This window comes from Sceloporus occidentalis, unplaced genomic scaffold (assembly GCF_023333645.1).
Source record: "Sceloporus occidentalis isolate IW3139 unplaced genomic scaffold, rSceOcc1.0.p SCAF_248, whole genome shotgun sequence".
Taxonomy (NCBI): domain Eukaryota; kingdom Metazoa; phylum Chordata; class Lepidosauria; order Squamata; family Phrynosomatidae; genus Sceloporus; species Sceloporus occidentalis.
Genome location: NW_028317228.1, coordinates 289,671 through 433,849, shown reverse-complemented (window position 1 = coordinate 433,849; position 144,179 = coordinate 289,671). Strand labels below are relative to the sequence as shown.

Below are 144,179 nucleotides of genomic sequence, written 5' to 3'. Positions count from 1 at the left end.
TATGACCCCAAGAACGCCATCCCCACCATCAAACATGGAGGTGGAAACATTATGCTGTGGGGGTGTTTTTCTGCTAAGAGGACAGGACAACTTCACCGCATCAAAGGGATGATGGATGGGGCCATGTACCGTCAAATCTTGAATGAGAACCTCCTTCCTCCAGCCAGGGCATTGAAAATGGGTCGTGGATGGGTATTCCAGTATGACAATGACCCAAAACACACGGCCAAGGCAACAAAGGAGTGACCCAAGAAGAAGCACATTAAGGTCTGGAGTGGCCTAGCCAGTCTCCAGATCTTAATCCCATAGAAAATCTGTGGAGGGAGCTGAAGGTTTGAGTTGCCAAACGTCAGCCTCGAAACCTTGATGACTTGGAGAGGATCTGCAAAGAGGAGTGGGACAAAATCCCTCCTGAGATGTGTGCAAACCTAGTGGCCAACTACAAGAACTGTCTGATCTCTGTGATTGCCAACAAGGGTTTTGCCACCAAGAACAAAGTCATGTTTTGCAAAAGGGTCAAATACTTATTTCAGTAAAATGCAATCAATGTATACCTTATTTTTATACCTGATTTTTTTGTTGTTATTTTGTTGTCTCTCACAACCTACCATTAAAATTATAGACTGATAATGTCTTTGTCAGTGGGCGAACGTACAAAATCAGCATTTTTTTTTCCTTCACTGTAAGCAAATACATCTAGATGTATATAAATGGATATCCTTTTAGTCGCTACAGTTATTTCTCCTCATTAAAAGCTTTGCAATAGTCTTCATAAATATTGTCCATTTGGTTTAATATAAGGTACCCCAATCAGGGGACAGTGATGAAAAGTATATGCTGACTTTATGTAATTGAAAATAAGTTATTTACAAGTGCACCTAAGATGTCACCTAGGATGTCATGATTCATATTCATTACTTAATGTAGGAAATTTAAACAAAGTACACAATTATTAAATTGCTGTTAAGACTGGGCAAGTTAATTTGTTAACAGAACAATAAAATCATTAGCCCATGCAAATGTGTATAGTGCAATGTTTGTAACTATAAAAGAAATTCTGTGCACATTTTTGGGTTTTCGAGCAAAATCTGGATCTTTTTAGTAAAGGATATATAACAAGTTTCACAGCCCCTACACTAACATGAAGAGCCCATGAGACATGCTTGGGTTTACTAAGGCCTGGACTTGGCATTAAGGGCATATAGGGCAAGTGGCGTGTGTCAGAGTCAGCCATGTCTAAAACTGGGTTTAAAGTAACACTTTCCATCCCAGGGAAACTTCCAGTGACATTTGTGTCACAAGCATTATAATATATGCATCACGTGACAACTTGTGACATCACAACATAAGTTATGTTTCAGCTGCCGATCCAAGCTTTTGTGGAATTGAGGATCAGCCTTGAAACAGACAAAAAAAAACCAGGATCATAATTTGATGCTTTTACCATAACCCAAGGACCACTCCAGCCTTATTCGAATAAGTTGGGTTACATCATCTAAAAGCATAGAACAATCACCCCCTCCCATAAAAGAGGGCATTGGGGAAGGAAAAAGGCATTTTTATGGAATGTGGGGACTAGTGGAGACACATAAGCAAAAAAAAGGGATGGGAGCAGTGAATGAGAATGACTTAGTAGTAGGTTGGATTCTTCCACAAGTAAGCAAAGAAAATAGTGAAAGAAAGGGACATTTTGGAAGGAACCGTCCAACTAGATTTCAGGAAAATGAAAGGAAAGGGAAAAGGAAAGGGAAAGAAAATGAAAAGATAAGTGATCATTTTATAGGGAACCTTAAGACCATCTGTTCTAATTCTGTTAACTCTGGCCCAGTATATACAAAATAAAAGTGAATAAAAAGCAAAAAAAAATCTATAAATATGAGGAAACTAAGGTACAATTCACTGACTTTTGCGCATAAGCAGCATATGCATGGAAAAAATAAGAAAAAAACACAGAATCTGTACATTAAAAGTGGCCTTTGTGAGTTAACCAGCTGGTTTAATGAATGAATGAAATTAACAAATAAATAATTAAATAAATTGTACCAGAATGTGACCTCTGGGATTATTTTGATGAATAATAAAACATAACAATTATTCTCGAATCTTCTTTTTTCAGTGGCAGGACATTTTTCAATTTTCTGTACACATAACAATTTTGAACATGCTATAAGTAAAATTACTTAAACTTTATATAGGAAGGCTGCCTATTGTTTTTCTTGAGGTGATTTTTATATATTATATATATATATATATATATATATATATATATATAAAATATAAAAATCACCTCAAGAAAAACAATAGGCAGCCTTCCTATGTAAAGTTTAAGTATTAGAATTTTATATTGAAATATCTCTTGCATGCTGTAGAATTAGAATTTATATTAGAATTTTATATTGAAATATATCTTGCATGCTGTAGAATTAGAATTTAAATTAGAATTTTTATATTGAAATATATCTTGCATGCTGTAGATTTTTGATTAATCCTGTGATCCCCAGTACATGCATTGGCCAGACATTAGCTTTATGTGATTAAAATCAAATCTCCAAGTAGGTGGCGCTGATAAGTTAACAAGGGAAAGAGTAAGAAGAAAGAAGAGGGGGAGGAGGGTGTAAGCCAGGGTGGAAAGAGGAGGAGAGAAAACACACATTGATACTGTTACACAGCCTGAGAGCAACAGGCAGGGAGGAGAGGGACAGAGGGGCTGAGTGGAGGCTAAGATCGTGGGACTTTCAAGCATCTCAGGAGGAGAAATTACATCTTGGGCTGTCTTGGAGACATTTAAAGCAGCTTATCCAGGATGCACCATGAGGAGATCTCGCCCATGCTGCGACCCAGATATGGCTGTAAGTAACCTTCACACCTGCACTGCTTCACTCCTATGAGCTGGACTATATGTAAAGGCAGTCTCACAGATCTAGTAATGTCACAAGGTGACCCTCCTTGGTTGTTCTCACCTGTTGCGGATGTGCATTTCGCTCAATGGGTCTTTGACTGTTCAGTTTTATATATATTTGTTTCACTTTAGGGCAGGAAACTTGTGTTTTTGGAGGGATATGCAAAATAACCATCGATTCCAGCCATGTGTGAAGCACACGATTTAACTGTTTGAGTGTCAGAGGGGTGTGCAAAGAACTTGGAACTCAAGTCTAGTGTCTGATCTGGATCTGTATAAAACAATATGTTCATGTGTGACAGCACTATGGAGTAGGGCTTAACTTGGAGTCCTGTTTGTTTCTTTATTTACTTGTAGATTATGTGTTGTTTGTACTCAAACTTGTGTTGAGAAACAATAGCGGTTTCTCTGTGTCAGTTTAAAAAAACAAACTAAAAAAACAAAAAAAAAAACAGTTTTGCAGATATAGCACTTTTTTAAATTGCTTGCTTTAATTTTTGTAACATTGATGTAGGTATGATGACAATAAAATGGATTGCTTATGTTAACTTTGTTCAAAATAGGATATGATACTTTTTTGAGCTACAGAAAAAATGTAAAGTTAGGTATGTTTTCGGGACCCCAGAGGTCTGTTTCTTAGTTGGACTCCATGTGAAGACCAGACCTCGGAGGCCCCCAAAAGCTTATGTAACTTTACATCGACTAAAAGCTATCAACTTCGCCTAAAGACTCAATTTTCTCTTGGGCAAATATAGTTATACATTTTTTTTCTTATTTACAGCAGAAATTGGTTGACCTGCTTTAAAAATAGATGCATATATTCTCATCATTAAATGTTGTTAACCACCTACTGAATAATTGGAGATTGCAGTTCTCCTATGTCTGGTACTCAAATGGTTAACCGCTGTTGAGTTTAAGATTAGAATCATGTAGTTAATTCTTACTAGTGTTGCCAATGTTCTTGCTATCTCCAGCTTTTTAGATCAGAGTGCATGAAGTTCTTTCATGCTGAGTGACAGTCCTTGGCTGTACCTTGACCAAAATGTTCTCCTCCCATTGATATGCACATGAACAACATCAGACTACCACATAGTGTGGTAGCCACATTTAGTGGCTATATTAAAATGGAGAAATATTTGATAGATAAAATTGAGAAAGTTAACTTCAATCATAGACTGTCAAAATGTCATGTGAATTGAGAGAGTACTTTTAATGCGATTGTTGGACACTTGTCAGAGTTCCATGCGCAGAAAATACTGTCAATGGATACAGTCTTACACGGTGATGTATATAATAATCATATTTAAAGTTTTCAAACCTTTAGGTGCCAGGTCCATGAGCCAGACACCTTAGTTGCACCTAATCTCCTACACAGTGTACCCCCCCTTGTAATAAATGATTTGGGTTTAAAGAGCGGGCCGGTTCACCCTGGCACCAATATACCTCTCAACACGCATAAGAAAATGTTAGTGAAGCCTTAGTAAGTTAATCATTTTGGCAGGTGTTTCAAGTGTTAAATTAGGGTTCTAAAAAAATAAAAAAATAAAAAATAGTGATTAAATAATATAACCTCTTTTGTGTAGCTATTATTGGGCTAATGATAGTGAATGTGACATCTATTCCAATATACTGTCAAAATCAGTTATTTCATTGTTGTGACCTTTAAGGGCCTACAGTCCGTGACGTATCCTGGCCTGGGGCTCCATTCCCTTTGCTGTAAAACAGGGGGCAGATCTCTTGGGTGATCAGTTCCCCCAGTGCTGCTCAATGGGCCAGTTACAAGGGAGAACTTTGTTCCTCTCAACCCAGACCAATTTACACTATAGAAGTCATGACGTTATATCACTGCATTAAATGTGGTAAAGGCACGACGCACCTTTTAATACAATGAAGATGCCGGCTCTGGCAGGGGCAGCTGGAGTGCTGCCGAAGCTCAGGTCTAAGGCAGCTCAAAAAGTGAATATGTTGGTGCCTACTGTTGCACGTTTCTCCAGTGTGAAGGGCAGAGCTGGCCCTGTGTAATGTACAGTTCAATATGTAAGGTGACCTTGGCCGTTCAACTATGCATTATACCAGGTTAGCCATCTTCTTTCTGCAGCAGAAGCTCAATGTGGTTGGCTCTTCAGAATGTATAGTAAAGTCAAGGGGCTGAAAACTACAGTAAATAAACCATAGAGAGTGAACTGATTGCCAGGTAAGAATCCTTGAAGGGCTGAGCTGCCTTGAAACACTAAAACATTGCTTTTTGGCTGAATGCTTTCAGTTTTCATTGAAGAACTGTAAAGCTGGTCCCTGAATCCATGTAAAGTCAGCGATTCCCGTCTACTTTGATATAACAATTCATATCAGCCAATTGGAGACTATTCCACCAAACTTCTTGGTTCTTTGAAGAGAAATAGGGCAAGAGATCACCTTCAAAAATGTGTTAAGGGGGAAAAAAACCATCTTTCCAATTCTGTACATCTAGACTGCCTGCTAACATTATTTATTATGCATCAAATGAACTGCCACAGAGCTGTAAAATGTGACAATGTAAGTGCAACAATGTAGAGTATCTGTGGTGGAAAAAGAATTGATGTATCTGTCTACATACTCTACATTTTATTTTGGCAATTACAGAATGTTATACTTTAAACAATTTATATACTGTTTTTTTATGTTGTGTAGTTCACACATTGGCAGTTGATTTCAAGAATTGACTATGGATATATTATAATATTTATTAAATACGGAGACAGAGAAGGAATAACAATCACCTTCCCCTTGACATTCCGGCTCTAAAATCCTATTGGATTTATACTTCAAAGGTTTCTTGTAATGTTTCATGGAACAGGTATTTCTACTGTGCACTGGGGAGGATTTATGTTACTGCTGCTGGATATTTACAGCTACCAAGATGTCTTATGGGAAAACACAGGCATCCGGTGCATACTTTGTACAAACCTTACCTTACAACGGAAGCCATGCCTTGGCCAAATGGTGTCTGCATGTGACGCTTGTACTGTGAACTTGTAAATTATTTATTCAAGGGAGATAAGTTTGCTTTGTAATGATTCATGTTAACAAGATTAGTAAGGTACATTCAAGTTTTTTCTTCTTCTTTACTAGTTCGGGGTAGATAGCCCAGGAAGTGGTTTGGGTGTCAGTTCACTATCTACTCATCTCAGAAAAAAGTATTGAAAATTGGTACTTTTGGTTTGACTCTGCTTATCTCTTTACACTAACCTAGGCTCCTGAAGAATTGTAAAGGGGAACTTGCACCCTTTTTATTACTAGTATAAGATTAAAATTACTTTTTAAGAATATTGTGCCATTTTTATTTTTTTTTAAACCTTTTTTTATATTTTTAAATTTTGCTTTTTATAATTTATTCAGACAGCTGCATACTAGCTGTTTGCAGCTCTGTTACTGGCCTGATCTAATAGACAAACGCCCCAAGTCCATATCATGCTGCCTGTGGTAGACAATAGAATGGATCAGTCTTAATCACAAAGCCTAGTTAGTCTGACTAATGAAAGTCTGTTGAGGAGACTTTATTAGCATTGCCATAAAGCATCACCAGTGTTTGAGTGTTTGACAACAATGGCAGTCTGCAGATAAAATAAGTTTATTCAAACAAAATGTGTTTAATTTTATACTGTACCCTTTAAGTATGATTTAACTAGAAACACAACTGTTATCATTTCAGTAGCTTTTTTATTTATAGATTTGGAGTTTGTTGCATTTTCTGTTGATAGTGTGTTTATTTTTTGTTGTCCCTTAATTAAATGTATTTCTTGTGGTGCTGTGTAGGTGTTTTTTGTTAACTGTGTCTGTGCTGTACTATAAAGTTTTGTAGGAGGGTAAGGTTGGGACCACATACAATTAGGCACAACATTTAAAAGTGTGTAATTTTAATTGTCCTTTTGAAGACAGTAAAAGCATTCGCTGAAAGTATTTAGGAGTACAGAGAGGATAAAGGCTGCAAAAGGCATTAAAGAGCAAAGTTCAAATATTGCAGGGATTTGGCCATGGTTTACCCCTGCTGTGGGTGGGGAACGACCATGGCTGGGCCAAGGGCAGTGCAAAACCAAAATAGACCTAAATTTGGACAACACGAAAACTTTTTCTCTGGGAAATAATACATTTGTTGTAGTCTGGTCAGTAATGCACCTTGACCCAGACACCTTTATTGTAGTGATTTGTTAGTAATTCTGGCCATAACATTAAACCCCTTCCTGGTCTTGGATCACAAGTGTGAATTTACACACATTCTTCTGTTACATTACACAGGTCATCTGTTCTAATGCGGTAAGCATTAGTAAATCAATTTATTGAAAGTACATTATATTTGTTTATAGAACGCCAGCAGATTTTTTAGCGCTGTTAAAAAGTGAAACTTAACAGCAACATTTAAAATAATAATATACCAAACTGGCAATAACATTAATACGACTACTGATACAGAAGTGAATGTGCGAAACGAGAAGAGGACTCTGCCCTTGTGTGCTTGCGACCTATGCAGCTATCCTATACATTAATGGGCATATGATGGCTGGAGTGTCTCTTTAACAGAGTTTTCATTCTGACCCCTTAATTGAGTAAAAAAAAAAACATAGAAGTTGCAGCATTTACCCTCCTCCATGCTCCAGCATTTCATGTCACTGGTAGGAAAGCACTGCCATTGAAATCAATGGGAGTACATGCTAATCATGCCTGTAGTGATTAGACTCAAATGGGCCCTAAACGGTTTGGACGATTTTTTTTCATTTTTTTGGGTTAGCTGAAAATTTGGTGGCATTTTTAATTTGGGAATTAAATTTGTTGCCCCGTGTCCACATTCATTTTTTCCTCACTCTCTCATGCTCTGAGGTCTAGCAAGTATATCACATGCAGGGAGATGTGTTTAGCCAAACTCATCTACAGCATGGAAAATAGCTGGGAGGAGAAAGAAGGGGCAATTGCGTATAAGAGGCAGTATGATGAAAAAGTACATATGATGGCTGGAGTGTCCCTTTAATTTTAAGTGTCATATATCGTTTACAAGTGAAATATATCAGTCATATATCGTTACCTGCCAAGGGCTGGCCCTGAGCAGATAAAGGCAGATAAAGGCTTTTTCTGGCCTGTTCTGGTCTATATGGCTCTACAGAAAAACAAAAAAGAAACTAACAGAGACCTGCGTTTGAGTGGAATGCAAAAGTATGACGCTTAATGTATGCAAAACTAACTCTACAACATAGTTGGTTTGAGGGTTCTGCCAGAAACTGCTATGTGGCAACAGCTGGCAGTGAAGTGGTCTCCAAAGTGTTAAGGAAAATATGGGGAGATGTTTGGCTCTTCTCACATAATCGTGAGTTATGGAGTTAATGGAGAAATAACATGCATGTGCTTTATTGTCTCTGGCTTTATGGAAGGTATATAGCCATTCATGGAAGAACCGCTTGCAAAAAAGCTACCAGACATGATGATATTGCTAGATAATTTGTGTATGACACAGACAGCGGTGTTCATCTAAGTGTAAATTTGTGTTGGTGTTAAAAAGATATATGTGTGTATTAGGGGAACTCTTGCAATGGCAACCAAAGACCATGACGTAAGCCTGTTGCAGATACAGTCCTGCCACATTCAAAGCTGTTGGTAGCTATTATATTGAATGGGTCATATTGAGCTTTAGTAGACTGTCTTAGACACATGTTTGTTCATTCAGATGTCTATGTATATTACTGATACCCACGTTAATTTTTAATTATTTTCAGAAAACAAATCAGCCATTTTTGTAATTATTTGTATTATTGTTTTCATTTTGTAATTAGTGAGACACTATTAATGTAACAGTTCCCTTTAAGGTATGTTTCGGTGGAGTTACTAGGGTTATATTTCTTGATTTCAAGATATTAAAATTACATTTTCTAAAAACAGATTGTTCTATTAATTTCCCTTGGCAGTTTTGTCAAATTGTTTGTTGATCTTACTTACTGTTGATCTTACGCTTACTCCTTTTAACCATTTTCAAGCAGTAGTGGTGCGAGTTGTAATCTAAAAGTATCTTAAAAAAATAAATTAAAAAAAAATAAAATATATATATATTTGTTTTGTATCTCGGCCTTCAATTCGTTTGGCAACCCATTGTGTTTATCTCCACAAGCCCTTTGAACATTGTTAATGTTTAACTATCAAGGAGGACTTGCAACTACAGGCAGGTTGTTATTTGCAGGACATAGAGCCACAAAAAACTTTTTGCAACATGTTTTCATTGTTTGTGATACGGGTGTTAAGATTCTACTGCTTACACTTTTACACTTGTTTTGGCATTTTAACAATGATTCACGGACACAACCGAGATTGAAACAGGAAGTATAACATTGCAAGTACTATCCGGCCACTTCCTGTTCTTACCACATGTGCACGTGTCCTATCCTTTTTCCTTTTAATTGCATTTTTGTCTCTCCCAAACGCAAAATCTTATCCACATGCAGCCAAAAATTAGGTATAATTCATCTGTTATTTCTCTCGGAGCCAGGTTTAAGAATAACTAGTAAGAAATGTAACATACTGCCAGCTATGGCGTGATATCAAGGTGGTCTCATTAGCTCAAGATGTAGAGAGCGTACATGTGTTTATTATTTATGTGGTTGAATAAATTATACTTCCATGTATTTGATATAATCACAAGAAGTACCCCCCCACACCGCAAGTTCTGTTAACCAGCTATACCCACAATGATATCTAGATATTCCTTCTGTTCTTTGGGATGTCCTTTTGATTAAAAAAGCTTTAAAAAGGCAGTCATGGCGAGAAAGCTGAAGTAATCGACTATACCTCAAATTTTGCCTTGACTGTCAGTAACCCATTGTAAACCCGCTTCCTTCTTTTTTGCAGATTAGCATATATTTAGAATATTTATCAGCTGATATATTGAAAATGACCATGTTTTCGCAGAAGCTAAAAGAATTTGCTTGTTCCTTGAATTGGACTTTGTAGAATAGCTGAATCAACCTTTGCCCTTTCTACTGGAAGGCTGATTTATTTATTATTTATTTATTATTTATTTATTTACCCACCCCCTTTTTTTAATTTATTTTTTTAAGAAGTGCAGCAAGACAAATCCTACAATTCTATCATTTTTCATATAAATATAATTTATAATTTTATAAATATATTTGTATTGCAGACCAGTATTTGATATAGATATCTTGTACATTGTACAAAAAGAGTCCATCTTGATTTTCCAGCTCTTTTTTTTAATAGCTGGCCATACCTTCAATGTTTCTGTTCTCTTTAAATTTAAAACATGCTCTTATTGTTTATTGGGAATAAAGTGATGTGGTCTAAGGAAGCTCACTGGATTCTTGCGTTTTATGTGTGCACAACTTGCATGTCAAACAATGAATGCTCTTACCGATCACTGGGTCAAAAGTTGCTGTGCAACATGGACTTGACCTTTGGTCACCCTGCCCAAGTGTTACTTAGCTTCCCTCTGTGTGCTCACTGCTGGAATATCTCCTTGTTTCATGAGTTTTCTAATAACTGCTCTATAATTTAGTTATCTAGCAGGACGCATTTGGATGCCTTTTTTCCATCGGTCGAAGCAAATATTCTGTGTTTAATATTAATAAGGTTTATTTGTTGCGGTGTTTTTGACAATCCGAATGCTGTACTTAGCAGAATAGGAGAAAGTCATACATAGAGAAGCTTCATAATATAGATTTTTTTTTTTAATTCTTGGAATGAAAATGCTTTTTCAATAAATGCTTCCATTTAGAAACATGGATGCGATATATGTTACTGTTTAGGAAGTTGATGATTTAATATATGGTAACGTCGCGTTAGGTAAAAGAACATGTGAGAGAAGTTGTAGCTTATAGAGAGGTTTGAGTGTATCCATAAGCTCTTGTGTGTGTCGTACATAGCTATGCTTATCAGTGATAGTATCCAGCGCACTATTAAACTGAAGAACAATCGACATTGAGTTCCACAATGTAACTTTTGATATTGGCATCAGATTTTAGGTATCTAGAGACCGAGTACACAATAATGACTACAGATTGTAGAAGACCAGGAACCACACCTTGGTTTTATCAGTCTCGTAATGCTGAAAAAACGTCCAGCCTATTTACTCTTTGGTCCCTAAATTGGTACCTATTTATGGTTTTATAGCTTCCAAAATAAATTGTAAAAGGTTGAAAGGCCTTCAATAAAGTAAACCCCATTTTCTTAAGATTTTCATTCGCTTTGAGTTACTGAGTTTAACGATGTAGCGACTACACTTTCTATTTCTGTGAAATATCTGCTAGGGAGTGACTCAAAGTTAAAGGGGAAGTATCATGCAGAGTGCTTTTTTAACTTAAAGGGTAACTTTTCACCTTTACATCTTTTTAGCACAACTTATTCATTTTTAGGATACTTTTTTTTTTTTTTTTTTTTTTTTTTATATTGATGTACTGAGCCACAGATTTATGGTTTGGAAAAAGGGACTGGTCTACTTTAATCACTGTGTAGCAGAGGTCAGTATTGAAGGCAAGGAGGTTTTATTTTTTTTTATTGGTGCCATTGTCTTCAACACCAAGCAAAAATGAAAATTGCAATGAAATCCTACACAAGACATGCAGCATAGGTGGTATCGCTGCTTAAGGGGGGATATTTTGGGTTCAGCACTATGACCTTATTAGTCCAATGGTTACTTAGTTCCTAAAGACAAAAGTATTGCACAGTTAATCACAATGTAGTGAAACCAAGACTTTGTTAGAGACTTTGTATTGTTAGAAGAATTATTCCCATAAAATTGGCTTTTTCCCCTCTAAAAAAAAGTCTGCCACTTTAAGAGGGGATTGTTTTTAGACATATCCATGTTGGCATACGTCTATTTTTTTTGTATTTATTCTTCTCATTTTTTTTTTCTCCTTGTTGTAAACACCTAGGGAAGAAACACTTTTTTATTTTCTATCCAGCTAACTGTATTTGAACAGTGATGTTTTTTGGCCAAAAGGGGCAGTTGCCTTAGGCACTACAAATTAGGGGTGCACTTCAGCCACCTGGCAGCAGTGCCCCTCTTTCTCCTTCCACTTCCAGTGAAATGTGTGGTGGGATCTCAGGGCCCGGATACTTTTTTAAAATTATTATTTTTGTTTGAGATGCAATGTATAATTTTTTTTATTAATCTTAATTTCCTGTTCTGTAGATCTGATGGATTATCCCTCCCCATTAAATTATCACTCCCCAGATGATAAAGAACGGCAATCATTTGATTTCCTTATAACAAGACATGCATAAGCCTTGTGAATAAGAAATCAGCAGATTAAGGTGTGGAGCGCAGGGAGTGGCAGCTAGTTATCACACAGTGATATAATAGAAAAGCACACTGGCGTATGACGATATTGCGGTGCATTAAAGGTTCTGTTCTACCTACTCTCCTGTAACTTCGGAAATATAATTTCCAGCACTGCTGAATGTAGAAGGGATTTCCAAATATGATTCTTTTAATTTATTTCAATTTTTCCTTATTCATAATTTTTACTTGAAACAAAGGTCATATATGATCCAATAACAGCTACTGATGGTTTTCATAGAAAAGAAAAAAAAGTTTGTGTAGTTTTTAGGCCTTTTTCAGAGGAAAGAATAAATATAAATCTGCTAGGGTTTACTTGTTTAACTTTCTTGATAATGTGAATAATGTTTTATCTAAATGGAACACGATCTTTAAATAACATGCTCTTGGTGAATTTGGTGAAAAAGTACAGGAATACTAGGAATGAAAGGGAAGCCTCTTAAACCTAAGAAAGATGTCTCTGGAAGCATCTTATGGGGTATAGGTAGAGGAATACTTGTTAATTTTGTTACCAACTTTCACTAATGTATACATTTTCCAACTATTTTTTTTTATGCTTCAAACTGTGTTTTTAGGCTCTTTATGAAGCATGTTTTTCCTTTATGGTGGACAGGAGATGGCTCAGTCTTAATTTGGTATTTCAGAAAGAAAAAAACACAGCAATTTCTAAAATGGTTGCCCTTTTTCTCTAATAGAAGCTTCAATTAACCCAAGAATCGGCTTTGATTATCCTGTGCATCTTGGAGTTGTAAAACTTGCAGAGAAGCATAAGGAAGTGTCTGAGATAAGTGAGAATGTTTGGGTCTGCAAGCTGAAGATAACCCTTATCTCCTAAGACATTACGTTACATTTACTTTTAATCATCTGTTATTTCTAGAGGGGATTCCCACCCTTGACCGCCCACATTGCCCACATTGTAGCTTAATAACACCATAATTATACTTCAGAAGAAATGTGTTTCTTAAAACCTACTTTGACATTGTAATAACTGTTTGTAGTAGTCAATCCCATAATCATTGCAGGTTTGTCAATGTGTCGAGTGAGCTAGAGCTTTCAAAATGGCTAGGGATGAATAACTATTTCAAGTCATATATCATTTTCTAAATGGTATTAATGCCAAAATCTCTAGTAGTATTTGTGGTCCATATGCTTGTGCTAATAAACTGCATGGACATTATTGATCTCTCTCCATCTTCCCCTCTACCCTTGGTGCTCTCTCTCTCTTTCCTTCTCCTTCTCTTTTCCATATATATTTAATAACCTTATTCATAATTTGATACTGGGTTTATTTTCTGTTGTTAGACATTGGCATTAGCAGAGGAAAACCTTTTGGTGTAAGGCTGTAGGCGTTGTAGTTCAGCACTTGGAGATTCTGACCTTGTGTGAGAACAATGCTCATTTGCCAAAAGAACGCATGGTTCACTGCTCTTCTTTCATCTTGATGACTACCTGCACAGGAAGGTAGGCATGTGATAGCATATTGTATTACTGTTTGCATATGCTCCTCCACATGTTCTGCGAAAGTTAGTTAATAACAAAGCTATTGTTTAGGGATCACACATGTAAAATTGCCTTGTGTTGCCAAATACTTTTTGCCAAATACATTAACAATATTGGTTTTGTCAGTTTTGTTGCAGCCATGATTAGTTATGCATTTCACTATGTATCATGGATCATTTGAGACTCCATGTATTATCTACAGAAGCTACTCCTTTTAGAAATTATGGCTTTTAACTTTTTTACTATGCTTCTGGAGTTCAGCTCTTTATAAACCTGTCACTGAGGTGATAGATCACAAGGCTTCTGTAAAAACTCCCTCTTTTATCCAATTTTACCAGCTCATAAACTTCTATAACACCCTGAGGTTGATCTTTATTCCCAGGTTCCTTTTTTGCTTTGCTTGGTCTTTCTTAGACCTTCTCAAACTATATATATATATAAACTAGGTGTTTATCTGTGAACCAGTTTAACTTTTTTCCCAGGCTACATGAAGGAAATTTCAGTTTGATACTCTGTTTGGTAGCTGGGACTTTTTTTTTTTTTATACATACACAAAATTACTGGGAATGGTTGCACACACAGACCCACCGTGATAAACCAAGCTTGGACAAGCAGCTCTATTGTGTTTCTTATAGAAGGACAATATTTAAAAATATAAAGTATATAAAAATTGTACTGTACCAATATATAATTTTGTGAGACTCAAAAGAGTAAACAAATGTGTAAATTAAGGGTTTCTTATGGTCAGATGCGCTGACTGAACGCCTGATAAAAGTAGGTCTTTATCTTTGTTTGTTAAAGATTTGTAATGTTGGTGCCTCTCTGAGCATGTTAAAGAGTTTCAGAGTGTGGGGGCAGCGTCGCTAAATGCCTGGGAACCTGGTTTTGTCTTTATTCTGGCAATGACAAGGCTGGCCAAAGAGAGTGAACTGCAATATAGGATTTGTAACTGGTTGGCCTGTTGTGATAGAGGTTCAGATATAGTAAATATTGTCAGTAAAGATGAGTTATCTTCAATTGCTATTCTTTGAGCTGTTTGGTAAGACCGGCTTTATTCTCTGTATCATGTGTCCTGCTCCGCCTTTTGAGTTTACAACCTATTCTCTTCATATCTCTGATTGTGATCAAACCGAAAATCAAGCCCAAATCTCGGTATTTGTTGTCCATATGCTTGTGCTAATACATTTTCTTTTGAGTTTACAACCTATTGTCTTCATATCTCTGGTTGTGATCAAACCAAGGTGCATTGTTGTGAGTTTCTATATGCTCGGTGCTATGCTCTCTAGGGTGTCTTGTTGTAGAGTCTGACTAAAAAGCTGGATTTTACATAAGTGCCCATCTGTTTACTTAGATACACATTTGATGTTACATTCAATTATGTCCCCCCTTTTTAATAAATGGCTTTTGACCAAATTTTGAGGCCGGGGTCTGATTAATTATGATACGATGGAGACGTGCATAGAATTGTGGTCTGATCATACAACTAGATTTACAGACAGTGGCCACAATTCTAGTCCAGACTGGAATACTAGATCGAGTCTACAAACTTTTCTGTGGGTAGAAGTAGCAACATTTTGGTTTTTTATTATGTATATAATTAACATTTGCTTCTATGTAAAAATCAGTCTTAACTATATATCTTTCTTTCCGATAAGCACCTATCCAAGATATGGAATGTTTTCATGCAGATTGCTTGTAAAGGCCTGCTAATTTCAGTGCTGAATCTGGCCACCAGGGGAATGATCTGGGGTTAAATGTTCAGTACTTCTGTTTATGCTTCAGATGTATTTATTTATGCAGAAAGTGCTTTACCAGGAATACTACATTGAGATTTCTCTAATTTTTAAGTATGTCCTCGGGACCAAGTGTAGAAACAGTATTACATACGTGGTGTATATATAGTTATTTATATAGAAAAATAGAGAAACAAACAAGACAAATACATTGTAAAAAGGAGTTTGTAATCTAGTAAAAGGTACATTCTGGTTTTAGAAGTCGACCCTCATTTTCAGGGATTTTACACTATTGGCTGTTTTGACAGAATCTGGGAGGTTATTCCACATGTAAGCAGCTCTAAAAGAAAATTCCCCCCTTCGACCTGCTTCCTTTTTGAAGTGAGTTTCCGATATCCAGGTGTTTTTCCGATTAGTTCTGGTTCATTCACCGAATGTTACTCACAAAACGGTACCAGTGGGGCAGACCGAGGAATTAAGGTAAAATGATTGATTCACTGATGCCTGAAAAAAGGGCATATCCAGTCATATCATTCTTTTGCTCTATTCTTTTATCTCAAACATAAAAAAAATAGAAACAATACTGTAATTGTGCATGTATGTGTTAAATTAAAGGAGGAACTGCTCGGTGTCATTGAAAGCCATAACTCATCAGGCGCTACTTTGCATTATTTGGGCATAACTTAACCGCATGCAGAGCTTATATCTGTATTATTTGCTTTTTATGGTACATTTGCATGAGCTGGTAAGTTTCGTTAGATGGCATTAAAAAATGTCTGCTGTCCGAATGTAGGAAGATTTGTTAGCTGGTATTTAAAATGTGCTTTGTATGAATGTAGGCATTCAGAACGTTTTCTTGAGTTTAGTAGCTTTCAGGCCCTGGCACAGCAAAGCGTAAATCAAATTATTAAATGTATTCTCTGCAACTGAAAAATAGAAGCAGGTCTAGTGAGTCATTGGGAATTTGCCATAAATGTCGTATTGCCAGCCCTGTTCTTATTGAATGAATATTTAGATAGCATGCGCTTGCATGCAGTTCCTGTTATATTCTTCATACCGAAGTATTCATGCCAATATTTTATCAGGCAAATTGTTGAACAAATGAAGTTTACCGTTTCTGTACTTATAAATAAAACTGTGCTTTCTGGTTAATTCCTATTTTATTCAGTTCTTGTAATAAACAACTTAATGAGTAAAAGGGTAAGGCTTATATGGTATTTTAGGAATACATTGTTGTACCGTTAATGAACATTAATTGGCATTTGAGTGCCCCTATGCAGCACCACCAACGAAGAATGCATATAAAAATACTTTTGTTAGTACGTTATATCAATTAATTAAAAAAACATTACTTGTTTAGGAAAAGCTGCAGCATCAGTGTCCCAAAAAGGTAAAAAAAAATCCTTCTTGACTCTAAAGTACCTGCTCTCAATAGACGTGCCCATATTTTTGTTTTGTTTAAAATGTTCTGTCCGCCAAAATCATGGTACTGGACAATGCATTCCACATCTTAACTGCCCTAACTGTAAAAATAAACCCTAATGTGAAATCTCTTTTCCTCAAAGCCTTGAGTGATGCTGTCGGTAGAGTTCTATAAATGAAAAGGTCCCAAGACAAGTCTTTGTAGTCACGGTGCATATATATATATAATATATATATAATAAATTGCTAAAGATTAAATTGGGTATCCAAAAGGTGTTTTTTTTCCCCTCATTCTTCAGTTGAGTCATGGAAAGATGCTTGACACTAACTTAAGCTGTGTAGGAAGAATATTGCCTCTAATTGCAACAACTTCAGTATGCTTTTGCAGAATACAATCATTTTAAGTGTTTACTTGTTATCTTCTCCAAATGTCACATAAACATATGTGAACCTTAAAAAATGGTATAAAATCGTCATGCAGAACATGCTCAGTGGTTTCCATGGCAATGTTAATAAGCCATGCTAGACTTCTGCTGGCAAGTGATTTTGTTCTGATTCAACTTTTGCGCAAAAAGGCTGCAGTTTGCATGAACATATAAAATGTGATAAGATAACACTGCTCTATGTTTAGAATCTGTGAAACCATAGTTTAATATTAAAATATACAGGTAGAGGAGGAAAAATAATAATCCTTCCCAAGGAAGCAAATGTGGCTAGGGATTAGTGCTCCAGACTCCTTTGCGGATTGTAGATTAATTTATTAGAAAACACAGCTCCACTTGTGATAGTTATTTAATTAACGTTGACCGGAAAGAACCAGGAAGCTCATCTAGTCTGTCCTCTTTTTATATGCGTTATTCTTATTAGTTTTAAGATGGTTTTATCCATCTCACAAGATGCCTGTACTACTTCTGCAGAAAAGATAATTTACTGATAATTTAAAAAAATGCTCTCTAGTTCTGGTATTCTTATTAATAATGCTTCCTTTGACTTCATACCTAGGTAGGCTAAACCGGAGCTCTCCCTCTTCGGAGGGGGCAGGGTGAGCCACCCACTAGGGTGGCTGCTAGCCATGGAGAAGTGCTCCAGATTGCATTAAATGGGTGAGAAGTGGGAGAGGAATTCTGCAAGGTGTTGGTGTGGATAAACTCCAGATCAATCCCAGAGAGTTCCCATGTATTAAGTCTCTCCATTCCCCATTTTTCTATATTAAATGGAGTGATTCCACTGTATATTCTTTGAAGAAGATTATATTTGTAAATGTAGAATGTATAAACAGCACTCTGATCTACCAAGCACTTTTACGTTTTTTAAACTCGTGTAATGGGTATATGCGTGTGCAGCAGATTGTGTGAGAATAGGGTACTGATGGCCAGCAACTCCTTGGGCATTTGCCAGATGTGTCATTTTGAAAAGTGGTGAACTTTTCGTGAACCTTTTGGATAATCTTTTACTCCTTGCAGGGGCGTACCTAGAGTATTTGGCACCTGGGGCGGATCCTGTATGTGGCACCCCCCCCACACACACACACCTGCATAGCTTCTACCGTTATATACCAGCGCAGACACTGAAGGTGGTACAGCATAACACTTACTGTTATCATTATATACTGAGGCAGACATTGACGGTGGTACAGTGTAATCCCTATCACTATACATTGAGCCAGACATTGACAATAGTGCAGCATAACTCCTATCACTATATACTAAGCCAAACATTGATGTAGTGTAGGCCTACCACTTCATTAGTAGTAGGGATGCACCGAAACGAATTCTGGACTGAAACCGAAAATGCAGCATTTACCTGGCCGAAACCGAATATGACCCCCCCACACCATAAAAAAAAAAATCTAACACTTTTATTTAAAGTAAGTAACACACCAAAATAGGACAAAACAATTAAATAACAATATTAATATATATTAATATTAAAGACCTCCGATACCGCTCCCTTGCGAGCCTGCTCCTCCAGCGGCGGACATTACTGTCCGTCTCTGGAGGGGTGCGGGGTGCCGGCAAGTTGGCACCCCCCTGATGAGCGGCACCCGGTGCGGACCGCCCCCCCGCCCCCCGCTAGGTACGCTACTGAATCCTTGCACTAATGTATGCTTGTTAAACGGATTCTACTCAACTAGGTGTACAGAAAATATGACCTCTGTTACTTAATATACATCTAACACACAACTTCATATTTTTTTACTGTGCGATATTCGCTCTGTGTTTCACACTTCCATACCTGGGAACCCATCAGCCAGCCGTCCCACCGACGTGTGTCCCACTGGCAGCAGCATTCTGACGTTCCATGCGGCGCTTCCCTATATGTTGGAAAACTGGCCGTGTTTTGGAGAGGGTGGAGAGTGGGACGTCCTAATATGTATTTTGTTTAAGAGACTAGAGATAAATGCTAATTATTGTGCAAAATGACTCAACACATTACAAATGATTCCTCCTGAGGACTTGGACATTTAAATCGTGTTCCTAGGTTGAGCAAAATTGTTGCATTTAGAAAAGCAGATGGAAGAGAACAATTTAATATATATATTTCTTTATGTAGTATTTTTTATTTTTTTTTGGCAAACATCTGCACCTTTTCTAGGTGAAGTTCTGTCCAGGGCTGGACTTCGTAGTAAAATCAGCCCCTTTAATTCTAGTAGTTGATAAACGATGTATGTGCAGCTGCCTACAAGATGCATGCAGCTGCACCCTATGCTCTTACATTGGCTGCAGTAGATGACCAGTCCGTGTCGGGTGCTGATAATCTTGGCCCTGTTAATCAAGAATGAAAATTTTCTCTGACTCCTGTATTTAGGAATATAGAGAATATATATGGTATGAATAGAATCTTCCTCAATGGGACAAAGTCATTGTTTGGCCGGAACTCCTGTCAATCAATAGCTAGCTCTGTTTAGCATAATCATAAATGCCACTCGATTCTTCTTGCTGAGGAGGTGTATTCTTTTTAGATTGAGGTTGTGCATATTTAAATTCCCTAATCTCTATGGAAACTGATAAAAACGTAATCCAAGCATCATGGCGTCTTAGACATTACATTGCTTTTTTTTTTTTTTTTTTGAAAGAAGATAAATCAGGGAAAATGGCACCAGGGAATAAAAATAAGGGTATAAAAAAAAATAAACGAATTAGCTATGAACCCTATTAAGTATATATTGAGATATGTTATTAGGAGAGATCTCTAAGAGCATCAGAAATAATATTATCTAAACAAAAGAATTCAAAAGGGTACAAGGTCATCTCTTAAAGAAAATAGCTTCTCTGCTTCAACAGTTTTCTGCTTCTGGAACAGTCAAGAACCTCCATGGCTGTGGTAACAATAGGAAAATTGGTCGGATAAGTATTTGAAGATTGCTGCAAACTGTGAAAAAGAACACCACATCCACAGAGCTTATGTATGACTGGAAGCAATATGGAGTGATGGTTTCAACATGTACCATGCACTGCACACTAAACCAAGAACGGCATTATGGACAAAAGGCCATGACTGATCTTTGCCAAAGCCTACCTAGTGAAACCACAATGATTCTGGGAAAATGTTCTATGGACAGATAAAACCAAAGTAGAACTCCTGGGCGATGAAGGCTGGTGTTCTCTTTATGGTTGACAAAATGACGCTTTTAAGGAAAAAAGCACCCAACCTGCAGTTATGATAGCGTTTATGGTGGGGGATGTACATTGTAAGCTTGCGAGCAGGGCTCTCTCCACCTAACGTATCGGTTTATCTTAGTCTGTCAATTCTCGTCTTGTCATACCCCTTGAATATCTGCGTAAATTGTTGGCGTTATATATAAATAAAATATAAAAATGATAATGTTGTGGGGCTACTTTGTTGCCTCTGATATTAAAGGCTTTATTTGAGCTCAATAAGGAAAAATATACATAAAACAAAACAAACAATTACACACATATCTTCCATTATCTTGAGAGGGTATTCCAGTGATTATTTTATGAGGTGTTTTTTTTTTATTGGTTTGGAGACTGAACCCAGTTGAACAATGTTTTTGCAACCTGGTACCCCTGACCTCAATGTTTATATACCATACACTTTATACCTCTGGTAGACTTTACATTATTTACCCACTCTTGTAATGCAGGACAGTGTAGATCTCAAGTATGGTTTAGGCTCTTTTATATCGTCTAAGACATCTGTTTGCGGTCTAGGAAGCAGACATATGGGGACAACTGTTCATTATATGTTTTCTTTATGATTTGTGTAATCCTGTATCATCTAGTTGAATTGCTGATGGATCCTGGATTTTAATATTAATGGAGCAGCGGTGAGTAGTTAGAATAGCGCACAGTTAGCGAAATGATGAGTCTATCTCCTTTTTATATATGACATTGGTTAGAATTTGTTTATATGTGAAACCGGGGGAGTATTTATCTTAAGAGATTTACAATGTGATCCATTAAAATACTCCACATTGTGGTTCTTTAATTATACTGTTATTCAGTGTGCATCTTTATGAAAAATGAATAATGAGAAGTACAGTAATTTAAAACCTCAAACTGTAATACTTTATTTTTCCTTGGGATTTTATTTCTCTGTGCTTCCAGATTTTATTACACATGGTAAATTACATCATAAGGTATTTTAGTAAAAATATTGACTTCTGGACCCCTGGGAAGTGGTGTGTAAAATTCTGAGTTGTCAGCTTTTTTTCTTCTTAAGTATTAATCTTTTCGTAAAAAAGATATAATAATTTTGTATGGGGTAGGCTTGGTTATTAAGAATGTGTGTGTGTGTGTGTGTGTGTATACAATATATACTTTATGGACAAAGGTATTGGGACACCTGACCATAACATCAACAGGGAATTTTATGACGTTCCGTTCGAAATACATAGACATTAATATGTAGTTGGTCCCACCTTTGCAGCTATAACAGCTTCCACATTTCTGGGAAGGCTTTGCACAAGATTTTGGAGTGTTTCTGTGGGAATTTTTGACAATTCATCCAGTAGAGCGTTTGTGAGTTCCGGCACTGATGTTGGACAAGAAGGCCCGGCTCGCAATCTCCTTTCCAGTTCATCCCAAAGGTGTTCTTTGACTGGATAAAATAAAATTACTTTGGTTAATTTTGCTAGTTTAACCCTTTAAGGACAATGGGCGGTCCCTAAACCCATTGAAAACAATGCATTTTGAGCCCGTACATGTACGGGCTTTGTCATTAAGGGGTTAAAAGTTAATTGCAAAGTAACATTAGTAGTGGTAACATAAAAATACACGTGGTTTTGTCTTGGTTGGAATTAAATGTTATTGGGGCATCACAATCAAACCTGATTATTAGCGCCCTTGATGGAACCAACGTAGCTGAGAAAACTGAACTATAACAAGCGGCTGTGGAATATTTAATGCATAATTTGTGTCCTTATTCCCTGTTAGGCATGAGTTATTCAGGAAGTTGATTATATATGCCAGCCTAGTCAATTTCTGCAACATATGTCAACTTTTTAAATTAATCTTGAAGAACTAAATTTCTCCATTAAAAAAAAATAAAAAAAAATTGTACTCCAATTAAAAGTAGTTTTGATAAATGAAGGGCACAGAGTGAGACTATTAATTCTCATCTCTAATAGGACCTTAAAAAATTGAGTTTGAAGGAACATTGGACACCTTAAATCTTCAATTCTTCATGATAAGAATAATATAAGTATTCTGGAGAGCTGTACTTAGTATCAGAAAGCTAGTCTGGTTTATTAAAAAGTATGTATGTATTTTAGTAATGCAAATCCTCATTTGTGTCGTGTGGGTGGGCTTTAGAAAGCGTTGCTTGCTGGTTATCGCCGTAAGCCAGAGGCGTATCTACTGAAAATAGTGCCTATGGCAAGCACTGAAATTGCGCCCCTGTCCAAATATCTAAAACCCATTTACTAGCCCCTGCTGCCCATATATATATACAGGGCCGGCCTTTGGGGTGTGCGACCTGTGCGACCGCACAGGGCGCCACACTCCAGGGGGCGCCGCCGCCACCGTAGCGTACCGCTGCCGCCAGCAGCGTACCTAGCGGCGGGGGGGGGGGCGAGCGGCACCCGGTGCCGCTCATCAGGGGGGCACCCGGCACCCCTCCAGAGACGGACAGTAATGTCCGCCGCTGGAGGAGCAGGCTCGCAAGGGAGCGGTATCGGAGGTCTTTAACAGACCTCCGGCTCCCTTGAGTGATTTTAAGCCGGTTCAAGGATCTACCGCTCCCTTGTGATCCGCACGGCAACAGCTGCTATGTGCCGGGCTTTGTTGTCAGATCCCGGCGCACAACACTGAAGCCGCGCCCACCGCTGTCCGTGCCCTCTGACCCGGAAGAAGACAGAAGAACTGAAGAAGAAGAACGAAGAGGAGGAAAAGGAGCTGTAAGGAGAAAAGAGGAAAGGTAGGAAAGCATTCAGTGAGAGTGGATTGGTATGTGTGTGGATTAGTGTATATATGTGTGGATTGGTATATGTGTGTGGATTGGTATATGTGCGGATTGGTATATACGTGTGGATTGGTATATGTGTGGATTGGTAAATGTGTGAGAGTGATGGGTGTTATGCTGTACCATTTCCAATGTCTTTTTCATGATCTAATTATGCTCTAAAAGTACATCATAACTCCCATCATTCTATACTGTTCCATACAGTGGCAGAGCTGGGAGACAGAGGCCTTGCACCCCCACCGCAGGACTCCTGAAAGGTAAGTGAACTTCAAAGAGGGAAAGGGTAGATAGTTAAGAGGGCGTATATAGGGAGAAGGGAGTGAGACGGGGTAGATACGGCAGAAGAGAGTGAGAAGGGGTAGATAGGGCAATCATACTCCTATCATGCCAAGTCTGCGAGTAAATCCTGGAATCTGGGTATGCCTGGGCATGATAGGAATGTGATTGCTGTTAATCATATATATATATATGATATATATAGACTTGAAAACCAAAGTTGTTTGTGTGGTTATTTGGAAAGTCCCTGGAGTGCCGGTAACTATTTTTGAACTTTATATATATATATATATATATATATATATATATATATATATATATATATATATATATATATATATATATATATATATATATATATATAATATTATTTAATTGTTTTCTCCTATTTTGGTGTGTTACTTACTTTAAATAAAAGTGTTAGATTTTTTATGGTGTTGGGGGGGTCATATTCGGTTTTGGCCAGGTAAATGCTGCACTTTCGGTTTCAGTCCAGAATTCGTTTCGGTGCATCCCTACTACTAAGCCAGTCAATTAAGTGGTAGGCCTAGACCACATCAATGTTTGGCGTAGTATATAGTGATTGGGGTTTTGTTAAAAGTTTTGTTACAAGTTTTTATTCCTTTCTTTTTTTGGGATGGGGGGGCGCCAGAGGAGTAGTCCGCACAGGGCGCCAGAACACCTAAGGCCGGCTCTGTATATATATATATATATATATATTATTAGTCCCTGCTGCCGATAGCGGGTATAGATCAACACACAAACCCAGATCAATTGAAATTCACTTGTGATCTCGGCACTGAAGGTATATATCAAATAAACAGAACCAGACATACAAGATAAAAGCAGCAAAATTGGAGACAGAAAGACTCATTGCCAAAGAGAGTAAAACAAACCCCAAAATGTTCTTTAACTATATAAATAGTAAAAAGGTTAACAATGAAAGCGTTGGCCCCTTAAAAAGTAATGAGGGAGAAGTTATAGACGGGGATCAGGAAAAAGCTAATCTATTAAATATATTCTTCTCTGCTGTATTCACAGAGGAAAATGAAATGCCAGGTAATATACAGCAGGATGAGATAAATGCCCCAGTACATGTCGCCTGTCTAACCCAGGAAGAAGTGCAGTGCCGCCTAAAAAAAATCAAAATAGACAAATCACCAGGTCCAGATGGCATTCACCCCCGCGTTCTAAGGGAGTTAAGTAATGTAATAGACAGACCCCTATTTCTAATATTCAAGGACTCTATAGTGACAGGGTCTGTTCCCCAGGACTGGCGCATAGCAAATGTTGTGCCAATATTCAAAAAGGGGACAAAAAGTGACCCGGGGAATTATAGGCCTGTTAGTTTAACTTCTGTTGTGTGTAAACTGTTTGAGGGTTTCCTAAGAGATGCTATTTTGGAGTATCTCAATGAAAATAAGTGTATGACTCCATATCAGCATGGGTTTACAAGGGATCGGTCCTGTCAAACTAACCTGATCAGCTTTTATGAGGAGGTGAGCTCAAGACTGGATCGGGGTGAATCGCTGGATGTCGTATATCTTGATTTTTCCAAAGCATTTGATACGGTGCCACATAAAAGGCTCGTACATAAAATGAGAATGCTTGGGCTGGGGGAGAATGTGTGTATGTGGGTAAGTAACTGGCTCAGTGATAGGAAACAGAGGGTGGTTATTAATGGTACATACTCTGAGTGGGTGACTGTTGCTAGTGGGGTACCACAGGGGTCAGTTTTGGGTCCTATTCTTTTTAATATATTTATTAATGACCTTGTAGAGGGATTGCATAGTAAAGTATCAATCTTTGCAGACGATACTAAGCTCTGTAACGTGGTTAACACAATAGAGGACAGCGCACGATTACAAATGGATCTGCATAGGTTGGAGGCTTGGGCTGGGATGTGGCAGATGAGGTTCAACACAGATAAATGTAAGGTTATGCACATGGGGAAGAAAAATCCAGGCTGGGAATATGTATTAAATGGGAAAACACTGGGGACGACTGACATGGAAAAGGACTTAGGAGTTTTAGTTAACAGTAAATTTACCTGTAGCGACCAGTGTCAGGCAGCTGCTGCTAAGGCAAATAAAATCATGGGGTGCATCAAAAGGGGCATAGATGCCCACGACAAGGAAATAATTCTACCCCTGTACAAGTCACTAGTCAGACCACACATGGAATACTGTGTACAGTACTGGGCACCAGTGTACAAGAAAGATATAGTGGAGCTGGAGAGGGTTCAAAGACGGGCAACCAGAGTAATAAGGGGAATGGGAGGACTACAGTACCCAGAAAGATTATCAGAATTGGGGTTATTTAGTTTGGAAAAAAGACGGCTTAGGGGGGACTTAATAACTATGTATAAATATATAAGGGGACAGTACAGAGATCACTCCCAGGACCTATTTATACCCAGGACTGTATCTATAACAAGGGGACATCCTCTATGGCTGGAGGAAAGAAGGTTTCTACACCAGCACAGACGGGGGTTCTTTACAGTAAGAGCGGTGAGATTATGGAACTCTCTGCCAGAGGAAGTGGTGATGGTAAACTCAATAAAAGAGTTCAAAAGGAGCCTGGACGTGTTTCTTGAAAGCAATAATATTACAAGTTATGGATATTAGATTAATAGGGACAGAACGTTGATCCAGGGATTTATTCTGATTGCCATATTTGGAGTCGGGAAGGAATTTTCCCCCTGGTATGGGGCAATTGGCATCTGCTTCATAAGGGTTTTTTGCCTTCCTCTGGATCAACACAGTAGGGACACAATATGTATATAGGTTGAACTTGATGGACTTTGGTCTTTTTTCAACCTTATGAACTATGTTACTATGTTACTAAGTCCTGTACTTGCAGGTATACAATAAATATATGAAACGTAGCATCGCAGGTATAGATCAACTGAATAAGACATATTAACCCTGTATTTGCAGGTACACATAAATAATGTATGGAAACATAGCATAGCAGATATGGATCTACAGAATAACACAAAAACCCAGCTTGGCAGGTAAAGATCAATTAGAATTCACATAAAAACATGGCATTAAAGGTATATTTAAAACCCCCTAAATTACAGGCATAGATCACAGGTTGCACAGCCCAAAGCCAGCCCTGGCGTCCACACTGCCCACATAGAACCTGACCAGCATCCAGATTACACACATAAGATTTGCAATCTTTGTCCCCAAATAGCCCAGCACAAGTCAACTTTGTCCCCAAACAGTCCGGCCAGTGCCATCTTTTTCCCATATACACCCTGCCTGTGCCATCTTGGTCCCCAAGGCTCAAACCTCCTGCTAGTGCCATCTTTGCCCTTCCACAATTATACATCTATGATACACAAACACTTTTACAGTCACTCACTAATTCACACTTTAATTCAGACAACTCATCCACATATTAACTCATGCTCTCCCTCATTCACTCAATGCATCCACACATTAACTCATGCTCTCCCTCATTCAGACAATTCATCCACACATTAACTCATGCTCTCAATGCATCCACACATTAACTCATGCTCTCCCTCATTCAGACAATACATTCACATATTAACTCATGCTCTCCCTCATTCAGACAACTCATCCACACATTAACTCATGCTCTCCCTCATTCAGACAATACATTCACATATTAACTCATGCTCTCTCTTTCACTCAATGCATCCACACATTAATGCACACTCTTTACTTATATCTACCCCCTCTCCCTCCCCTATCACTTTCTAACACCTCTCCCTCCCCCCACCCACTATATACCCTCTCCCCCCTACCCACTATATACCCTATCCCCCCCCCCCCTCACCTTGAAGTCCAGCGACGGGAGCACGATGCTACTGTCTTCCTGCACCGCTCGCTGGTGCCCGCTGCTTCACTGCTGAGCGCCGTAATATGACGCCATATTTCGGCGACCAACAGTAAGCAGCGGGCACCAGCGAGCGGCTTTTAAACGCTGTCTTCTTTTTTTTATGCGGGGGAGAACGAGGGGTGCCGAGCGGTTGCTAGGCGCCCCTCTCTCTCCTCCGCATCAGTGTTTAAAAGCCGCTCGCTGGTGCCGGCATTTCATGCTGAGCGCCGCAATATGCCGGCATATTGCGGCGCTCTGCATGAAATGCCGGCACCGGGACGGGGGTAGAGGGCTCGTGGAGGAGAATGAGGGGCGCCTAGCAACCGCTCGGCGCCCCTCGTTCTCCTCCTCATCAAAAAAAAAAAGAAAGAAAAATATGGCATTTAAAAGCCGCTCATCGGCGCCCCCTTGAGATGGCGCCCATGGCACGTGCCATGGCTGCCATACCCTATATACGCCTCTGCCGTAAGCAGAAGAATGGTTTTGGGCTGTTGCAATATGGCATAAACCTTATTGCTTACCAACTCTTTTAGAGCTGGGATTAAATGGACAGTTGGGGTTATGCATATAGACCCATTCTGGATCAAAGCATAAAAAGTGGTTCAGTCAGCATAGCTTCCAATAGAATGATCCTGGTGATTTCTACACTCGTACCTCATTCCATCAGACGTGTCTTTTCTTCATAACCCCCTACTTACAGCCCTACAGTAAGTGGATAAGAGAAAATCCTTTTGCGGAGGATGCACTTTTCACTGATTACAAATCTGCTTAATCATTAGGGAAGCACTGGGGGAGAACATACTTGGCAACCTATGTCAGCGTTTCAGTAGTAATGACTGTTTAACATTTGTTGTTCTTTCTCTTGCTGTCATTCATGCAGTTTGTCTACCCAAACTTTTTGCGATGACTACATATTATAGGAACAAATGATACTGGAGGTCACACGCTGAAATATGATGGAAATGTGAGAAATGCTTACTTGGGCTTTGGGACTAAAGCTTGATTAAAGCTAAAATAAATGCTGAAACTTAAAAGGACAGTTTACTGTCCCTGACTGTAGAATGCATATTAAAGTGCACTTTGAGTATTTTATTTTTTCACGGTATTGCCTCTTTAAGGCAAAGCTCCTTCATTGTAGTGAAGGTTATCTTACTCAGGTATAATTCTGGTTAATACTTAACTAAAAACCAGTAGGAGGTTTTGAATTGTGCTAGCTAGTAACATATCGGGTAGAAACACAATAGAATGCGTTGCCATAAGTTTAGTATGAGGCTACACATAAGTCTTGGGCTAAATGTAAACTGGAATCCCCTATGTGATTTTAACATTAATTTAATTCAGTAAAGAAACTGTTTTTAGCGATACATGTTTGTTCCATGAAGATCTCACTCTCAGTATTGTTGCTACATGTTAACACGCAGAAATAACAAAAGATCCAGATTACTTAAAGCAGTGATCACCAAATCAACGACAACAAATACAACATATTTATTTTTCAGTGTATTAAATAGCACATGGCTTACTAAGACCCAAAGTCATCTGATTACAGAGTAAGAGAACCTTAGCTTTGTCCATCAACTCTGGTCTTCAAAGCAACCCAACAGTTGTAGCTCTCTGTAGCTTGATCTTTCAGCTCATGTTGTTCATTGATATAAGTAATATGTATAAATATCTTATCTCTATACATATAAAATGCATATCATGTTGAGATGTGTCCTTTATGCTGGTATGCTGGTCAGGAGTTAATGTGAATGTCCTTTCCTAGTAAACGTAAACTATGATCGATTGAATGCCTGTGCTAAAGCTCTTCTAATGAGAGTTGTGACTATGTTAAGATGCGTTATCTATGGTTGGACTATATGGTGCATTGTGTTGGAGCGATCGTTGTGTGATACAGGTTTGGGCATGCCATTTTAATGACAGGCACATAAGTTAGTTTATTTTATTAAAATTCCTCTAAGGATATAGCATAATGTAGGGGAGTCAGCCTTTCTGACTTTAGTGCCCGGCCTCTACACATTAACTCAATTCACTGTCCCCAATGAGTTAAACTGCGAGGTTTTACGTCTGCATGTGTAATATGAGTGTAAAAGCCAAAGGGGATAGAGAAATGTACATTACAGATATATAGCAAATCCCAGGCTGACGTTTGCCGTTCAATATTTTTTTTTTCAAGCTGTCTGGTTAATTTCTATTTTAAGGTAATTTGCCGGTATTTTGCTAGAAGGGGAAGGTGTTCTGGGAACTGAAATAGGCCTCAACTAAGTCATTAGCTAGGTATACAAATCCTGATTAAAACGTGAGGAAACTATGGCTTTATTTATATGGGAAGCACACTTATCAAAATAAGTTTGGCCGAACACATCTCGGACAATAACTGGAGGGTAGGGAAAGAGACACATGCATATGGGGGGATTCTGCAGAACCCTTTCTATTCATTTGCAAGGTGGGCATGTTGAAAATTTAATGGCACCACTCAGCATTCAAATGCCGTTATTTGCATTACTGAAGTGTCCCTTTAATCATACATAAAAATGTTTTAACTATCGGGGGCTTGTTTTCTGCTTTAATAGCTGTTTTTTTAATGTGCAATAGATGTGTTATAGACAGGGCTGTCCGTACTATACGAAAAACAGAGGTTCCTCCAGGAGAATATTGGAAATAGAAATCTGTGAAACAAAGTATAATGGTTACATCATAGCAAAAACTGTTAATATTTTCCAAGTGAGGTAATATGTTTCTCTGTTGTTTTTCTACTGATGAGATAAGACTTTTTATAACGCAAATAGATAAAAACAATCCACAACCGTTCTAAAATTCCAGGGAAAACTGGAAAACTTGTTAATATTAATGTCACTTTTCCCAAATCCCAGTTCTGTATGTCTACAAATAAGTAATGTATGTGTATATAAATATGATTGCCCAGCTCTCTTGTTGCATGGGCTGAAATCAGAATTTTCTCTGTCCTGCCTTTTTTTTTTTTTTTTGTAAAAGGGAAAGCACAATGTTTTTTTTTCAATTGTGTAAAAATGGCACAACCTGAGACACAACCACATAAATCCAAAACAGGATACATATCTGGAGAAAGGGCTGCCTCAAAACTGCAGGGGACTCCAATATATACAGTATATATAATATGGGTGGTTTTGTGTTATTTGGATGCACAGTGCAATATTTAAACAGTGTATCCAGAGTTGCTGTCTGTCACTACAGGACACCACCAGGATTCTCTGTCAATGTATTCAGATAGTACATATTGTACAGTGCTACACAATATGATGGTGCTATATAAAACAATTAATAATTATGAATAAAACAAGGTTTTACCCCAGCCTGCTTTGTCATAGCACAACACTTGAAATGAGCCACAAGACATCACTTCCAGCTGATGTGTTCATTAAGACTTTTCTGCTCCAGAACATTTACGTATTCTGGAGATGTTGTGAAGTTACTTTGGAGTGTATTGCATAGGGGACTCACAGGAGCCTTACTTGGTAAAAACAACAATATGAAAAAGAAGTATAATGCACTGCTTGCAAGAGATATATATTTTCCCTTAATATGATAATTAGAACAACAAATGTTTGGTTAGGTGGTGTAACAATGATTAGATTTAATTATGCCAACAATGTGTGAGTCACCTATTATGCATTTTACCAATTAGTGTAGCTTAAAAACATGGCTCACTCACGGAAATGTAACAATTATATTTCAAAATTGGATGACAGAGAAAATTACAAATTAGGTGTTTTCTGTGTTTGCGAAATAACATTGATTGAGTTGTTGCTGTAAGTTATTGTGTGTTTGAAGAAGCTGTAGTGTTAGCTACAGGGCCATTCCTGTTCTCTTAAGTGAACTCCATAAGTTCCTCCACAGCTTCCTCACGTGAAACCCAGCTAATTTCGTTGAATGAAGATCATCGGTGAGGCAAAAACACAGGAATACCTGATGTATTGACTTTGTCTCCAATGTTCGTGACCACATCGTGGAGAGGATATGTTTTTTTTTATGTAGCACATCATATTCTGCAGCATTGTACAATGGGTATAACATAAGTACACTACTGTACCAGGATTATATAACCTAATAGGAGGGCCGTGTTCAAACAAGCTTACAATCTAAAGCTCAACTTTGTCTACTTTTGAAAGGTAGCAAGCGGTAAAGTTTTTAGAAGTCGTCTTTAGGGCAGAGGAAAGAGAGTTAGTCTGGTATTTTGGAAACGTGTTTTTGGGGGGGATTGCTGGAAAAAATATTATTTTATCAAATGGATAGCATTGTCCAGTTTTCTCTATTATCATCCAGGTTTAGATAGAAAAGCATGATGATTCCTACTTCGTTGACGTCTGGGAGTTTCCTGCCCAGCACAATGCTGTGGTGAGCTCCAGCCATCCACAAAGTGCTACCTCTTTGTGCTGGCCATAGGTGCTTCTGTAGCAGTTTCAATAGGTACTTTCACAGTTGTGCATGATAATTTAAATAAAACATATTTCAATAGTAACCTGGTCTTTTATTCTTGGGTTTAAGAGTGTTTCAGAATACAAATACTAACTGGAGACAACAAACTCAGGACATCTAGTCAAATTGTGTAATTTTACCTTTTTGGGTAAAACACTTTGTGTGTCAGTACCATGACCATCACAACCATGACAATGATAGACAAAACCTTAATTATCTTTTAGAAATGTATGCAATATTTGGAAATGAATGTATTATGCAACAGTGCATACCATATTAATCTTAAATAACATCCACATATCTTGCATATTAATTCTGTTGCCATGGGACCGGATTCTGGTAGTTATATTTACCGTGCTGTGAAAAAGTACATTTGCCCCCTTTTATTTCTTCTATTTCTTATTTGTCATATTTAAATGTTTCAGATTATCATACTGATGTTAACCCTTTCTCTGTTTTGATATGTCCGTGGTGTTTGTGTTTAGCTGTAATTTTCGTTCTCATTTACTGTACCCACACAAATGATTTTTTTAGGACAAGGGCTTTCTTTAGATACTATTATTTTGATAATCTCATCTAATTTACTATAGAAAAATAATAAAATATTGTGAAAATTTAAAGAAGAAACACCTTTTCTGATTTTTTTTTTTTGGGGGGGGGGACTTTAAATCATCTAAAACACTAATGAAAAAACTGCTAAATAGGTAGTACTATTTGTCCTGAGTTTAGAAATTTTTATTTTTTTGCCTTTTTTTTGCAAGTTTATAGGGCAATTAGTACAAGTAATGTATTAAAAAAAAAAAAAAAAAAAAAAAAAAAATTACCCAAATCTGGTCATCCTGTGCCCAAATCCTGTTTGGGAAGTCTTTGAAGCCAGGCAATTTAATTTACCCTCATCAAACTTTGAAAACTAGACACCCAAGGGTATTTCAAATGGTGGTATTTGAACACCGGCTGAGTAAAAGAAGCTGATCACTTTCTTAAAGCTCTCTTTCCAGCAAGACAAGATAATGAAAGACAAATGTAATTGCTCCATAGAGTGCCTCTACATATTTTTTGGTGTGGCATTTCAGCAACACCATCTGAGTGAAGTCACTTTCTAAGCTTATTTAACCCCATGACATGCCAGGAATGTCAATTGTCATTAACTGACTGTTTTCTTGTGACATGCCTTGCATTTTAATTGTCGTTAAGAGGTTAACATAAGACAAAGAGAACGGGAGTAAACACAAAATGTCCCTTTTGATTGATCATTTATTGAAAGTACAGAGTTTATCAAAACCTGTGTGAAAAAGTAATTGCCCCGTAACCTAATAACTGTTTGTGCCACCCTTGATGGCAACAGCTTTAAAAAAACATCTGTCATAATTGGCAACGAGTGTTTTACATCGATGTGGAGGAATTTTAGCCCACTCTTTCTGACAGATTTTTTCAGCAACTGGAGGGTTTTAGAGCATTAATTGCCTTTTTTTAAGGTAATGCCACAGCATCTCAATCGAACTGATGGATGGACATTCTCCTTCAGGGTTTTTTGCATTTTGTGTTTATTTTCCTTTTTCAAAATTTTTTTAAAATAATTTGACACCCTCTTACAGCATTTTGCTCTAATTACATTTTACCGCTATTAATATTCTCTATTCTTCTGGTTACATGATTTAAAAATCCAGAGGGAGATGTTAGCTTCACAAAAGATTTTGGAATTTTGTGGATTTATGGCACCGTTGCTACACACAATGTTTTTTTTTAAAAAAAAAAACCTCAGCTCTAATTGATTGATTATAGCATAATAATACCGTATTGAAAAGTCACAGCATTTAGACATTTTAATGCATGTGTGTTGTGTATGTTTGAAAAACGATTGAATGTGTTTCCTCCTAATATGTAGAACAAAAATGAACTTTGCATCAGTGACTTCATTAGGCTTAATTTATCATCACAACAATTGTAACAATATGGACCAAGTTTTGGCTCTGCACAGGCCTTGGGTGCTTGGTACAGACTATATTAGCCGAGTGGTTCTTATTTGACGACACATGTTTCTACGATCACTTATGACTTTTCATACTAACGTCTGAAACATGTTGAGAAACGTATATATAGGGGAAGGCAGGGGTTCCCTTAAAATGAAACTCATGCCATGGCTCAACCTGATGAGACTTAGCACTTGGTTGCTCAGATTTTAAGATGGGAAAAATGCTAATGTCTCTGGACTCTTATGTTTGTCTGCTTGTATAATTCTTGGCCATGTTCGTATTATTATATCCAAACTTCTAAGATAACTTAATTGGCTTCAAACGGTTTCATTCCAAGATAACTTCAATTCACAATTTGTTGTTACTGATAGAACTTAAGTAGTTTTATTAGGTGTTTCTTTCAAAATATATGAAAGTGTGAAAATAGGATAGGAATTGTTTGGCCGTTTTTATTGGTCCAACATAATAAAAAACGGAGTTACATTGTTTATTTCACAGATTTCTCATTGGGTAGAATCAATGTGGATGTTTTGATCTTAATTTTTGTGTTACCAGGGATTTTCAAAGTAGCATTAAAGAATAAATAACATGTTCACATGAAGAGTGGATATTACGCATTTAAATATCACATACTCCCACTCAGCATCTGTAAGGACAAGCAGACAGGGACTTGTAAATCAGTCTTAATTTTTCTCTACCAGCAAATCTGTAAGCTACAATCAAGGATCATTGCATTTGCTTTTTACAGTTTTAATCTTTCCATTCTTTTTTCAGCTCATTTTTCTATAAATTGATATTGTCCAAGATTAATAATTGTTGTTAGAACTGCCCAATGTTCTTTAAGACCAGTAACCAGCTAGCTTTTACCAAGCAATGCCTTCATATCCTACATGTGCAGTATTAAACACTTTTTAGATAGTAGCATTAAATAACTAATTTCATTGTGTTGAACTACAACTCCAATAATTTGCTTGCCCTATGCCTCTCAAGTATTCCTCTTTAGGATGTATAGGCTGTTTTGGGGACCCAAATGCCACTATCCCTTATATCTCAACAGGTGTCCTTTTTCTGGGAGCTCAGAATGTTTGCTGGATATGAGTGTATCGGTTTTCTACATCCATAGAAATCACACCAATGTGTATAGAGACTGCAGAAAATGCGTGTTAAATTATTTAAACAATATGCACTTCCCTAAGCATGTTTCAAGTGTATTCTCTAACCTGTGCAATTGCAGGAAAGTTTACATTTTTTTCTAGACTTTGCTGTGTATTTTAAAAGTCTGGCCGCAAATAAGTCTTCTGCAAGGATGAATGAGCCAAATTGTTTATATAATGTGGAAAGGTCTGGAAATCATGTCAGTGATTTAACTACAGTATACAGGGCCAGCTCAGCCATTTTTGCATGAGAAGTTCTCTGCTGCCTGCCCCATCACAGTGCACAATAAAGTCAATTAATGCACCCAACCTTTGACAAATGTTGCTTGGATCCTCCACAGTCTTGGACCCCACAATTCAACACAGCTTGTATTAAAAGTTCTCACATGTTGCTTAACTTGCATTTTTTTTTTTTTACTGGATGGAACTTCAGTAACTTTCCACCAAGCTGAGCTCCAGTGCTAAGTCCCCTTTGAAACAGATTGGAACCTGTCTCCAGAAACCAAAATTATCCTTGATCATGAATTTGCCGTCTCATTGGACTAGTGAGTTTGTTCAAGTTAAAACTGGAAGCAAATTCACAGTGGGTTAAAGTTAACTTCTTTTTTTCTTCTTGTGATAAAACCTCACCCGCTGAACATATGGATCATTGGTCCATTGCTCTATTGTTTCACGTGGGTTATTGACAATTTGTACTGTCTGTTTTAAGTGCAAATTCCTTCTAAATTGCTTCAGGTCTGCCAGGGTTTTGTGTACACAATTGGTGGATCCACCAAGATAATGTATTTAGATTAAATAAGGTGAATTCATTCAATTGGTTACTATCTTAGTATTTTGATTAGTGGTGCCGTTCTTAGTTTAAATCCTTGCACAGTTGTCTGCTAAGAGGTTAAAAGAAACAATGTCCCATTTGCGTAATACAAAATATGAATTAGTAAATTTGCAAAGTCCAAATGATTCTCACAAGAGCCTCTCGTGAGATGGTTTCAGATGGTGATTTGCAGAGGCCTTGAGATGGTTTCAGGAAAGGTTTTTTTGATTCTTGGAAGAGTCTCTATTCAGATGGTGGTTTGCAGAAAGCTTTGCATGTTTCAGGAAAGGTTTTTTGATTCTTGGAAGAGTCTCTCTTCAGATGGTGGTTTGCCGAGGGCTTGGAATGTTTCAGGAAAGCTACTAAAGGGGAAGGGGAAAGATGAAATGCCTTATTAATTCCTATCACTGTTAATGATTATCATAGGCAGATGAATAACAGAAATACCTGACTGTGGTATCTCATTACAAAGGCTGAGAAAAGCATGAGGGTCTCCATACCCTATATGTAAATGAAGAGGAAAAACACTCATCCCACCCTCGCTCCCGAGCAGTCACACTGCATATGGCATCATTTTGTGTCGACCTGAAGTCATTTTTGTAATCTTTATAATTTAGGGGATCCCCCTTAATCTGGACCAAAGAACACAATTATTGATATCCACCTCTGCAGCAAATCAATGTATAACATAATTTCCTAGATACATCTGATGGTGCGCCTTATCATTCAAAACTTACAAAAAAAAATTAGATTCTAAAATAAAAGATTTTTAGTACAATAAATATTGGTAAATGTTTTATTAGGGGCAAAATGTCGTATTTCTTCATTTAAGACATTGGTCCCTATGTTCAGGGAGTTTGGATCGTCATTTACCATCAAAGACCAAAGCATCTCAGCTAAATCTTTTATCTGTTTTTCCAGACCTGACACCTTATTTACATAAAATTTTAACTAATTCTTGGTGTTAGTTTCAGCTGGAGCTGATTTTACTAAATAGAGTACTAGTAATATAGCTGTCTTGGAGATTGGCGATCCAAAAATAACAGATGTTTCGCTAGTGCCCGATTGACTCATTAGTCCTACCTCTAGATTGAATAGTTCTGTGTACAACTCAGCCCTGGCAAACTTAGATGTAAAAAACCCATAAAATAAACAAAAGGAGGTGTTTCATTATAAAAATTAGTAAAGTCAAAGTCTGCAGAGCTAGAGCAGGTAAACCCACATACCATGTACCTAAAATGTGATGAACTTTGAATTTGACTGTAGACTGCCATGGACATATTTAACAAACCATATTTAAGGCTGAATATTACGGTACTTTCTTTGGAAAGTGGCTTTTCCCTATAGTTAATATGATTATACTTTGTTTTTTGCTATTTCCAGCCATCGTTGATGATGAGCGGCTTTCTGCAGAGGAAATGGATGAAAGGAGAAGACAGAATATTGCCTATGAGTACTTGTGTCATCTAGAGGAAGCAAAGAGGTAAAACCGAAAATAATTTCTAGTTGCTGTTTCGTGATTGTGCACTCCCATGCAAACATTCCGAAGTGCTAGGAGTTTGTAGATAAAGACGCATTTAGATAAATGGAGACGTAAGGTGTAGTGGGCCAGTCGACCAACAATGGCCAACAATTAACTGCTCATATGCAGATATAATGAATTTATTCTTACAGGAGTTTGGAGTAGCCGTATTAGTCCAGTGTATAAGAATGCAAAATAACAGAATGTTGCAGACTCTTGTAATACCTTTTTTATTGGACTAACAGTATTTAAAAAACAAATAAATAAAAGGCGAGCTGTCGGGATTCCTCCCTTTATCAAGTCAAAAGCATTTCTCGGACTCCCGAAAGCTCATCTTTTATTTATTTATAAAATACTGTTAGTCCAATAAAAATGTATTACAAGATTCTGAAACATTGTTATTTTGCATTCTTACAGGAATAATACATGACCAATAGGTTTGTAACTAGTTATTCCTTGTCTTGTAACTTCTGTCTCAGCTGCTTTTAGTGGTGGGTGGCATATGAGATCAGTAATGCTTCATGGGAATGACATCAGAACCCTGTGTTCTTTTGGAACTCCTGCAAGCACAGAGCTCCTGCTTCCCTGCAGGGAGAACACAGCACCTATATCCCTTCCATAGGCAGATGAGTTAATAAACATTCATGCAATGGGCCTCTTGCTATTTTAACCCTTTTCTTGTAGACTTGTAACTGGTAATTAATGAGAATAAGCTACAATTCTGTTAGTCTTTAGAAATGTTTATTATTATTTTAATTATTATTACCATTCATTTTCCATATTGATAATATCTGACTATATAAACTATTTTAGTCTGCTTACTTTTGTCTATATCTTAAACCTTTATTTATAGAAACACTAGGATTGCCTTGAAGTGTTTTTAAAAAGAATAAGAGGAAGCAGCCATCCAAGATGTGTAATGATATTCTCATATTACATAGTTTAAGCTAAACAATATGCAGCACAAGTCAAGGGTTTCTAGGCTAACACAGCTGTGTGTGTGACCGTGAACATACTCTGTGCTGACTTTTTTAAAGCAGGAAGAAATACTTGTTATCACCTTGAGAAACCTTGTATAACTTTATAATGTGATTTATTCTATGAATATTATATTGATTTTTCAAAAAAAATCTGTAAATATACCCAGGGCACATTGGTTGCTTAAGAATCATCCTGCATCCTATAAAAACCTAGAATCTGTTGACGAATAATCATTCAGCCCATCTGGTCTCACCATTTTTCCTGATAATCTATAATTTTAGATTCAGGATAACTTTATGCCTATCCCATACCACTTCTGCTGGGAAGCTGTGCCACTTATCTCATTAAAGTAAAATGTCATTAAATTACATGAAGCTTCTGACCCTCTCATTGAACAACATAAAAAGTGATTGGAAGAAAAATCGTGATCAAGTCAATAGCTGACGTGACTGTCCTTCACAAAAGCATCAGTTCTTCTCGGTACACTTGCACAAAGTCTGGGATTTTGCAGGCATATAGTTGGGTGTATGGTTGTCACAGCTATCGCCACTGCAGAACAATCCCTCACGCGCTGCCATCAGCAGACGGACGGAGAGGCGTCACCTCAGCTCTGTGGCATCTCCGCTCACCTACACGGCTGATGCAGGCTTCTTCCAGGGGGTGTGGCTGTACTGAATGATGTCATCAGAGAGAGCCAAATTCAAACATAAAAGCCTTTTGTTCTCTTTGCTTAGCTGTTAGCTGGTACCTGTATCAGTAGCTTAACGCTTTCTCTGCTTTACCCATTTTGTGTACCTGACCTTCGGCTATCCCTTTTGGACTACGAACTTTGAGATTTTTTATTTAACCCTTTGTGTCCTGACACCTGGTTGTTTGTATACTATTGGCCATTCGACATACAGTATATACACACACACACCAAAATTCCTCCAAAATCCTACAGGCTTCACTTGCCTCCGTTAAGGTCACAATTCCACAATGTGGTTAAGATCAGGCAGAGCCAGCCTTAAGTGTTCTAGCGCCCTGTGCGGACTACTCCTCTGGTGCCCCTTCTCACTACCCCCCCCTCTGTCCCTTCTCACTACCCCCCCTCTGTCCCTTCTCACTACCCCCCCTCTGTCCCTTCTCACTACCCCCCCCTCTGCCCCTTCTCACCAAATTGGGACAGTTGGGGGGCATTCTTTGGTGGGTGACCTCAGAAACGCTCTACTGGATGAATTTGCAAACATTTCCGCATAAACCCTCCAAAAGCTTGTAGAAAGCCTTCCCAGTTCTAGTATTTGCTGAATCCAAACTGTTGTGTAAGGAAGCATGAGCCAGATTTGTTCCAGCACTGATTTATAATCCTGTTTGCCGACTCTTCACATAGAAATGTCTGGGATTCTGAGTGAGTCTTGCTGTCCCTATAAACCTCTGCCTTGGCTTTGTAATTTGCATTTCCCCAAATCGTGAGTTAATTATAATGGGGAAGAAAGAGTGATGACCCATGATCTGAGGTTGGGTACTATGGAAATAGAGTGAATATGTGCGGTTTTCCACATCTTAACAGTTTAAAATAAAATCCATCGTATTTCAGAGCTGTCATTGAAGATTCTGCTTATTAAAGGCCAGCCCTCTGTGAATCTCATGTTATTTTATACCATTGCATCTATGTTACTAATATAGGCTGGCAAAGAAGGATTTTAAAAGATAATGAAGAGTTGAAGGTTGGCTAATCCTTTTCCCTATATACAACAGGTAGAATGGGGCTCTTGGGATTTTTGATGTGTTAAACTTTGGCCACCTCTTGGTTATTAAAACATTTCTTGGAATCTAATGCAAGATGATATGATTGTTAAAACTGTAAAGTTATTGCACCAAGTTGTCAGAGGTAAATCATAAAAAGATCAAATATGGGACACAAATAAACCTTCAGAGTGATCGGTTGCCATAGAAACAGTGGGGGGAAAGTTGGATGAAGGTATATATATATATATATATATATATATATATATAATACGTATACTCTATGAAACCTGTCAGTAGCATTGTTTAAATTATTCTTTTCTTTTTCAATAATCTATGTAGCAGATATATTTTTGTCTTTCTAATATGGAAAAAAAAAGGCTTACGGAAACAATAGAAATAGTGAAAACCGAATTACATTTCTTCTAAATGAATCTATAAAAAATATAGCAAATTACAATAGCTAGTGTTCTCGCCATTCAACCAAAATGTGGATGTTTTTCGTTGCAACCCAGTTAGTTACAAATTTTTACTCCAACATACAATAAGCCTTATTACCCATGGGACATAAATGAATGAGTAGGGAACTTATCTCCCTCTGAGTGGCAGTCCTGTGGCCTTTTGTTTCTGGAAAAAAAAAACAAAAAACCTGAACATCATTATCATAAAAATGATTCTGACTTGGATGTAAAAATTGCTTTGTGGCTGCTTTAGTTAGTACACAGCCGAGGACAAATATACTATACAACAGTTATATATGAACCACATTATTGCAGATACATTAATGGTGTAACTGTGATAAAAAAAAAAAAAAAAATCTAACTCCAAATCAAACATTTTCTCTACAAGAGAATGGACTTGAATGTTCTTTAATACACACGCCTATATAATTCTAGTGTAGGTGTAAATACAACTTCCTATTTTCTGTGCTTTCTCTCACTTGCAATATTCTGAGATTTGGCAACAATGCTTTAATTAGTAGATAAAGGCTTCCTTATTGAACAAAGAAAAAAGGATTGTTGGAAATATGGGGTGTCCCAGAAATTTGCTTAGTTTGTTTGCACTGATGAAATGTTGTTGGGATAATATTGTCTTTGGTGAAGTAGCAATACCAAGACTAATTGAAAATTGAAGAATGTGAGATTTCAGCATTCTGAGTCCACTTGTATGCTGACTTATCATTTGTGTGAGTTAAAAAAATACTTAAAGGACAACTGCACAGCCTATTTGACTTATAGTCTGCACGTATTTGCTTACTTAAAGGTACTTAAGGGAGATCTTTCACCAACTTACTTCTATCAGATTTATTTTTTTTTAAAAGGTGTTTTTTTTTTTTTTTTTTTTTTTTTTTTTTTAACAATTCTAGTTTTTGCATAATATCGTGAAGGAGCTGCATATTAACCATATATATGTTTTTTATATTTCTGTTATCTTAGCCCAGTCTCTTATATACGTAACCTTCTTGTCATACTCCATGTGATAAACAAGTGAATGGCTCGGTCTTAATAACACAATCAGGCAGTCTGACTAATGAAACTCTATGGAGGAAAGTATTTAATTGTAAAGCGAGGCTACTGTCCCTTTACAACAATGGCAGCCTCTAGGTTTGCAGACAAAGGAAGCTTATTGAAACAAAAGGTGATAAAATGTTTTTTTTTTTTTACAATGCTTACATCACTTTTTTCAGCGCTGTATTGTATGCTAATGGGGAAAAATATTTTTCCATACGACTTCGTCTTAAAAGATTAGCCAATCGCTAAATTCACAAGAACTCAGTTTGAGTACTGCTGTTCCTTGTTAAAGGTATGTAAATTGTACACAGCGGCATTATCTAGTAAGGTAACAAAGAGATACTCTCTAACATAGTTTTACAGTGTTGCGAAGTTTTGCGGGGCGAAAAGACTTTAATAAATGTTACTAGAAGCAAATTTAAATAGGGAGTTAACCACAAATGAAGTTTCATTTCCTTTGTTTTTGCAGATGGCTCTAGAGGTAGACTAGAGTGTGATAAGGTTCGGCACGCATCGCTGCCTGCCTTCTGTGTGATGCTATCAAGGAACATCAAGTTCCCTGTTTTATCAATTGGTTCTCAAATATGAATTGGTTTGATGCATGCATTGCCTTTTATTTCCACAGTTACCACACTAGACAGAGACTCGTACAGTTATTTATGTATTTATTACATAACTGTTCCTATAACATTTAAAGGACAAAGTATACCCAGCAAACACCATTCAATAAACACCTATCTAAGGCATAAATATTGAGCGTTCCGTCAAGGATATGGCCATATATTGCTTAGCCCGCCACTACGTCACAGTACCCCCAATTTCCCCTAGGTATTTATTCATGGCTTTACCAAAGAGCTGAATCAGTGGGACTGCGCTGTATTTTGACCCATTGACTCAGCTCCTTGGTAAGTAATCTGGGCAAGAAAAATTAGATAGGACCCAGACTTGGGGTAGTGCCAATATATGACCCTATAGTGTGATGGAATACACAGTACTTATGCCTTAGAGGTGTTTTTTGAATGGTGTTCACTGGGCATGCACTGAATTGTTGCTTTGTTTTGTGTACTTATTGGTGACTTTTATTACAGCAGCAACCCGGGAATCTGAATGTGTATGCCCTTGCTTTTTTAGGTTGTGCGCTCCCGTTTCTGTGTGTGTGTATGTGTGTGTGTGTGTATGTATGTATGTATGTACGTACCATACATACATACATACATACATACATACATTTAAAGCCACAGGCTCCTCTTGGCCTGCAGAATAATTCTCAAGGAACAACACAGACACCTTTCTTTGAGATGCAGCAGTGTAGTGTGCCAGTGGCACAGATGAGTAAGAACGACAGAGAGCAAAGAAAACTGTAAACTGTATAAGGCTTGCCATCTATAATGATTGGGGATTTTGTTTTTGCAAGTAAAGCGTATAATCTGGGCCTTAGCCAATTTTTGGAGCATTCTGGGTAAGATACGTAACAAAGTGTATGGGAGAAGAACATGTTGAATCTTAAACTTTAGTATGATAGTTTAATTTAAATTTACTTTGGTTCTATTCTTCAGTAGATAGTTACATTCACCCTTTGCAACCATCTATTTCGTTATGCAAAACCAAATGTGATTTATGTTTTTAACAAACATATTTGGGGTTTTTTAAACTCAAATTCAGAAGATGCAAAAACAATCACTTTTGGAATTATTTAGAAGAAGATTGACAATGGCCAAATGTATTTGTATTACAAAAATTCAATAGGTATTGTGCTCAGAGTGAACGGAATCATTAGGGAGATTATTGTTTTTGATTTATTTCTCTTTTGATAACATTGCCTATTGTCTGTTGCCACAAAGACTGCTCCCTGATCAGAATCCTGTTTGGCCTTCAGAAAGATTAAAACATCTGCTATAAATTAAGAGACCTCTTGTCGACTTTTCAACTACTTTTATGTTGTATTTGTCTGTGGGGTTTTTAATGGAAACCTTGGATATTTTACATACAGATATGTTTTGAATGTGTATGATGATGTTTTATATGATCCTGGAAAAAATAGAACTGTTCTTGTTTGGATCATCATGAACATGCAGGTAGTTAACTGTTTATAACATTAACCATTACTTGGCAAAATCCCGTATCCATTTTTATACTCTTTGGGTTTTCATTAAGGAACACATGATCCTGTTCTGGGATATTGTAATTAATGAGCAACAGAGTGTTCATTGTTAAACTATATGTTATGGGATAGCTGGGGTCATGCACATGTTTAAGTAAGCTCAGGGGAAACCGCTTTTGTTTAAGTTTAACATTTCCTACTTTTATTTTTCTACTAAGTACTTGGGAGTTGGCGTATGTTAAGAAAATATATACCCCCCCTAGGTAAGATGGAGAGAGGATATTTTTTTAAGACATGATTAAATCGTTATTTAGGATTACCATCTGTATAGATCATGCAACATTACACAATAGGCAAAATATTATTTTTATTTAAATTAACTTTTTTATTTTTGTTTTTTTATTACCTTTTTAACAAATCTTTATAACTGTCGCATCCTGTTAATTGTAACTATAAAATACTGGAAAACATTGCTATCCAAAAAGGTTTATAAATGTTTCTTTTAATTAAATTCTTCTCAAGAGTGTATCTTCAATAAAAGGATCAAAACAACCGTTTAATTACTAAAGAGCTGTTCAGTACATCAAACATTTTATATGGATGCTTCAGAATAATACTGTTGCATATTAAATATTTTTTTTTTTGTTAATTTTTTTTATTCCAAGGGGTATATCCCCCCTTATTTATTTATTTATTTATTTTTTTAACAGAACAAAAATAAATATACAAAAAACAATTAGACAAAACTGAAAAAATTACATAAAATACATTTAACACATAGCTTATCAACAGTTGTTGTTTGATGTATATATCACAATCATTATATCTTGGACGAGTGCAGGGTAATAGGCTAGTGGGGTTAAATATTTTTTTATATACATCATGTATGCTGTTGGCAAATTTTAATAATTTAGACTATTTTTAATGAACCTTTTGTCTTTTTTTCATTTATTAAAAAATTATAATGCTTTGTGTAGGGAAACCAGGGTAGGTAAACAGAGAAGATTGTCTTAATCTTGTCTCTCCATGCACTCAATAGACTCCAGTGGGTCTTTTAAACTGTTAAACTTATATATATATATATATATATATATATATATATATATATATATAATTTGCCTGTAACTTCCAACATTGGTAGGTCTTTTTGGCCTCAACATATCCGTGCTACAGTGAGTTTTGTACATAGGCAGGAACAGTTGTGACTTTTTATTCTTGTAAGGCATCTTCCTGTACTCATGGCAGATGATGCTGGAGATAGATCAGCAGTGGTTTCTAGTGCAAAAAATGTGATGTAAAAACGGCACGCATTTGTAACCCTTTCTCTGCTGCCTTTATTCAGACACAAACCGTCGGGTGGTCTAGTGGTGAAGCAGCCTGAAACACATTTGCAAGAGGACATGCCGAGTATGTACTGTCCAGCCTTGTCTAAAACAGATTAACAGAAAGGAAATGTATAGACTCATAAAAACAAAATGAGTAAATGCTGCCCAGAGCCCTTAATTTAGACACCTTGGTGGATGTATGTGGAATTAAAGTCTGAGGAATTGGCCTTAAATCAGAGTAGTTCCCCTTCCCTGTTTCTCTTGCCAGATATCTGTGTTGCCGTTGCACTAGTTTTCTGATTGTACGTTTTAGCAACATATGCAGGGCCATAATGCTAGACTGCTAAAATGTTATTATATATATATATATATATATATATAATATTTTGCTGAATGCATCTCTCTGCATGTAATGTACTCGCCTCCTGTCAGCTGTGGTGATTTCAATAGGATCACTTTCTTGCCACTGATTGACAGCTTAAAACAGCCAATCAGCAGCAAGAAATGTCAGCTCATGGAGGAAAGGGGCAGTTTTATTTATTTTTTATTTTTGAAGAAACAGAGTACTTTAATATGGATTCTTCTATTGTATGGCTGTTACGGACAATAGACTGTCCCTTTAAGGTACAGGAGAATGCCTCTGCCAAGCCTGGGGAATTAAGTTTGTGGTAGTGCTTAGGGGATTGGTACAAGACGTGTACTTCTGCAACAAGCTTAACATTTTCAGGCAATCTATTATAAATGTAAAAGCATTGCCTGACTCGCTGTGACTCATCAGCACTACTAAACCCCTTACTGGCACTCTTTGTTTCTCACCAGATCCCACAATGACCTTATAGTTTTTGGGTTTTTTTCCCGTTCAATACTAATCATTAAAGTTTTCAGCCAGATTTGTATTTAGTTTAATGAAAAGACAATCTTAAAGTTGTTCCCCCATTTAAAACAAAAAATTACTTGGGATAATGAAACCCTACGTGCACTTGCAGATACATTGAAAGGGAACAATCAAATCATCCTCTCCTTCCCCACTCAACCACCTAATAGATTGTAACCTCACAAGAGTATGTCGCTCTTCTCCTTCTGTACTAATACATCTTAAATGTGTGACTGTATATTGTCACTTTCAATATTATTGTTAATCCCCCTCCTTATTTAATAGAGCTACAGAATCTACTGGCGCTCTATAAATGTAATGCAACTTTCCCACAATTGTGTCCTAGCATTTGATTTCAGGATTTAACAAGTAGTGATCTGTCCATGGCACTGGCATGCTAGGTAGTGTCTAAAAAGTGGAGGTGGTTCAATGCCCAGATGGTTTCTTGACATTGAAACATTCTGCTATGAAAAGGAAGGCTGGAATAACTTTACCATATTTATGTACAGAAAAGTTGTGTGAAATAAATGTATCGGATTGTGATCAGTTGCAACAATGTCCCCTATTAGGAGAAAAGCATTTTGCTTTGTTTCGTGTTTCACAATAAAATAACATTCTAGAGAATCTATGTCGTCCTATGTGATGTCCACACCGTCCATATCTACCCAATGCCTCTCTGCTTCAATGTATTTAGCTGGAGAAATATCTCGTTATCGCCTGCTTTGCATATATTATGGAGCTGTGCTATGTGCTCTGCTGAGTTCACATTTAGAAAGTTGTGTTGATCCAGTGCATAGCTGTGGAAAGGATATCAGACTGTGATTGATTGGTTAATCATCGCAATTAGTGCTTGTAATTGCAACTGTTCCATTTATCTACCTTAGCCTTGAGACTATGCTTTTCTTTTATTAAGGAGAGCCATGGTAAGCATCGACTGTTTTCTTCAGCTATACGATGGTAATCACAATTCCAACAGCATATAAAGCATTTTGGATTATGCTTTTAAAGGAACATTCCATTGCTTGTCGTTGTGGCTTCTTAGAAAACTTTGCAGCAGTATTGACCTATGTAACTACCCCCCCCATGTACACTTTGAGGGTTATGTATATAAAATGATTCCCATGCTAAGAAAAGGGGTCTCATTACCATAGCAACTAATGCTGCCGACTAGGCCATTCAACGATTGCTATGATTATTAGACGCCAAACATTTTATCAGAATCGCTTTTTTATATATAGTCCTTTCTCTGATACAAGGTGTCCGTTTTTGACAATGCCGTGAAATAATGCTACATGGAGTAAATACTCATTGCATTAGAGTCAAATTCTGTACATGCAGATGAGTATCAAAGTAAAGTATGAGTATCGTAGGGACGACATTTTTCCCTCTGTTTATTCAAATTCCCTGCATTCAGATACTGAGCTATGTAGTGTTTAAACCTGTCTGGTGGAAAACATAACTGATTCTTATTAATATTTACAAAGTGGGTGTATTCAGAAGTAAGGAGTGCCACCTGATAAAGTATACGGCTGTGCCAGTGTAACTATAATTGAGGATGTGTGAGTCATGTTAAACGGATGCTCGCAAATTACAATTTATTTTTCCTGGCTTGCCTTATCGTTAATAAATTGATAATCGCATAAAGATGTAAAATGCAATATATCCATATATCCTTATTGGGATACTCTACTAATGCGTTGAAATGGGGTCATCATGTTCTGCAGCTCATTGCAATGGCCATGCTCCAGGTGGTGGAAATTCTATACACAGTTGTGTTGTTGTCAGCCAGAATCTGACTTGCTTAGTATATGTTTAGTTAACTCTACAGGGTTTGTAATTACCCGTGTAGCTATGTAAAACTTTTTTCCTATAGGGTTGTCTTATATTCAGGCTTTTTCTTTTTTTCATAAGTTAATATTCAGATTTTGGGGGGTCGTCTTATAATCAGGGTCGTCTTATAATCGAGCAAATACGGTATATATATTGGCACAAAATAAAAACAATCCAGGTTTTTGTCAATGAACTACCAATATCTGCAGACCTAGAGGCTGTCATTGTTGTCCAATGAGTGATATTTTAAGTGACTTCCCCTGATTAAAAACCACACTGAGCCGATTCTTTATGGCAATGCTAATGAAGTCCTGCTTGTACAGTGCACTTTTCATCTAAATACTTGTCATAGTCAGAGGGTCATGCTGTATGATTAAGACTAAGCCCTTTTATTGCTTACCACAAAGTAGTATGGTGAAGAATCATGGTGTTTGGCGATTGTGCTACGATAACACAGCTAGAACGCAACAAAAAGTAGAACTGTGAAAGAAAAATGCACACTGATTTTAAAGGTTTTTATCTGATACTGGATTTTTTGGTGGGAGTTCCCCTTTAATACATTCTTAACAGCTGCCGTAAAACTAGAAATGAATGGGTTACACAGGGCCACATCTTGTGCTGTCTGAAAGCTTCTGAAGTTCTGTATAGACTGCGCTTACCTGAACATACGTTTTAACAATAGCCCTGCCAAAACGTCAGAATTTGCAGTATCGGCATTTCTTTATACAGCATAGATGCATTGACACACTTTAATGAGTATACGGCAATGATTGTATGTAATTGCCGTGTGTGAGCGTGTGCTTTGCCGTGCTGGATGTGTGATGGTTTTATTGGGGAAATCAGATACTAGCTGTTGGAAATGCTGAGTAAACAGGGCTTAAGATAGCTTTAGTCGGATGATTTGCTGACTGAGATTGTGAACCCAGCCCATCCTAGACTAGATGCATACAGAGTCGCAGGATAAGGCTGGAATTAATCACATATTAACCCAGAAAAAAATATTAACAAGGTTATGGTAAAAGCTGCTCTGCTGCCACCTTGTGAAACATTAATAGCTTGTTATACACTGCAAACAAAAGCCTTAATTGAGGCGTTGCACCTTATTTTGAAAGTGACATCAGACATTGCTTCCATGGAATTTAAGGGCATGCTTCTTTACCATGGACAAAAATGTCTAACCTAGTCCTTGTCTGACATATCTCGTGTCACACACACAGTAGAGGTTATGTGTGAAGAGCAATGTTGGTGCAAAGTAATGAGACATATCTTGGCTGTAGCCGCCCCTATAACTGACCTCTGCGGTCGTCATCTTTGATGAGGGACAGGATATGGCATCATACCCAGGCGTGGTGCATGTTCCCCACGTAGACATGTCATCTAAAAGGGATGTCTCACATGTACAATGTACAAATTTCCTGATTTCCCCCATCGTAATTTTTGCTTACCTACAGGTAAGAAGCCATATTTCATCAGTGATAACTTTTTTGAGGATGATGATTGGTCAAATAAATTGGACTACCTTACATTGGGGGTGGTCCCTAAACAATACTCTATCAGGTCACTTTACTCCATAAGTGCTACCCTCACTTCTCAGAATGTGGGCAGGCAGTCCGCTGCGGTTCATCCGCAGTCTCCAGGCAAAACTCGGAGATTTCCCAGGTATGACTATCACCCACTGGGCACAGTGTATCAGAAGTATATTTTAATCCACCAGCTGTATTTTGGGGCACTGGATTAGATTAGACCATTGGCAAATTGCCAGACACACCCTGTGAACCGATATGATTAGCACTTACCCCATGCTGGGCCATCAATGATTCTTACAAAGTAGAATTCCTAATTTTAAGGGTGCTGTTCCACCTACTCTGCTGATTTAACCACTTCTATATCTTCTAATTAAACTAAGCAATAGAAATAGCCTTCTACTGTTAAATGCCCAAACTCCCTCCTAGAAATAATGGAGTCATATTAAATTTTGTCCTATTCGTTATTCGCTGCGAGGGCCTTTTGTCATGTGAACATATTGGAAAGCTTACATGGATGCAGCTTGAGAACTTCATATTTTTTTCTGTGCAGAAACTATTTTTAAAGAGGTCTATAACAGCTCAAGGCTATCCAACTGAGGCCAGTGGTTTTTTTCTTTTCTTTTTTGTCCTTTTTTTTTTTGTTTCTCTGTCGATTTTGTATATGCATCATACAGTTGAAGAGAAAAAAAGTCACATTCCCTACACTTCCATCTTATTGTTCATAAATAATATCCACACGGATGGCTGCACTTTATTTCACCTGCATGTTCCTGGCTGCCAGAAACCCAACATAAACTGCATATGTATACAAAAATTCAAGGTCATATTTTATGCCTATTTTTTTTCTCTCCCATATCTTGCACCTGGTTTGGGATTTATGATCTAATTGTGGAAAAATTGTCTCGCTTGGTAATGCAATCCAGCGGTCTCTGTGCACCAATAAGTTTGCTCTTTCTTTCTTCACAGGTGGATGGAGGCCTGCTTAGTTGAAGAACTGCCGCCAACCACAGAACTGGAAGAAGGGTTGCGAAATGGGGTCTACCTGGCAAAGCTAGGCAGATTTTTCGCTCCAAAGATGATCTCTGAAAAAAAGATTTATGATGTGGAGCAGGCACGTTTTAAGGTTAGTGGCTGTAATGACAGTTTTAGAGCCACTATGTACTAATTTTTTACAGATGTCAGATCATGCATGTTTTGACCCTTTGATATCTAGGGAGTCTAACAGTAATTGCCTCCAGTAATAATCTGGCTTTGTCAGTTTGGTTAGTATGTTGTAATGGAATCCATGAGAAATTTACCTGAAAATAGGAATTGTGGGAGCTCTGCTCAGCACAGCTCTTTTAAGTACATTTTAAGAGGCAATGCAAATAGTAAATATGGAATGGGACCAAAAATGGAACCTGGAGGTCTCCTTATGTCACTTGGCATGGAAACAAAATGCAGTTGGTAATAAAGGAATATTAAGTTTCATTTGAAAGGAAAGGACTGAACATATTTAGTGAATGACTGTTTAGTCCATAGTTTATACACTTATTTATCAAAACACGTCGGCCAGTTGTATGAAAGCCTCTAAATCTAGTTAGATGGTAAAGTTGATAGACATAATATGTAATAAGAAATACATCTAAAAATACAATAATTATTTGCACAAGAAGAACAAAATACAAAGAATATATCAAGTACAAAACTCTGCAATAGAGGGTAAAAATCTCCATAAAACACCTTACCTACAAATAGTATTTTTGCCTGACCAGGCTTGAAAAAGCATTTCTTGTGGCATCCATTGCAGAGATTTGTTTTTCACACACAGTACTGTGCAATACTGTAAAGTAAGAATGCTTTCAAAATTAGACAAAATAGATTTTATTTTACCATTTAGCAAAATTCAAAGTGAGCGAACAGAAGAAAAATCTAAATCTAACGTAATCTAAATATTTGGTGTGACTGTCCTTTGTTCTTCTAGGAACACTTACACAAAGTCAGGGATTTTGTAGGTATGGTTTTGTAGATGGGTATTTGAATAAACAATGAAACCACACAGGTGCTATTGATCATCAATTTAATATGTAGGTTTCTTAAACAGAAATCAAAACTTGTATTAAAGTTGAGCTATGGTGGGTTACTGTGCATGAGTAACCTCCTCACCTTCATCCTCCACTGCTGCATCCATTGAAGGGACTCCTCGTGGAGACTTTTGGCGGCAGAAACAGAGTCCCTCAACACCATCTCCTCCATATTCTGCTGCATCCAAGATGGCCTTCTTTTACAGTCAGCGGCTTACCACACGTGCCACAAACTAAATGGCCTAATGGCACAGTCAGCAGCTTGTTGCACATGGACAACCCGCAAATCAAAGGGATATAGTCCCTATTCTTTCTCCAGCTCCCCAATAAACCTACTTTCTGTACAAACCGGAAACTGAGACAGAAGTCCGTCATTTGGAATGCCTGTTTAATAGGAAGTTTGTGCAACTTATTTGCATTCTGTTAACATGCAGTGAAGTATATGGGAAATGGATTCTGACAGCGCATGAAAAAAAAGTCAGTTTTAGGGACTCGTGTGTCTCCCTCAATGTGACCATAGAGTGATTTGAATGAACGCATGATAGCAATGGGGCAGTGGCATAGATGCTTGCTTTGCATCAGAAAAGAACCCTCACTGTGAGTGCTTGGGCATTAGAGGCTAATAATAGCTAGAGAGCCATATATCGGATGTTCAAAACACATTTTATACCATGTATACATATATAGAGATCCTTATTATAACAATGTGCTGCAGTGCTTACTTTAAGGTATATGATACACAATACACAATAACTGGATGGAGCTTACCGTGTGAAAATTGTTTTTCACTGCTGCTCTTTGAATATATGGGAGAAACTGGCACATTTAAATAACTGCATGGAAACTGATGGAGATTGAGATTACTGTTTGCCTTCGAAATGATATCATTACTGTTCATTTTTATTTTAAACCTAGCGTTCCGGCCTTCATTTCCGACACACCGATAATACCGTACAGTGGTTGAGAGCCATGGAGTCAATCGGGTTACCTAAGGTAAGGAGAATGCATGTGCTTTGTATTCAAACAACCATATTTTAGAAATTTTAATATAATTTATGAGAACTGCTATTTTGTCTTGTGGTTTTTGTACGTGTGGCTGAAGATGATACAAAATAACCTAGAATATTGTTTAGATACTTGACTACAGAGATTGTCCATATACCACCTTAAAAAATTGGCATGGTAAACGTATCAAGTCACAAAATGTAGTCTGTGGCCCTCTTCAGATACTCTGGCTATTGAATCTGGAGATGAATAATGGGTTGGGTGTTTGTTATATGTCTATAATGCTTTTAACCTTCAAGTTACTTGTCTACTGAGGTTTAAATTTTGGGAATATCTAACCCAATTTGAAAAAGTTCAACAATGTGTCCATCTTCCTGATGCCGTGGCAAATAACAGTACATCAACGCTTTTAAAGGCTCTTTTGTGTCTGTTAAACATCACTCTTTCATGTTTACTGTCGTGCCTACACCTTTGATAATGAAGAGGTTCCCAAAACAATCCCCAAGCATAACACAAAACTAGCTTGTGTGTGTTAAGTACATTTGCTGTCGATTTATAGAGGTTAATTGTCCAACAAAAGAGTGTTTGCCATTGACTCCTCACATTCTTCTGCCTGGGATCACTGACATGTATGTGAATCCTTTGTGTTATTCATAGTATGCTGGATTTAGAGTTGGCACGATATAAATGTAAGAAAAAAAAAATATTGAAGATTGAAGTGGATTATGGCTGTCATGCTTTTTTTTTTCTTTTCATTTCTATTTTATTCTAGATATTTTATCCAGAGACAACAGATGTTTATGATCGGAAAAACATTCCACGTGTCATATACTGCATTCATGCGCTAAGGTAATAGATGAATTCAATATGTTCTTTTTTTAATTCATGTACCTTGAAAACAATGGGGAGCTGAGAAAAAAATCTGGTGCAGATTTTGATTAGTGGACCTATCACCATGGCAACCACTGGAATGATCTATTGGGTACAATAGACCATTATTTGTTTTTATAGTGGTAATGTCACATTTCAAACTTTTACAAAAAATAGTAAATAACACCCCCTAGTAATATTTATAAAAAAGCTATTTTGGTTCTCAAATACCAAATGCAGAACAATCAGCAGGACATTTCCCTATTACTTTTTTAAAAGCAAAACTTAGTTTTCTTTTGCTGTAAGTGTTATAGTTGTTCTGAATGGAACATCTGTGTTTTTGTTGCGTATTTAGTTGTTCAGCAGGTTATAGTTAAGGCATTGGCCTACGTGCTGCAGTTTCATATGATAAAGGCGTTATAGCACACATATAATGTCATCTCTGTGTCCTGAACCAGTTGTAGAACAACCTATAAATGTATCAAGCGTGTAGGAGATATACAGTACGTCTGGAGCATGTACAAGTAGCAATTATGGAAATCAAATAGCAAGAACATTTTAGTTAACATTTTGCCCCAGAGCGGCTCTTGATATATAACCCCATTGTGTTCTAAGCACATTCATTAATAGTGTCTCTGGTAGGGACAGTCACTCTTTGTGACCCAAATTCCTTTGTGCTTCTTTCTTTGCTGATCCTCTTTAAAGTCTGAGCCTGTACATTATGTTTCTGATCTGCCCTCAAACTGTTTCTAAAATTTTGGGACACTCCATATATGATGAACGTGACATATAGGCTTCTTTATGCTTTAAGTGTAGACTTCGCGGGTGTTTTTTTTTTTATGTGGCAGGTGTTTGTGTTGGGTAGAAAATATATTATACATTTTTATTATAGAGCAAAACACTTTTTATATGCGAAATATTGCGGATGAATATGATGTCGTAGTAAAGCTTTGCTTGCATCTCAATGATGATAATAATGTAAAGTGTTTTTGAGGTTAAAATTCTGATGCTCCTCTTTCAAGATATACAGGAAGAATATGCCCATATAAGGGAAATTCATAAACCTTATGGACAAGCCCATTTATTTTACTTTAACCTTTGTATCATGTATTATGCCACAGTAATGAGCTACTAGATACAACTGAAGCAAACATAACAGATGTTAAGGGGTCTTGTAAATACACAGCTTGCTCTACCATATCTGCTGTACTATACAAGTCCCATTTCTCTCAGCTTGTTTTCCTTTTGATCTCAGAAATGGGGCAATCTGTGTTAACTTTAATAAACATTCTATCAAGTTTGTTAAACCACTTCTGTTCTTCCTTAGACGTGAGTAAATGATAATGAAAAAGTTATTTTCCAATAACCCATTTTGTATCTGTTTTGTATAGTTCTGCAGTTCGGGACATGCGGTAAACTTTACCTTCCTGTAATCAGCAACTTAATATGTTAATACACATTTAATGGGGAAGCATAATCGTGCAGAAAGCAAGAAAAGGAAGTGAAAGGGACATCCCAGCGATAGCATAATCTGTATCTGCTTCTGCAGTGTACCCTTTAAATTACCATTTCATCCCCTTGCAAATGCATTGGATTATTTAGTGCATGCATCTATTTGCCTCTTTTCCCACAGTGCTTCTTAGCTAAACTCGGGGTGAGGTTAGTGTTAATCGGTAAACACAAATCTTATGTAGTGTATTAAAACATTGGATTTGAGAGAAGTGACAGATCCCCTTTATGGTTTCTACTTTCTAGTAGCACTCATGTGCTGCCCAGGTGATAGGCTGCAAATAGAGCGCTAGACATATTACCCCTTCTAGTCTCTGTACTTTGATGTATTTGTTTAAATGAGATATTTCAGGCAATCTTATTTGATGACTGCTAACAGTCTTTGCGGAGGAAATGGAAATCCCAGCTGCCGCAGATTATGGGTTGCTTTTCATGTGCATCTGTTTGGAAGGCTCTTCTTTCTGCTGTGCAACTGGAGTTTTTATTAATGCCTGTTCCGTAAGTGAAAGAGTGAATTACAGGATTCCACGTGGAGTAAAGTCTTCTTCCTGTGTTGCTAACCTACCCGTATTGCCAGATATTGGGATCTGCGAGTGTGCGGGGGCTGGGCAGTTAATCCGTTTGCTCTATACACTGCTAATAAGTGTTATTGTTGTTTAAGTGTACAGACCAGAACCTGTAACATCTGCCTTTTATTTCCTGTTACCGCAAGTAGCTCTATTGACAGTCAAGGCACTAGCTACCTCTAGGCTTACATTATCTACTTCCTGGCTTTGCCGGCTCATTTCCTGTCTATAGAAACATTTTTCCTTTTCTAATTTGTTATCATGGCAGATATTTAACTCATTCGTAGAAACATAAGCGTGAGAAACCCATTAAGAAAGTACCGCTTACTGGCTGACTTCCCAATGCTCAGGAGCCATAAGTAACTGTGCATTATAGAGACTCAAAACTGCAACCGTGGCAATGTATGATTGTCGTCACGTATTGATTTATATAGCGCCATCATATTACTTGGCTTTGTGCAACAGGTGAACAGGCGATAGCAGGGCATCATGTATCTCACAGTAATGTAATGAGCTTACATTAAATAATTTTAGTGACAATATTTTCTAAACCGTCAGTCACACCAGAATGTAAGGCCAATAAAAAATGGAGCATCCCGTGTTTAAATATTTGTGTAGGTTTTGCCCAACATTTGAAGTAGTGGTATCAAATATATAACAAAAATACTTGCTGCTGGTATTGTCCAGTCTTGCATATTTCCCAATATTTCAGATGACCAAAGAGGGGCATTTCTTCTAAGCGCTGTTGTTAGTCATGGCCTGGGGGCTGCGGTGTTTAGGTGTCGTCATGACCTATTGATGACTGTTTTGTATTCTGTTTTTAAGAATAATAATATTTTTTTTTACCTACACAATATAATATATGTGTTGGTTACATATTCTTTGTTTTACAAGTATAGAACAATATGATAGCTTTCTTTTTGAAAAGAATAAGAATGCCAATATTAAAAGAGGTAGTCTAGCTCACTGGTTGCTCATCAATAAAACCTTATATCTAGTTGAATCTGAGAAAATTAGTGGTAGTATTATTTTGAATAAACAAAAGAATACAATATCCCCAGAAGTTGCTGATCTTCAGATTATAAATCAGTTGCGATATCCATATGCTGTAATATCGTCCTGACGGAATAGATTACAGGGCGCTCTGTTTGCTTCCTGGTATGCACGTCAAATATTTCACTATGCCGGCTTCAGAAAATGCTATTTTTGCTATATATGATTTTTATTAGCAGTGCTTTTGAAGTTGCTCTGCACATGTTCAACGTCAGTGTTTTATGATTGTAGTAAATACCATATTTATTTTCTTAAAATATGACTGCTGTGAGTATGACCTTCGCTCAGGAGAACAAGTACAATTATTTCATGGTTTTATAAAGTACAGCCTACAACAGCTTTAAAAATAATTTAAATGTCAAGTGCATGAAATCTTTTTGTTCATATGCAAAGGCATTTTTTGAACCTGGGAGGTTTTTTTTGTTTGTTTGTTGTTTTTTTTAAGCGTGATACCCGTGAGCACATTCACTGTTTTTGTGAAGTAAACTAATAATAGAAAGACAAGGATGGGTGAGAGTCTACCTGGCAAGAGGTTCAGGAGTGCAATTGTCTACTAGGCTTCTCTGATTTGAAGAATTTGGGCCACTGTTTTATTTGCTAGTCCATGCATAGCCGCCAGGGTGTGTAAAGTAAAAGGGCTTTTAGGAAGAATTTGCTCATTGAATGTATTCTTCCTGTGTTCACATTAAGAAACAGAGTACTCATTGGACATTGCTGTCTTTCAAGCATGCATTGTGCCTCTGTTCATGGACCACTTGGTTGGAGTTGTCCTCACCCAGGCAGAATGTTGTCAGTCCTCCGCTGGTGGAAGTTTTCAAGCCACAGCCCCAGAAAAATGGTCTTGGAAGCCTACCTTGTGGGGGCATATGTTTTCAGTTTTAAGCTTTTTGTTCGGGAACCATCATGGAAGAACTGGCTTTGTGAGTGTACACCAACATCAGAGCTTTCCCCTTGATCTGGGTTTAACATACTCTCTGGTTTTGATTTACTCCTCATCCATTAAACAGTTGCATGAATGTGAGTTGGTGCTTGTGGACCACCTAGCTTAACTGAACGTATTTAGTGAATATATACACAATGAAATATATTATCTATACAAGTTATATCGGTGTTCATCCATTACATAACATTAATAACAGACTACAAGCGACTATAGCTCCAGAGCGTTGTTCTCATCAGTTTAGTAACAAGTACCATGTCCAAAGTTTTTTTTCTTTTCAGAATGTTATCTTTCTTCTCAGACATCTGTTTGCAAAACAGAAATCTATTTTTGTTGCAGAACATCGTTTGTTGAAGGTATATAACTTTAGCTGCAGATTACATCTGATAATGTGCCAAACTGGCAATTCACGCTATTCAGTTACTTGTTAACTCCACTATATTAGCCAATTTCACAAAAGGCTAAATGTTTATGGATTTCTTAGAGATATAGGAATTTTACTTCCGGTTCTACAAAGAGTATTTATTTTTATAAATCATTGCAGGGTGCTGGTCTGCTCTGCTCATGTGAATGTCACCAAGATGTGCTGAACGAGATGAGGTTAATTGGCCAGATGTCCAAGGTTTATTAGGGAGATGTGGTTAGAGAGATCATTGTCTGTAATCAATTTAGCAAATCAACAATTCTCTTTACTTGCTCAATGGGACAGGGACTCCTTCTCCCAATGTATATTGTGTTTGCTTGAAACGATAGAATTTGATCTACATAATGTCCATGGCATGGAGCCTGTCTACAGGGCTGCTTGGATGCAGTTACATGACCCCACTGAGCTTCCTCCTCCAGCAGGCTTGCTCAGATCCGACCCTGATTAAAGTGTTTGGATCAGCCTGGACCAACCCACCACTGATAATGTACATAATAATAACATGCTTACTGGGCAAAACCTGCATGGTTTTAGCAAACTGTCCATGCGCTTCTTGGTTACAGCCGTGCAATTCCTCCTGTGAAAGGCAGCGATGGATACCTAGGTACCTTGCTGTAAGGTGCAGATCTAATATATAGGAGATCAAAATAATACAGGCGTTTTTGATATGTGCGTATATGTTGAAAATGGCAAGATAATGGAAATAATGATCATTATTTTTATAGGTGTTAGACTAAAGTTCTGGGATAATGTAGAATATGACATTTCCTCACTCTAACTTGAAATAAATAAAGCATTATTCTTTCCAAAGGGGTTAAAATGTTAACAAACAGCTCTTTAGAAAGAACTTCCAAGAAACCTTTTGTTCATTTGAGCAATCTGTTGAAATTCCCTTTAGCAGAGCTTTCTTTGTCAAGAGATTTGTTCTTTGAAAAAGAAGCATTTGAGTTCAGTGTAATCCCAGGCAAAGTTTGTCATGGATTTTCCAATGTATGTCTGTAATATTTTTTTTATTATTTTTTTTTTATCTCAAATAAAAAAAAGTTATAAAAAAAGTTAAAAATAGAATAGGATCATAATGTGTGACTACTGCATGACTGGGGTGCCCCCTAGTGCAGGATAAACGTGCCTATGTGTGAAGATAAATTTGTGTGTATGTATATATGAGGGACCATCGCAAAGTTTGTATATATGTGTGTGTGTGTGTATATGTGTATGTATGTATATGTGTGTATATATATATATATATATTCTGATGCTAGGGTCAGCACATGTACGGTATCTCCAGGACACTTATACTGTACATCCCGCTCCCGTACAGTATATGAGAGGAATACCTGAACACCCGATTCCCTTCTGGGAATCCCACATACTGCATGGGAACGCATTCTTGTCAGTAACATATGAAATTATCTGTGTCCTGTTTATCTGTTTATCCTCTTTGACCATTGAATTGTGCCCTACTCCTTTTAACACGGAGAATATGTGACCGAGCATTGCTCGGCTGTGCAACCAGCAGTGAGTATATATAGAATTATATTTAGAAGGAAATATCACGTGAAATGGTTAAAGTAAAATCGGCAGAAATTGATTACAACGTTAACAAGTTGTCTTTAGAATTTGATTTATAAGCATAAAATATTAATGTCTTCCTTGATAGGACACAATTTCTGTTTATAATATTTTGTTCAATAGTTTTGTAGAGATATATAAAAGTTGGACATTTTATCTGCTAAAAATCCAGTTTTTCTATGCTGTCAAACCACACACCTCTATTATTTACTGGTTGAATCGGGGCGTTTGTTTTTGGGTTCACCAATGTGTATCTTCCTGCTATTGTTTAAAATGCATAGACTTGTAATGAAGTATAGAACGTGCTATTTGCGGCAAACAATTCAAATATTTCTAACTACATTTTGACTAGTGTGGGAAAACAAATCAAAATGGTAATGTTTTCATTTGAATGAAAACACACTTGTTGTCCAACAAAAATAAGTGTAAAATACTAAAGGTCAACAATGTTTTGTTATTCGAAAACTTGTTTTCTTAATTCTTTCAGTACTTCTGAGACTTTATTCTTGATTTGTACACTCAAAAGATCTTATGATGCAACCATTGCCCAAGCGCACATCAGTGACTTGTTTTTAATATAAACAAAAAATTTATTGTTGGCGTTAGAATTGGGCATTATATGGGACAGGGATTTTGTAAAATGCCTCGCAGGTAACTTGCTACTCGTTGGCAGGCTGGAGCTTTAACAATCCCCCTCTGTTCTCCAAGGGCACTGAAGGGGATGACTTGATTAGTGCATTTTTGTGTCTTTTAAAAATGGTATATTAATAAAAGCAATGTCTTCGTAAATTATTTTCATTTCAGTTTGTATCTCTTCAAACTTGGCATTGCACCTCAAATACAGGATTTACTGGGAAAAGTGGACTTTACTGGTAGGTATCCTGTGTATATACTTTGGTACAGCTAACTCACATCGTATGGATATTTTTATATGGCTTCCCAATATACCTGAAATATTTGTAGGTTCTGTTGTAGTACCATGTTAACCTGCCATCACCTGGCCTCGGTTTCTAAATTGTATGTGGCCCTCCAAAATGGCGACAACATGGTGCTGCATGTTTAATCAACCCTCCGTCTCCCATGATGAGGTTTATGTATGAAGAAGTGAGAAAAGGTTCTGTAGCTCCATTCCAATCGGGGATACTGATAATTAATAATATTAATATTGACAGTATACAGTACAGTTTGACAATAGGATTAACACACCTTAAAATGGCCCTGGTGGGGAGGGAAAAGGAGGCTGTTATACTGTAAGATTACAATCTGAATTGGATTGAATTTTTTTCAGAGGAGGAAATCAGCAACATGAGGAAAGAACTGGAGAAATATGGTATTCAAATGCCATCGTTTAGTAAAATTGGTGGGATTTTAGCTAACGAACTATCTGTGGATGAAGCTGCATGTAAGTTGGACTCATATGTTTTTTGTTATGGGTCAAGTAGTCATTTTAAAACAGTCCATCAATCTCACTCACGCTGTCTAACACTCTTGCTCTCTCATGCTTTCATTCACTCTCTCTCTCTTAATGTCTCTCTACCTTGTCCGCTGACCGATTCCATGTATTGTCCATTGTTCTTCTTTCTTTCTTCTCACGTATTTATTTGTCCACTTATAAATTTAATGTGATATTGCATTGATATTATCGATATACAGTTTGTTCTATAATGTGACACGCTTACATGTTCTGTTTGTTTTTTTCTTTCTAGTACACGCTGCAGTGATTGCCATTAATGAAGCTTTGGACAAAGGCATTGCCAATCAGACAATGGTGACACTAAGAAATCCCAATGCGATGCTTTTAAATGTGGAGGAGGGTCTAGCAGAACAGTACCATAATGAGCTATCGCAGGCTAAGAAAATTAAAGAGGACAATGCCAAGTTAAAGGTACACCAACGGAGCTTGATCGTTCCTTGTAAGATTAACCTGACAAAAACGTTTTAGTTGAACATCATCAATGTCTACCCCTGTAACTCAGATAGAGGTCCACATGTCTTCTTCTGCATGAGTTGGACCTTGGTCTTAAACAAGTTAAACAGGGACATAAGCCTATGCATTGCTGAGGGGCTGCAATCTTGTGACAAGGTACATTTTGTAGGCACATGATATTGCCGTGGATTCACATTGTGTGACCCTGCCATGCACATTTTAAGAAGCTTTTTTCATTTCTAATAGCAAGGGCCTTATCAATGTCTGCTTTTGTGTCACATCACAAGTGTTTACTGAAAGAAATCTGAATTCAAATTTGGCATGATTAAAGAAATATTCCTCAAAAGGGTTTGGGCATTCCAACGGTACTATGAATGGAGTAATAAACCATTTTATTTAAATACAATTATAAATTGTAATTTATTTTCTTATCAGAATTACAGAGTTCATGATATAATAATTATTAATGATTGAAATCACTCTGGTTGTGGTAAATGTTACAGGGGCACACTGATGTAAATGGAGGTGACTCATAAAAATATGTCCTTATGGCACTGATAATTTGTGTATTATCTACTCTTGTTGTTCAATTTGTTGTATTCTGAGAACCTTTCTATACATATGTTAATGTTTTTCATTGTCCCTATAGAATAGCACTATTTCTGAAGAGGAAAGGGATGTATATGAAGAATTACTCACACAAGCAGAGATACAAGGCCATATCAATAAGGTTAACAGTAAGTACCCAGCAACACTGCTGAAAAGGAAATCATCATGGGAAAAAATCAACAATGTACCAGTGTATGTTGTGTATCTGCAAAATATTGTAATGCTGTTTTATGAAAATCATATTGCTGGGAACCATATTTGACCATTAATTCACCCTATTTTTCTACAATTCTCATTTCTGATGTCCTACATTACATTGTCGAATTGAAGGTTCTGAGAAATAGCGACCTGTATAGAATACTCAAGAGTACTGTTGTGACGGAGACCAGGGGGTCTAGCAGGACATCCCTGGCTGTCGTTTCCGCTTTCCTTGTAGATGGGTGGTCACCAATGTTCCCTCTAATTTTTCTTGGGTGGTGTGCGCAGAAAATTTCTGTTGTACAAAATTTTTCCCAGAGCCCAAATTTTGTGCGCACAATATGCTTCTACAGTCCATATAAAGCGAAGTTGGGGGAGCTGCAAAAAATATTATTTTCTGTCGTTAGGCAACAATTGACAGGGGTACAGCATAACACCTATCACTATATACTGAGGCACACATTGACTGGGGTACAGCATAACACCTATCACTATATACTGAGGCAGACATTGACGGTGTTGCAGCATAACTGCTATCATTATATACTGAGGGAAATATTGACGGTGGGGCAGCATAACTGCTATCATTATATACTGAGGCAAACATTGACGGTGGGGCAGCATAACACCTATCACTATATACTGAGTTACAGCACAACACCTATCACTATACATTGAGCCAGACATTGCCAATAATGTAGCATAACCCCTATCACTATATACTAAGCCAAACATTGATGTGGTGTAGACCTACCGCTTCAGTGTCTGGCTTAGTATATAGGGATGCACCGAAATGAAAATTCTGGACCGAAAATTCAACATTCACTTGACCGAAAATTCAGCATTCACTTGACCGAAACTGAAAATGACCCCCCCTATAAAAAAAAACACCCCACTTTATTAAAAATAACACACCAAAATTGGACAAAAAAAACAACAATATTATATATATATATATATATATATTGCTAACAGCAATCACACTCCTATCATGCCCAGGCAGCCAGTACATGCTGGAACCCGGGCATCATATTAATGTGATTACAGCCTCCCTATGCCATGCTATCCTCCCCCCCCACTTACACATCCATGCTATCACACACACACTCATTCATAAACATTCAGCATTTAATTTTTTCCTACCTTTCCTCTGTTAGTTACTTTTCCTCCTCCTCTTCGTTCTTCCTCTTGCCTCTTCTTCTTCTGTGTCCTGTCCTTCCGGTGCAGTAAAGACGGTGGGCGTGGCTTCAGTGCTGTGCGCCGGGATCTGACATCAAATCCCGACGCACAGCATCAGACAACATTGGCACCTGACTAATCACATATACAACAATATCAAATACACAACAGAGGTATAAAGGGATTAGAGTAACACTTAAACCTAGACTAGGCAGCGAGTCAATCTTAAAATTAGTGGAAACAAGAAAGTGTAAGTACAAATTGTTACTATTTAACACCTGCAAATTAATATTGTAATCTGCTTGCGGTGCCAGACTGTGGCTGTTCCTGCAAGTATATGGTCAATTTACAACTAACAGTTGAGCCCATATCTAAAGTAGCTTTCACACCTTTGTAATGTGTCACTTCCCACTTAATAAACATATCAAAAATATGTTGACATTTTTGCATTTACAGAGAGATTTAATTTACTTCCGTTTACTTAAATTGGTTTGTATGTAAAGGTGTGAAAATGCGTGAATGAAGAATATTTCTGATGCAGCTGATCTACTTTATCTCTATTTTTGCATGAGCTTTGATGAGTTGTTCCTCTTTCCTTTAACAGAAAGTAACTTAGCCAAAAAGCTTTTAGCAGCTTGCTTTATTGCTTATATTCTTGCCTCTAGCTACGTACTTTTTCTTATAAATTTTGATCCCTCATCTCTCACTGTGTTGGAAATAAGACACGTCCAGTATGATGGATTTTGTACCAAAACTGCGGTAACTTAAAATAGAAAAAAACTTAGAAAAATGTGTACAGCATCTGTGCAATGTTTGTGAAGAATGTCTTTCCTTTCAGCCAATGTAGCCTTAGTCCAAGTAAATGAGGCCATTGACAGGAAGGATGAAGTTGCTTTAAAACAAGTTCTGATGCTTCCTGTTCTGAGCCTTTTTGAAGTCCAACCACAAAATTCACCGTGGTACCTGACTCAGTTGAGTAACTCTAAAGACCAGAAAATGCAGGTAATGAAAGACTCTTGAAGACACCCTGTTTTTTTGGCTGCTGTACACTAGTTTTCACTTTAAAGTCAGCAGAAGGTTAATGTCTTAAAATGTAAAGAAGGCATATTTACATATTTGTAAATTATTTCTAGGAAACCTGTTTTATGTTGCTTCTAGACTTCTACAATCTTTTTGCATTATAATTTTAATTCTCACGCAGGCCACATCTAGCCGCTGTTTTTAATTGGTTGGAAAAAAATATTTGCTTATTCTCATCAGGTTTAGGAATTTATAACACGTTGGTAGATTGTATGCATTTTGTAACATTTTTACGACGTAACCAAGGTTTAAAAGAGCTTCCTTAATATGCAGTGCAACGGCCTTGATGCTCCTGAAATAAAAAATAAATATATACATATTCATTGATTGACACGGCCTTGATGCACCTGAAATTAAAAAAAAAATGCACAGATACATTGATGTTTAAGGCAGACACTTCACTTCTGGTGTCCCTTTAAACAATATCCTACTTGTTTGCTTAGCAGATCTGAAGATCAGTGAAGTTAAATGTTATGTGGAATAGAAAGAGGTTGGTGAGCTATAAAAACTGCGCATGGTGCCTGCTAGTAATCCTTCTCATTATATGTCATGCTGGCAGAAGCAGTATCTGCTAATAAGAAATGTAATGTTAAGGGGAAATTGTGCATCCAATTAACATGCAATTTGCATGACTGCATATCCGCAGGGCCGGCCCGACAATGGAGCCGAGTGGGGCAACCACTCCACTTTGCCGCCCCAAGACCCCTTTTTTTTTTTTTTTTTTTTTTTTTTTTTTAAAGCGAAAGAGAGAGAAAGGGGCGCCGAGTGGTTTTCGCTTACCAAGCCCCTCTCTCTCTCCTCTGCGGCGAGTCTTCCTGTTCGGTCTCGGTGCCGGCTTGTAATGCTGAGTGCCGGAAGATTTCCGGCGCTCAGCATTAAAAGCCGGCACCGAGACCGAACAAGGAGACTCGCCGCAGGACTGCTGATTGGTAAGTACGGGGGGGGGGGGGCAGCAGGGACGGAGGGAGAGGAAGGGTAGATAAGGGGGGGGGGCGGCATTTTAAAATTCGCCCCAGGCGGCATTTTGCCTTTGGCCGGCCCTGCATATCCGGTCCACACTTCAGCAGTCTTTTAAGTGAAGTTATACTTTCTGTACTAGATATATTAAATGTCAAATCACAGGACGCAAATGTATAAAAAAAAAAACCAGAAGTAGAATTCAGCAATAAATGTTTTTTAGTGTACAAAATAGGTAATTTACAGTCTGTTTAAACAGACCTATGTGCTATTCGCTATTTTGTTGAGGAAATGGTGGCATTAGTTAAAGATTGAAGATGTAGTTATTCTGCCATGAAGTTAATCAATTTGATTTATGTGACCAGACAATGGGAAAGGTTAAAAGCATTTAGCAAGTGTTGAGCCACCTAGTGAAATATTTTGTAACACAGATTTTAGTAATCTTGCCAGCCTGAGAAGAACCAACATTAACTGCAACTTTTTCAGAGATTTGTAAAAATGCAGATGCAGATTTGAATATTACCAGTAAGCATATCTAGCTGGCACCAAAAATGTTCATTTCATGTATACATATTTTAAAAATCTTTAGGTTAGTCCCTCCTTCATCTGCATAATTTGGTATTGAACGAGAGACACATTTAAATTAAGTAAACCAAACATAACTTAAATAATAACCACTTTAAAGTATGCTGCTGCTTTGGGCTCTGTGTTGGCTGTGACTGATAGATTAAACTTCATTCTTTCCCTGCATATAACATTAACGCTCAGGTTTTTCTTCTCCTGATCCCCTAGAAAGCAGGTGTCCTCAGTTCTCTTGACAAAAACGAGATTCAGAAAGACGTTAGTGTTGCCAATAAGGAAGCTGAGGCTCATGTTCTTAGTGAGTAAACTTTTCAATGACTCTCTGTTGTATTCTCTATACACCCCAGTCTTCCATTTTATCAACTAGTGCATGCAAAACAATAGTCACAATTTTGATGATTAAACCACAAATCCAGTTAATAAATGTTTGTTTCTATTGCTGTCCTTCTTAGTGTTGCAATAACTACAATCCCCACTGTGTGCAGTTTTGGAAATATTCTTTTTGTATAAGGTAGTTAAAGTTTCTTTGTTTCATTCCATAAAGCAATTTCAACAGAACCCGAAATATCTGCTTGAATTTGCCAATTAGCTTGACCATTCATAATGTAGAACACATTTCACTCCCATAAACACCGTTTTCGTTACATATTTTTATTGACATGACATAAGTTGCCTGGAGCTCATCATTGTGCAGCATTTTGAGGCAGGCATTCAAGGCATTCCACATGGTCAAAGTATTCTAGATGGTTCTTCTACGCTGTTTCAACCAAGAACTTTACAATTAGTACAATACTTGCAAAGTTAAGTATATTCTAAATAAGGTATATATTCTAAATACCTTAACAGTCTCATCCCACTTGGAATGCAATTTGACAACCGCCGTTATTGTTTACACTTGGTGAATTATTATTATCAAGTTTAAATTATGGAATCTATAATGGATAATGGAATGAATAAAGTCCTAAAATTATGAAAAATAAGAGCCTGCTGATTGATAAGCAGAGTATTTTTTGGAAATGTGTTTGTGGGATGAAAAGTGTAAGCTACTGTATTTGCATGCCAATGCATGTTCTAATGTCCCATCATGTGAATGTACTAGGGAGCCAGCTGTAAAAAAAAAGTCCTACTCAAAACTAGACATAAACATATCCCTTCCTGTGAAGTTTTGTTGCCTACGTTGATGGTGCTGATTTGCAAATATCTTGATTCATTGCTTTCTTTGGATTTCCAACGTTTGTTAATATTAAGCACAGAGTGTAAATTATTAGCAGTTCGGGCTGTCGTTCATATGTAATGTTTTCTCCAACGTAATTTAGGCATACTTGGATTCGAAGATTCATAATTTTTACTTCTTTGTGTGAAAGGCATCCTTGGTGGTTAGTGGTGAGAGAGCTAGGATTGTCTCATACTTTCCTGATTAGTGGAAATTCATTGACTGAACTAAGATTTCCATTTGTGGAATATGGTCTAGGCTCCAAGGAAAACATGGTTATACCTTAATATGTGACTGCTACATATTTACAAAAAAAAACCCAAGAAAAACAAACAATTTTGTACCTGAATTGGGTCTTTAATTTGGCACACACCCTGACTGCTTCTTTGGCTTAGCCAGAAGGCCCATCTCCACCCGAGATAATTAAAGCTGTCTTACCCAAGGCCTAGGGGTCACTTTCACACAGTCAAGATAATGCGATCTTCAAACTCTAGATTAGTAATTGAATTAGCGTCCTAGTGCTGTGATTAGCATTGTCCGCGTCCATGAATGTTTGTAGTACATCTATTTGTTTTAAAAGATTCCTTCCAAATTGACAATTGTCTTACTTCCAAGAGGGTTCCAAATTTCTCTCTTAATGCTCACTGTGGGCTCAAAATGCTAGTAGAACTAACCCTTATAGCTTATAGGCTTTGCATGTTCCTTTATTTGTATGTCTTGTGCACGACTGTCCTTTGTCTCCTTTCTGTCCATGTTTTTATTGCGCCAACATGAACATGCGTAGCTTTGCAAGCCTAACTATACAACTATATTATATTATACTAACATTTGAAAGCTTCTGTGTGAGATGCCTGTTTTGAGAGTATGAAATCAGACAAGATGGTGTCCATGTTTGTATTGTACTAATGTGACAATAACACCAATTTACAGTTTTTACAATTTTAGAATTAAGTGCAAATTAATTGAAATCCTCCTGATTTTCCAATAATTCTTTAAAATTAGTTGTTTTTTCATTCTATTGGTGAGATGGATCAATATCCTATTTCTTTGTGAGTTTTTTTTTTTTTTCTCCTGAAGACTTGTTTGTTATACTGTTTTCCCCGCTGAGTATTTGTATGTTCATTTATCTTGATTCCACTGCTGAGTATATAAATATAATTAGCCAGCTCAAGTATAGAAGGGAGAGAGGCAGAGCGTAGGTTTGGACAGTATGTATAGAAAAGGGGGCAAAAAACAAATGTGTATTCTCTAAAGGTAGAGTTGGCAGGAGAGTTGTGGTTTCAACTCCCTAACTTCCCTTTTCATTATGAAGGTTCCTCCAGCTAGAGGCCTAGGCCCTGTGGAATGCATAATTTTAATGGGAGAGAAAACTTTAGGGAAATCTCACTGATTTCAAAAGGCATTATATAGGGCCGTTAAGCTCTTCCTGCCACAGAATATTGCTTGGGTTGGGCCTTCATGATGCATATTAAAAAGGAAGTCGTTGAAACCTTAACTCAACTGCAGAGACTTGCTTTAGTGAATAGGCAAGAGTGCGAGTAGCGCCAAAATTAAGCCCTTACCCTTTTGTATCACTCCCTGTTCCTTTGTGGACTAATCAGGCACTCCCTGTAGTGTGTTTTTTGTATGCTTTTCTTTATCCTACTTCCCACGGGGCTACCTTCATTGACATTAGTTGAACTCTCTAGCATCTTGGCCAAATACCTTAGCTTATGTATCACTTATTAATTCCTTCTAAGATAGATCATAAGCATGTTACTTGGAATTTTAGTTTCCATGACTGCAAACTTACTTTTGTGTCACATGACAAGCACTACCTGAAAAAATCCTAATTGGGCAACATTTTATATGATTCAAGTAATAGTTATTGTAAAGATTTGAGTATTTCCCAATTCTAGGAATATATTTTTTGTAATGCTGAATTTAGCTCTAAATGTGTTTAAAATCAGCAGCTTTTGTGGAGCTCGGCCTCTGGAAGACTCCTTTAAAAAGAGGCCTTTAACTTGACTTTTAACAGATATTTTGAAACGGGAAGCACAATAGGAATACTTTCACACAGGCATGTCAACGGAGATAGGAAAAGGTTGTTACTGTGAGCACAGTTATCTGGACTTTATTGCCAAGGCGCCACATTAGTTAAACAACCAATTCTGGTTGCATTTATTCATTCCTAGGGCCTATCCATCCCATCTCCGATACTCGTTTCCAATTTTTTCCAATTATTTTTAAATCCCATATTTACTTACGTACCATTTAAACAGACTGATCCACGTCAAATGTGATGTATATCAGATTTAAAATTTATGTTGGTAAGTATTTCCCCTTGTCCTGCACCATTTGGTCAATGATACTAACTAATGATGCCAACTAACGGACTTGTATTTCTATTTGTGCTGTGCTATAGTGTTGGGTGCAGTTGAAAGAATCAACAATGCAATTCGCAATGGTGATTCAGCCCAGACCTTGGCAGCCCTTATGCTTCCAGAGGCTCATCTTCCAGTTGTTCATCCATTTGCTGAGGCTTTGTATCAGGCAGAACTCTCCAGCTTGCAAAACCAAAATCCAACGGTAAGATACATCCCACTATCCAGATCCCAGCAATTATGAAGTATGTAACGGGAAATGCTGTTTATTCACGGGCAACAGTGAAAGAAAATCTGATCCTGTTGTCTGTGCTCATAAAGGATGAATGGGACAGCCTTTTAGTTTTTCTTGCTCTGTTACTATGTTGACTGGAATAGTAACTATATTCTAAATCCTAAAAATACCTTTGTTTGCATCAACAGAATTACTTAATGCAGGAGGAACTCTTTATTGCAGTGGAGATGTTGTCTTCAGTCGCTTTGGTTAACCAGGCTCTGGACACAAATGATATAAATGCTTTACAGACACATCTTGCCAGCCAGTCAATAGGGCTCAGCAACTTGGAAGAGGATAACATGCAACGGTTTGTACTTTTTGTAGTGCATTTTAATGCTAATCTGGTGAATGGGAGCCCTAGAGAAACTGGCCCTTTCCATCCAAAGGGTTCTTAATGTTTGAATGGGGGTCCCATCATATGTATACACTCAATAGCCATAAGTAGGCTTGTCCAAGTGAGATCATAGCAATCTGTTATTTCATAGATCTATTATTTGAAGGGCATTTAGAATCCAATACCAGACAAAGTAAATAAACAAGCTTGGGGTCGAAACCCTACAATAACAACAGCACAGAAGTCATCTGTCTCATAGATTTTGTTGTGTCGACTGACAGGAGACCACATTTCCTGCTAAGTTGTTTAGTGGTTAATACTTTTTGTTCCTACATGCATGAGACATAGAAATGAGCAGAATGTAGTGATTGATCTGAAGCTCTATCAATATGCCAGTAAGTAATATGAAGTAAGGGCTGAACCGGCAGGCTCTAAGTCATGGTACTAGCCACGTCTTTGACTGTTTGAATTATGACCATAGAAATGAATGGTTGATACTATGGTAGTTATAGCTCTTTTCTGTGTATCTCATAATCAGAAAGTGTGTTAATTTATGTCTAGGTATGTTGGATCGCTGGCATCTATTAAGAAGGAAGCCTCAGCCAAAGGACAAAACTATTTAAATTGGAATGAAATTCAGAGTTGCATTGAACTTGTTAATGGCGAAATCCAGGAAGAAAATGAAAGTACGTTGCTTCAGTTGGCCTCTATCTATGCATTCCTTACATTAATGAATATACACTACCATTCAAAAGTTTGGGGTCACTTAGAAATGCCCATGTTTTTGAAAGAAAAGCATTTTGTCCATTAAAATAACATGAAATGGATCAGAAATACAGTGTAGACGTTGTAAATGCCTGTTGCAGCTGGAAACGGCTGGTCTTTCGTTATTTTTATCGGCGTATAGAGGACCTTTATCGCTCCCATCGCTCCCCTGTTCCAACGGCACATTGTGGTCGCTAAGTTTAAAAGGCTAATGGATCAAAAATCTCTTTGCAAAAATATCCTTGTTTCCGTGAAAACAACTGAGATAGATAGATAGATGTGTCTGTTTTTAAAATCTCATCCAAATCTTACCTGACTACATAGCTGCATAAACATTGGAATTAATTTGTGGTATCGGGAATATGTTTATAGTGATACATTGCAGGGTGCAAGTTGTATAGTTTAATAATATTTCATTTATTTTAGGGATAATTGCAATTGGCATAATTAATGAAGCCATTGATCAAGGAGATCCTCAAATAACTCTAGAAGCCCTTTTGTCTCCAAGTGCCAAACTTGAAGCTGTTTCTCCAGAAAATGCCTGGCATTATCAAGATGTCCTCCAGCATGACAAGGCTCAGAAATGCAAGGTAAACGTACTATAGTGTTAATGCAGGAAAGTTGATTAATACAGTATTCAAGATGTATGATAAGGACAAGCTATCTTGCAGTAATAAGCTTTATACAAGCGTTAATGTATCTTACAACCTGATTAGAGCTGAGTTCATTTTCAAGGAAAGATGAACTCTTCAAAACTTTATTGAAATCTCAATATTTAAGGCAATTATTTAATCTCTGGAATTCACTTTCATACAACCTACACTCCCTCTAGTGCATAACCTTGGGAACAGATTCACTCCATTTAGTTTATAACCGTGAGAGCAGGTCAGCTCCATCTGGATCATAGACCTTGACAGTAGGTCAGCTCCCTCGAGATCATACACATTGAGAGAAGGTCCACTGCCTCTATCCCTACCACCATGTGGCATTGTGTCCTATTTTTGCCTGCCATGGCCTTTCCACTTGTATATTCCCAGTAAATAACAGAGATTCAGTGCATATCTATTAAGATTCAAAATTCATACACAATATATTTTTGTTGCCAAAATTTGCTAACCATATTCAAAATATTTTTAGAAGTTAATTTAATCTACTAACCAAATACCTAAATATATGCATTGCCGTTTTTGTGACATAACTTGTGTGCAGCCGCATCTTTTAACAAGAATGTGGATTTGTGACATCCATTGTAGCTGAAGGTCAGCTTTTTTTTTTTTGCTGAATGTCCTCATTCCATCTTGCGATGGCAGGCCTATCTAATGCCAGTGGAAATAAGTACAGTGTGTTCCATCGAGTCACCCACCATAATTTTCACTGTAATGGCTTTAAACTACACTCATCATTAACCTACAGTGCAATCCAGAACTCTCACTTGACAGCTCCAGTATCTTTTCTGAGAATTATAACATCCTAGAGTTAAATGGAATGAGGTTACAAGCTGACACTGCAATTTCTAGTTTTCCGTCCGCAAGTCACTGCCACTATGCAGCAGTAACTGAGCTCAGGAACGATTTCCATTAATATTATTGCTTATATAGCTCCGATAATATACACAGTGTATTATGTAGTGTCAGTTTTTTTCCAGAGGTAAATCAATATGTAATTTCAATTTGTTTTGCAATGCTTGCATTTATCAACTTCTCCAAATCTTACAACATGCAACTTTGAATATGAGCCAACATTTTTAAACCTCTATTGCTACTTTATATATACTTTTCCCCTTAGTTGTTCCCAGACATATTACTACGCCATCACTTCAGTTGTGTTAGTGTACGGACTTTTAAAAACAAGTGGTTTGTGGTTGGCATTTTCAGAACCACTAAACACTTTCAATGACCACAACCAGTGAAGTCATCCCTAATGGGGAATTACTGTTAATGTTGGTTTATTTTGGTTATTTTGTTTTAATAGTTACATATGAGTGGGATAGGTGCTGGTTTCACACTATCAGGCATAAACAAACATAGATGTGTTGGGAGGCTTTTTAACCCCTTCGTGACAAAGGCTGATTTTACTTTTTGTACCCTTCGTGACAATGGCCGTTTTAACATTTCTGCGCTGCTCGTGTTTAGTTGTAATTTTCTTCTTTCCCATTTACTGAACCCACACACATTAGATATTGTTTTTTTCCGGACAAGAAGGGCTTTCTTTAGATGACATTGTTTTGATTGTATCATATTATTTACTATTAAAAAAAGAATAAAATATGGTGAAAAATTTAGAAAAAACTTTTAGTTGAAAAATCTTTTACTCATCTATAAAAGGTAATGAAAAAACCTGCTAAATAGATTCTACTATTTGTCCTGAGTTTAGAAATACCCAATGTTTTTATGTTTTTTTGCTTTTTTCTACACATTATGGGGCAATAAGTACAGGTAGCGTTTTGCTATTTCAAAGCTTTTTTTTTCCAAATCTGGTAATTCTTCCCCCCATGTGCCATTTAGGGTATCTTTGAAGCCGGCCAATGCAATTTACCCCATCAAGTCATATATTTTTGAAAACTAGACAGCCCAGGGTATTCCAAGTGCTAGTATTTTAACCCTTTCCAAGCACTAATTCTACCATCAGCCTTTGTCAAACTTTATGGTAGTCATTTTTTTTGCATTTGTTTTTTCACACACTTTACTTTAGGTATGAATAAACAGGTTCTGGTTTATGTCACTATCATAACACACCCCAATATGTGTTTAGCAACATCTCCTGAGTACAGCGATACCTCACATGAATGATTTTGCCTGGGTGTTTGGGGGCAAAAGGGCCACATTTGGGGCATGCGGATTTTCAATGTTGAACTTTGGCATTTGGGGATCCACTGCCCATGCCCTATTTGGCACATCTTTGAGCCGGGCCATTTCAGTGTGCCCAATAAAGCCATATATTTTTGAAAACTAGACACCCCAGGGTATTTCAAATGCTAGTATTTTAACTCTTTCCATGCACCATATCTACCACCAGTCTTTGTCAAACTTTGTGGTAGTCATTTTTTTGCATTTGTTTTGTCACACACATTTTACTTCAGGTATGAATTAAAAAGTTCTCGTATATGTCACTATCACAAAACACCCCAATATGTGTTCAGCAACATCTCCTGAGTACAGCGATACCTCACATGAATGATTTTGCCTGGCTGTTTGGGGGCAAAAGGGCCACATTTGGGACATGCGCATTTTTCAATGTTGAACTTTGGCATTTGGGGATCCACTGCCCATGCCCTATTTGGTACATCTTTGAGCCGGGCCATTTCAGTGTGCCCAACAAAACCATATATTTTTGAAAACTAGACACCCCAGGGTATTTTAAATGCTGGTATTTTAACTCTTTGCATGCACACATTTTACCACCAGCATTTTTTCAAAGTTTGCAGTAGTATTTTTGTGTGTGTATTTTTCCCACACACACCTACTTTATGTATGAATTTACAGCTCCTGGTATATGCCGCTGTCACACGACACCCCAATATGTGTTCAACATCTCCTGAGTACAGTGATACCCCACATGCATGGGTTTGTCATTTTTGGGGGGAACTAAAAGGCCACATTTGGTACGTGTGCATTTTTCTAATTGGAAATTAGATGTGTGGCCATCCTTCCCCCCGTGTTATTTGGGACATTGTTGAATCCGGCCAATTCAATTTACCCCATCAAATCATACATTTTTTAAAAGTAGACACCCCATGGGCATTTAATATGCCAGTATTTTAACTCTTTCCATGCGAGAATTGTTTTAAGCTAATGTGCTAATTTTAGGACTTGCTCACAAAAATATATTTTTTATATACCGTATTGGCTCGGATATAGGCCGCACTTTTTTCCCCCACTTTAAGTCTTTAAAGTGGGGGTGCGGCCTATATTCGGGGTCTAGCGCGTCGGGCAGGCAGCGGGGTTAGGATACAGATCCCCCGCAGCGGTGCAGGGGACCTGCATCCTACTCCCCGATACGCTCAGACAGCCTCCCCTGCCAGCACTTCCCACGGGGGGGGGTGCCGGCACGGGAGGTTGTCTAAGCGCATCGTGCGGTTGTCTAACCGCACGATGCGTTTTACCTCTGGCCCCCCGCCTGACTTACCGGAGCAGACTCCCGGGTGTCTTGCGGGGCCGGCGGGGGACATCTACGCAATACGCGTATACAACTATACTATATACAAGTTGTATATGCGTATTGCGTAGATGTCCCCCGCCGGCCTCGCAAGACACCCGGGAGTCAGCTCCGGTAAGTCGGGGGGCAGAGGAGGACAGTGGCAGCATATCTCGGGGAGGGAGGAGGACAGTGGCAGCATATCTCGGGGGGGGACAGTGGCAGCATATCTCGGGGGGGGGGGGGGACAGTGGCAGCATATCTCGGGGGGGGGACAGTGGTAGCATATCTCGGGGAGGGAGGATAGTGACAGCATATCTCGGGGGGGGCAGAGTGGCAGCATGTTTTTTTGGTGCTTTTTTAAAGAAAAAAACTTTTTCTTTAAAAAAGCACCAAACTTTTAGGGTGCGGCCTATATACGGGGGCGGCCTATATCCGAGCCAATACGGTATATATTTTAATTTTTTTTTGCCTTTTTTAAAACATTTTTAAGATTTTTTTTTCAACTTGAAGGTTCCCCTGATAGTGACATCAGAGGGAAATTATTTTTACATTTTACTGGTTTTTTACTATTTTTTTTCTAATGATTATTAATTTTATTTTTAATTTATTTTTTTCTAATCACACTGTGATTAGAAAGCTGAGCTCCATTGACTTGCATGGTTGAATGCAGTACCTGTATTCAACCTGCAAGTGGAGCCAGAGTTCTCTAGAGGGTCAGGAGACCGTCTAGCGAACTTTTTCGTCTTTATTATTTTTTTTCCCGGGTCGCCGCCATCTTGCTGATGGCGAAGATCACCGGCAGCTGCGGCTGTGACCGCTCTCCGGAGCGGTCACAGTCCATCAAGAGGTAAGTGTTTGGTGTCGCTGGATGCCTCCTGATCGAGGCATTCCAGCGACACCATTTAAGTTTAGGAGGTGATCGTTGATCGCCTCCTAAACGCTTTTAAAACGGGTGTCCGCCGCCATACATTGTATGGCGGATGTTGACGCCCCGGGGAGGGGCCAGACATGGCCCCTGATTCCGATCATGGCGTTGCTGAATGCCTCGAGGTCGAGGCATTACAGCAACGCCGTTTGGGTAAAAAAATCGATCACGGATCGAATTTTTTTTTTTTTTTTACCCGTTTTAACAAATGACGGTCCTGGCACGTCATTTGTCGTTAACGACATGTTTTTCCGTGACGTGCCCGGACCGGCAATTGTCATCAAGGGGTTAAGACTAATAGAAAACCACCCGAGTGTGACTGACGCATCCAGGCTTCAAGATCAAGAACACAATGCTAGCTATAAGTGCTTTTCCTTCATACAATAACAAGTGACGCCTTCAGGATAAACTGGAATTTAGTTGTGTTATTCTAAATGCATGAGCTATGTTTTTGATTTAGTCAATTACAATTACATCAATACGCCAACGTATTCCCCAGCACCGTGCTTTGGGTACTTCTACAATCTGAGATTGCTTTCGTTTAATCAAGTGTTTTTTCTTTCTTTTTTTCTGAACTTAATTTCGTACATTTGTGGTTTTCCCTGATGTGTGTCTAACAACAAGCTCTATGGAAACCAGAACCGATAATTACCGTTTTAGAATTGCCTGGTGTTTATATTAAGTGCGTGAATTGTCAAGATCATTCTACTTTATCAGTGCAATTAAAATGTGATATTTAGATATCCCCTGCGGTAACGTGTTACGTAATTTTCCCATCTGTTGCTCTCAGATGTTCATTTACATCATGAAGATAACATTTTCTTGTATTTGCTTTTGATTTCCCTTTATTCTGGCTGCATTTTAAAATGTAACAATTTTCGTTGTCTCTACTGCCACCTACTGTCACTTGCTGGAACATACCCCTGTTCTGGAAGGATTTTTTTCACACTAAGATATTAATATCAAGGATATATTATACTGACCAAAAGTACAGAACAGCATAAACTGACACACTGGGCTTCCTAGCTACATTAAATACATGTTATAATGTAGAAATTTATATTGCACGAATACTGGCTTCATAAGTGATATTTTAAAGGTAAGCAGGCAATGCAATAAAGTGTCGGCCAAAGCAAGCAGGGTGCTCGGTTGTATAGGTAGAGAAATTAGGGACAGAGAGAGATGTGTATGCCACGTTACAGATCGCTGGTCAGACTTCATCTAGAGTATTGTTTACAGTTCTAGAGACTCCATCTCCAGAATAATATTGACATAGTACAAGTACTGAGTACTTCAGAGAAAAAAAGGTTAGAACAAGACATAATCTTAAACTAGAAGGTCAGAGGTTGAGATGTAATGTAAAGAAGATGGTAAATAAATGGAACAACCTCCCAGCTCAACTTGTAGATTGTAAAACATACATGGGCTAGGCATAAAGCTGAATCTAGGACAAGACCACCGATATTTGGGCTGCTTGGGTTCTGGGTTTGTGTGAGAGCAAATTCTTCTGCCCTTAAATTGGATCGTAAGAGGGTAGCATGGGGCACCCAAGTTTTAGCATAAACCCATTATTTGTGTTTGTAACACTCACTGAAATTGCCAGCCTTTCTAATTAGCGGTGTATACATCATGTACTTGTGGGCGATTCAGAGCTCAGAGCAGTTTAGTCTCTGCATAGGTTGTATAAAACACTTCTCCATGAAATTAGAGTGTACCTACAGATGATACGCATCCAATGCATGATCACTAACGGCATATAATGTATAATGAATCCACCAGTTTAGGAATAGAACAGTTTTGGGAAAATAGCATGTATTAAGGTGCATTATCCAAGGCTATATAGTATATAAGGCATCAGTTGTTTTTTTTCCTTCAACCTACTTTTATTTTTCTTCATGGGAAGAGGGCAAGATATAAAAAAGCTTTGCGTAAACATTATAGTAAGGAAAAAAAGAGAAAAGGAGGTGTCTTACATGTACATTAACCCCTTGGCTGCTAAGCCATTTTCCACCTGGGTGCTAAGCTGGTTTTCGGCATTTTGGTGCATCTCACCTTTAAACACTTCTAGAAGGAAAGGTTGTGGAAATCAACTATACAAACTATTTTTTTTCCAGCACACCCAGCAGATTAGAAATATACCATTGTTATATGTGTATGTCTCATCAGATTTGAGAAATAAAGCAAAATATGTGAAAAAACTATTTTTTTTACTTTTGAAGCAAACAAATGCATTTGTAAATTTTATTTTTCTAAACTCTTTCATCAAAACCTGTGTTGCTAAATGCTTGTACAAGGTAACCGGTCTAAAATAAGCAGAAATTTAGAACATTTCACTGTGTTTTCATACTGTTTTATTGCTGAAAAGTCAATTTGATAGACTATCACAAAATCCATCTTCAAATTGAATGTATGGTTGCCGACAATTAAACGGCTCTAGCGGCCTGGGAAGTTAAGATATGGCAGCAAAACTATATATTGTTAAAAAACTACACCCCCAGCTGCATCCAATGAGGTACTGGCTGTATTATTATCATAAAGCTGAAGTGTACAACAAATAAGTGAACTTTGCACTTCAAAAAAAACAACACATCAACATTTACATTTGTGTCTTGCGCACTCCAGTTTTAAGGTAGAAATACGCGTAACCCCTCATAGGATGCGTTAAGGGGTGTATTACATACCCTAATTTAATGTCCCAGGTAGTTATAGCTCTCTAATTGCAGGCATCACCTCTCAATTTTTAAAAACTTTTTTTTTTTTAAGATTTTCAAAGTTGCCATTTCTGCAGTTAAACAGCTCTAACAACCTGGGAAGTTAATCTAGGGTACATAAAGCACATATTTTTGGAAAGTACACCCCTTACTGTATCCAGTGAGGGGGTAGTTGGTTTTCTAGTGCAAAATTGGAGTGCGCTAATATTAACGGAACATGTCGCTTTGTGTGGGAAATCTTGATTTTCTAAGCAAAGCCACATGTTCCACTAATATTTGCGTACTCCATTTTTGCACTAGAAATACATCTACCCCCCTCATTGGGTGCTGTAAAGGGTATACATTCAAAAAATGTGTGCTTTACGCAAGGCGTATCTACCGAAAATAGCGCCTATGGCAAGCACTGAAATTGCGCCCCTGTCCAAATATCTAAAACCCATTTATTAGCCCCTGCTGCCCATATTATATATATATATTAGACCCTGTTGCCGATAGCAGGTATAGATCAACACACAAACCCAGATCAATTGAAATTCACTTGTGATCTTAGCACTGGAGGTATATATCAAATAAACAAAATCAGACATATAAATCCTATATTTGCAGGTATACAATAATAATATATGAAACGTAGCATCGCAGGTATAGATCAAATAAATACATGGAAACAGCATTGCAGGTATTAATCAACTGAATAAGACATATTAACCCTGTATTTGCAGGTATACATAAATAATGTATGGAAACATAGCATAGCAGATATGGATCTACAGAATAACACAAAAACCCAGCTTTGCAGGTATAGATCAATTGGAATTCACATAAAAACACAGCATTAAAGGGTATATTTAAAACCCCCTAAATTACAGACATAGATCACAGGTTGCACACCCCAAAGCCAGCCCTGGCGTCCACACTGCCCACATAGAACCTGACCAGCACCCAAATTACACACACATAAGATTTGCCATCTTTGTCCCCAAATAGCCTAGTACAAGTCAACTCATGCTCTCCCTCATTCAGAGAATTCATCCAAACATTAACTCATGCTCTTCCTTCATTCAGTTAATTCATCCACACATTAACTCATGCTCTCCCTCATTCAGACAATTCATCCACACATTAACTCATGCTCTCCGTCATTTAGACAATAAATTCACATATTAACTCATGCTCTCCCTCATTCACTCAATGCATGCACACATTAATCCACTCTTTACTTATATCACTTTCTAACCCCTCTCCCTCCCTAATCAATCACTCTCTAATCCCTCCCCCTCCCTTATCACTCCCTAACCCCTCTCCCTCCCTTATCACTCCCTAACCCCTCTCCCTCCCTTATCACTCTCTAACCCCTCTCCCTCCCTTATCACTCTCTAACCCCTCTTTCCCTTATCACTCTAACCCCTCCCCCTCCCTTATCACTCTCTAACTCCTCTCCTTCCCTTATCACTCCCTAACCCCTCTCCCCCTTTGTAGTTCTCACCTTGAGGTCCAGCGACGGGAGCACGAGGCTTCTGCCTTCTTGACTGCTGCCGTGACCGCTGCTTCACTGCTGAGCGCCTTAATATGACGTCATATTTCGGCACTCAGCACTGAAGCAGTGGGCACCAGCGAGCGGCTTTTAAACGCTGTCTTTTTTTTTTTTTTTTTTTGATCCTCCACATCAAAAAAAAAAAAAAAAAAGACAGCGTTTAAAAGCCGCTCGCTGGTGCCGGGACGGAGGCAGAGGCCTTGTGGAGGAGAATGAGGGGCGCCGAGCGGTTGCTAGGCGCCCCTCTCTCTCCTCCGCATCAAAAAAAAAAAAAAAAAAAAAAAAAGACGGCTTTTGAAAGCCGCTCACTGGCGCCCCTTTCAAATGGCGCCTATGGCAGGAGCCATAGGTGCCATACCCTAGATACGCCTCTGGCTTTACGTACCCTAAATTAACTTCCCAGATGGCTAGAGCTCTCTAAATGCAGACATGGCTACCTCGAAACCAGTTTTATCTACCTCATTATTTAACTAACTTAATTCTATATTACAGACACTCAAACTGGTTGAATTAGCACACGGATACCCATGTGAGCAGTAATGCCACGTCAAGGCTTCAACCCTTATTACTGACCATTCACACATCTTTCATATCTCATTCACATACCTTTCATATCTCATTCACACACCTTTCATATTTCCATACACACACACACAAACACTTTTCATATATCCTTTCACGCCCTTTACTTACCTGGAATCCAACATCAAGCTCCACAGATTTCTCAGCATGTGCAGTGTTTCAAGCAGAACACTGCACATACTGATGACTTTAATTCACTAAAGTGTTCATGGTGGTTGGAGTACGCTGGTCAGGTGAAAACCTCAATCAGGGCCTCCTGGGGTTGAAAGGGTATGTAGCTAGTAACGCTGGTCAGGTGAAAACCTCAACCAGGGCCTCTTGGTGTTGTAGGGGTATGTAGCTAGTATCACTGGTCAGGTGAAAACCTCAACCAGAGCCTCCTGGGATTGCAGGCTCCCAGGCGTATGTAGCTAGTAACACTGGTCCGAATAAAGCCTCAACCAGGGCCTACTGGGATTGCAGGGGTATGCAGCTAGTATTGTTCCATAATGTGATAAATACGGAAACAATCTGGCATGCATAGCCCTGGTTTAGAGGGGCAGTCTGGACAATAGTATCGGGTGTCTTTACGACGTCCTTGGTGACTGCACACTCTGCACCTCCTACTGGGGAACGTTTTTTTCTCTGTAGCCGGTACATGTGCAGCAAAGTGACGGCCATGCAATCTTGCACTGTCCTCACTTGGCGCAGCTATTGGAATATCACCTACTGATAGAAGGCTATTAATAACTGCTTCCTGAAATTTCTGGAAACGTAGCCTTCCTCCTTGGGCAGCCTGATACAGGACAAATGCATTAAGCATTGACAACTGTACCAGGTGGACTGCCAGTTTCTTGTACCATGGATATGCTTTGGGAGAAGGAGAGTATGATTCAAGCATCTGGTCAGTCTTATCTACCCCTCCCATATGCCTATTATAATCCTGGACACATATGGGTTTCATTGTAGGTGTGTTCTGCCCCCTGACCAAGACAGGTGATGTGCTCTCATCATGAATGGTTGTGAGTAGATGCACATCCTTCTTGTCTGTAAATTTCACAGCTAGCAGTTCATCAGAACGCAAAGCTGTGGTCTCTCCTCTCTTTTGCTTTCTGAACAGGTGAGTTGGAAAGCCTTTGCTATTGGCACGGATTGTGCCGCACGCAACAGTGCCATTGCTATATAAATGTTTAAATATTGGCACACCAGTGTAAAAGTTATCCACATATACGTGGTGGCCTTTATTAAATAATGGGTGAAGTAAATCCCACATTATCTTTTCAGTGGCAGTAAATGAGGAGGGACAGTCAGGGTGAGCTTGAACCAAATCCTTGCCAGTGTATACCTTAAAACGATAGGTGTATCCACTGGAGCTCTCGCAAAGCTTATACATCTTGATGCCATAGCGAGCTCTCTTTGAAGGAATGTATTGTTTAAAAACAATGCGTCCCTTGTAAAGGAGCCAGGATTCATTGACTGATATGTTCTGGCCTGGAGAGTAGCACTCCTGAAATCTTGCCAATAAATGGTCTAGAACAGGCCTTAGTTTGAACAGTCGGTCATGGTCTGGATTGTCCCGTGGCAGAGCATTTGCATTATCATTGTAATGCAAAAACTTGAGCAGTAACAGATATCTGTCCCTGCTCATTGTAGATGGAAATCTAGGGGTCGCATGATTGGACTGCCTTGACCAATATGAGGATATACTTGGCTTTTTTACAATCCCCATAAGTAGAGTGAGGCCCCAGAATTTCCTCATCTCTTGCAAATTGGTCTCAGTCCACCGATGTGCCCTCGCATGGCGGCTCAATCTGACCGAAGTGCGCTGAAAAAATTGTTCAGCATACAGATTTGTCTGCTGAACAATCATTTCTAAGAACCCATCATTCACAAACAACTGAAAGTAGTTGATGGGTTCAAAATTTGCAGTGTCCACCAAGAAACCAGCATTGCCAGTAAATGGAGGCAATACTGGCTGAACCATATTGGGATAGGTCCAGATATAGCTTGCAACAGGCCTGTCTGCACCTGGGAATGCCACATCTGACATTCCCAAGACTCCTGCAGCCACTCCTGGGGCCACAGCGGTTGTTGCAGATGCGACAACATCCCCCATTCCCATAGGATTTTGTGGGGCCACTGCAGATGTTGACACCCCTCTGCCACGGGAACTGGCAGCTCTGAACTGTCTGCGGCCTCGCTGTGGCTCAGCCTGTTCATCTGTGTCACTGGAGCTGTCGCTACTATTTGATGACAGCCCAGGGACAACGTCAGAATCATTTCCAGCAGATGCGTCATCAGAGGAGAAATCAGAGGAGGAGTTGATAAGGAACTCGGCTCCTTCCTCAGCACTCATCCGACGTTTAGCCATAATTCTCTTTACAAAATATATATTTATTTTGAAAGAAATTATGCTGCTAGAAAAGATGTCAGTTTTACTGCAATAAAATTAGCTTGCTGTAGTAAAACTGCAATGATTTTCAAAGTTGGGGAGAGCTGTTAAGTGAAGCTGTTTACTCACCTAACACCCAGACAGCAAATGGCTGATTTGAAATGTATTGTCTGTTTTCAAAAGAAATCATCCCTCTGCCATTGGTTGATTTGTAACCACATGACCCAAGTGTTCATGGGATTGCAAATATATCAGCAGCAGCCATATTGGAAAAGGGCAAGTGACAATTCATAGCTAGGTGATCACTGTGGTAATGCTGGCTACCACAGTGATCATTTTGCTAGAATAAAAAATTGGTATTTATTTTGTAAAGTGCAACTATTTACTTTCAGAAAATGTATTTTGGGGGTCTCAACACTTTTGATCTTTAGTTATGTGCCTTTAGAGACCCCCATTACATTTTTTTTATACTTTTTTTCAATATAATATTTAATACTTTTTTTATTTAATTTGTAACCGGATCGGGTGGCCCCGGTGATGCCCTTCAGTGTGAGGGGCAGATTGCCGGGGTAGGTGGTAATGGAGGTCCACAGACCTCCATCAAGGTTGGGTAGTGCTAGCGACGGCATGGTGCCGTCGTTAGCACCTGACTGGGACTGCAAGGGGTTAACAGTATTTTTCAATATTGAAAATACTGAAATATAACTGTTATAGAATGAATGCAATTTCTGTCACCAGTTTAAAAACAAAAATAACGATATAACCCATAAATAATGTGTGCTTAAATTAATAGTTATGCATAATATTATCAGATTTGATCAAATCATCTTCAATTTTAACCCCTTTAGTACAGGATGACCAAAGTCAAGAATGCAAGATTGGTAATAACTACTTAATATCAGTTTTATTTTTATTCTTAGTGACAAAACAATATTCATGTTTCTAAACAATATACATGTGGCTAGAATAGACAGTGTATGATATAAATCAACATGTTCTGGGGGCAAGTCCCTCTGACACTCAAAAATTTAAAAAATTAGACAGCCTGCTCATCCTATTTACATGTCTAATACCGGATGTCAGACATACATCATTTGTATTATTTGACATTTTTTATCTTCAGTTTTACCTAAACATTTTGACTATGAAAGTACTATGATTACTCTTTACTTTTATTATTTCTTTCCCTTATTTGGATCAAACTATTTGCATATTATAAGTCCTCTGTAAGTATGCAGTATAATTTGTATCTATTGGTTACCTTAATTTTTAAATTTTTTTTGCTATAGTTCCGCTAATACATTTTGAAAGGGAATCTTAGTTGAGAGGTGTGCTTTTACCGTAATGAAATGTGTAATAAATAACTAATAATTTTAGAAAAAAAGATAGTAATAAAGAATATGTTTCCATTATGGATAAACATAGTTTAAGTAGTATAGTATAACATATTTTATTATGTAAAAAAAAGCTTTGTTGTTAAAATATTTTCTAAAACTTTTTTCATTGAAGTGGTTGTGCTTTGGCTCATTCCCATATGTATTTTTATTGCAACTGCTACTGTTAGAATTGTGCTTAGTACCACTTTTATAAAAAAAAAAATGATTTTGTGCTATTAAAACAATGAACCTTTCATTATAATAATTTCAGCCAATTTTACAAACAATATACAGTTATCCAGCAGGTGGCGCTATACGACCAAAGAGTAGAACTCATGGTCAGATTTACTTTCACAGCTAGGAAGGCAACAGCTTGGTGTGAGTTTCATGAGACTGTTTGATCATTGTGACATAGTTATTGGAGGGGTTTGTTATCTTGGACATTAGAAAGTAGAGAAACGGGTCAAGGCAGCTGTTTAAACTGCTCAGGCATAGCGCCATTAAGTAGCAACCATACATGTCATCTTTCTTGTTATAATGATACCTGATTTGATGAATGAGAAGAAGAATGTTACTTGGTGTGAAACAAAGTGCAAAAATAACCAGGAGTAGAATTGTTATTTTAACATACAGTATTCGCTTGTGGTCATGAACAGCCAGGGTTCTCATGATTGAGAAGTAACAGAATGTCACAATACAGAGTGGTATCAAAAATCCAAAGACCACCAGAGAGATAAAGTAATAGAACTGGAATGCATCTGCTGAGGTGTCGTATACATCGTGGCAAGTGACAATATCCAAATCCAAGTGATAGGTTTGTTTGGTAGTGAAAAACGGGATCATGTACACAAGAACAATGGTCCACACAAGCATGCACAGAAAAATGGTGCAGGTGCGTTTTGGTAAACTCCGATATATGAAAGGGTGAACGATGGCAATGTAGCGGCTAATGCTTATGCTTGTCAGGAGGAGTATCGAGCAGTACATATTGCCATAGAAGAACATCGTGGTGAGACGGCACATCGCCTCTCCAAATATCCAGTTATTGCCATTGAGGTGATATGCTATCTTGAAAGGTAGCATGATGCAGAAGAGTAAATCCGAAATGGCCAGGTTTGTGTAGAATATTGCCGTGCACACTGATCTGACACGATGAAAGAGCATCCACAGAATTATGGCATTGGACGGGACACCAATAAGCACAACAGCAATGTAGACAGCTGGGATCAGCCTGGTGCTTATGGAGCTTCTCAAGAACTCTTTAGTAGAATTGTTTACTCTCACTGGTTCTTTGTTGGTACTCTGGGAGCATTTCTGTGCATTGTTTGTACTGGGCTCAGTAACACCATTGATTTGAAGACTTGGAATGGGCTCAAGATCTCCATTGATTATATGACTTGGTAGTGGTTCAAAGTCTCCTAACCATGCACGGAAAGTTCGGGTTTTGTTTATGGTTTCGGCCGGATCTGCACCCAAATTACCATCACTACCTAGAAAAGAAAACATTGAAGCCTCTTATAAATTACATTTTATAATAATTTAAAAAATAGCAATTTGCACACATTGTTAGTAGAATTCCATAACAACCTATGACAACATTGTCTGTTCAGGAAACTTTTATTCTTGAAATCCTGCATCCTTTGAACTGAAGACTATAACATCACAATACAAAATATTTGCATTTATTAAGTTAATTAAAAGTGATGGCATTTTTATAAAAAAAGAGTTACATAATATAATAGTAACAAACATAATGTATAATTTTCTAGCTTTAAATAATTTATCTTTGCAGAGATTAGCATTAATGTTATAAGTAACTCCTGAACTAAGATAGTTTTACTGTAATCTGGGAACTAGGTTGGGGAAATCTATCCAGAAGCAGTTAGTAAAACTTTTTATATATGCACTTTCCATCATTGCAAGTGCATTTAAAAGTACCTCATGTTATTAACAAGAAACATTGATTTTTAATGCAATTTTTGATCTGTTTTTATTGCATGCTGGGCTTAGCACGCATATGTATGTGAGCGTTAAGTGCCTTTACGGTTCTTGTATCTTTTTTTTTTATTATTTGGTTAGGAACAACAATGTTCCAGCATTTATATAACAAAGTTATACTTTAACACTAACTTTAAATTTTACGCTTTACACTTTTCCACATTGTTTGCATGCAAATCTAAAACTAGAGTCAGGTTCTTAGATATAATGTAAAGATGTTTTACTTTACTGAGTGAATATGTGGTAGCTAAGTGGAATACCCCCCTAAAGAAGGCAATTTAAACATTAATGGAATCAGCATAAAGCAATTATGAACCTAAGATGAGACCAAGGAATGATTAAGGGCTGGGTATTTATGTCTGAAAGAATGGGCAGAGCAGAGGGGCTGAATGGTTCTTACCTGCCGTCAAATTCTATTTGATACCGAACCTCCGAGAGGTTCCAAGATCTACCAAAGTAAAGAACCACCAGGGTTCCTGCTGGGGGCTAGATGCGGAAGAAGCAATTTTGGATATGAGAATACATGTCTCCTCCACTGCATTTAGCATTAAAAAGTATTAAAGCTGTATAAAGCTTGTCACTGCTGATATATCGTATAAAAATAACTGGGGAAAAGCTCAGTGTGATCAGATACAACATTTTCAGCATCAATAATAACAGAAGAAGAAAAAAAATACAATTCTTTCTATATTACAACTTCTAGATTTTCCACTACACGTTGTTTGCATACTTTTTGTAGGACGTAGTATCACAGCAAATCAAGCTTCCCCCGAATTCTCTGATAATGTTCCGTGATGAACCAAACCCACTTTTTCGTACGTGCGAAAGCCTCATAAGACTTACCTTTTGAAACCTCCACAAAGAGAAACAGCAGAACCGGCAAGACTTTCATTATTAGGCTTTCTTAGCAGTTCATGTAACAATTTCTGTATCCTATGATCATGGCACCATTTATCATGAAAAGAAATCTTTCTGCTCCCTTGTGACTTGGTGCCATTTGTCTTCTCGCAAGGCAGCAGTCCTCTCAGCTGAAGGGCTGTGTTCTGTAAAATATTTCCTGTGGGAGATGAAGGAATGACGCAGAAGTATACACATGACTGTACAAGCCAGCCGGAAGATCTCAGGTTGTTCAGAAGTTTCTTAACCCTTAGTAGGCAACTTTTAATACAAGTCTTTGTACAGGTTTCATAGAATACAATAATTGTGTGGTTTCAGAATTGCAAACCAGTACTCTGCTCACATCATTAAACATATATAAAAAGAGCCCAAACAGAAACATCTTAAGATGGATCATCTCGAATCTTCCATCTTACAGATCTGTATGCTAAACATATCCAATGTTTTGGGTTTTTTAAGGAATACAATGTGTGTGTACTTTTAAACTCATCTTGTGTAGATGCAGTCATCTTAACGTCCTATTCTCTGCTAATACTTCTCCTATTCATCTGCATCAATATTCCTTGCCATTATTTTTCCCCTGTTGTTAATTTCTCTTGTTGGTTTTTCATGCTAGGCGAGGAGAAATAATAGAAACTCTTAAGAGTAGGACCCTCATCTCCTTTTGTGGCAATATATCTTAATCTGCGTTAACTTTATCATCATTTTTGTATATTGTAAATTTTAATAACTTTCTCCATATTTTAATAGTGTTATGGAATATATCTGCCCTCTGTAACTAAATTTAATTAGAAGTGAGAAGATAGGATATTACATAATGCTTGCACTCCTACTTTAAGAGTGACATCATACATTTTTATACAAAGTAACACACAATACATTTTAATAATTATTTTATGCTAAACTATGTGGAGGAGACATGCATTCTCAATTTACAAAAGTATTCCCCTTCTACATACCTGGAAACTTGGGCCTCTGGCTACCCAGAACCTACCCTTGCAGGACATGGCCAGGACTGCCCGCTGACGGAGGACGGTCTCTGCCCACATCGTGGGAAACAACCCCTTTTTAAGGGGAAATGGGTGGAAAGTGAGATGTGTATTGACCCGGAGGATTTGGGTGTTGACCTGGACAACCAATGGGAAGTGGTGGGAAACCCGGAGGGTTCTCAGGTATGCCCAACTATACTTCAGCAGGAACCCTGGTGGTACTTTGGTTTGACAGTATCAGACATGGTACATAAGAACCATTCATCCCATCTAGTATGTCCTTTTTTGCTGCAGCAAAGACTCAAACCTCAGTCAGTGCTTGGTCTGATCTTAGATCTCTGGCCTTAGTTTTAGATTATGACCTCTTACGTTTCAGTTCCGTAGAAATAAACTTCTCCCTGTACTAGATGTAAATTTTCCATTAAGTTGTAAGCAGACGTCAGCGTGGAACCCACAAAGTGTATGTTCAGTTGTGTAATAATCTTTGCTGTAATGATTAGGAAGGGTATAATAGCACTGAACAATGCTAATTAAGCAATCCTAATTTTACTAGCAAATCCAACAGCAGTTAGATGCCAGCGCAGTACACAGGAAACGTGTGTCATAGTTTGTGGTCTATCCAGGACAAAACGTGAACCAAGTTCTAGATTGTGGACCTTATCTGTTGGCCCTACTGATGAGTCACTACAGGTTTTTCTTGTTCAGTCTCATGTTCTCTTCTCTTTAATACTTTATCCGCAGCCACAGAGCGTTATTAAGGCATTTCTGTTCACAAACTGATAACTGTGGTTTCTATTGATGTTTTTTTAATTTGTTTGTCTTTATTTTGTAATACAAATAACAAATTAAAACCTCATGTTTAGAGAGACAAGCAAAACCAGCCTTTAATGATTTAAACAAAGCGTTAATTGCACCATGTTAAGCATTTTAATTGTTCCCCTTATCTAATCGTAAAAAACTATAACGTCTATATCGACAAGTGTTTTTGGAATATATTCTGTATGAGAGGAAAAAACACTTGATTAAAAATGATTTCTGGGAAGAGGTTGGCTATTCAAAATTACTAGGAATGATGCTTCTAATGTTTCAAAATCCAGTACACCGGGTAGAAGAGCACATTTAAACTTAAAATGCTAATTAACCTGTTAAGATTAATTTTTTTTTTTTTTAAGGATTCCACATCGATCATGGAATTACACCATTTTGTGTGGTTATCAGAACTTTAGTTCAGTAATCTATCCCATTGGCATACAGGCTACACGGAGCTGTCCCTCTTCTGGGGCGTGGCTTTGTGTGTATGGGTGTGACTAACCCCAGCCTTTTGTGGGAGGAAAGTAGGTGGGCATTGTGTGTGGCCACACCCTTCCCCTGCCCATAGTACAAAAAAAACTTACCCAAAGACCGGGGGAAGCTGGACTTTGCCCAGAGACTCTGGGTCAAAACTGAAGAGCCCCGAGACCTGCTACTGGCCCAACAGCTTGCAGGAATGTGTTATGTGCCATTGATGAGTGTGATGCCGCCCAGGTCCTTTGTAGCTGGAATGTAACTAGAAGAAGTGTAAACAAGAATTATATTACAGATATATTTCAAGGGGAAGAGGAGATGACACACTTTACAGGAGTGATAAATTTAGCACATAACACAATGGTAACTGTGTAAACACTTAATTATACTCAAGACACAGGGCACAGACTGCTGGAGCCAGATTTAAGTAAAGTAGTTAACTTGTCTTTGAACAAGGTGAAATTGCACCAACAAAGTTGGTCATAGAGGGACCGGGAGGCTGTTCCTTTTATCTAACACCATTTAACTAACGTACAAAATATTTGCTGATGAATCTGTTGTAGGTATCCTATAATTCTATGTCCCACAGATTAACCAATAATTTATCGTTTCCTTATTAACAATACTCAGGTAGTGGCAGGCATCAACGCAAGGAGCTGTTTGGGTTTACATGTTTGCAGTGTTTTAGCTTTAGGCAGGAAATACATTTCCCATCCACTAAACAGTAAGAACTACATTATTATTATTATGTCTGTAGACAGATGTTAATGTCTGGAATGGATCCCGGATTCTTGTGCATGCCACAACCTGGCTGCTGATATAAACCAGAGAGGTAAAACGATTAAATTGGGTGTCAATAATTGTGTAGTTACAAGCAAGGGTTGCGTGCTCAAAAATGCGTCTGTTAATCGGACAAAATAAGCAAAGATCATTTCTAATATATAGATTTCTAATAAATAAAATAACAAACCTTTGCAGATCTGTTATTTGATTGTTTCCTTTGAAGGTTTAATCGCGTAAAAACACATCACATACAACACAAAAGCTTTTTTTTAAGAAGCCCCTTTAGTTTATGTGGCAAAGTAATGCAAAGACATTAGGAAATCATCACACCTCTTATATACCCAGAGGCATTGCATTGGGTTGACTATGGAAGCAGAAGCCCCCAAGTCTAGTATTGGGGAGCCAATAGGGATGTATATAAATCTTCCTTTGAAGTATTCAAGCCTTAGACATCTTTGGAATTACAACAAGAGGTGGAGAAAAAAGGAAGCGACTTCTCTTATTGCCGCTCATGTTTCCTGACATTCTGTATGAGAAGATAGCAGGGGGTATGCACAGAATAGCATATTTATATGCCTATTGAAAATCTAGTGGAATAGGTAAAATAACAGCAGTCACAGCAATTAGACCTGAGGCCATCCCTGACTATGTATGTTAAAGACTAGAATTGTCTGGGGATTAAGGTGAATTTGGGTATTTAAGGCAGGCTGTCTCTTCTGTGCTGTAGTCCTATTTAGTGGATGGAGGCCTGCTAATTTATAGTGTAAAATTATATATTTTGGTGAGAATCGTATTGGAGATTACGTTTTCCATACAGAGAATGTATACGTAGGTGGAGGAGCTTTATAAACAATGGCATATTCTGACCCAAGCCAACTGACTTATGCATTTGGCATAGGCATCAACCCTATTGCACATTTGGCCTACTTTGTGCACTACAGCTTAAAAAGGGTTTAGTTATAATGTGGACGTCTGTGCAGGTCTCTAGTGTAACTCTTAAAGCACTTCTCAATTCTGAGTCATAATCTAAGCATTTTAAGAAGACTAGCGGAAAAAAAATACTCATTTCATATGCTTGGTCTATTGGGCTGGATGGTGGTACTGCCCCGGGTCACCACTGGGACGGCAACCCCAATAAATATGTTGTTGTAAGATGTGGAGATGCAGCCGTTACAGAAAAAGATGTGTAAAACAAAGGACATCATTTTAAGGACATTATGCTTCAAAAGATTTGGGTCACTTAGAAATTTCTTTGATACATTTTGTCCAATAAAATAACATCCAATTGATCAGAAATACATTGTAGCTGGAAACGGCTATTTTAATGAAATATCTTCGCAGACGTACAGAGGCCCTTTATCGCTCCCATCACTCCTGTGTTCCAATGGAACGTTGTATTAGATAATCCAAGTATATGTTTAAAAGGCAAATTGATCAATAGAAACCCCTTTTGCAATTATGTTATTTTCCATGAAAACAGTTAAGTGACCCCAAACTTTTGAACAGTAATGTGTATATATAAATATAATGTGTTATATATATATATATATATATATATATATATATATATATATATATATATATATATATATACACACACATACATACATACACTCAGTAGGCACGTTTTCAGTGATATTTTCTTTTTTCAGGATTCTAAAGATGAATCTGCTGCTCTTTGGTTGGATGAAATACAAAGAGGAATCCACAGTTCAAACCAAGACACTGAAGATGCTCATAAGTGTATGGAACATTATTATTACTATTGTTATTAATATTATTACTACAATTATTATCACTACTACTCTTTACTGTACTGTAATTGTACTGATTTTGTGTTAAGAGTCATTGAGTGGCTTTTTCTGTTACAAAACAGAAACCTGCATGAGCCCAATAACACACCCTGAAAGTAATTTAAATGTATTGAATATAAGGTGTGTAAAACATGGAACGCTTTTGTCATAAAATACTTTGTCCCTAGATGTAACAAGGTTGTTGCTATTCTTTATTCAAGATTATTCAAGATTTTTTAAATTAAAGAGTAAGCCAATTTATACAAAGTAAGGTGGAAAATATAATTGTACACAAATCACAAATATTACGAACAACAACATATCAATCCCACACCACCACCCCAATGTGTTACTATATTTAAAATCCTACCTGTCAGCGCGCCAATCACTGTCACTCTTACTACATATCTATAATAAAGACTGCCGTCCTAATCATACCGGACCCTATTTATATACTAATATCTCTTCTCACCAAAGCTGATTACCCAGAGATTTTGAGAACCACTCTGGCATTGCCCTTTTTTGCCATTTCAATAGTTCAATAATTAGTTTGTTCCGAGAACACGTTTAGTGACTTAATTAATAATTACTATTGACGCATAATACAAGCGTGCATATTATTTGTACTCATATTTTTATCCTTTTGGTTAAATTAGTGGCATCAGGGGTGGCAGAAATTAACTTGGCTTTGGATAAGAATGAAGATCAGCATACTCTGCTGGCCTTGCAATCGTCCAGGACAGGGTTAAAGGGAGTGCTTGCAGAGTGTTCAAAAGCGTATCACAAGGACCTGTATGAAGCCAAGATGCAAAAATACACAGAAGGTAATAAAGAATGCTTATCTCGTCAATTATTTTTTTGGTTACCCTTCCAGTGCTGTTTTTCTTCTTTATACCGCGTGTGTATATATATATACATACACACACATACACACACACACACGTCTATATTGTAAGCTTGCAAGCAGGGCCCTCTCTACCTAATGTATCTATCGATTTGTCAATTCTAGTCTTGTCATATCAATATGTGTATATTGTAAGAATTTTAGTGTTACCCACTTCTTTTAATCTGATCTTCTTTTTTGATCGTGCACAAGATCTTTTTGCAGTAGGCACTAGGCAGGTTACAAATGCATTAGTGTTACAGTTCTTTCCAATGTTCAGTGTATCTGGAAGGGAAGCTTTAATTAATGTGATTTGTTCACCGGGATCATTTTCTTTCATTTATTGTAATGCAGGGACAGAGGAGGGCTCCTGGCTAAAGATAAGACTAAAAGATAAATATGACTATTACTACAATGTTGACACAGAAAGAGGACAGTGGTCTCAACCAGAAGAAATTACTCCAAAGAGTTCTTGGCTTTCCCGGGAAGAAATTCAGGTGCGTGCGCTAGCATTTGTGTCGTGAAAGCTAAATAATCTATTATTTATCCCAATTACAATCTCATTTCAGCAAAATCAAACATAAAATGTCTTTGTATATAACATATATGTAGGAACCATGTTCCTCTAGAAATTACAACTACAGATTAGGGCAAGCAATTCTTAAGAGGCCCATTTACCTTAAACTCGACAGTTTGTCGAAGGGGGTTTCTGGCGGACTACGGAATGATGGAACATGTAAGACAAATACAAAATACGCAATTACCATGTTCTTTCTTAATATGCCTATTTTAGCTCTTAGCTGAGAACCGTTTCATGTTTACTTATATACATATGCCACAATAATGTCTAATGATTCTTAATAGGATGTGGTTTTTGACACCCAATATATATTTGTCACCAGGGCTTCCTGGGGTTCTGAGATGGACTGTTTTCATCATGTTCTCTTGTGCATGAGTAAGCAATTGGCCCAAGGGCGATGCATAATGGTTTGCCTAGGCTAGGGTACTAGAATCCCTAGGGCCAGCTCTGTTTGGCAGAAAACAGTCTATGGCTGGTCACCAGGGCTTAGCTCAGTTTTCTCACACTTTTATATATTATTTGAAACTATATCAATATTTAACCTGAGTGGATAAATATTAAATAACAACATGGCTGATTGAAGAATAATGTTCTGGAGCACTCTCATAATCTTGAAATTTATTTTGGTGGTAGAGTTAACTCCTGTGTCTAATGCTAAAGTTTTTAGAGAAAGTGCTTTTCCATGTGTTAATGAACAATGAATATAGAGTGTGGATTACTTTATCCATACATAATTATCTGCTAAAGTAATAATTGAGGAACAATTAACTTTAAAAAAAAAATTTTACGGAGGCTTTAGTGACAGGTTCAGTTCCAGTCACTGACAGCCATTAAGACACATTACACATTGTGCAATAATACAATGCATACGGCAGTGACCACAATGCCAATGGGCATCCAAGACGCCAACGTCTTCAGACCCCAGCTGGTGAAACAGGAGAGATGATGCTGATGAGGAGAAATGCAAGTCTTGGTCACAGCTGTCATTTCCTATAACCACATTACATACACACTCTTTCTGTCCAGTACAGGTATATGTGCACACAAAAATACACCAAGATTTTGTTAATTAGTTTAATTTATATGATAGATGAGTGGTACCTTTTAAATTTCATTAAATTAATAGGGAACTTTGCAGAATCCACTCCATATGCATTTTCTCCTTTGCCCCCCCCCTAACTTTTCATATACTTGCCAACAGTATTGTTTGCCAGCATCATATACTTGCCAACAGTTAATTCCTAGCTTGGCTTGGCTAGAGAGGGGTCAGCTGTCCCTTTTAATTATTTTTTTTTTAATCCCTTTACGTTACTGTCCCTCCTTGATGAAAGTTGATAGAGATAGTGTCTGCTTGCACTTTTTGTGTCTTTGTGAAAATATGTTCGTAGTGTTGCTTTCACGTTTCTTTGTACTCTTTTCTTTATTACTCAGCCTTTTTTCAAAATTAAGATGACCAGAAGATATTTTGTTCTGAAAGAGCCCTTTTATATAGACATCAGGACTTAAACCTAATTTATTGCAGTCTTACATGACCTTGGGTTTCAAAGTGCTAATTCAGGGACAATCAACTGATTGTTAAAAAAAATCAGTTACACAAAGTCATTGATTGCCTATTCAGACCTATGCATCTGTATTGCTGGAAGTAATATAGCTTTCAGGAGTAGTAAAAACATATTTGCTAGTAATAAAATACACATGTAAAAAGCCCCTTTGTACCCCTAAGGGAAAATGGATAAAATAGACCTACACTGCAAAAAATGACCATTTTAAAAAATCTATTTTGGTATATACTTACTTGAAATAAGTAAAAACAAAATGGGCAATGGAACAAGATAAATTACACTTATACTCAAGATATATCATCTAAAAACCAGATTGTAATTCCAATTTATCTTGTGTAATGTAAAGTCTTATTTTCAGTAGTGCTAGATGTTTAGCCTTAAAAAAAGTAAAATATTCCTAACACAAATGTACACACACACACTATATGTACAAAAGTATGGGGACATGGTTGGATGAGTTTGGTGTGGAAGAACTCGACTGGCCACACACACAGCCCTGACCTCAACCCCATCAAACAGCTTTGGGATGAACTGGAACGGAGATTGTGAGCCAGGCCTTCTCATCCGACATCAGTGCCTGACCTCTCAAAAACACTTTACTGGATGAATGGGCAAAAATTCCCACAGAAACACCCCAAAATCTTGTGGTAAACCTTCCCAGAATAGTGGGAGCTGTTATACAATGTCCTCAGTCCCTATAGTGCGTGCGTATGTATGTATGTATGTATGTATGTATGTATGTATATACATATTTATTTTTAATGTTTCATTATTAACTTGCAGACAAAAAAAGACCATAGTATTATCACATAAAAGCATACTTTTTATTTTAACCCTGTAATGCTGCTCTATGACTTTTGGGGGTCTTACCATTTATTAATAATACTATTAGTTTGGTTAATACGTTCTTCTGCAAAATAACGGCTGGATGATAACATTATATGTTCCTCAGTATTTACTTACAGAAATGAAACATTTCCTCCATCACCGCGTTCAAATAAAGGTGTTATACCTATTTTCCTTTCAGTTAGATGGGCGGCTTTTCAAGTGTTGAGTCATATAGAGGATTATAATGAAACATTAACCCAGCCAGCAGTGTGAAAGACTTTAACTGTCCAAAACGATCTTTAAGCCAAATAAAATTTTTCTGTATAGCAAATTAATTTCTTTTCAGACATGGACAAACTTATACATTATTATAGCTTGTTAAGTTAATAATAATGTGTATAATTTCCATGATTTCTTTTATACTATTCAGGGCCGGCCCTACCATGGAGCAGAGTGGGGCAATTGCTCCAGGCGGCCTTTTTTTTTTTTTTTTTTTTTTTTTTTTTAAGCGGAAGAGAGAGAGGGGCGCCGAGTGGTTTTCGCTTACCAAGTTGTCAGTACCCGCTCGGCGCCCCTCTCTCTCCTCTGCGAGCCCTCTAGCTCGGTCTCGGTGCCAGCTTGTAATGCTGAGTGCCAGAAGATGACGTAATTTCCGGCGCCCAGCATTTCAAGCCGGCACCGAGACCGAGCAGGGAGACTCACCTGCGGTAAGTACAAAGGGGGGAGGGTAGATAATAGGGATGGAGAGTAAGGGTAGATAATAGGGAGGGAGAGGAAGGGTAGAAGGGGGGGTGGCATTTTAAACTTCGCCCCGGGCGGCATTATGTCTTGGGCCGGCCCTGAAACTATTGTGTAGTAAAAAGCGGGGGAAAAAATCCAAAAATAATCATTTTTTTAGTTGAAGTTTAGTTTAATTAGTTTTAGATCTAAAGGGTGTTTATTGCCAACCGTTTGGGTCTTCTCACTCAGCAGGTTGTGCTAAAAGGTGAATGATGGGCAAGAGAAGAAGTGCTTCTGCCCAGGATGTAGGAGGCCATTGTTGATAAGCCCTGGCTAGGGTGCAGAATTACCGTAGGCTTGGGTCCTAAATGACTTCAATAGTTTTTATAAATGATGATGCATTTGTATAGAGATACACAAAATATAACAGATTACTGCAGTGTCATATGGACTCTAACAGGCTGCTATTAATGGTCCTCCTGGAAACCGTACATTGACAGACTATCAACATATCTTTAATCCACTACTAGTACAACAAGAAGCAGCTGTTTAGTTGTCACCAGATCAGTTTTCAGATTATATGATTTTGAGAAGGTACCCAGGATTCTGAGAGGTAAATAGAAACCACAATGCTAGAGGTCCTTCCGAGATAGTGTTTACAATTCATTGTATATATCGTGGTTGATATGACCTTCTTAGCCATCACAATTTTAAACCTAGAAACGTAGAACCATTCAGCCCAACTGGTCTAATCTGCACTGATGCTGAAATACAAGTGCTAAATGGAAGACCATGCAACGAAACATGCAATTAATTGACTTTTCTTCCAACAGGCTATTATTGGAAAAATTACGGCAGATTATAACAGAGAACAGCTATGGATGGCCAACGAAAACCTAATCATTCTCTTACAAGCACAGATAAGGGGATATCTCATCAGAAAAACTTTCAAGGAGAGAAAAGACTACCTTCATCAGCAGGAGCCTTATGCTATAAAACTCCAGGTAACAAGGCTTGTTGTCTGCAGTGGTTTGTAATGGTCTTGGTTTAATGAGAGCCAGTAATGATTTCCATCAGGGTCATGCCAGGTTGACCCAATCGGTTACAGAACGCCCAAAAGTTAGACTAGTCGTGCACTAGTTTAAGGTATAGTCATTACCCCCATTCTCCCATCTTGACTGTTCTCTGTAATTGTTAAACACATGACTGAATTTTGTTGACTATTGTGTGTTTATTTTTACCTGTTTGAGATATGATCCCCTTACTGCTCTGAACCTGCCGCAGATTGTGTCAGGTTCCTGTGTGCCGAGGGACCCACAAACTTAAAGGGAGTTTTTAAAATTGCATATAAAATACAGAGCGGTTTACTGTAATGTAGGTTAGCATTGACAAAAACCTGTCATGTTACCTGTTATATTATTTTGGTCAAGTATATATATATATGTGTGTATATATATATATATATATATATATATATATATATATATATATATATATATATATATATATATTATTCGTAGGCATGAAGGCTGCCATTATTTTCATGATCGTATTACTTTGGGAGACCTTCTGTGCTCAAACACCACACTAAGCTGACTCCTTATGGCAATGCTATGACGCTCCCACTACATTCATTAGTCAATGTCTGGATGAGTGGTGAACAATATGTGATTCTATCGTTTACCACAGGCAGTATTATAAGGGGTCAGGTTGTTTGCCTGGTAGATTTTTGAACATTTATTTTCAATCGGGTACCAGCAATAAAAATGGTGGGAAATCCCCTTAAGGCTCTGACTCTAAGTCCGGGTTTTGTTCAAGTGAAGTCGAGAGAGCACGAAGGTCATCTCAAATGTATTAAAACAAATGACCACATCGCGAATGGACCCATTCATGTGCTTCAACTGAAACAATATGTAAACCAGAATATGTTTCTGTTCCTTCTTGTTGTTTTTAACAGGCTTCTTGGAAAGGATATAAACAAAGGAAATCGTACACGGGCAGACTGAAAGTATTGCAGGGAAACATCGTGGGTATAGTAAAGGTATGACTTTTTTTGTTATAATACACATAGTTGAAGACTTTTGCATTAGTAGCTGTTTTGTGATGTTTTATTTCTGAAGCGTTGATTGAATTTCCACCTCGTAAAGCATTGTTAATACATATCCTATATATATATATATTAGATTTGTAACTGTAAGCAAAAACATGACAATATTTACAATGGCCCTATAAGATGCACTTTACCAGCGATGTATACGTTTCCCTTACCAATCACCCTGTGTTTTTCTGGGGTGGGATAGAACAGATCTGTGAATCACGGTGCATAGATTGTGGCCTAGATCACGCTGCATAGATCTCTCCTAGTCCAGGTCCTAGGCAGACTAGAATTAAGTATGCATTCACACTTAAGCATTTAATACGCTTTAATAGTCTTACTTCCCACAGTGAGTGTGAGAACCCCACCTCACTCATAATGCACTATATTGTGCCGAGTTTTCTTATTTCCAGTCTCTCGCTCTGATCTGAAACACATGCTCTTTTATCTTTTAGATTCAGTCTTGGTACCGGATGTTAAAAGCAAGAAAAGACTACCAGAAAAGGCTCAAATATTTCAAGGAACACGTACGTCTGTTGTTTATTTACTTTTTAAGAACAAAATTAATTTGTCGGAATGTGTCCTCAAAAGAATGTGTCTTTTGTGTAGGAGAAGGAAATTATAAAAATACAAGCATTCCTTAAGGCTAATAAGGCCAGAGAAGATTACCGAACACTAAGTAAGTACTTGCAACTTTGTTTTCATTTTTAGCTAGAAATATGTGTAGCTAAATCCTATGGATAACTATGTAAAGTACGCTGTAGTTTTCTTGAAGTTTGGAAAAAAAACACCAATGCAAACATTCAAAATATTTACTCCTAGACCTTTTTTTAATGTTTCTTTTTCCCCATTTACCCACACAAATTATATACGTTTATATACGATAGATAGGGCTTTCCTTTGATACATTTAGACGTAAAGTTCAACATTTATTATGAATAATATAAATGTGAGTAAAAAATAAAAAGCCAAATTTGTTTATGATTTTGCTATAATACGGTAATTGTCACTAAATGTAGTTAAGTTGAACAAAATACCCCAAAATATTTTAATATCAGTGTCATGAGTTTGGAAAAACCTAATATGTAAAGAATTCCCATGTCTTTGTTGCAGTTACAAGGCAAATATTAGAAGGTTGATGATTCCAAGTCTTGCAGTATTTTTGCAGTCAGTATACTGGTTTGTAATGGTAACCATGAGCAAATAAAACAATAAATAAGCCCACAAAGTGTACATTTCTAGAAAGAAGTCAACCTGGGGTATTTCACTAGGATCACTTAGGCTCTTGTCATGCAGCCATTTGGCCACCAATCTCAAGTTAGCCATTATTATTTTTTATTTTATTTATTATTATAAAGAAAACACTTTGACCCACTGGTGGTTATAAAGTCTCTACAGAATATAATGCATGTTCTGGCTGGTGTGTCTCTTTTAATGGGCCACAGAGAGAGGAAAGTGGAGATGGTTAAATATTATCACTTCTACATCACCTTGGGCAGTCTTGCCCAAAATCTTGTCTGGTTTTCCTTTTTTTTACCCTGCGCATAATAGTTTAAATAGTAATAAGCATATGATAAATGTTAACATTCGTCAAGGTACTCAATGTTCCTGCATTCTGGTACTCACACCTCTTCTACTATTGTAGTTAGTTCTGAAACTCCCCCACTGAGTGTTGTCCGGAAATTTGTCCATCTTCTGGATCAAAGCGATTTGGACTTTCAGGAAGAACTGGAGGTAACAAGACTGAGAGAGGAAGTGGTCACAAAAATTAGGTCAAACCAGCAGCTTGAAAAAGATCTTAACCTCATGGACATTAAAATTGGATTGCTGGTGAAGAACAGAATAACGTTACAGGTGAGATATCCCATGTGTATTTCAAAGGATTCTACTTCAGGGAATGGAATAAAAGATCTCGGACTTCAAGTGTCCTCCCTTTACTCTTATCATTATGTATATTGTGTTGGATTTTACTTATCTGATATTAGCCATTTGTTCAGGGCCTATAGATATATATATATATAGATATATATATAGATATATATATAGATATATATATAGATATATATATATATATATATATATATAACACCAAATTAATTGTCTGCCTGTAATGTAAAGAAAAAAGTTAATGATTAAACTATTTTCTTTCTTTCAGAGAAAGCCTAGTTGTGCCATTTTAATGTAGGTTCCACATGAAATTAGAAACTTAATTACATGCTTACATTTCCTGTAAACAATATGAGTCACCCCATCTAAAGAAGAATGCATATTAAACTATTCTGTGAGTACTTTAATATGCATTGTTCCAAAAATGAAAAAAATACAATTAAAGCACAGATGAGGCTGCCCTGCATCTAAGATTTACAAATTAATAAATTATTCTTCCCTCTTAGAAGTTTCAGAGCAATAACTATTGTTGTGCAGTAATGCGGTTTTAAGTCCTCTCAAATGTAACGAACGATTAAATTCTTAAGCCTTTTCTCCTGAAGCCAAACAGTTGTGCAAGTCTGGCCATGGGCCTTTGGGAATTAGGATGGCATGGTGGTCTTTTTTGTAGAACACTCTTAAAAATATTACTTTTGGAACCCGGGAAGTTCCAGCACGGAGCTCAGATTGTCCGTTATCCGGAACGAAAAAGAAAGTCTATTGTACATTCCAGAGACAGAGGACTCGAAGACAATTTTAGAATTGTTTCTGTCAATACGTTTTGTAAAGAAAGAACAATATTTCATATATCGACTTAATTCTATATAAAACTTTTGTGATCTCCAGAGTTGGTATTGTAGAACAGAGCTCTCCAACTGGTGGAGTGTGTATGTGTGAATGAGTTAGTGTGAGTTAGTGTACGTATGTGTGTGATTGCATGTATGCTTCTTTTAGTATTTATGGGTCTGGCCCCTCAACTGCTTGGTGCAGAATCCAGCCCATCACACCAATGAAGTTTGACAGCATTGGGATGGATGTATTTTTACATGCAAACCCTATAACAAATAAAACACCTATATGTCTCTGCAGGATGTTGTCTCGCACAGTAAGAAGCTGAACAAGAAAAGCAAAGGCCAGGTAGAAGAGATGCTGACAGTGGACAAGCAGGGGATTAAAGGGCTGAGCAAGGAGAAGAGAAAAAAGCTGGAAGCCTATCAGCACCTTTTTTACCTTCTACAAGTAAGTGACTGTCTTCATAAAGGGATATCATCCCTGAATTTGTTTCCTAATGAGTTACATATAATTACTTTTTAATGAGTAAAAAATGTGTGTTTAGTAGACTTTGACTAACTAAAATTAACATAATTTTTTATTCTTAAACTCAGAACAGGAAAGTGCGCTCCTAATTCCCCTGTGTGTGTCAGCAGCCCATCTAAATACCGCACAAATGTATGTTCAATATCAGAGTCGCACTAAAGTGGGCGCCACGGGTGCTCAACATCCAGGGACCTGGTAACTAAGGTGCCCAGCAGGGTCACGTAGGGCTGCTGCGCGGTCACACAAGTTAAGGGGGAGGAAAAAAGCTGCCAAGCTGTACTGGTGATGAGAGTCACAATGTGTTTGTGTGTGTGTGTGTGTGTGTGTATGTATGTGTAAGTGGATAGTGTTAGTGTATGTCTAAATGTATTATGTTCATGATGGGACAGAGTTTGTATGTAAGTGATTTTAAAGTGTGTATATAGTGTTGCGTGTGTGTTTCTCCTGCTGTGTGTGTAAGTGTATGGTGGTAGAGTGTGTGTATGGTACTCTATGGTAGCGTGTGTGAGCATATAGCACTACAGTGTGCATGTTGTCCATGTTTGGTGTTTACGATATGGTGTTAGCATGTGTGAGAAGGTGTTGTTAGCATATATATATGTGCATTTTGCTGTATAGTGTGAGAAGGTGTATGTCAGCATATGGTGTTAGAGTATATGTATGTAAGTGTGTGTGGTGTCAATGTGAGTGTGGGTGTTAGTATTAGGTGTTAGTGTGAATGTGTGTCAGCATATAGTGCTTGGGGTTAGTGGTGCTAAGGAGAGGAAGGAAGTAGTGTGTGTGTATTGTGTTAGAGTGAGTGGCTGTTAGAACGAGTTTCTGTGTTAGTATCTGTATTTTTTTTTTTATTTTTTTTTTTGTGGGACACCAAAGAAATGCTGCATTTGAGAGAAACTAATCCTAGGCTCACCCTGAATATTGTCACATACGTTTTAGTAAGGAGATTAAGTGATTGCTTCAAGCCAGGGACCCAAAACTAATAATCAGTCCATGACAATACCAGGCTTGTCCATGACAATACCCACACTTTGGTTAAAATCAATTACAACCCAGAACCAGGTCAGGCATAATAGCATTGATAAAAAAAATGTATTGTACCAGTAGTTAAGTTGCACCCACCTTAGGTTCTCTTATCGCAAGTTGGATTTAATCATCTTGTTTTAGTGTGAATTCATTTTTTTTTCATTCATTTCTATGACTGTTCCATATGATTCAAATAGTTACAGTAAAGCAAGCCCTAGGGTTGCCTACCACGTGATGAGCTCCAACATAATTACATACAGATACAGATTTGTAGAGCTTAATAGTAGGTTTAAGCTTCATAAGCCCAGAAGACCAATACGGCTTAGAGTTGCTACCTGCAACACTGTCCAATAGTTATATTATCAAAAATCTGCAGGTTTCGTAACATGAGCAGGCGTGTTTATCCTTATAACAGTTTCAGTACTTTTTTAGCCAATTTATTAAAGCACAACAATTATTCTCAAACCATGCAAAGCTTTACAGTATTATGGATAGTAAAATCTAAGATCTAAACAAATCCTTATTAGGTATGAAAGTTATTCTTAAGCGACGTTCAAGAAAACACTTTCAGAAGCTGAGAGATTTTCCATCTTCCTCTTCTTTAGCTTGCTTATATAATGTGTCATGTATGGTCTTATACTTATTGAGTGTGTATATACATACAGAATGACCATGCTATGGTCTGTTTGGTTTTCAGTCTAATGTTTTATGGTGTGTGACTTTGTTTCATAGACTAACCCAACATATTTGGCCAAGCTGATCTTCCAGATGCCACAGAATAAGTCAACCAAGTTTATGGACACCGTGATCTTTACACTATATAACTATGCCTCTAATCAACGAGAGGAGTACCTACTGCTTAAGCTTTTTGAAACCGCTCTCCAAGAGGAAATAAAGTATGTACTTCATCAAATGAATATATATATATATTATTAGGTGAAACTTAGGTGTTTGTGATTTCTAACTGCTTTAGATGCTTGGCTGGATGCAAGAAGCAGTAACAGTGGGTGAGCACAGCAAGACTGTCTTGGCCCCTATAATAATTGGGCTAAGAGCATGCTCACTGCTTCTCTTGTCCAACATGCCAAAGAGGAAACCCATAAATGTAGCACAGATTGCTGCTGCCTAAATTCTTTGTCACTGTTGATTTGTTACGGGGATTCACAAGTAAAGCACAATACAAAAGAAAACAATAATACGTTCCCCATAATCCTGAAGAGGAGCCTACTGGAAGTTGCACCCCTGCCCTCTTTGTTCCCTTCTAACACTTAATAGATTTTTAAGATTGTCTAATGTTGAAAAGAGCACGTAGTCAACTGTGTGTAATTTATAAGAGCAGCCTAACAATGTACACCTGGGGAAATTGTCATAATTCCTGGTCCTCCATTGTTTTGCATAAAATATACCGTATATGCTCGATTTGAAGACAACCCCCCAAATTTGAATATTAATTTAGAAAAAAGACCCTGAATATAAGACTACCCTATAGGAAAAATGTTTTACTAGTAAGCGTTATTTCACATGTAAACTATTTTTTCAGATTTAATAAAAACTATGATTAAGAAAAATGCTATTTTTTTCCTTTTATTTGCCAACCTGCCCCCCCCAGTTATGCACATCTGCCCCACAGCTTGCTACTCTGCCCCCCAGATATGCCTTATACCCCCTATATCCCACTTTGCCCCCTATATGCCACTCTGCCCACCATGATATGCCCCCCCCTCGGCTTACCAATCCCTGGACATCCTTGGACTTGTCCCCCGCGCTCCAGACTCCCTGGTGTCAAGTGGAAGCAGCAGGTGGACGTCTGCAGGCAACCTCTGCTGCTACCCAGGACTTCCGCTGGGGCTTCTATTACTGAGCACCGGAAGGTCACATCACGCCAGCGCTCTGTCATAGAAGCCCTGGCAGAAGTGCCGGCAGCAGCGGAGGTTGTCTGCGCACATCGCACAGACGTCCACCGGCTGCCAGAGAGTAGGATCCAGGTCTGGATCTTAGTCTTGTAGTCAAACTTATATTTGAGGTCTGATTATAAGACAATCTCGAATATAAGACGAGGGCATTTGCTCTGGGGGGGAAAAAAACTCGTCTTTTAAAACCGAGCAAATACGGTAATTTCTTTCATTTTTTTTTAGAAATATGACTATGTGAACAAACCTTCATATTAAACATGTCATTACAGGTCAAAGGTAGACCAAATACAAGACATAGTCACTGGAAACCCAACCGTGATAAAAATGGTGGTCAGCTTTAACAGAGGAGCCCGGGGGCAGAACACACTGAGACAGTTGTTGGCGCCCGTAGTTAAAGAAATTATTGAAGATAAGTCTCTCATCATCAACACCAGTCCTGTGGAGGTGTACAAAGCATGGGTGAATCATCTAGAAACAGAAACCGGAGAGGCAAGGTAAATGTTTTCTTCAGAACTTTCTTTTTGCAAGAAGCAGAAGTTGTAGTCCAGGATTGTTTTTTACTATATAAAAGTTCATTATTTCTTTTTCTGTACCATGGGGAAATTGAGTGTGCATTTCAAACCTATATTACCAAACGTTATAGCCAAGATCAAGGGCCAAAAAGTTTTATAGAAGACAAAAGCGGGGCAGGCAGGGTGGTTTAATGAGTTATATCTGTGTTTCTGTGACTGCCTGCATGTTTAGAGAAAACATTCATCAGATCATTTATGTGTGGAGTTAGGATTTGTGATATATTGTTTGTATATTTTGAGGACAGTCAGACTGTATGTATGGATCCAATTCTGAAACTTCTGTTGCTTTTTGGTACAAAGTATATTTTATTGGCAAATGCACTAGAGAGATCCCCAATACACCATATGAATGTATTACATTTTTATATTTTGTTTAACATATGCATATAGCTACTGAGTTGTTACTTTCGATATTTACAGCAAGCTGCCATATGATGTTACAACAGAACAAGCTTTGTCCCATCCAGAGGTCATCAGCAAGTTAGAGTCTTCAATCCAAAGCCTCCGAACGGTGACTGACAAAGTGCTCCAGTCCATATTCTCGTCGCTGGATCTGATCCCGTAAGTTATTGTCAGAAAGACCAACGTAAAATGCATTGATCGAGCCTCGAAGATTTTTTTGCATTGAAACTAAAATAAAATTCTAAAAGAAAAACTATTCACTAGTACTTACCCTACAAACATATGTGTTAAAATAAGGTATTGGTCATTTGCCTCAAAAATGAAAAAAATACTCACTTGTTTAATCTGTAAGTTGGGAAAGTCATGCCACAAATAAGATAGGGAGCTGTCTACTCCATTCTAAGGATCAATGGGCAGCAATTTTAGGAACGTATACTGTATTTGGTTGGTGACAACCATATAGATTTGGCAACAAAGTGCAATTTATATCATACCAGGTCAATTTTTGAGCAGAATCTGGAAACATGAGCTCTGTAGAGTGAGCAAACATCTAACACATGATACATTACAATTACTTTCTACATATATGACTCTTATATCCTGATGTCTACGCTCTATGCCATAGTATCTGCTGTTTAATGTAGTTCTGTTTCATGTACAAAGATCATTCTAAGGTTCTAATTCTGTCCAGCAGCACAGTGTAAAATAATGCTTAAAGGGGAAGTCATGCACATTTTTTAGGGATCAGTGAAGCAAACATTATCCTCCTTTTAAGGCTGCTATTCAATTTAAAGAAAGATATTAACCACTTATTGTTCTGGGTATGCAGACACTTCTAACGGGTTTATAGATCTATTTATCAGTTCAACCGACGGTTTTGATATAAATTAAAAAGAAGCGTCACAGTGTTTTCTTTATTATGTAAGCCATTTCTTTGTTTTTTCCTCTTTCTTTCTGAAGTTATGGAATGAGATATGTAGCGAAAGTGTTGAAAAATTCCCTGCACGAGAAATTCCCTGATGCAACAGAGGATGAACTTTTAAAGGTATGTTTAATGTATTGTATCGTTGCAATGCTTACAATCTTTGTGCCGCACTCCAGAATCCACGGAATAAGAAAGACGTGACCAAGAACTGATTGAGCTCTTTACAGCAGGACAAAATAGACATGCTAGGTGGACCGAATGGTTATTATCTGCCATCAAATTCTAGGTCTCCTTTTCAAGTTCTGCTAAAAACCTTGGAGTTGATCTTCACACACACATTAAAAAAGAGAGAAACATACTCATCAAATGTTATCAATGAAAATTACAAAATAATAGTTCTAAGTGATACTGGCGGAATCATTTGATGCAACCTATATTGGAGTAAGGCAGCAAAGGCAGTCTTTTCAAATTCTTTATAACATCACAGGACTCCGTGTTAATGATGTCTACTTCCTGCTACAAAAAGTAGACTGTATGCAGTCTAAGTCGCTCAACACTACATTTTGTTTCTTCTAGATTGTCGGAAATCTACTGTATTACCGGTACATGAACCCAGCCATCGTCGCCCCTGATGGTTTTGACATTATTGACATGACAGCAGGTGGACAGATACATTCGGACCAGAGGAGAAACCTGGGTTCTGTGGCTAAAGTGCTCCAACACGCAGCTTCCAATAAACTATTTGAGGGAGAAAATGCCCACATGTCTTCCATGAACAACTATCTGTCTCAAACATACCAGAAATTCAGGTAATTTCTTTATTTTGTTGGTTTGTACATTCCAATTTGTCATATTATTTTACCTAGTCTGATCTAACTACAAAATAGTACGCTACATTGTGGACAATGCCAAATAGCTCTGCCTGGGAAAATACTTTCAGGGGCATTGCCAGGAAAGCTGCCAATCTGTATCTGCTTAAAAACATTTCCCAAAATAATGAATTGCGGAAAATTAATTTGCCGTGTATTTATGGCAACAATATGCTTTTATACTGAAGCAGTGACATTCTAGTGTGGGAGAATATGACAAATATGAAAACAATTTAATAATAACATGGGAAATGAAAAACATAACATGTGTTAAATTATTGGTATGGCAATAGCCATAGGATTTCACTTGTCTTCATATATATTTCTAATAGTATCAGTAATGATCACTTGTTTCTGTAAGTAAAATTGTGATGTTATATACTGCTTCTTATGTCCTGTCTACCCACTGTACGGAACATGATGACACGATATAAAACCATAAATATAATAATAAGGATGGCAAAGAATATGCACAAAGCATTTAGATTAGTAGGGACTGGGTGCCTCTAATGGTCATTTGTGGAATTGCAAGTTAAAATAAGGTAGCATTTTAGCTGTGTTAATGTATAAAATATGCTCGCTAGAAAACTAGGTCAGAAAATGTACTTTCCCATCAGTCTTTAGTCGTTGAAGAACAATCTGGGCCTATTTATACGCTTAATGTCTCTATTGGGTTGGAATGGATAGAACATGGGTTTAGTGAGTAGAACCCTCTTTAAGACAAACACTTTTTTCAGTGCGGGAAATTCAGACCCCAGTAAAATTCCCAGAAACACCTGAGAGCTTAAAACAATTCTATCAAACAATCGTGAAATTTGAAGTTGTACAACAGCTAGAAAATCCCCTGGTGTAGGGCTGGGTCTATTCAAAGGACAGCGGTAACTGGAAACGGAGGAAATTAAAGCTTATGATTTATTTTTTCCTTTAGGAAATTCTTTCAGGCAGCCTGTGAGGTTCCTGAACCAGAGGAAAAGTTTAATATTGATGAGTTTTCAGATTTGGTGACTCTGAGCAAGCCTGTAATCTACATCTCTATTGAAGAAATCATCAATACCCACTCGGTGAGTATGGTTGTGTCTGGAGCACTGTTTTTGTATTGATTAGACGATGATTGAATTCAGTGCATATGGCTTAATTCAAAGCATAAATATTATAACAAGATATAAGGAAGTTTTACTTTAACGAGGGGGTAAGAGATCAATGGAACAGCCTCGCAGCAGAAGTGGTAGAAGCTAATACAGCGGGGGATTTAAACGTTCATGGGATAGACATAAAGCTAAACTGAATCTAAGACGAAGCCAAAGACTGATCATGGTCTGATTCTTTTACATCAGGGAATAGTGGGCAGACTAGATGGGCCGAATGGTTTTTATCTTTCGTCAAATTGCTATGGGGGGGGGCAGCCCAAGCTATAATACCTGCAGCTTTAAAGGATAATCATTTTAACTTTGTGGACAGAAATCATTTCCTGTGTATTTGCTGGTCTTTTAACTCTGTCTATAGTATGTTTTCTGAAGTCTTAAATTACTGTGCAATTTAAATGGCCATAGCAAACAAAAAGAACATTTTCTGATTAGCAACAAGTAATTGGACTGTTGCTATTTATAAAGAGTTATAACCCTGCAAATTAAATAAAAGGCTTTTAACTCAGGAAGAAAGGCCAGACCTGAGGAATTATTGTACTTGAAGTACATAAGGTAAATTCTGAAATTTGTATACACATATCCGGTGCTATTTACAGATTAAGTTAGTAATGTCTGCCGCGATTCAAACACTACTCAATTTAGGCATGTTTTAGTTCTGTGTTGAGAAGCCTATGTGTGTTGATAGTAATGAATAAGGGTTTTTTATGTAATAATTTGCCCTATCTTTGTCATTCTGTCTGCCCTTTACAGCTGCTTCTAGAACATCAAGATGCGATTTCTCCCGACCACAATGACGTTCTGCATGAGCTGCTCGAAGGACTCGGAACGGTCCTTGACGTTGAATCTTTTCTTGGTAATGAATTCATGAGTATTGTAGTTAAATTTAACTGCACGACATTATAGCGTTACTGAACATGTTTTTTTAACTTGGTAATTTCCTGTTCCGGTCATCTGCTATCACTCTGTACGTAAAGATAAAAATAGCCTTCGTTATTCAGGATTCTTCGCACTACAACAAATTAGAAAGGAAGTATGGCGGCGTTGTCATTTTTAACACATATGCTCATTTTGTAACCTATATCCACATTATTACCAGTAAAGGCACATACTGTGGGACAGTGTACATTGATATATATTGTACATGCAAAAATGTTCTGAATTTGGCTGCTTCCATGCTTGCATTCTTTATGAATTCTGGCATAAGTGTGACTTAACTCTATCCAGTTTGCTCACTGAAGTATTAGGTATAATTTGTGTGTGCCAAGTTCTTTGGTGTATAGTTGAAGACACTGGAATGAACATGAAAACTAAATGCGTCCTTTCAATGAAAATAAAGGAAAGCTCTTAACTTGCATACAAAGCAGAGCAATTAACGTGCGCCAACTATAAAAACACATCTTTATTACAGCACCATCACCCATGGTTTCATAAAAATGTAATATATTTCCAGGCCAGCAGAGTATGCAATCGGGCACGTCTTCTAACTGCAAGGAGATAATCCACCTATATAGTATAAAGGGTCTCGCCACCATAGCACGTGCTTTTTGTTTTTCATTGAAATTGTTTGAGATATTCATTTTCTCCTCAATGTTCTGTCCTGGCGTTCTCTTTCTTCTCTACACCCCACCCTTACAAAGGATGCATGAGCCAACCAACAACAATCAGCAACCTAACAAAAGTGAGAGATAACAGATCCTGAGAAAAGAGGTTCAGATACCATTGCCATGGCATACCCATAAAGCTGGTATTAATAGATTTATATTGCTACCGAAAGCAAATAGAGGAACAAGGATGGGATGTCGTAAAAGTATACTAAATAAAATCACAAAGTGAACCTTGCAGTCAGACGTGGGAACTATGAAAAACTTCCTTCGAATGTTTTGTATACAGTGTTTTCTTGCTGTTTGTTAAATATGTTTATATAAGCATTTTCTGATCCTGTTGGTTTCCCAGAGTGTGTCGTCTTCCTCTGGAAATTCCCAACGTCTGGTTTACAGTTACTGTAAATATAGAATTACTTTTATATGGTTTGTTTTTCACGTAAGAAACTTGTAAGATTCTATAAAACATTACCAATCATTCTAGTGCCCAAAATATCTGTAGCCTGTGATGAAGCACATCCGTCGGGTTCTTGGGGGGACCATACCCAGTTTCCTCCCCTGATGTCCCTCCTTTCTAATGTTTGTTTGGTATGAATGTATCACAGTGATGTAGAGACATAGAAGTCTAGGCTCATAGGGACAGTGCAGCTACAACCCCAATAACAGCACATCTCTTGTACAGCATCCAACATACAATTAATCATTCTAATGAGACTACAAAGTAAAAAACATCAAACGTTTTAGTGATTCTAAAACATTTGTCTTCAATAAGAGGACTTTGCTTCCATGCTTTTAAAGTTTGTTATAAGAAAGTATACAAGGTTCAAATTTTCTTCGATCCAGCATCTTTAGAATATTTAATTTCTCTACTCATGTAGAAAATATTCAGTACATTTCTGCCGAACTAACTTCTTCGTAAATGAAAATGTGTTTTTTCTTAACATATCGTTTCTCAGCAGATAAGAACCATCTAGTCTGCCCGTTTTTTTCCTGCTGTAAAAAACCACCAACCTTATTTGGTCTTGTCTTACATTCAGGCTAGCCATATGCCTGTCCCATGTACATTTAAATTCCCCCAGCGTATTAACCTCTATCGCTTCTACCGGAAGGTTATTCCACTACCACTGTAAATCTCCCATTTTGTTATTTATAATGTTGTAATCTATGCACACGTTATTTTTTGATTGAGGAAATGTAGTAGAGTCTTATAGGTAGAATGTAGTATTGGTCTGAATACTGGTAATGCCCAGTTATAGACTCAGGGCCAGATTACCGGCAGATGCCCTATGAACCTATACCTGTTGTGATATTCTTTAGCCAATTATAAATGAATTATATTAAGATATCTTGAAATACTTAACAAGTAAAAAAAGGGATAAATGACCCGTAATGCAAAAATGAAGTAGCAGACTAGATCATTTATTTTAGCATTACGGTTCATTTATCATAAGCTTGCGAGCAGGGCCCTCTCTACCTAATGTATCGGTTTGTCTTAGTCTGTCAATTCTAGTCTTGTCAGACCCATTGAATATATTTATTGTAAGAAGCGCTGCGTAAGCTGTTGGCACTATATAAATAAAAGTTAATTATTTATTTACGTATTCATATTAGTTTTGTTCCATATATATGTTATATATATATATATCTTCAATTATAATGGTTGGCAGTGTAGCCCCGATTATACACTCGGTGCATTTAGCCACATGCACATTTGTCGTGTCAGTGTCTAGTGATTTATTTCATACATATCAGAGAGGGTTTATTCATTATTGTTTCATTTTATTCATTTATTTTTCGCTTTATGAATTAAAAGTTAAATTTTATTATATCATTTACCGTATTTGCTCGATTATAAGACGAGGTTTTTTTCAGAGCAAATGCTCTGAAAAATACCCCTCGTCTTATAATCGAGGTCGTCTTCTAATCAGACATCCGCTGGGGCCAGGCTGCTTACCGGTGCTTTGGTCGCGAGCAGCTTCTCTTCTACCAGTGGCAGGAGAACAGGAAGCTAGAAGAGTGTCACATAACTCTGCCTCCCCCCTCCTTCCTCTGGGGGCGGGGCCAGAGAAGTTGCTCGCACAGCCGGGCCCCTGCAGAAGTCTTCGAGTGAGAGATCTGCAGTTCAGGTAAGGGGGTGGGGGAGGGTTTTTGAGCAAGTATGTGTGATAAATGGAATGAATGAGTATTTAAATGTTTGTGAATGAGTGTGTGATAGCATGGATGTGTAAGGGGGGTGATGGTGGTAGCATGGCATAGGGAGGCTGTACTCACACTCCTATCATCCCCAGGTTCCAGCATGTACTGGCTGCCTCGGCTTGATAGGAGTGTGATTGCTGTTAGCAGTTATATATATATATATATATATATATATATATATATATATATACCTCCAGAAATGCCCTTTAACCCCTATATGCCGCTCTGCCCCATGATATGCCTTTTAACCCCCTATATGCCACTCTGGCATATAGGGGGTTAAAAGGCATATCATGGGGCAGAGTGGCATATAGGAGGGTATAAGACATTTCTGGAGGCAGAGTGGCATATAGAGGGTTAAAAGGCACATCATGGGGCAGACTGGCAAATAGGGGGTATAAGGCATTTCTGGGGGCAGAGTGGCAACCCTGGGGGCAGATGTGCATAACTGGGGGGGGGGCAGGTTGGCAAATAAAAGGAAATAAAAAAAATATATATTTTTCTCAATCATAGCTTTTATTAAATATGAAAAAATTGTTTACATGAATTAATATTTACTAGTAAAACTTTTTTTCCTATTGGGTAGTCTTATATTCAGGCTTTTTGTTTTTTTCCTAAATTAATATTTAGATTTTGGGGGGTCGTCTTATAATCAGGGTCGTCTTATAATCGAGCAGATAAGGTATATCTGGGTTTTTCTCTGTGAACCCTTTCTTTCCTCCTTGGTTTTGGTATGTTGGCATTGTCCCTTTAATGAACTGTGGTATCACGGTTTCCGGTCGTACAACCTTGAGTTTTAATTTTCCATTTTTTGATAAATGTTACATGCTTGCTGCATTTTTTCGTGTGTATCTAATTTCCAGGCCTTTGTAACATGAATTTGATTTGTCGGTATAAGTATGCTGGACAGCTTTGTCACTAGAGCTTTGCTCTGATATATCTCACTTGATTTATTCACCTAACATTTCAGAAAAATGTATATAGTTCATTGATTTAAAAGAAGACCAAAAGGCAAAGACCTCTCAAAAATGTAAACCATATGTGCTTTTTGCCAGACACCAATCTTTGTATACACAGAATAGCATCATTTTTAAGGAATGCGTGAATAATGCTTTTGACCTTAGTTGTGACATTTAAGTTTGGTGTATCAATATTTTTATATCTGGTTCTAATAAATTGGTTTCATTATTTTCTGTTATTCTATGTTTAATGTATTGTCTTCTCTGCTCTCCCAACAGGCGAGGGGGCTGTTGATTCCAGCGACCCCAACAAAGAAAGTGCTCTGAGTCAGCTGGCAAAGACCGAAATATCCCTCTCCTTAACCAGCAAGTTTGAGGTACGAGAAGGTGAACTTAAAGACATGAAGAGCTTGATGATCAAGTAAGTATTCTGTCTAACTTGCTGTTACCAGTTGTAATTTGTCCTCGCCCATCCTGAGGCTCATGGGTCCAGGGAATAAGTACAACTAGTCCTCAAAACCAGGTCTTTGCATTTGCCATCTTGCATGCCCGAGGCATCCTTTCTATGTGGCCGATGGGGACCGGTCTACATGCTAGTGGCATTAATGCTAGTAGTGGATGCCTCCAGGCTAACATCAGGGTAGGAAGCAAAATTTACACTGTATGTTTCTTTTCAAAACCATCCTTCCTAGTTATCATACTGGTAGCTTCTTAGATAGATGTCTATTAAGTTAATCTTTAGAAGGGGAGGCATATTTGGTCGATATGGTCCTGTGGTAATGTGGGTTCATATATTACTGCCTATGGATCTGCCATAAAAGCACACCATGATTGTTTAAAAAGAAAATAAAACTCTGTGGGTCCAGTGCCTTAAACTCCCGTCAATGTGTCTCTAGTTCCTACTAAGTTTATATTTATTCTTAATAGACAGGAATCTTACAAATTAACATGTTAGTTCTTTCCAGTGGGTTGCATCAGAGTTCACTTCGGTACAAACGCGGGGTGATAACGGCCGTAAAACAGCAATTATTGTGTGTGGCTGTCAGCGTGACTTGTGACCTTGTGTAGTTTAATCCATATGCTGCGACTCATACATCAGGCATGCATCTTATAATGAGGAAATGCTTTAGAGGAAGGATAAGGGCAGTGGATATGAGTTTGAATTGTTCTAATCATAATATATTGTCAAAGGTGTTACTGGTTTGAGTATCAGGGTAATTAAGATACTATTGCAAAGCTTTCAGTGAATTTATACTGTGCATCTCTAACATTCGGCAATTTGGGGACCATGAGAGGACAGCAATGTTGAACTATGCGCTGTCACATGCTGGAGGGGCAATCCAGTTTTCTTGCGATAGGAGAGAGATATTTCGGAAAATAGTGACAAAGGAGGCTTTAGAGAAGGTTGGAAAAAATTAAACCGGGTCAGAAGTAAATAAAGATATTGAGTGATGCAAAGGGCAAAAACTGAAGGAAATCTTTAGTTTTTGTGTATGTTGACTTTACTAAGAGATCCGTGGAATATTTATCTAGAAGGCATGGTAGAAGTCAAAACTAGGCTATCCTAGGGGGGGCAAGTAAAGCCAAGTGGCCCCGTTAGCCCCTTGACCTCCCCAGTAACGCGCAAATGTACACACTCATGCTTACACACACACTCATGCAAAGTATCCCCCCACACAGATGCTTATACATACACACTGCATAGTTTGTTGGTGCAATAAAACAAATGTAATAATAATCCATATTCATGCTCACACACAGTTACACAAAAATGCCAAACACACTTACACATACACATTCATGCTTACACACAATTACCCATACACACTCATGCTAACACACACTTATACATACATGCTCCCTTCTTTACCTTCTCACTCCTTTGTTACCACACTCTCGGCCAGGCCCGGACTGGCCATCGGGCACACCGGGCGTTTGCCCGGTGGGCCGGGCCACGGCAGGGCCGCATTGACTTAGGGGCTGATGGAGCTGCAGCTCCAGGCCCCTACCCTACCTACGGCCGCATTAACGCAGGGCATAAGGGGCACCTGCCCCTAAAGCCCGCCGCAACTGCGACCGGGTCCGCCACTCTAAGGGGCCGGGAAGTCCCCACCAAGGCCGGCCTTACGGGTCTGCGGCCGCACAGGGTTTAAATTAAAACATCGGGGTTTTTTTAACTTTATTTAACATCCTCCATGTTAAATAAAGTTTTTTTTAACTTTATTTAACATGGAGGATGTTAAATAAAGTTGAAAAAAACCCCGATCTTTTAATTTAAACCCTGTGCGGCCGCAAACCCCTAAGGCCGGCCCTGGTGGGGGCTTCCCGGCCCCTTAGAGCAGGACCGGCCTTTGGGGTGTGTGACCGCACAGGGCGTCACACTCTAGGGGGCGGTCCGCACCGGGTGCCGCTCATCAGGGGTTGCCAACTTGCGGCACCCGGCACCCCTCCAGAGACGGACAGTAATGTCCGCCGCTGGAGGAGCAGGCTCGCAAGGGAGCGGTATCGGAGGTCTTTAACAGACCTCCGGTTCCCTTGAGTGATTTTAAGCCGGGTTCAACCCGGCTTAAAATCACTCAAGGGAGCCGGAGGTCTGCTAAAGACCTCCGATACCGCTCCCTTGTGATCCGCGCGGCAACAGCTGCTGTGCGCCGGGGTTTGTAGTTAGATCCCGGCGCACAACACTGAAGCCGCGCCCACCGCTGTCCGTGCCCTCTGAACCGAGAGAAGACAGAAGAACTGAAGAAGAGGAGCGAAGAGGAGGAAAAGGAGCTGTAAGGAGGAAAGGTAGGAAAATATTCAGTGAGAGTGGATTAGTATATATGTGTGGATTGGTATATACGTGTGGATTGGTATATACGTGTGGATTGGTATATATATGTGGATTGGTAAGTGTGTGAGAGTGATGGGTGTTATGCTGTACCATTTCCAATGTCTTTTTCATGATCTAATTATGCTCTAAAAGTACATCATAACTCCCATCACTCTATACTGTTCCATACAGTGGCAGAGCTGGGAGGCAGAGGCCTTGCACCCTCACCGCAGGACTCCTGAAAGGTAAGTGAACTTCAAAGAGGGAGAGGGTAGATAGTTAGGAGGGGGTAGATAGGGAGAAGGGCGTGAGACAGGGGAAAGGGGGTAGATAGGGGAAAAGGGAGTGAGAAGGGGTAGATGGGGCAGAAGGGAGTGAGAAGGGGTAGATAGGGCAATCCTACTCCTATCATGCCAAGTCTGCGAGTACATCCTGGAATCTGGGTATGCCTGGGCATGATAGGAATGTGATTGCTGTTAACAATCATATATATATACATATAATATTGTTTTTTAATTGTTTTGTCCTATTTTGGTGTGTTACTTACTTTAAATAAAAGGGTTTTTTTTATGGTGTGGGGAGGTCATATTTGGTTTCGGACAGGTAAATGCTGCATTTTCGGTTTCAGTCCAGAATTCGTTTCGGTGCATCCCTACTACTAAGCCAGACAATGAAGTGGTAGGCCTACACCACAACAATGTTTGGCGTAGTATATAGTGATTGGGGTTATGCTGCACTATTGTCAATGTCTGGCTCAATGTATAGTGATAGGGATTACGCTGTACCACTGTCAATGTGTGCCTCAGTATATAGTGATAGGTGTTATGCTGTACCACCGTCATTGTCTGCCTCAGTATATAGTGGTAGGTGTTATGCTGTACCACCGTCAATTTCTGCCTCAGTATATAGTGATAAGTATTATGCTGTACCACCGTCAATGTCTGCCTCAGTATATAATGATAACAGTGAGAAGAGGCAGAGGTGGTAGATAGTGATACAGGGGGATAGATAGTGAGAAAGGGGAGTTTTGTTACAAGTTTTTATTCCTTTCTTTTTTTGGGATGGGGGGGCACCAGAGGAGTAGTCCGCACAGGGCGCCAGAACACCTAAGGCCGGCTCTGCCTTAGAGTGGCGGACCCGGTTGCAGTTGCGGCGGGCTTAAGGGGCTCTGCCTTAATGCGGCCATATAGGCCCAGTCAGTCCGGTCCTGACTGGGCCTATTTTAAGGTAGGAGCCTGGAGCTGCAGCTCCATCAGCCCCTAAGTCAGTCCTGCCCTGCCACAGGCGCGGTCGCAGTTGCTGCTTGCTCTGGCAACAAGGTAAATAGGGTGAGGGAAGGGGCTGCAGTGAGAAGGGGCAGAGGGGGGTTAGGTAGTGAGAAAGGGGGAGAGGGGATAGATAGAGGCGGTACATATTGAGAAGTGGGGAAGGGGGTTACATAGTGAAAAGGGGGAACATAGTGAGAAGGGGCAGATAAGATGATGAGAGGGGGTAGTGTGAATGCGTATGAGAATGAATGAATAAATGTGTGGATGAATTGTTTGAATGATTTGTGAGACTGCATTGATGAATGTGTTAATGATTTGTGTGAATGATTAAATGCAAAGATGGTACATGAAGGGTGGGCTTTAACAATAAATAAATAAATAAATAAATAAATAAATATGGGCTGCTCAGGCTTAAATGCCCGGGCCTATTTTTTGTCCCAGTCCGGGCCTGCTCTCGGCTTTCTGTATGCTCACGTGCATAACATTGTGTTATGTGATCTTGCTGTGTTTCTGACTCTCCGATCCAGTTTGACCAGTTTGGACTGGCAATTCTGGCCCAGTTTTAGCCTGCCCATGACTATAAATAGCATTCCATCATAGAGTTGAATCCACTGTATACGAATATACTCAATATATATCATTTTTTGACATGTTGATATGATCTGTCTTCACACTTTGAACTGGAACAATGTTTTATGTTTATGAATGTATCTACCGGTATATATCTTTAGGCATAGCCATAACAGTATGTCTTAATAATGAGTCTAAATTGGAAAAACTACCACCACATTTTTTGACAGTTTTGCTGTCATGTTTTTTTGTTTACAACTTCAATTTAGAATGCTCAGTGTCTTACAAAATCCGACATACAAATATTGACATGGAAGAAGAAAGTATTAGGAATGGTACAGAGTATATATCCATTTAATGTATTTATGTTCTGTTATAATTTAAAGCCACCTATCCACAGTGAGTCTCATAATTATCAGTAGACCAATTTAACTAAGCAAGTCCTATAAGGAAGGCTGCAGCGAGCCTTCATAATCCATAGCCTGGAAAACCTGGAATGTCCTTGTTTTGATTTGACTGTGAATTATAAACCAAACTTGCATTGATTTAACTGTTCATTTTGATTTGGTCAAAGAAAATTATGATATTAATGAATGCATGGAGCCCAGACACCATCTTTTTTTGTTTTTAAAAATAATAATAATTGCTTTCCTTTCTATAGATGCTGCTATATAAGAGCCCATGATTATATATTGTTGTATGTTTCCTTCGCAACCCCATTAAGTGGTGGTGTGTTGGACCGGACAATTTGTAATTTGATTTCTCCTTGGCATTTTTTTTTTAAAAATCCATAAAGCATTACAAGTTTATACCTCGCGTTTATGCACCTTTTTTGTTGCAGGACTAAGAAGCTGATAGTAGATGTTATCCGCACGCAGTCTGGTGACACATTGATGGAAATCCTGGAAACGCCAGCAAGTGTGCCACAGGTGAAGGATATTCACATTACTTTTCATTACTCTCTTTTATGGTAGCAGAACGACAAGCAAAACCCCAGGTCTACAGAGTTTGAAGAATGTATTTGAAACAATGCTGCTTGTATCCTCATTTAAGTGTTAAATAATGGAAGATATAAGTGCTCCAAGGAGTTGTAATTCAGGCATTCATGACTCTGCAGCAAGCACTAAACAAAGAATGATCGTAACCCTCAGGTACGAGATTTGTCTTTGGCACAAGTCCGTTGTTTGTAAATCCATAAAAATGATAATTGCCCCAAACAGACAAATGGTAAATCACAAAACACCATCCTTTATTCTGGGTGTGCTAGGGACTGGAGTTGGTGGTGCTTAGTCTGTGTTGAGTAGCATTACCTGCATAGACCACTCTAACAGCTACCTTCTGTGTAAACGTTACTCTTTCAATGTATGCTCTAATGGGTATGTTAACGAGTATGTTATTTCTAGAGCCTTATAACCAAAGTTCACTAATTTCAGGAAAATGAACACTTAAAAGTGATAGAGAAGAGAGTAGCTTTAGATGCCAAGACCCCAGATAAAATGAAAAGGAGCCAGTCTGTTCTGGAAGACGGCCAGCTTCCCTTGGAACAAAAGAAGAGAAAAATCCTTCGAAACCTTCGGACTCTGGAACAAGCTGGGCTAGTAACCGAAGGAATGAAGTACCAAGAGATTATCAATGAAATTGCGAAGGTTATACATTTGTTTCATTATGTCTGGGGGTATATATGTACTGGACAAACAACATGCAGTATGACCACTTTTACCATAATTTTAGCACAAAAAGGATATCTGGTTAAAAAAAAATGAATATTCTGCTGTTTTCATATAACCTAGCAAATATATAAACCACAATTTCCTCCCACAATTCGTAGCAGGCTGAATATTATGGTATTGTATTGCCTACGTATGTTCTAAAACAGGTTTGTCTAGCTACAGCTATCAGCAATTATATTCACAACAACATGACAAAGTTGAACTTGACACTACTATACACACCATAGCAATTGTTTGCAGTAATAGTTTATTGAAGACATTGAAAACACAGTTTTTTATATATATATAATTTACTTTATAATGCTATTCTCATTCTGCTGACAATTCATTTATGGCCTATATCTTATCCAAATAAATAAAATGTAGTTTTTTGGTAACATTATATTTTTTCTACCAGGATATCCGTAACCAAAGAAGACACAGACAGCGCAGAAAAGCTGAACTAGTAAAACTTCAGCAGACCCTGAATGCGCTCAACTCCAAAACAGCCTTCTTTGAGGATCAGATAAATTATTACAACACGTACATCAAAACCTGTTTGGATAATTTAACTAGAAAGTGAGTCCCATGTTAAGTCATTTCAAATTGGGGAAACAAAACTTAGTCACGGGATTTGTTTAGCTGTGGCGCTGTAATCGGAATACTGGTCAACAATGATTTATTCCAACATGATATATATATATATAGTGGAGCTGGAGAGGGTTCAAAGACGGGCAACCAGAGTAATAAGGGGAATGGGAGGACTACAGTACCCAGAAAGATTATCAGAATTGGGGTTATTTAGTTTGGAAAAAAGACGGCTTAGGGGGGACTTAATAACTATGTATAAATATATAAGGGGACAGTACAGAGATCACTCCCAGGACCTATTTATACCCAGGACTGTATCTATAACAAGGGGACATCCTCTACGGCTGGAGGAAAGAAGGTTTCTACACCAGCACAGACGGGGGTTCTTTACAGTAAGAGCGGTGAGATTATGGAACTCTCTGCCAGAGGAAGTGGTGATGGTAAACTCAATAAAAGAGTTCAAAAGGAGCCTGGACGTGTTTCTTGAAAGCAATAATATTACAAGTTATGGATATTAGATTAATAGGGACAGAACGTTGATCCAGGGATTTATTCTGATTGCCATATTTGGAGTCGGGAAGGAATTTTCCCCCTGGTATGGGGCAATTGGCATCTGCTTCATAAGGGTTTTTTGCCTTCCTCTGGATCAACACAGTAGGGACACAATATGTATATAGGTTGAACTTGATGGACTTTGGTCTTTTTTCAACCTTATGAACTATGTTACTATGTTACTATGATGCAAGTGGGCTTTATTTGTGTGAATCCGTTCCATAAGCAAATAACATGTTCCGGCGGTGTTGTAGCTCTTGAAGATTTTGATTGTGTTTTTGCTGAATAAATGATATCATGGAACTTGGATGCAGATGTTCAGCCAAGAATTATCAAAGCCAGGTTTATTTTTCGTTAGATGTACATGTTCAGTAATTCAGTGTTTGTTGATAAAATTGTCATTGGAAGCTAAGATGTGCATCTGAATGTACAATTGCTTATTAGATAAGTTACAAATATGTTAGGTAATATTTTATTATAATAGTATAATTTAATATGGCATTAAGATACAAAAATTATAAATATTATAAAAAAAAAATGTAAGTACAATTTTGAGTACAGAGAGAGGGAGGGCATGAGGTGTAGTACAGAGAATCTGAAACATTTCTTTGAAATGCTATTTTCTTATGCAGCTGACATGTAGCAGCCAAACAGACAGCAATTAGATAAGAAATACACCCGTATTGGTGCAAGAGATGAGGGAGTCTTTACATCTTTTTCTGTGTTGGTCCTATAAAAGCTTTAGGTACCTCAGAGGCCTGTTCTCTTCGTATGGAAGCGTTGCCAACTAGAGAAGACACTTCTTAGAGTTCATAAGCTTAGGCGGTGTTTACCCAATAAAGGTTTCACCTGCAAGTAAATGTGTAAAGGAGACGCCTATGCTGTATAATCACAAAGCTAGGAGTTGTAGGCGAGTGAGACAGAGCAAATTCACTGAGCATTGTAAAGAGTCACCTCCCGAGTTTCTCCTACAATAATGCCAGATTATGCCCTGAATAATACATATTCAATTGGTGAGATTTCATCAGATATTTAATTATGCATTATACAGGTCTAACTTGGGGGGGTTCTTCGTTAGTAATATGCTGTTCCTTTTCCATAGGAATTCAAGGCGTTCTATTAAGGTAGATGGTAAAGGGGAAGAAAAGACCTCGAAGAAAATGAAGCAGTCCGCACTTCGATACACAGCTGCGAGATTACACGAGAAAGGCGTCATCTTGGAGATAGAAGGACTTCAGACCAACCAGTGAGTAGTGGCATAAATGGAAATGAAGGATACAGTGCAATAGATACATAGATATCTGTGTTACATACAATGACTTGCCATGCAATCCTTTCTGCTTCATAATAAAAAGCTAAAGAACAGGAGGCCTTGTGTAATCATCATGTTGGGTAGAAAGAGCGGCATGAAAACAAATATTTGGCTGCACAGAATTTCAAAATAATTACCGTTTAGCCCAACGAACTCAAATCTCGGTCCTTGGCCTTGTCTTATTTTCTGGATAGCCTTATACCAATCGTATACATGCTTAAATGTCCTTGCTGTGTTATCCTTTGCTACTTTTGATGGAAGGTTTTTCCAGTGATCCGCTACCCTGTCAATTAATGAATATCTTATTAAACTGTCCTTGATTTCTTAGATCTGGCTCGGTGGCCCCTGTGATAATTCTTCTGCTTTTGAGTTACATTGTTTATTCATATTATTTATATCTTTTATCTAACAAGGTTCAAAAATGTTCTGTTTGATATTACACCCGGTGATGAGGTTGGTGACTTTGAAGTTAAAGCAAAATTTCTTGGTGTTGAGATGGAAAAAGTCCAGCTGCACTTCCAGGTAACTGTATTATACTTTCTCCAATCTCATTTAAACACTATCTAATCAGAGCTTCTCGATCGCAAAACACAGAGCTCCAGCGTTTGTATATTAAACATATTCATAGGATAAGGAGAAGCTGTATGAATAAAACCCAGGATGGGCAAGCAATTAGTTTGCTCTAAAATCCAGACATAAACTGCCAGAGACTGGAGTTGCCCTAAACAAATAAGTTGATCTGCCATTTTTTTATTATTTCCTCTGAATGTTAAGAATTTCAAGAAGCCATTTTAGTTCATATAGCGTCAACTTACCACTGGCACCTTTTGCATCACTTAACAACTAAGGGTGCCCGGCAAAAATTATGAATGAGAAAAAAGTGGTTACATGAATGAAGGTTTATTTTTCGGGATTAGTTTGGCATTCAACAGCAGTGAGAATGTTGTTTAGAATGGTGCATTTCCCTATGAAACTGATGAATTAAGCAAAGTAGCACATTTTAAAGGGACAACCCAGACATCCCATGCATTTTAAAATCTCAAGGTCCCCTTTAAGTCAAACTCAAACCTCGAAAATGCATAGAGGAATCCAGCAGCATCACCCCTAAGCGTTTGGCCTATTTCAGTGGAACCCCTTCCTGCCAATGATTGGCTGTTTCAACCAGCTAAAAGTCTTATAAATACCAGTCCTCAGAGTGGGCTTTGTGCCACAGCTTCTCATTAGGGTAAGGTTTTGGGTTTGTTTTTTTAAAGAATGCATATTACAGTACTTACAAAGTTACAGCATTCTTCTTCTGGTGGGGCTGCAAATGGCTATTGCAGTGTCCCTTTAAGGACTGTTACTGTTTATGAAAAAGGATGTAAATGTATTATATTTACACTGTTCCTTAGTACAGCTATCGCAGCTGCACCATTTAGCAATCTTAGATCTAGTCAACACGTGGGCAGAGACCGGATGTAACCTTCATGTCTTCTTCCCATTGCAGGATTTGCTCCAGATGCAGTATGACGGAGTTGCCGTAATGAAAATGTTCGACAAAGCAAAAGTCAATGTGAACCTCCTTATATTTCTTATAAACAGGAAATTTTATGGGAAATAAATAGAGATGGATGGGATCCTTACATCCATTTCAACATACATTTTTCTTTGTAATTTGTTTTTGTTAATTTAATATATTAATTGAGGAGATATTATGAAAAATCTTTTTGATTTATGGGGAATGTAATTAAATAACCAAAATTGTTCAGTTAATTGTACAATGGTGCCTTTATCCCTTTGAGTGCCAGGTGAAGGTGAGCAATGCATTGATTGGTATTGCTATTGGCATTTAAAGGGTAATCTCCTTCAGTGTCAATGAGGTCATTGTATGTGTTATTCAATTGATATTTTGAAGGAAAGTGCAGTGTGATATACGGCTCGAAGCACTGCCCATGCTACAGATCCTGTGATTTCTCAGTGGGTCATCACAATAATGTAAACGCTTGCAGTTTTATTTTATTTTTTAAATCATTAGTTTGAGAAAAGTGCACTATACGGTATGGATAAAGTTAAAAAAAAATTAAAAAAAAATTCCTACCATATTTTATTTTTTTTGTCAAAATGGGGGTCTTTAAAAGAAACAAAAAACAAAAAAAACTGTATACGTAGAAAAAATATATATTGTCTATAGTCTTTAATTTACAAATCAAATGGGTTCATTTGATTTCAGACTTTAAATATAGTGTAATAAAATTGTATTTTTGGAAGAGTCAGTTCAGACAGCAGGTAAACTAAAACTTTTGTCCGTTGTCAAGGTGAATTTTTTGCAATTTTGTAACTTTTTTTTTTTTTAAAGTAACACATAATTTATAAATGGCAGGAGATTAATTGATGTAGCCCTGCATGATTTTAGTTTCCAGGTTATTGCACTACTGTCTGTTGGCCCTTGTATTCATTCTGCATGGCTGCAAGATACCAGGGCAATTGCTGACGGTTGTTTTGATGAGACATTCTGCCACCCAAGTGCTGAAAGTGGAGTCTGCAATGCTTTGTGCTCAGTTTGTTTGCTCCTCCAGCACTTGAAGGGTTACACAACTTTAGTTTGTGCCTTTTTATGTCTGCTGCTCTGTCTGTAATTTTCTTTTTTAATGCAATAAAAATCCATTGTTTCATTAAAACTAATTCTGTGTATTTTTTTACATTGCTATTTTGACTAAGAAAATAGAATGCGTTGTCTGGCAACTTCTTGGGCAAAAAAGAGCAAAGCTTTTCCAGAATTTGCAAGGCAGCTACTGGGAAGAATGTATATACTTTTGCTAAACATTACAGGATAGATGTGTTCTCTTTTTGGCAAATGCAGACTTTGCAAAGAAGGTTTTTTTGATCAGCTTTGTGTTGACCCCTCCCTTGTTCTTTGTTATATCTCTAAGTTATGGCTGCCAGGGATGGCAGGAGAAACGTTAGAATTCTTGGATTAATTTTCCTTGCTGATAGTATTAATTATCACTCCCAACTAATATTCTTGCATTATTCCTGGTATATTCTTTTATTGCACGTGGGGAAAGTAGAGGGGAGGGGTAATTCATAGTTTGTTTTTCCTGCCCTACCTGAGTCGGGAAAAGATGCCTCTAATTTATGGCTCCCAGGCGGTAAGCAAGGAATAGAAATTATCAGTAAGTAGATTTCTAACTTTCTGCAGCAAACACAAAAGTTTCAATTGAAAGGTGCTGTTCTTCTTGGACACAACATGAGCTGCACAGTCTCTTGTATGAAAAGATAATAAACCTTAGCAGATCTGTCAGTTTATTCCTCCACTGGACATATAATCTTGTAAAAACAATATAGAAGCTACGGTATGTACCGTAGCAATCCTATTGCAACCATCAACCCAACAAACTGTTCCTGGCAAGAAGTACGAAAGAGATTTTTTTTTTACATGATTAAAAAATAATTTCTGGGAGCAGTTTGGACACTCAGCAGTGCTAGATGATGATTGGAATGCTTCATTTAGTTACAAAAGAGTAGATGGGACGACAAAAGAGTAGATGGAGCTCCAACAGTAGCTCTGTTGGCACACAGTTCTCAGTGGTCCTCGAGTTACAGAGGAAAGAAAACACTTCCAAGTGGACTAACAATAGCTCGAAAAGTAAATCCTTGTTAGGCGGTCTACTGAAACAGACCTTGGCATGAAAAACTTCATGCAAGAGTGGGGTGTTTGTGTAATATTAGTATTTCATTGTTTAGATTTTGCAATTTTGTACTGTGGACCACTTGGCGAGATGCCCTCGGATGAGAATCGGGCTGGAGAAGTACATGCGTTAAAGGCCTGCTGTGAAGAGAAGGCTCTGCAGGATCCATCAAGAGAGGAATAGGCCTAAACAGAGGAAGGGCTGTTTGCCAAAATGTAGTAATGTTCTCCGCAGGACTGTTGCAGTTGTGTTTCTGGGGCATATTTATTTATATAGTGCCAACAATTTCTCACAACAAGGTATCCAGTAGGTTCTCAATACCACCATTGGAGTATCAAAAAATGTTGCTGAGCTATTCAGTACCTTTGGAAATGGCTGAAAGGGATCTTTGTCTGTGATTTTACATTTTTGGGCCAACATCCAGCTTTTTTGTGCACTTATGGGTCTTCTATGCAATTTCTGTTGGTGAATGTGTTTTGGCAGGAGTGGATAATGTAGACTGTGAATGTTACTGCTAAATGGATTTTGGACTGCTATATTATCCCCTTAAGGACCAGGCTGTTTTTTATTTTTTGTACCCTTTGGGACCGAGGCTGTTTTAACACTTTTGCGGTGCTCTTGTTTAGATGTAATTTTCTCCTCACCCATTTAGTGTACCCACACAAGTTATATATTTTTTTTTTTTTTTAAGGACAAGAAGGGTTTTCTTCAGATACCATTTTATTTGATCATATCATCTAATTTCCTATTAAAAAATAATTTAATAATCCGAAAAAGCTAATGAAAAAGCCTGCTAAATAGATTCTACTATTTGTCCTGCATTTAGAAATACCCAAAGTTTTTATGTTTTTTTGCTTTTTTCTGCAAGTTATTGGGCAATAAGTAAAAGTAGCGTTTTGCTATTTCAAAACCATTTTTTTTCCCCGATCAAAATCTGGTCATTCTCCCCCATGTGCTATTTCTAGGGTATTTCAAGCACCCTGCAGGAGCAGGGCCCGACTGGCCCACCGGGATACCGGGAAATTTCCCAGTGGGCAGGGCGGCCAGCAGACCAACATTCAAAGCGGGAGCGGGCGGGATTTAAAGACGCCTCCTCCGGCACCTAATGAAATTAAAGTGGCTGGCGTGCACGTACCACGCCGCCCAATGGCCGTGCCTCAGCACTTCGTCCCACGTCTTAAAAGGGGTGGGACGAAGAGCTGAGGCACGGCCATTGGGCGGCTCAATGCTTGCTTGCCAGCCCCTTTAATTTCATGAACGCCAGCCTCTACCCGCTGCCCCTACCAGACATCAGGGAGTCAGAAGCAGTGGTAAGTCTAGGGGGAGTGTTATATAGAGGGGCATAAGGCTTTTCTGGAGGTGCCCCATGATATTCCTTTTAACCCCCTTTATGCCACTCTGCCTCCAGAAATGCCTTTTAACCCCCTATATGCCACCCTGCATGCCCCTTTTGTGCTGCATCTCACACATCCTACTGACAAGCATGTCCCTCCAATTTTTTAACTTATTTTTAAGGTCCAACTTGCCCTTACGCCTTGGGTTTATGACGGCATGCATGCAACTTTTCAGCTCCTCTATCAGCCTACTGATCAGCTTTTCAACTGCCACATGTAATCTTTCGCCCAAAAAAAACACATTTTGTTCCAGAAAGTCATATATGTGTTGTTTCAGTTAGGTAAGTAAGTAAGGGGAGATGACCTGGCCCAAAGTGACAGCGCTCTGGCTTAAGTCCTCGGTCACATCCCTAAATAGCTTCTGGACGTCCACCACCTGCCCCATTATTGCCCAATGGGCTGGACACCCCAATGCTCTGCTCAGCCTGCTGCTGCTGCTCCGGTATCTGCTCCATCATGTCCAGGGTGGAGTTCCAGCAGGTGACTAAGTCCTGATGTAGACGGTGGTGGGTAGCAGCTCCTCCCTCAGCTGCTGGCTTTCTTTCACACTGCGGTGAAAGTGCCCGGCAATCTTATGGCACTTTTCAATGAATTTCATAGTAACATAGTAACATAGTTCATAAGGTTGAAAAAAGACCAAAGTCCATCAAGTTCAACCTATATACATATTGTGTCCCTACTGTGTTGATCCAGAGGAAGGAAAAAAAACCCTTATGAAGCAGATGCCAATTGCCCCATACCAGGGGGAAAATTCCTTCCCGACTCCAAATATGGCAATCAGAATAAATCCCTGGATCGTTCTGTCCCTATTAATCTAATATCCATAACTTGTAATATTATTGCTTTCAAGAAACACGTCCAGGCTCCTTTTGAACTCTTTTATTGAGTTTACCATAACCACTTCCTCTGGCAGAGAGTTCCATAATCTCACTGCTCTTACTGTAAAGAACCCCCGTCTGTGCTGGTGTAGAAACCTTCTTTCCTCCAACCGTAGAGGATGTCCCCTTGTTATAGATACAGTCCTGGGTATAAATAGGTCCTGGGAGTGATCTCTGTACTGTCCCCTTATATATTTATACATAGTTATTAAATCCCCCCTAAGCCGTCTTTTTTCCAAACTAAATAACCCTAATTCTGATAATCTTTCTGGGTACTGTAGTCCTCCCATTCCCCTTATTACTCTGGTTGCCCGTCTTTGAACCCTCTCCAGCTCCACTATATCTTTCTTGTACACTGGTGCCCAGTACTGTACACATTATTCCATGTGTGGTCTGACTAGTGACTTGTACAGTGGTAGAATTATTTCTTTGTCGTGGGCATCTATGCCCCTTTTGATGCACCCCATGATTTTATTTGCCTTAGCAGCAGCTGCCTGACACTGGTCGCTACAGGTAAATTTACTGTTAACTAAAACCTAAGTCCTTTTCCATGTCAGTCGTCCCCAGTGTTTTCCCATTTAATACATATTCCCAGCCTGGATTTTTCTTCCCCATGTGCATAACCTTACATTTATCTGTGTTGAACCTCATCTGCCACATCCCAGCCCAAGCCTCCAACCTATGCAGATCCATTTGTAATCGTGCACTGTCCTCTATTGTGTTAACCACGTTACAGAGTTTAGTATCGTCTGCAAAGATTGATACTTTACTATACAATCCCTCTACAAGGTCATTAATAAATATATTAAAAAGAATAGGACCCAAAACTGACCCCTGTGGTACCCCACTAGCAACAGTAACCCACTCAGAGTATGTACCATTAATAACCACCCTCTGTTTCCTATCACTGAGCCAGTTACTTACCCACATACACACATTCTCCCCCAGCCCAAGCATTCTCATTTTATGTACCAGCCTTTTATGTGGCACCGTATCAAATGCTTTGGAAAAATCAAGATATACGACATCCAGCGATTCACCCCGATCCAGTCTTGAGCTCACCTCCTCATAAAAGCTGATCAGGTTAGTTTGACAGGACCGATCCCTTGTAAACCCATGCTGATATGGAGTCATACACTTATTTTCATTGAGATACTCCAAAATAGCATCTCTTAGGAAACCCTCAAACAGTTTACACACAACAGAAGTTAAACTAACAGGCCTATAATTCCCCGGGTCACTTTTTGTCCCCTTTTTGAATATTGGCACAACATTTGCTATGCGCCAGTCCTGGGGAACAGACCCTGTCACTATAGAGTCCTTGAATATTAGAAATAGGGGTCTGTCTATTACATTACTTAACTCCCTTAGAACGCGGGGGTGAATGCCATCTGGACCTGGTGATTTGTCTATTTTGATTTTTTTTAGGCGGCACTGCACTTCTTCCTGGGTTAGACAGGCGACATGTACTGGGGCAGTTATCTCATCCTGCTGTATATTACCTGGCATTTCATTTTCCTCTGTGAATACAGCAGAGAAGAATATATTTAATAGATTAGCTTTTTCCTGATCCCCGTCTATAACTTCTCCCTCATTACTTTTTAAGGGGCCAACGCTTTCATTTTTAACCTTTTTACTATTTATATAGTTAAAGAACATTTTGGGGTTTGTCTTACTCTCTTTGGCAATGAGTCTTTCTGTCTCCACTTTTGCTGCTTTTATCTGATTTTTACATATTTTATTTTTTTCCCGATAGCTTTTTAGTGCTTCCTCACTGCCTTCCTGTTTTAGTAGCTTAAATGCCTTTTTTTGCCATTTATTACCCCCTTTACATTTTTATTTATCCACATTGGTTTTCTCTTGTTCCTGACTCTTTTATTCCCATACGGTATGTACCTTTCACAGTGAGAATTTAAGATATCCTTAAAAATCTCCCATTGAGTGTCTGTACTCTTGTTTTTGAGGAAATTTTCCCAATTTACAGTGTTAAGTAGACTTGGGCACCAGGGGGCTCTTCGTGTTCGTCTTCGTGCTCGTCTTCGGGGGGGAAAAAACCTTCGTATTCCGCGAATATTCGCCCGTTCCTGTCTTCTCTTCGGGCGAATATTCGCGGACATTCTTCGTGCTCGTTTAATCTTCGTTTCCTTCCCGGTTGCCTTGCAGGGGTTAATACGGGGTTAACAACACATCGGAGCAGCAGCAGCTGCCGTGAAGGAACGTGTGTGCAACTCTATTGGTCGTTTCGGCAGGGGGCTGGTCTGGCATCAACTAGTGAATTGCAGAACGCACTTCATTCGTTGATGGCAGGCCAGCCCCCTGCCGAAACGACCAATAGAGTTGCACACACGTGCTGAGGTGTACTGTACACAAAATGACCTAGAGACAAATGCTCCAAGGAACTTGGCCTCCGTTTATCATACACAATCACACATCCATAGATGTTTAATAAAAGAATAGGGATTATTTTACATTTTTAAATTTATTTTGGACCACTTGTAATACATGCCTAACATTTGCTACCTATTTACAATGGCATACTTTGCAACAACCCAACTTTTACTGGACAGGACTGGAAAAAAGCAGGACTGTCCACCAAAATCTTGGGTGTGTTGGCAGGTATGCGGATGGAAAAATGTTGGACAAGAACTAAAAAATAGCTTAGGGTTAATGTACGGTTATGTTTAAGATTAGTAGCAGTGCACTGCTTTGGTTAAAGATGTATTATGTCTGAATAATAATTTAATTTTAATGGGTTTTAAAAAAAAAATTAGGGGTTTATTTAAATGTATTTTAAAGTTAGATTTATTATTTAGTACTTTATTATATTTATTTAATGTTTATACTAGTGCTACCTACCGAGCTATAACTACCAACGTGTATTTGCATACCTAGTTTAGCTAAATTAGATGGGACAGGACTGGAAAAAAGCAGGACTGTCCCTGAAAAAGTTGGGTCTGTTGGCAGGTATGTGGATGGAAAAATGTTATAGTATGAAGTGTGAGTTATAGCGTTAATGCTAGTGAGTGTAGAAATGAAGGCCAGGACAAATAACAAGAGGAAAGGTCCTTGTGATTTTTGCATTGTACGTGTATGTGTTATGTGTGTTATGTGTGTTGTCACTTGTCACTGTGTTATATGTGTTATGTGTGTTATGTGTTATGTCACTGTGTTATTTGTGTTATTGTGTGTGTTATGTTTGGTTGGTTGTGTATCAGAAGGAAAATAATGAAATGGAAATGGAAAAGGAAATGGGAAAGGCGAATGAGTGGGCAATTGGCGACCCACTCACCTGTTTCACCCCAGGGCAAAGCACCCAAACACTGTCAGTCCTAGACGTTTGGCAGCGGACTTCCAGAGCTCAGACACAAGGCCCTAGCGTAAGCTGGCCACTCCGGCGGAGGTAGCAGGCGTTGCCACACCGCAAACAGACGCAGCCAGAGGGGAGAAACTGCCCTTACCACTAGGGACATTTTGGGCATGACTCTAGCCAGGAAGCGAACTGGCAGAGAAGAGATGCTGGCACCACCACCAGCAGCAGCATTGAAAAATGGGAAAGGCGAATGAGTGGGCAATTGGCGACCCACTCACCTGTTTCACCCCAGGGCAAAGCACCCAAACACTGTCAGTCCTAGACGTTTGGCAGCGGACTTCCAGAGCTCAGACACAAGGCCCTAGCGTAAGCTGGCCACTCCGGCGGAGGTAGCAGGTGTTGCCACACCGCAAACAGACGCAGCCAGAGGGGAGAAACTGTCCTTACCATTAGGGACATTTGAGGCATGACACTAGCCAGGAAGCGAACTGGCATCGAAGAGACGCTGGCACCACCACCAGCAGCAGCAGCAGAATTGGGAAAGGCGAATGAGTGGGCAATTGGCGACCCACTCACCTGTTTCACCCCAGGGCAAAGCACCCAAACACTGTCAGTCCTAGACGTTTGGCAGCAGACTTCCAGAGCTCAGACACTAGGCCCTAGCGTAAGCTGGCTACATTGGCGGAGGTAGCAGGCGTTGCCACACCGCAGCAAGTGCAACCAGGGGGGGAGAAACTACCCTCTCCATTAGGGACATTTAAGGCATGACACTAGCCAGGAAGCGAACTGGCAGAGAAGAGACGCTGGCACCACCACCAGCAGCAGCAGCAGCAGCAGCATTGGAAAAGGCGAATGAGTGGGCAATTGACGACCCGCTCACCTGTTTCACCCCAGGGCAAAGCATCCAAAAACTGTCAGTCCTTGGCGTTTGGGAGCGGACTTCCAGAACTCAGACACAACGCCCTAGCGTAAGCTGGCTACATTGGCGGAGGTAGCAGGCGTTGCCACACCGCAGCAAGTGCAACCAGGGGGGGAGAAACTACCCTTTCCATTAGGGACATTTAAGGCATGACACTAGCCAGAAAGCGAACTGGCAGAGAAGAGACGCTGGCACCACCAGCAGCAGCAGCAGCAGCATTGGAAAAGGCGAATGAGTGGGCAATTGACGACCCGCTCACCTGTTTCACCCCAGGGCAAAGCATCCAAAGACTGTCAGTCCTTGGCGTTTGGGAGCAGACTTCCAGAACTCAGACACTAGGCCCTAGCGTAAATTGGCTACACCGGCGGAGGTAGCAGGCATTGCCACACCGCAGCAAGTGCAACCAGGGGGAGAAACTACCCTCTCCATTAGGGACATTTGAGGCATGATTTCAGCCAGGAAGCGAACTGGCAAAAGATGCTGGCACCACCACCAGCAGCACCGTTGGAAAAGGAAAAAGGTGAATGAGTGGGCAATTGACGACCCGCTCACCTGTTTCACCCCAGGGCAAAGCATGAAAGTCTGTCAGTCCATGGCGTTTGGGAGCGGACTTCCAGAACTCAGACACTAGGCCCTAGCGTCAATTGGCTACACCGGCGGAGGTAGCAGACGTTGCCACATCGCAAACACGTGCAACCAGGGGGAGAAACTACCTTAAACATTACAGATAAAAAAAATTAACTTTCCAAGCTAAGAGCTGGGTAACCCAACTTGGGCAGATTGAATTTAAGGAAGGCAATCTGCTCCATCAGATGAGGTGCCATGCGTGAGCGCTGTGGACTCAGTATGTTTCCAGTCATAGAAAACACGCGCTCACTTTGAACAGTGGTTGGCGGACATGATAGTAGCTGCTGCGCAACCCATGAGAGTGCAGGCCACACACTCTTCTTTTCATCCCAGTAGCTAAGAGGATCAACATTAGGCGCAGAAGGAACTTCACAGAGGTAAAGTTTGACCATTTCAGCAGCACTACTCTCCTTTCTGCTGCTAGCTCTGTCAGATGGTCCAACTATACTCCCAAGTGCCTCTTCCCAAAACGCAGCTGCTCCACTCAGCTGTGTTGTGCTGCTTGTGGCACTGCTGCTGATGCTGCTGCTAGGAGTAGCAGACCACATCATCTCTTCCTCCTCCTGCACCTCTCCCTCCTCGGACAGCATTCCCATTTTACGCTGCCAGTCACGCACCTTGTTGACCAATTGCTCCCGGTAGCTACTGAGAACATTAAATTTCAAAGCTAGCTTTCCCTTAATTCTTGGATCGCAAAGGCACGCTAGCATCATTTCGGGACTCTCTTCCATTCGTTTGCGAAGGTGTACTTTTAGCAGATCCTTCAGCTTCCTGACTATGGCTGCTATGTCAGGATGTAGAGTGCCACCTTGAACAGCCTCACGGTTTCCAAGGAACACATCCATCTTGCTGCCTAGATGGGAGAACACTGGGATTACCTGGGCCAGACTGGCAGTGTTTGAGCTTACATTTTCTGTGGCATCCCTGAATGGTTTAAGGACTGCCACTAGCTGGGCGATCACTGTCCAATCCTCCCTATTCAATGGAGAGGTAATCCCAATATTGTGCTCTGAGGCAAGATTATGGATTGCCCTCTGCTGCTCCAAAATCCTCTCGAGCATGTCTAACGTGGAGTTCCACCGTGTACTGACATCCTGACGTAGGCAGTGTACGGGAAGACCTGACCTCTCTTGCTCTTCCCTCAAAAGTTGGCTAGCCTTAACACTATGGTGAAAGTGCCCAGCGATCTTTCTGCAGCGGGACAGAACTACTGCTGCCACATTAGTTCCTTCTGACATTGCTGCCTTCACTACAAGATGGATGATGTGGGCTGCACAGCGCACACCAACAATATGACCATCTCGCAGCGCTTTCACCATATTGGCACCTCCGTCAGTTACCACAAAACCAACTTCAACATTGGTGCCCGCCTCTGCTCCCACCCAAAGGCTAAACATTTTCCTCATCGCATGCAGAATGTTTTGGGAAGTGTGCTTTTCATCCATCACTTCTGCATGGAGAAGGAAAGATCGGTAGCCTGCTGCAGCAGCTTCCTTAGACACACCGGGCTGCCACCAGTGTGCTGTCAAAGAAAGAAAGGCATGCTGGCCGCTAGGTGCACTCCACAAATCTGTAGTGAAATGAACAGACTGACCAGCAGCCTTGGAAAGCTCCTCTTTCACTGCTGCAACACAGGACCGATACAATGAGGGGACAATGTTCCTGCTGAAAGTGGAACGTGACGGAACTGTATATTGTGGAGCCACAGCCGCCATCAATTGTTTGAAAGGCTCCCCTTCGATCATAGAGAAGGATGCCCCTCCAACAGCAATGAACTGACCAATCAGTCGCGTTACTTTATTGGCCTGCTGTTTGGGCATTGACCTTTTGGATTGGAATGCCACAAATTGTTCCAGGGTGGGCTGGACATGCAGTGCTCCAACCTGCCTTGGTCTCTGGCTGCCAGCACTAGTTGCTGCTGCTGCTGCTGCTGCTATTGGCTCAGAAGAAGAAGCTGTTGGGGTTTTTCCACGGCCACCAGCTATGCTGCCTGCACTAAGTTTTCCCTCTGCATCTTTCTCCAATAGCACAGCGTTGTGTTGAGTGCTGAGGTGATGCTTCATGCTAGCACTGGTAAAATGGCCAGACCCTTTCCCTCTGCTTATTAGCTTCCCACAATGTTTGCACTTTCCATAGCGCCCTTCTTCAACATTTTCAAAGTGCTCCCAAATTGGGGCGCGCATAGCCTTGGAGTGTGCCTTGGGTGCTGCTCCTACTGCTCGGGGTGGATGAACAGAGGCAGAACTAGTGGTGGTGGGACTGGTGGTAACAGTACTGGCCATAGTGGGACTGCTAATTGCTTTAGATTTGCTAGGTTTTGCTGCTGCTGCTGCTGGTGGTGGTGGTGGTGATGATCGTAGCGGAGAAGGTGGAGGCTCAGGGGAAAATTGTGCACTAGTCATTTGGACACTGCTCCCTGAGGAATCTGATTCCTGACCACTCATCTCCTCTACTTCCTCTGGCTCATAGTCTAGTTCTTCATTAGCCAGATCGAATGGAATTCCTGCTAGGCTGGAGCTAAGACTGATATCGTCGTGAGACTCGTGACTAGTAGTAGTGCGAGCAGGAAGAATAGACTCTGCACTTGGCCTCTCAGTCTCAGGCTCCTCTGCTACCTCGCTAGGTGGAGTTCCACTATGTGTAGCCCTCTCTCTAACTGTCTTTACAAAAATTTTGTAAGGACTTGGTGGCTTGCTAGAGGTACTAGGAGGACATGGCGTGGCGGTACCAGTGGGAACAGTAGGCGCAGCACTACTGGTGGTTTTCCCTACAAAGGAATGAGATCGCTTTGGTTTGGGACCCCTCTGAGTCTTGCTGCTAATTTGGCTCTGCTTGGTACCTTGCATGCTGCTGGTGGATGGGGAAGATGCTGCTTGGGGCAAAAGGCACTTCTTTTTAGTCACTGGGCTGGTACTACTTGTGCTACCCTTTAACTTTGAACGTGCTTCTGGTGCTTTAGGCTTTCCGTAAAAAACCATAGAGCTTGTGGGCCTAGCCGCACTACTACTGCCTGCTTTTGGTGCCTTTCCTTTACTTGATGATCCTTCAAGCAATGCTTCCCCAAATGATAAGCGAGAGCTTGGCCTACTTGGCCGACTAGACTGACGCAAAGGCTGCATCTTAGAACTGGTGGTGGTGCTGGTGGTGGTGCTGGTGGTGGCGGTGGTAGATGGAGCTTGTCCCTCCTTAGTCCCAAAAGGAGGATCCATTTCAAATTTTGTGTTGTGTGTGTAGTGTAGTGTAGTGTTTAAAAAACTATAAAAAAAATAAAAAAAAATAAAAATAAAAAAAAAGGAAAAAACGAATTAAAGACAAAAAATTAGAGGAAGTTCTCTTCAGTGCTACTGCTTAAAAAGTAAAACTATGCACTACTGCACTGTGCTGTGTGCAATCTGCCAAAGTGCTAAAGTTATTTAAATTATTAACTCAAGATTAACTATTTAATAACTAGCAGTATTTTATTTTTAATTTGAATTTACACGGGCCTAAGAGCTTAGCCTACTACTATGCTAGCCTAAAGCTATATTTCCTTACTATAAGTCTACCTCTAGGCAGACGCTCTCAAACCCACTAAGCTAAAGTGAGGTTAAATCAGATTCAGTATATGATTTATTAATTAATATTAAGTTATATAATATTAATAGATTCGAAATAATTTACTTATATATTATGTATTATAGATAGAAGAATATAGATTATGAATTAGAATTTAGAATTAGAATTACTTATATTATAGATTATGAATTAGAATTTATATTGTTATATATTATTTATAATATATTATAGATTAAGATTAAAGAAGATTATAATTATTTTAGTACTACAGCTAGTAGCTTGAAGCTTTGCTTAGTACAGCTCGTCACAGTCAATTTTTCTTGAAAAGAATTAGAAATAAAATAAAATGTCACAGCAAAACAGTTAGCTTCACTGCTGGCTGCACTCACTAGCCCAACAAGTTCACTTCACTGATGGACTGAGGTGAGCAAAACACTAAGGGTACTTTTAATAAAATTGAAATAAAATGTAAAATAAATGAGAAAATCTTTGCAAAACAGTTAACGTCACTGCTTGCTGATCAAAAAAAAACACAGCACTTATGCGGCTGCACTCACTAGCCCAACAAGTTCACTTCACTGATGGACTGAGGTGAGCAAAACAAATGAAATAAAATGAAAGATTAATTAAGAAAAATTGACTTGGTCTCTTGCTGTTGCTAAAACAAAGCACAAACTATAGAGCTGCAGCACCAGTACTAATAAGATTAGCTGAACTATACGCTAGTAGTAATTATTTAATATTATTACTTTTATTTATAGCTAATTTAATTAACTATTAAGACAAGAAAGAATTATAGAATTATTGATATTACTGATTTTAGATTAGACACTAGTAGATGTCTTGAATGTCTACAGTACACTCTACACTAGTATACTATTACTAACTATAACTGACAAATATATATATAATTTTATAATGAATTCAATTATTAATTATATTAATTAATATTACTGATTTTAAATTAGACACTAGTAGATGAATGTCTACAGTACACTCTACACTAGTATACTATAGAATATATATATATATATGACTGACAAATATATATATATAATATTATAATGAACTATTAAATTATAGACTCTATTAAATTATTATTTATAAATTCTATTTAATTTATTTAAGCAGGACAGGCAGTAGGCACTAGTGCCAGCCCAGGGCAAGGGCACCCCAGTGCCACTGAGGCACTGGGTGCACTGTCAACTCAACAGCACTTACACTACAGTTGATGACAAATTAAATAAAAAAAATTAAATTAATCAAATTATTATTATTAATTATATTAAGTAGCACTGAAGTGAGGATGAAGTACACTGTGAGAAATGGCAGGCTAAGGCTTACCAGTCTCACACAGAACAGAACAATCTCTCTCTGTAACGCTCGGATGCAGCACAGCAGTGTTGCCAAAGCAGTCACAGCGAAAAATGAATGGATCTCTCAGGCAAGCTCTGGTCTTATAAAGGCGCCTTCAGAATTCAAAAAACAGCAGCACAGGCATTGGACGAGACCCTTAGCGTGACGTCACAAGAGTGAGCTGATTGGACAGACGAGATCAGCTCACTCCTGTTTGAAATTTTGGCGGCTGCGCGGCAAAAACGAAGATGATCACGAAGAATCTTCGATTCTTCGTGGTTGGGAGTCTTCGTCTTCTCCTACGTTTTGCCGGCACTGTATTCTCTTCGGCGTGTCTTCGGAACGAACAAAAAAACGGCCTCTTCGTGCTCGTTTTCATGTTCGCCCGAAGACGAATGCGCAAGTCTAGTGTTAAGGGCTTCTCTTAGTTGATCAAACTTTGCCTTCCTAAAGTTCATGGTTCTTGTGGCTCCTCTAAGAGTTCCCTTATTGAAGGACAAGTTATAATGTATCATATTGTGATCACTATTTCCTAGATGCCCCCTGACCTGCACATTAGTTACTCTGTCAGGTCTGTTGGTTAATATTAAGTCCAGTAGGGCGCCCCCTCTGGTCGGGTCCTGTACCATTTGGGACAGATAATTATCCTTACTTATAGTCAGAAACCGGTTTCCTTTATGAGATTCACAGGTCTCTGTTTCCCAGTTTATGTCGGGATAGTTAAAGTCCCCCATAATAACCACCTCATTGTGATTTGCTGCCTTGTTTATTTGCTTTAATAATTGATCTTCTGCTGCTTCCATTATATTTGGTGGCTTATAGCAAACCCCAATCAGTATTTTATTATTTTTCTTTCCATATATTTCTACCCATAATGACTCCACATTATCATTTCCCTCACATATATTCTCCCGCAGTGTGGCCTTTAGGCTGGACTTTACATAAAGACAAACCCCTCCCCCTTTTCGGTTTTTTCGATCCTTCCTGAATAGACTATAACCCTGTATGTTAACCGCCCAGTCATAGCTATCATCCAACCATGTCTCTGTTATACCCACTATGTCATAGTTTTCTTCAGACATTATTAACTCCAGTTCGTCAGTTTTATTGGTCAGACTTCTGGCATTAGTAAGCATACAATTTAGAGGTGTATGGTTTTTTTCCCTATGAAGCCTATCCCTATTGACTATTCTAACCCCTCCCTCCGCTCCACCCCCAGCTTTCTATCTACACTATCTTCCCCTTCTATATTGTAGTTTCCCCCCCCCCCCCCTTTACCTAGTTTAAACACTCCTCCACCCTTCTGGCCATCTTCTCCCCGAGCACAGCTGCACCCTCCCCATTGAGGTGCAGCCCGTCCCTACCGTAGAGCCTGTATGCGACCGAGAAGTCGGCCCAGTTCTCCATGAACCCAAACCCCTCCTTCCTACACCAGCTTCTGAGCCACTTGTTTAGCTCCCTAATCTCCCGCTGCCTCTCTGGTGTGGCACGTGGTACAGGTAATATTTCAGAAAATACTACCTTGGAGGTCCTTGCCTTAAGCTTGCTACCTAAGTCCCTGAAATCATTTTTAAGGACACTCCGCCTACCTCTCACTTTGTCATTGGTGCCAATGTGCACCATGACTGCTGGGTCTTCTCCAGCCCCCCCCAGTAATCTGTCAACCCGATCCGCGATGTGCCGAACGCGAGCGCCAGGCAGACAACACACTGTTCGGCGATCCCGGTCTTTGTGACAGATCGCCCTGTCTGTCCCCCTAATAATTGAGTCCCCCACTACCAGCACCTGTCTGGCCTGCCCTGCGCTCCTCCTTCCCTCCTTACTGGAGCAGACACCCCTCTGGTGGTCAGAGGCAGTGACTTGCTGCAGTACTGCTAACTCTGAACTAACATCCCCCTCATCTGCCAACCGGGCAAACTTGTTGGGGTGTGCTAGATCAGGACTAGCCTCCCTGGCGCTTTTCCCCCTACCCCGCCTTCTAACTGTAACCCAGCTAGCTGCCCGACTGTCCTGTACCTCCATCCCACTATCCTCCTCCACCTCTACCCCCGAGAGAGCTTGCTCAGTGAGCAGCAGACTCCTCTCCAAGTTGTCAAGGGATCTCAGTGTTGCCAGTTGCTCCTCTAGACTCAGGATTTGTGCTTCCAAATGAGCAACCCGCACACATCTCGCACAGCAATATGCACCCTCGAAGCGCTGATCAAGGATTGCATACATTGAGCAAGATGTACACCTGACCGCATTGTCAAACATGAAGGACATCTTGGCAATGGGGATAGCTCAAATAACTGGCAAAAACAGACAGTAAGGTGCAATATATATATATATAAATATATGGAATCACAAGGATTTATACTTTACCCTCCTTCTTGCTTTTTAACTCCTTCTTTGCTTGTAACTCCTCACTTAGAGATGTCACTTAGGAGATTCGCCCCAGCTCAGGATTCGCTTGTGTGTCCAAGCTAAATGCAACTGCATTGCAACTGCAACCGCACCGGGTGCCGCTCATCAGGGGGGTGCCAGCTTGCCGGCACCCGGCACTCCTCCAGAGACGGACAGTAATCTCCGCCACTGGAGGAGCAGGCTCGCAAGGGAGCGGTATCGGAGGTCTTTAACAGACCTCCGGCTCCCTTGAGTGATTTTAAGCCGGGTTCAACCCTTGAACCCGTCTTAAAATCACTCAAGGGAGCTGGAAGTCTGTTAAAAACCTCCGATATCGCTCCCTTGCGATCTGCGCTGCAACAGCTGCTGTGCGCCGGGATTTGTTGCCAGATCCTGGCGCACAACACTGAAGCCGCGCCCACCGCCGTCCGTGCCCTCTGAACCGGAAGAAGACAGAACAACTGAAGAAGAGGAGCGAAGAGGAGGAAAAGAAGCTGTAAGGAGAAAAGAGGAAAGGTAGGAAAGCATTCAGTGAGTGAGAGTGGATTGGTATATGTGTGGATTGGTATATGTGTGGATTGGTATGTGTGGATTAGTATATGTGTGGATTGGTATGTGTGGATTAGTATGTGTGGATTGGTATATGTGTGGATTGGTGTATGTGTGGATTAGTATATGTGTGGATTGGTATATATGGATTGGTATGTGTGGATTAGTATATGTCTGGATCGGTATATGTCTGGATTGGTATATGTCTGGATTGGTATATACGTCTGGATTGGTGTATGTGTGTGGATTGGTGTATGTGTGTGGATTGGTGTGTGTGTGGATTGGTATATGTGCGGATTGGTAAGTGTGTGAGAGTGATGGGTGTTATGCTGTACCATTTCCAATGTATTTTTCATTATATAATTATGCTCTAGTACATCATAACTCCCATCACTCTCTACTGTTCCATACAGTGGCAGAGCTGGGAGACAGAGTCCTTGCACCCCCACCGCAGGACTCCTGAAAGGTAAGTGAACTTCAAAGGGGGAGAGGGTAGATAGTTAGGAGGGGGTAGATAGGGAGAAGGGAGTGAGACAGGGGGATAGGGGGTAAATAGGGAGAAGGGAGTGAGAAGGGGTAGGTAGGACAAAAGGGAGTGAGAAGGGGTAGATAGGGCAATCATACTCCTATCATGCCAAGTCTGCCTGGAGTACATCCTGGAATCTGGGTATGCCTGGGAATGATAGAAATGTGATTGCTGTTAACAATCATATATATATATATATATATATATATATATATATATATAGTGAAAAGGAAAGAGTGATACTCAGCGCTTAAAATGAAAATGCCAGATATCTGGTGTAATGACACAACTTGAACAAGTATAATACCTTAGTGCTGCAGAACCAACACACTGACCACAAGTGTGTAAAGGATAATACACAAAACAAAGAAATAAAGTGCTGCGCAAAATTTACAAACGACACCACAATATGTGCGAAAATTAAATAATACTTAAATTCATTAAAACGGATTCTTCAATAGGTTCCTCTGTTGGGAAGCCCATAGAGCCCCAGGTGCACCTGAGGAAGCCGATTGGTGAAACGCGTTGTGCTGAATACGCCCATTGAGGAAGTGGACACAGAGGAATCCTGAGAGAACCAAGCTGTTCCTGCTACAACACAGCATTATTCCGGTCCTTCCAAAGGGAACGTTAAAGGATTCTTATATAAGAAACTCCATTCCCCAGAAGGGGCTCTATGGGCTTCCCAACAGAGGAACCTATTGAAGAATCCATTTTAATGAATTTAAGTATTATTTAATTTTCGCACATATTGTGGTGTCGTTTGTAAATTTTGCGCAGCACTTTATTTCTTTGTTTCATATATATATATGTATATATTAATATTGTTATTTAATTGTTTTTTCCTATTTTGGTGTGTTACTTACTTTAAATAAAACTGTTAGATTTTTTTTTTATGGTGTGGGGGGGTCATATTCGGTTTCGGCCAGGTAAATGCTGCATTTTCGGTTTCAGTCCAGAATTAGTTTCGTTGCATCCCTACTACTAATGAAGTGGTAGGCCTACACCACATTAATGTTTGGCTTAGTATATAGTGATAGGAGTTATGCTGCACTATTGTCAATGTCTGGCTCAATGTATAGTGATACGGATTACGCTGTACCACCGTCAATGTGTGCCTCAGTATATAGTGATAGGTGTTATGTTGTACCACCGTCATTGTCTGCCTCAGTATATAGTGGTAGGTGTTATGCTGTACAACCGTCAATGTCTGCCTCAGTATATAGTGATAGGTGTTATGCTGTACCACCGTCAATTTCTTCCTCAGTATATAGTGATAAGTGTTATGCTGTACCACCTTCAGTGTCTGCCTCAGTATATAATGATAACAGTAAGTGTTATGCTGTACCACCTTCAGTGTCTGCGCCGGTATATAACGGTAGAAGCTATGCAGTTTTAAAGTGTGTGTGTGTGGGGGGTGCCACATACAGGATCCGCCCCAGGTGCCAAATACTCTAGGTACGCCCCTGAGAATCTTTAACCCTGCTGCCCCTCTGCCCCAGTCCTATCCTTCCAGTCATCCTGTGTGCCTACACCAGCTACAGTGGTACCCTCAGTGAACTGTAAACGTAGCTGCTGTGGCCTCTCCCCAAGTGGCCTCATCATAAGTGTTACACTGGACTATGCAGACATCCATCCCTGGTCTTCATGCTTTCATCCAACTACTTCTCTGGCAATCACTATATATCCATAGCTGGGAACTCTCTTGACATGCCCCTCTCCCCGCCATTCCTTTAAATTGGGGTGTTTCCCTCTGCCGTCAGCGGTAACGGGTAGCTGGAGCCGAGAAGTTCCCAGGTATGCTAATGTCTGCCATATCTCCTTCTCTTACAGGAATTAATATCCCATATTTCATTTGAACCCCTCATCTCCTGCAGTAACCCCTGTTTTCCACCCGGTATGAATATCCCATATTTCATTTGAACCCCTCATCTCCTGCTGTTACCCCTGTTTTCCACCCGGTATGTCTGTATCCTGCCTGTCTCCATACCCTGCTGCTATCAGATGGTTACATTTGAGCCCTCTAGTCTAGCTTAATTGCATTTGTTATCCAAGGTGTGAAACATCTGCCTCCTGTATGCAATCCCCTTATCTGACCTCTTGTGAGGCAGCCCTATGTATTCCTAGGCCTCACTTGGAAACGTAGCCGCTTTGGCCTCATCATAAGTGGCTATTTAAGAGTTACACTGGAGTTAAACGGGAGGGAAATGACATACCAAGTACCACTCTGCTTCCAGAATTGCCTTATACCCCTATATGCCACTCTGGCATTTAGGGGGTTAAAGGCAGGAGGATCCAGGTCCCCTGCATCGCTGCGGGGGATCTGGATCTTAGTCTCATAGTCCATTTGCTCTGGAAAAAACCTAGTCTTATAATGGAGCAAATATGGTATATCCCACCCACTGACTGGTGCCATGATAACGAGATTATCAGTGTTATTCACTTCACCTGTCAGTGGTCATAATGTTATGGCTGATAAATGAAGACTAATAGATGATATGATAGAAAAAATATAATAAAAAAACAACTTGCCCACAAATTATAGGTTTGGCTGGTGCTGTAAATCAGCAGAACCGTATTTAGTACACTACTAAAACCCACTGTTTGTAAGCA

General features: G+C 38.8%; 1 protein-coding gene and 1 pseudogene across 1 annotated transcript; one reads left to right on the top strand and one right to left on the bottom strand.

Annotated features, from left to right (window-relative positions):
- Nucleotides 1–37,202: 37,202 nt before the first annotated feature.
- Nucleotides 37,203–124,002, top strand: LOC149276079 (ras GTPase-activating-like protein IQGAP2). The gene is made up of 37 exons (XM_089503917.1): nucleotides 37,203–37,294; nucleotides 50,173–50,329; nucleotides 52,185–52,262; nucleotides 53,047–53,123; nucleotides 60,013–60,080; nucleotides 60,497–60,610; nucleotides 60,915–61,093; nucleotides 61,785–61,872; nucleotides 63,960–64,123; nucleotides 65,951–66,038; nucleotides 69,358–69,521; nucleotides 69,740–69,900; nucleotides 70,489–70,613; nucleotides 71,119–71,282; nucleotides 91,932–92,022; nucleotides 92,729–92,896; nucleotides 93,310–93,452; nucleotides 97,479–97,649; nucleotides 98,603–98,686; nucleotides 99,196–99,267; nucleotides 99,350–99,419; nucleotides 100,386–100,594; nucleotides 101,756–101,905; nucleotides 103,739–103,902; nucleotides 105,189–105,413; nucleotides 105,912–106,052; nucleotides 106,854–106,938; nucleotides 107,395–107,627; nucleotides 108,616–108,748; nucleotides 109,583–109,685; nucleotides 113,868–114,009; nucleotides 119,080–119,167; nucleotides 119,672–119,884; nucleotides 120,366–120,526; nucleotides 122,193–122,336; nucleotides 122,816–122,924; nucleotides 123,889–124,002. Exons 1-37 carry the CDS (start codon nucleotides 37,230–37,232, stop codon nucleotides 124,000–124,002), a joined length of 4,905 nt encoding a protein of 1,634 aa, XP_089360043.1. The 5' UTR covers nucleotides 37,203–37,229.
- LOC149276080 (proteinase-activated receptor 3 pseudogene) lies at nucleotides 84,686–88,272 on the bottom strand (annotated as a pseudogene).
- Nucleotides 124,003–144,179: the final 20,177 nt, after the last annotated feature.

Excerpts from the sequence above, each read along its gene's own strand:
- LOC149276079 (XM_089503917.1), top strand. The coding sequence starts at position 37,230 with ATGGATGAAAGGAGAAGACAGAATATTGCCTATGAGTACTTGTGTCAT. Across the intron at positions 103,903-105,188 it reads GCTCTCCAAGAGGAAATAAA|GTCAAAGGTAGACCAAATAC; the intron begins GTATGTACTTCA and ends ATGTCATTACAG. Across the intron at positions 107,628-108,615 it reads CAAACATACCAGAAATTCAG|GAAATTCTTTCAGGCAGCCT; the intron begins GTAATTTCTTTA and ends TTTTTCCTTTAG.